The sequence below is a fragment of the Rhopalosiphum padi genome, chromosome 1 (assembly GCF_020882245.1).
Source record: "Rhopalosiphum padi isolate XX-2018 chromosome 1, ASM2088224v1, whole genome shotgun sequence".
Classification (NCBI taxonomy): Eukaryota; Metazoa; Arthropoda; class Insecta; order Hemiptera; family Aphididae; genus Rhopalosiphum; species Rhopalosiphum padi.
Window position 1 is genome coordinate 69,204,026 of NC_083597.1, and position 144,179 is coordinate 69,348,204.

Here is a 144,179-nt window from a genome sequence, read left to right on the forward strand (position 1 = left end):
GATATATCTTAGTTCGTGAGTATTTTAATTTATTAAGGTAAAGAATTATATAGTAAAGAAAATTATAATAATTTTCTGCGCTTTTTTAAATGCAAATCTACTTATTACAATATTACGTTATTAAAATTGATTGTTTGTGCTATGTTGCCTTTTATGCACAATATTTCCAAATTTGATAGCCGGTCTTCAGTCACAATTGATCGAAGATATACTTTGAGAAGTTTTAGCCTGTTAAACCTTCTTTCTGCAGTTGCACTGCTGCATAGGCGCAACTAGAGCTCTATTTCTGGATAGGCTAAATTGATATTAGCAACCCATGGGGGCTTTGCCCCTACGTCACTAGTATTGTTAACATATAAAATTTGGTGAGCTACAGACAAAACTGGGTGGGCTTAGCCCACCCAAGACCCCCCCCCCCTAGTTGCGCCTATGCACTGCTGTCTGCAGGAAGTGTATAAAATATTTTATACAAAATATATAAATATTAGGTTACTAAGAAACCACGTCTCGAGAAATCATGAACTTCAACACTTAATTTAATTTTAATGGTTCAGTTGATGGTAAACCAGACAAAATGAACGGTATTTCACTTCTATATCAAATCATCTTCATAAAATCTTAAATGTTTAATAGAAATAAGATTTTCGTATGAATTTTCTTTGGACATTTTTTTTTGTATTTAATACTTCAAATTATTGAGTAATGTTAGAAAAATCTTCAAAACATTTGATATCTACAAGTTTTCGGACTTTCAGTTATAACTAATTGTGTGCTTTTGTTTTAATCATTGATTGTTTTAAATTAAATTAATTAACATGGAAAATATACGGCTCAAGAAAAACCAACTAGAATAAATAATAAAGGCAATACATTGAGACTGTGTCAGTGTTGCAAAACCGAATAGCATCTACAATTGATACGGTTAATATTTGTATCTCTATAATACAAAATAATATTTTTATAGCATAACATTTTATCCAAATACGAAAATAGCGAAATATTCAACAGTGCTTGATTATGTGTTTTTTTTTAATTTTTAGAGCACACAAAATTCAAAAAATTTAAATGTGCCTACGCCTACAGCTGCTCATAATTTTTTATCTCCATCAACATCTAACCAAAATTGTATTGCACATAAAGAGATAAAATTATCAAACAAGGATTTACACAGGTACTGAGGTATCTAATTAATTAAACTTATTTCACAAAGTACTATGTATTACACGTTTAAATGAATTGCTCAGTACAACTAATACAATATTGACTTAAAATAAATATGTAAGTATCTAATTGGTTGAAACGTAATTTTTACTTTTATATTTTTAGAAACCTTGTTGATGATAGTTTTGAAAACGATTTTTTATCATTATCACCAGAAACTCTCGTAAATGGTAGTTGTGATGTTACAACCTAAATTTTCTTCATCCAATAATTTGGATGAAGAGAATAACAAGTTAGTAAATGTAAATTTATCTATAAATTATATAGTTTATGTCAAAATTATCAAAAGGTTTATAAATAAATATTAGCGCTAATATTTTAGTATAGTTAATATTTACAATAGTTCGGACTTAAACTATTTTTATTTATTATAGTACAAAATTAATTTACATATTAGCGATTTATTAAAATGTATCTTTATTATTTTAGAAATTCTTTAAGTGGTCGAAGAATTATTAATATTAACTATTTTTTGAATAGTTTACAATCAATTAAACACGAATTATTCAATTGTAGTATTCAAAATCTTGTTTTTATATTAGAAATAAAAAAGGGCTTTTTTTCTGAATTTAATTTTGAATGTAACCTGTGCAAAAAAAAGTTATATTTTCCGAACCGCCAGACATAAGCGAATCTTAGTCTATTAACGCAGCAATTGTTACTGCCATAGAAGTGTTCTATGTTACTGCGGCAGTAAATACTGGACAAGAATTTACAAACTTGGAACAATAAATTTTCATCCATATTAGATATGCCATGTATCATGTATGAGTAATAAGACTTGAGAATTGCTAAAGAATTGTTTTTTGTATCCAATTTTGTATTTAGTTGCTTGTGGTAAGTATATTGTGTAATCAGTGCCTGAATTTGTGAGAAGTAAAACAATTATAAAAATAGAAGAATTTTTATAATTGTTTTATATATCTATTGATTTATGCCATATCGTCATATGGTATATAATATAGAATATATATTTGGATTTATTTGCTAGTGAAGAATTTGTACTGTGTCTGTCATGTTTGTGAATATATTTTACTTTGTGTCAAATTATTAATACTCGTCTTGAATCTTTTTTATTTTTATGAATTTTATTTAGGATAGTTTATCAACCGCTCAATCTGAAATAATTATGAGACAATTGAATTATTCAGAAAAAATAATTAGTCCAGAATTAAGAACTTTTGCTCTGACTTTACATTTTTACTCGCCTTCTGCATATAATTATGTAAAAGATGCGTTTAATAAGTCTTTGCCTCACCCTAGCACCATAAAGAAATGGTATTCGACAGTTGATGGCGCACCAGGTTTTACTGAAGAAAGTTTTAAAGTTGTGAGATCTAAAGTTACTGAAAAGGCTCAAAAAAACAAAAAACTTGTATGTGGAATTATAGTTGATGAAATGTCAATAAGAGATGATCTTCATTTTAATGGTAAACGCCTCCAAGGTTATATTAATTTTGGACTGAAAACCACTGAAAATGCAGGTAGCGTTTTAGTAGCAAAAGAAGTAATAGTTTTTTTGATAGTAGCGTTGAATTCCCACTGGAAAATTCCAGTTGGTTATTTCTTAATAGGTGGTTTAAATGCTCCTGAAAGGGCAAAATTAGTCAACACTTGATTGGAGATGTTATCAGACACTGGAGCCATAATAAAAACATTGACCTTTGATGGAGCTACGCCTAATATTGCTATGGCAAAACAATTAGGTGCTGATATTCCAAATAATCCTACTTTTAACCATCCTATCACAAATGAACCAATTCACATATTTTTAGATACAGCACACATGCTGAAGTTAGTTAGAAACACTTTAGGTGACTTGAAATATATGTATGATCAAAACAATGATAAATTTGAGTGGAGTTATTTTTATAAATTAGTCGAACGACAAGAGAATGAAGGCTTGCATTTAGCAACTAAAATTCGTCGAAGACATATCAATATCTTCAAAGAGAAGATGAAAGTACGTCTACCCAACTATAGAATACTGCAAAAGAATAAATGATATCATCGATTTCTTAAATACTCAAAATTTTCTTGGTAAACTGCGATACAAAAAACCATTGTATATAAGTGATGAGAGTAAAATCGTAGAATTTGTAAAAAGCTCTATTGAATACTTAAAATTATTAAAAAATCAAGATTTTAAGCCAATAACAAATTCAAAACGTAAGACTGGATTTAATGGACTCATTACTTATTTAAACAGTGTTTACAATTTGTTTAACGATACAGTTAAAACTGGAACTATGGATTTTATTTTAACTTACAAAGTATCTCAAGATCACCTCGAAATGCTTTTTTCAGTGATAAGATCTAGAGGGGGATTTAATAATAATCCGTTTGCAGCCCAATTTGAGGCAACATATAAAAAGCTATTGATACATACTGACATATCAATTTCAAACAATGCAAATTGCACACCCCAGGACTCAACAAATATTCTTCATGTTTCAAGTAATAAAAAGAAACCAACTCAAATTTTTTTGGATATGCTATGTGTAGAAGAAGAACTAAATATTATTATTGATGACAATGAAACAGGACAAAATTTACCAAATTATAATATACACACAGTTGAATACATTTCTGGATTTGTTACAAAGAAAGCTATTAAATTTTTAAAATGTGAAGTTTGTATTCATGCACTGAAAACCACTACTGATACAAAATATTTATTAATTGATTTAAAAAACCGAGGCGGTCTAACTAAGCCGGTAGAATATGTAGTTAAACTATGTAAAATTTCCGAAAAAACATTTAAAACTTCAATCCAATGTGCAGTTACAAGCAGAAAAAACCCTGTAGATTTTTTAATATTAAAATGTATGTCTCAAATAACTAACATTTATGAATATTTTCCAAGTTTGAATGATCATATCTATTCTCAGTCGCCTATCAATAACCATTTATTACAACTCATCAAATATATAATAAAAATTTACATAACAATCCGCTTGCATTATTATAATAAGGAATTAAGTCAACCAAAAATTAGAGTGCGATCAGAACTTACAAAATTAATTACTTTTAAACACCAATGAGAATAAGCGCTTATGCCTTATAGTATAAAAATAATAATTTTTATAATTTCATCTGAAAATATATCATAATTTTATGTATACTAATTTTATTCTTAATTATATAATCCAGTTCCTTGCCGTACGCCGCGCGACCATGACCTATGGTACATACGTTCGCTCGGTCGTTTTCGAATTATTGTCTATTTCTTTCCTTATGGAAATTCTATACCACTGATTTCTTCAACGTGTTTGCACACCATCTAACAACTCTCAGAGTCTGATCACTTCGACCATAAGTAATATTTACCTAATTTAACTTATTTATAAAAATATTTATATTAAATTAAAACATACAATACACACGCATCTGTTCACTCTATAACTATAAACCCGGGCACCGCCCGCGGAATGACCTTTGGACTCCAACCAGACCAGATTAGCTATGCCACAAAACCAGCCTACAGTCTCCCCAATTACGATAGTCAACAATAAAATCGTATATAAAAATAAAACTAATGACAAGACAAAACCTAATGAAGGTAAACGCGGCTTATCTGTATCGTCCACCCCACCATCTTTGCCAAGAAAACGAAACTATTTATGACGCCAAACCGCTATGAAGCTCTAATCGTTGACAACGAAAGTCCAAACCCTGATAACGATAATAACGATATAGACATTGACAGCCTCCACGAAAATATTGGTCAGGAGCAATCGAATACTACACATAACACACCAAAGTCTATTCTTCCTCCACCCATATTTATCAAAAGCGTACTCGATTTCATAGGCTTACGAAATAGTATTAGAGATCTAATTGGTCCATCCAGCTTTTCGTGCAAGTCCTCTACAACCCACCTTAAAATTCAAACAGACAACCCGGACCGAAAATGCCCAATTTCACACATACCAACTCCACTCAGAATAATCCCTAAGAATAGTTGTCAAAAATCTTCATCCAACTACCCCAGTTGATGACATCGCTGCTGCAATCGAAGAAATTGGTCATTCAGTTAAAAATGTAATAAACATCAAGCACCATCAACCAAAATCTCCACTACCAATGTTCTTTGTCGATCTTAACCCTCAAGAAAGTGACAACGACATCTTCTCCATCACTGCCCTTCTACATACAAAAGTTAAGATCGAAGAACCGCATAAAAAACGGGAAATACCACAATGCCTCAACTGCCAGTCCTATGGCCACACCCGAACCTACTGTGCTTACCCCCTAAATGCGTCAAATGCGGTGACACCCACCCAACATCATCCTGTATAAAATCTCCAGATCTCCCTGCAAAATGTGCTCTCTGTTCCGGACCTCACCCAGCAAACTATAAGGGGTGTCTCATCTTAAAACAACTCAGACAAAAGCATCCTAACTTCTCAAGTAAAACTGCCAACACCTCAAGTAAAACTGCCAACATCTCAAGTAAAACTGCCAACATCTCAAGCTTCAACCAACAACCTCTACTGCCACCCCACTACTAGCAGTCCAGGACATCGACATCAACTCGATGAAAACTCCTCAACTCATCCACGTACGTATGCAAACGCGGCTAAGGGTCACCCCCCTAACAACCACTCCAACCCAACTGATAATAATGTGAACGACTTCGCTAAATTTCTTGACGAATTTAAATCGATCATAAACCCCCTTTTATCCCTCCTCACCCAAGTCCTCACAAACCTCATAAATAACATAAACACAAAAAATGCAAACTAATAACTTTACATCTAACTCCCTCCTCATCCTAACCTGGAACTCCAATGGCCTAATTAACCGTAAAAACGAACTACTGGCCACCTTGCAAAACAGTAGAATTGATGTAGCACTCATCTCAGAAACATATCTAACTAATGTCACAAAAATAAATCTACCAGGTTACCATATTATCCAATCAAACTATCCAGATGGTACGTCCCATGCTGGTGCTGCTATTTGTATAAGATCATCATTACTATACTACCCTCTTCCTCAGTACCAAACACCTCATATACAAGCCTGTGGAATTGCTTTAATATTAAACCATATCCCGATCAATATCTATGTCATCTACAGTCCTCCTCGCCATTCTATAACACCAACTCTCTTCCAGCACTTTTTTAATACAATAGGCCAAAGATTTATAATCGGAGGTGATCTAAACGCGAAAAACCTACAATGGGGCTGTCGCGTCAACAACCCTCGTGGTAACACTTTACATAACCTATCACAACAAAATAACTATAAAATCTTGGCTCCCAATTCTCCAATCTACTGGCCTACATCCCTAAGAAAAAGACCAGACATTCTAGATATATTCGTTACAAAAATTCCAAACAGCCTATACAACACAGTAACCAACCTTAATGATCTGTGCTCTGATCACTCAGCAGTCCTCCTCACTTTAGATGCCACTCCCTCTAAAAAGTCAGGCAAACCTAGTCTCATTCAAGGTCGTATGGACTGGGAAGCCTTCAGAACTCAACTCGTTAATAATATTGACCTCAAAACCAGATTAAAATCACGACAAGACATAGACGACGCTGTTAACACTCTAACAATCTCAATCCAACAAGCAGCATCGTCCTCCTCCACTATTCCTAACCTACTGAAACCCACCAACAACCTTCCACATTTTGTCAGAACTCTTATATCGGAGAAAAGAAAAGCCCGCGCTGTGTGGCAAAGAACTAAATATCCTTCTGACAAACGACTATTTAATTACCTGACCAATAAACTCAAAAGAATCTTGACGAAAATTAAATCTGATAATTTTACAAACCATCTCACATCCTTATCTGCCACTGACAATTCTCTTTGGCAAAACACTAGGAAAATTCTCCGCTCTCAACACCCAGTACCTCCCTTGAGAAACCCCGACGGCACATGGCTTATCAGTGACTTAGAAAAAGCAAACTCTTTTCGTCATCATTTACACTCAACGTTTCAACCTCATACCTCATAACAAAATAGTTGAAATAAACCACTTCCTATCTAGTCCACTACCTATGACACTGCCACCAAAACACATCAGACCCAGTGAAGTCGAGTTTATAATCAATAAATCTGCGCGTCATAAGACTCCGGGGTACGACCTCATTACATCAGAAGTCGCTTCCCAACTGCCCAAAAAAGCCATCTTATCACTTACGCACATTTACAACTCCATGCTCAGGCTCTCATACTTTCCCTTGCTGTGGAAATTCTCGATCATAATTATGATACTCAAACCCGGAAAACCAGCTGACTCTCCCAGCTCATACAGACCAATCAGCCTTCTACCTTTCTTCTCTAAAGTATTTGAAAAGCTCACACTCAAACGACTCCTCTCAAACATCAACACAAACCTCCCAGACAATCAATTCGGCTTCCGTAGTAACCATTCCACCATACACCAGGTTCATCGAATAGTCGACAAAATTTCCTATTCACTTGAAAAGAAACTCATCTGCACAGGTACCTTCTTAGACGTAGCACAAGCGTTTGACAAGGTTTGGCATGCTGGCCTCCTCTTCAAACTAAAATCAATATTTCCTCCCAGCTTCTATTTAATCTACAAGTCTTATCTTGAAGACCGACATTTTTCCGTACGATATTGCTCAGCCTTATCGGACATATCATTAATTAGAGCTGGAGTACCGCAAGGAGCTTTAACGGCACCCCTCTTGTTCAACCTGTACACATCAGACCAACCCACTACCAACCTTACCATCACTGGTGACTTCGCTGACGATAAAGCCATCCTAGCCCTCCACCATGACCCTCTTGAGGCATCCAACAGAATCCAAACTCACCTCGACATGGGGTACAAAGACTGGGGATTCAAACTAAACGAATCTAAATCCATACATTGCACCTTCACACTCAGACCCATAAACTGCCCACATATCACACTTAACAACAACCTCTCCCAACCGCCCAAAATGTGCGCTACCTAGGTCTATACCTAGACCGCCGACTAACATGGTCTGCCCACATACGCAACAAACGACTAGTGCTTAACAACCGTCTAAGACAGCTTCGCTTCCTACTTTTATCCAAACATGTCACACTGCATAACAAAATTTTAATCTATAAAGTACTCCTCAAACCTATCTGGTCCTATGGAATTCAACTCTGGGGACCAGCCAAAGACTCCAACACAAACAGAATCCAAACATTCCAATCCAAATGCCTCCGACAGATAAAAAAAGCTCCTTTTTACGTATCGAATGATACTCTCCACAGGAACCTCCTTATCCCAACAGTCAAAAACGTCGCTAAAATCCTATATAAACGTTTCCACCTTAAACTTTCAAATCATCGCAACCCCCTCATCCAAGACCTCTCCTCTCGAACACTCCCGGGCGACCCTGGCCGACGTTTAAAGCGCAGCTGGTGTCGTGACCTGCTAGCCGACTAGTCAACTAACTACCACCATCCATGCCATGAAGTGCTATTACTGAATAACCCCTTCAACCAAGCCAACCTCGACCTTTTTTATATACAACCATTGTGCTTATTGTAAATATATTTTATACAGATTGTACAAAAAAAAAAATTATATAATAAAAATTATTTTCATATATTGTACAATACTAGGTAAAATTAAAATTGAATATAAAATATAAATGAAAATTGAGATTGATTAATTATCTATTATCTGTTGTAATCTTCTTCTTTCTATAAAACGTGAAGCGGTTCGTCCTTGGTCCTCTGGAGCGCTGCCGGTACTTTAGCGGAGAGCCAATCGCAAAATTACCTTTCTTATCGCTTTATAACACCGCCGTCCCGCGATGTTTTTACCATATTTTTTTCGTATGTTTGTACGCGTACCTCGATGTGCTCTATTTTTACGCGTTCAATTTCTCCGGGTCGCGATCGCGCTGACCGATCTCTTGAATATAATTTTAAGGGCTAATACGTATATATTGCATAGTATAATTTATATAATTTTTTTTTTACTATATGGGCATTAATTTTTTGGATATAAAATATATATTACGCTAAATGTGATTAAAAAAATTACGATATCTCGACGGACGTTAATAGCTCTATGGTCAAAACTGTATCTAAGTAAATCTACCAAAAACGTCTTGACGGTGAGGTCAACGTATTAAAAATATTTGGTTTTTGATACATATTGGTTTTTATCGCATAAACAATTATTGATTTTATATTTGGCAGAAATTTATAGTAAGTATAGAAAATTTTTTCTGTTTCTTGACTAATTTCGACTATATATAGTGACTAGATATATCTTGGCTTAGCCTAATTAAAGCATTATTTCGATTATTTTATCTATTAATTTAAATACATGTCCAGAATTATCAACATTCAACTATAGATAGGTATGACATATTTAAATTTTAAATAATATTTACAAGTAGAAAATATTTATTATACTATATTAAAATTGTGATTACACTATTATTTCATTATTTTTTTTAATTTACTTACACAATATATAATATTAAAAATATTTTATTTTATTATAATATTATTATAACAACGTAAGGTCCCAATATCGTATCACTCGTATCTATGGTTATGCTTTATGATTGAAAATAATTAACCGAAATAATTTGTTATTTCGAATTGTTATATAATCGAACTTACTTACTGCTTACCTAAATTTAATCGAACTTACTTACTGCTTACCTAAATTTAATTAATAATAAAATATGAATGATGCGGACTTATTCTCTATGCCTATTCCTGATTGGGTTGAGCCGTAAGTTCTTTTTCTCAATAAAATTATATTTATATATAAATACAATTTAATATGTATGTACATAATTGTAAGTACTATATTGTGTCCAAACATTCAAAACTTTAATCTACGTATACTTATTATACACTGTTTGTTATTTACTTAAAAATGTTTGCATGGAGCGGTATTATGTTTTTTTTTGGAATAACATTAATTTTACATTTTAAACAATATTACAGATCACCTGATGTATATTATGAGCCTAGGCTACTGGAGGAAGAATTGGAGAAAAATAAAATAGAACTTGACGAATTTAAATATAAATGTAAGGAACTCGAAGATGAAGTTCGAGTGTTAAAAAAAGAAAGAATTATCATGGAAAAAGAAAATAATAAATTAATTAAATTTACCAAAGTAAGTATTATTTTTAATATTAATTCCGATAGTAGCTTTATCGGTATACTCTACAAAACTTCAAATATTTATAGTAACAACACTAACAACCAATTATAGTTAAATCTAAATTAAGTAAAATAATAACATATAGGCACCGTGTGTTCAATTTTAAAGGTAACAGGAAATATTTCGAATGTATGACCTTTTGATTCGGGGTTTTTTTACAGGGTACAGGACATATAAATACAAATGTTTTTGATTTCATTTATTTTTAACTTTTTTTATCTGCGCATGCTGAGTAAAATAAATTTTTTTTAAATAGGAACTACCATTTTTGACACTGAATTCGGATTGCTTTATTTTTTTTTAAGCAACTTTGATCTTTACAGTTTTTTGATATCTTCAAAAGTGACATTTTTAAGACAGTCAAAAGTTTTAAATTAGGTAATTTGTAATTATCGCATTTTTCAGCGCTCTAGTTTAATCACACATTTTTAGGTATAATTTATCTATAAAATATTCCAATGCTATTTTTTTTATAAATTTGATGTAATAATAAATACACCTAGTAGTTTTAATAAAAATAAATTATTATAGTAATACCTATAATTACAAAATTATAAATTATAAAATTCTAAATTTGGGTGCATGAAACTCTTTGTGTACCTTTGACAAGTGGGGGCTGAACGTTTGGTCACATTGACCCAAAAGCCAACACGTTTGGGTACAAATAGACACAACGTTTGGGTACATAAAATAAAAGGTATTTTCGATTTTACCATGTAAATTAGAGAACGTTTGGGTACAGTAGCGTAGTTAGGAATTTTAGTTAGGGGGGGGGAAATTTCAAAATTGTTTATAATCAGGGCTTGGGACTTTTAGCACTTAAAATCACTAAAAAAAGCGCCTAAAAACATCATTATCAGCATTCAAATAAACATTTAAAAAACTTAAATTTGAGCAAAAATATTTAATCAAAAAACATAATTTGTAACAGTGCTAAAAATAATATAATTAAGTATTACAAACAATTTTGAAACAAAATGATTAGGAAAAGTTTCTAACTAAAAAATCAAAAAAAAAATCTTTATATTATAAAAAAATCAAACTTCACCTTCGAGACATTTTGACTTATTGTTTAGAGATTTTCTGAGAGATCTTCAGAAAAACTATAATAAATAGAAAAACTGGTAAAAAAAGCAAAAATAATCAAAAAACCTGGAAATAAGCATCTTTTTAAAAAATTGTTGAAAAATGTAAAAAAAAAAACACTTTCAAATTTCATAATTGAACGTGTTGCAACATGACATACACTTCCATAGCACTCTGCTAAATGCTTTAAGTCCCGAGTCCTGTTCATAATAATCATGGATTATAAAAAGTCAAATTCACAATTATATAGGTTGTAAATAGTAATTCATTCCAGTAAATGAAAATAATAAAATAAATGATAGAATATAGAATTTAATACTATAGAACTTCTTACATATTTTATTTAAAAAAAAGTATTATTTTTCTATAAATACTAAAATTTTGTATTTTAAAAATATTATGTACTCAAACGTTATATTGAATTTTAGGGTCTGAAAAAAAGTGCACCTAAACTTGTGTTCCCAATCGTTCTCCAAAATCCCAGGTAAAAATGTAATTTTGTGTCCAAACGTGTTACGGCCAACAAGTGATGTGCGTTATAGTATACTACGCGTTGCCTGTTTTGTACTTGGTGTATGTGGTGTGTGCGTTTTTTTTTTTGTAACGTTTTGTTCACGTTTTTCTCTGTCCCTATCAGGTTGGTTAATCGGTGCGTATGTTGCCCGAGACAATATCCAGTCTCCTAGTCGTTTTCCCTCTCTGCCGAGAACCAGCACCGAGGGCGGGTAACGGGTAACCTATCCGGTCATTTTACCGGTTCCTTATTGCAAACAAGATAGGGGCTTCGTTGACCCCTATGTTGTGCTTACCGTCGATCAATAGCGTGCGTAGACCTTTTTTTATTTCTTGGTTACGACGTTTGACGTGGTTGGCCCTTGGGTGGTATACCGGCGTTATCCTCCCTTCGGCCCCCCAGCGTTCTATTGCGGCGCGCATATCGTTGGATACGAATTAGGGGCTGTTGTCGCTGAAACACATGCGGGGGTATCCGTAGCACAATAAAAACTCTTTTTCTAACGTCTCCGTTATTGATTTAGTGGTTGCTGTTCCGAGTGGGTACGCCTCGGTCCAGCTGCTGTACAGGTTGGTTGCTACCAGTATGAAATTTTCCTCCCAACTCGTGCGCGGGTATGAGCCCATGAGATCTATACTAATAACCTTCCACGGGCCACGGTTGTCGGGAGTACTCTGGTGGTCGTTGGGTCGTCCGTCGATGCGTTTAGTGGTTTAAAGCACGCGCACACGTGGCACGACCTAACGTATAACCTGACGTTGTTTTTCATACTTTTCCAGAAGTACCGTTGCCGCATTGCCGTTTCCTTCTAATCAGGGTGGCTAGCCTGGTGTCTCCAGATCACGTTATGTGCTCTTTGTATTGGGATCACTACGGCTACATCGTTTCCTACCTTTACGCGCAATAAGCTCTCGGTGAACGTAAACGCGTTATCCGTTTCTTTTCCGACCAAGTTTTGTGTATCGCGTTGTGTGTTTATGCTGAATTGCGTCCTTAGGATTTTTTAAGGTTACACGAATTGTATCCCTCAGTTTTTTTTAATTGTACACAAGTTTAGTCTATCTAATATAAGTAAAAATTAAAAATAACTACACAAATAGTTTTAATAATATTACATATCAGGCAAAAATGTAAAAAAAAAACAATTTTTATAAATTTACATTGATAAATTTGTCTATTACAATATTGAAGGTATTGTGTTACATAATAGTATTATATTTTTTCACGAAAAATTAAAAGTTCGTCTAAAAAAAATCGTCAATAAAAATATTAACCTAACCTAACAATAATCAATGTGGTTTCGTCTAATTAATATAAATAAAAAGTAAAAATAACTACATAAATGATTTTAATATAATATTACATATTAGGCAAAAATTTAAATTATACCGTTTTTATACGTTTTGAACATATTTTATTCTTGTGTAAAATATCGTTTTAAATTTATCAGCATACGTACAACTTGTGTAAAATTTCATAAAACAGTTGGGACACAATTCGTGTGCCCCACTTTTATCATTGGGACACAACTTGTGCACGAAAAATTTCGTCGGGACACAATTCGTTAACTGCGAGATCTTCAACCCTTGGGATTGTATACCTATTTTATATTTACTACCAGATGTGGGTTAATAGTACTTTCAATGTTTTATCAGATTTAACCCGTCGTTTATCCATATTGGGGAAATATTCAAATGTACTGTTCACTAATAACACAAACTCTGAACAGTGCATTGAAACAAATTTATTGGAAGAGAATGATTGCTTAACACGTAAATTAATAGCTGATTCTAATCTAGAATAAAATGACCAATCAGTTATCAGCGATTATATAGCCTATCTGGAATCGGCTGTTGGAGTTCATCAAATAGTAGTTCCACAAGCACACATGGATATTTTAGAACAATTTGAAGTACCTAGTTATAAATTATTTATCATACATCATAGTAAAACATATAATGTACCTATTAATAATATTATGACTTACTTATGTATTTTAGGTAGACAATGAAGAACCATATGACAGCATTGAGGAGCATTGTGCACAATACGTAACTGGTTATATAGCAAATAGGTTTTCTGAAAAATTTCCCCAGTTAATAGGCACACATGGCATAGATACAATGAATTGGATCAAATATTATAATATGTCTAAAGGAAGCTTGAAGATTCCATCAAACAATTTATTCAGAGCTGTAAAAATATTGGAAAAAAATTTTAAAGAAATTCATAAAGAAAATTTAAACAACGAGCCAAACATTTTAAAAAAATTAACAAATATTGTAAAACCACTTATTTCTCATTTAGAAATACCAGCAGAAGTTCTTCAATGTATTATTCGAACTCGGACATACATAAGACTCAATAGCCTCAACAGGAAAATTATAGACAAACAGTTTAAAGCAAGAGATAAAAAAAAGAAGAAAAAATTTACAACATAATTATAATAATTTGTATTAATAATAAATTAAAATTACCAACCTTTTGAACTTTTACTCGAATGCTTCTATTTATGCACACACACACACACACAGCGCACACTGGAGCATAGCTAATGTACTTTATCTTATTATATAGTGTTTTTAGTCGTTCTATACTTTAGCCATGACAAAATATAAATTATTTTGTCATGACTTAGCTTTTTAGCAGGATTTTGGAAACTATTGAAGTCAATTGTCACGTGAAATCACGAGCGAAATGATTAATGAGCGAATACGAACCGGAAGCGATCAGACCATGAGGCCAGAGGCCATGACCGGTAACGCCTTTAGTGCCTTACCGTAAATCGTAAATCGGAAATTCTAATAGTTTCATGAATGATAATAAATTTATTGATAAGGAGCAAGCCGGCAGCCATTTTCTGCGTATCACAAAGTTGAAGAAAAATGTCACTTGGTTTTCATATTTGTATTTCAGAAATTTTTAGATGCTTGACCACTTGTAGTTTTTTGTTTGTTCGAGGTTATTATGTACTGGTATAGTGGTATCTTATGTGGTTATGTTATTCCATCTTGCTTTACATGTATTAGCTAAAAATTAAATTAACAATGAAATATTAAAAATTAATATTACAATATAAAATATTTGTTTATGTTTTCGAGTGATGAATATATTGATTTTACAATGATGTGTGTTTTTAAATTTTTTTTGTGTCATCACCTTTTAGAACAGTAAAAATGCTCAGATTTTCTTCAGCAGTATCTTTTCTGATAGGAAAGTAAATCTAGTTATTACTTTGAGCTGTTTACACTTTACAGAGAATTTCAAACTTCAATTTTTTTTAGTTTTTTTTTTCTACAAATTTGAATAATAAAAGTATGAAAATTTAATACAAGGCTCTTGATATATTGTTACATTAGTAGTTGAAAAATATTAAAAATACACAGGTACAATTTTTTTTTATAAGCATTTAAAGTTAAAATTTTTACATTTATCAAAATTTTGAAAATCAAACATTGTAATTAAAAAATTATAAAATGTTCAGTTTTTATAACTATAGATTGAAAATTTAAAACATAGATACTCATAAATAGTTCATACTATAACCAAAAAATCTAAAACATATGAACACGGTTATTTTTTACAGAGATTTTAAATTCAAATTTGGACGAAATTACATATTTAAACCAAGCAAAACGATTATGGTTATTTTGTTGCAATTTAAAAATATTATTCGTGGATATATGAAATTTTTAAAGTATATTGTTATATTTTATATACACAATTGCATTTTCAAATGTATTTTTTGAGGGAAAATGAATTTAACCTACTTAGTAGATGCTAATGTCCAATACTAAAATTAATTACTATTTACTTTAATCACAAATCACAATAATATGATAAAATTGTTTTACGTATACAATGATATTATATCATTGAATTTAAATTTAATACCATCCATTATAGTGACCCACTTGTAACTTACTGTGCAGCAGAGCAACATCCACATAGTAATTTTGATTATAGAATAATATAATTATTATTACTATAGTAATAGCTTTTACTTATATATTTTCATACATATTTATACATCAGCATTTTATGACAAATTTTATTTTTATTAGTTAATAATTGATGTCTTTTTTTTTTAGTTTTTATTGTTATATGACTTACTTAACAATATTCTATAATTCAAACAGACTATATAATATGATTTTCCCTAGTAAGAAAACGTTAAATTTCAAAATATAAAAACAAATGTTATATTCTATTAGGATACTTTAATTTTTTTTAAATGTATAATACTAAATGTTATGTTTCTTGCTTAAAACATTATTTTTCCTTAAAATTTCTTAAATATAAAGTTCTATGATAGAAACAAAAATAAAAAAAATTTAATAAATTTTAATTTTCAGAACAAAGATACAAATAATAGTTTTTAACATTTAAACCATGGATATAAAAGTACTGTTTAAAATGTCTATTTTTGTTTAAAACTTCATATTAAAGTAATAAAAATATACATTAATCAATAGATTCACGAAATATTATTATTAATAAAAAATACTATAATACAATTTTTTTGACATAATTTATAAGAAAAATACAAGTAATACTAAAGTCTACTTCAATTCATAATTAAATAATTATACAGTTGATATACACAATGAAACAATTGTTGGATATTTTAGTGACATTATTATCAAATATTAATCAATTATCAGTAAAAAAAAAGTATATTTAATCATTTGATGGCCTTCAAATTTTAACATGCATAAAGGTAATGTAAAGGTCATGGGGATATAAATGATTCAGGTTTAAAAGAATGACAAAAACATTGTTAGTTTAAAATATTTTAGGTATATAAATATATAAAACAATAACAAAAGATAAATAAACTGTCTTAATTTTTAATTGGTATTCATTGTATCAATAAGATGACACATCAATTTATCTTTAGGTACACATTTGTCAACTCTAGGTTCATCTGCATTTTTCTGTTCTAAACGATCAATTTTGGATGTGTCCACCATTAACTTAGAATCAAGCTCAGTGTCTGGCAAGTTTTCTAATGTTTGTTGTAAAATATCACTAACCTATGATATATTAAGTTATTACAATTATTATCAATTATAAACATTAGAAATGTAAAATTGTACTTTATCTATGTGCTTTTGTAATCGAATTGTGGTTTCATTTCTCTGTCTCCTCTGCAAGTCTAGCATGACACGAACGGTTTCTCGTGCTTGGTGAGGACGGAACTCGTTTAATAAATGGTGTATGTGTATAAACAGTAGACTTATGTCATCAACTTTTTCAGCTCGTCTTGGAGAGTCAGGACATTGGATTAGCAGATCCAGTAAGTCAAGGAAGTTAACCAATAATGAATGGTTAAGTTTACGTAATTCACGCCGTCTATCAAAATGTTGAGGGTAAAGGCGTTTAAAACCCTGAAATCACATTATATTTTATATTAGGCTTGTATTTATATAACGTATATTATATTGTTTCTATTGCAATCACTTGATTTAAATCAGATGAAATAATATACTATAAACATTAAAGAGAAGATAATAAATTATAACAACAAATAATATTCATAAATTATTATTTTATTAGTGCAACATACCTGACTTTCTAAAGGTCTTATTATACTATCTTCAGCATTGTATGGGTTTCCAAACATTGTGTATGTTTCTTGAATTATTGGTGGGGGTTTAGAAGCACGACCACGCCTAATGTTTTCATCTGAATAATTTTGGAAGTATTGCACAGGTGGTAAAGGCAAAGAACATACTTGCATTGCTTCTTGGTTATTTGCCATTACTGAAAGTTGAGCATATTGTGAAATACAAAAATCAAAATTCTCAAGTCATTTTTTGATATAATTACTATATCACACTTAACAAAACTTTATATTTGTGTTAGATATAAGTATAAAATATTAATTAATATTAATAGCATTATTAAAATTTAATATTCAGTAAAATAATCATAGAAATAATTTTTAATTAAAGATATAGAAATGGAGTACATATTGTAATAAGACATTTTGCATAGATTGCATATGCGGTATAAATTTAACACAAATACAAACAAAAAATCTATATAGCAAGAGAAATGTGAATCTGACAAGTAAAACTCGAGTAACAAAGGTTTTTTGTTATAGGTTAATAGACTATTGGATTAGAATTACTCTTACTTGACAACTAATGTAACTTGTAGTTGCTATGGTTGGCGATATAATCTGAACGCTACGTACCCGTACGTCACACAGATAATATTGCTACAAAATGTCACAAAAGGCGCATACAATTATTCACCCTTTACTAACTGTCTAATATTATTCTCTAACTTTTTTTGATTAACTCGCAACGCACAAATCACTAGGCCTCTTCAAGACTCAAGTTGGTTACCTAAGATTTCGGCAGTCTGGTAGTGCTTGTTATTAATTTGTTATTGTAATCATGGAGTCCATCAGCGATAACGGCAATCGATCTGTTATCAGTTGCTGTCCAATAATTAATTATAAATTCACTCGGATGTCCGGTTACGACCGTCCAATTGCCAGTGGCAACCTGGTAACCATTAATTCAGTCGTGGTCACCTGTTAACTGCGGTGATAGCAGCTCTACCGAAGAACGCACGACGTCCTCACCCCCGCCCGACCCTTTCACCGCTAAAGTACCAACAGATATTATTATTATACATACAATACATATAGAAAACTGGTTTTCGGTTTTTTTTTCGTTTTATTTCCATTATTTATTTATTTTATTATTATTTTTTAAATTTCGTTTCACCGTCGCCACTCGCCAACTACACCATCTTCTTGTCCAGAGAACACTAACGTCTAACATACTCTCTTCTCTTTCTTCGTTGTCTGTTGATTTTTTCCTTCATAATTATTACACCAATCTTCTTTCGAACTCAGTGTCTCAGTCCACTATAGTCAAACCCGACAATCCGTTCGCGGACAACACAATACGATAATGTACTACCCGCGACCAACTACCCGTATTCGTCGAAGGTTGAAATAATATCGAAAATCAGTGAGTATTGAAAACAAGAATGATATATAAAAAAAACCCGTCTTGTTCAACTGTGATCTGTGTGAAATACGATTTTCATTTATTTTACTTTTTACGTACCTATAAGCACCTGGAATAAGCTCATATAGTAAGTAGCCAAGATAAAAACTATATAGAAGAATTTATAGTTTTTACTATTTATGATTTATATAATTAAAATCTTTTGTGTCGAAATAGATTCTTAATTTTTTTTTTAATTTTATTAAGCTTATTATGATTTTTTTTATTAAATTTATTATTATTGATTTTGTGTTGTTAGGTACATGATGATGGCCGGAAAAGATGATATAGATGACTGTGACATCATCAAACAGGGTCTGATGGTGAAGCGATCGCAGAACAAAAAACGATTCATGCCTATTAACTACAAACAGAGATGGTTTGTATTGACAACCAAGAACTTCATTTACTATGAATCAGAATCAGAAGTAAGTCAGTATTAATTGATCTGAATTTATCGGTTTTGGATTAGTTTGTTGTTGAACATTTGCATTTATATAATATAAATTTATAAATTTCACTTTCATAATATATATTATTGCATGAACACCAATATTTCATAAACAGGGTTACTTAACCCTATATTTCATATGAATCATAAATTACCTATATAAACTTTTTTAATTTAAATAGTACAAATTAAATAAAATTACAAATTATTCTAATCATTATTGGTTCAAAAATAATTTAATTTTACCCTAGTTGCATTAGGTTTATTTTTTGTGTCCGGTGTTCCGGAACTATGTTTATAATTTGTCAAGCTGACTAATTGATTTCTAATCAATAATATTTGTGTGGCTTGGAAATAAAATAGGCTAAAAGACTAATATTTAAGAGATACACTTTATTAATTTTACTAATACTACAAATTTAATTGTTATCTATTAATAGATTTTATTGTAGTTCAATGTGTATTAGATATTCAAATAGTTTTTACTTGTTAATGTTATTGTGTTATTCTAATAAATATATTTGATTGCCATTAATGATGAGTTAAGTTCTTGATAATTATAATTTATACATATATAAATTAAGTGGGTTAATTAATATTAGTAAGATTTAACATTTTTAATGTAGTAAAAAATATATTTTTTCACTTATTTGACAAATAAGTTAAAAATCATTAGGCAGGGTCGTAGATCTAACTAGGTTCATTATAGTATTATTTATTAATAGTTTAGCCCATTTTATTTCTAAGTCATTTTTTTATTTATTTATAAATTACACAAGTACAAAATTAGAAATATTAAAATAACTTATATTATTTGTTCTACGTTCCATAGGAAATTATTGAAAGAAGCTCACTGCCGTGTCTCCATAACATACATCAACTGCTTAACAGGGTACATATTATGCTTTTATTTGTTACTAATATTAGGGTCATATCATTAACCAAAAAACAATGAACCACCTAAGTAATATAATTATTAAATAGAATAATTTTTCAATTTATACATAATAATTAATATAAAATAATGAGTAAATACATTTGTTTAAATTATTATTATATATATATATATATGGTACCTTTGCTATTATAGCTATTTCAGTGAAACTCTTTAAGTACTAGTTCACAAATGTAAAATATTTGTATTATAAAAACTATATACATACATTTTTTGTTTTTCATTATACTATTTAATCATTGCTATTTATTATCTAATTTGCTCATTATAATGACTTATTCAATAGAAAATATGCATGTTGTTTGTTAATTTTATTACAATAATATTATATAATTCTTGAAAATGTATGCACTTATATGCATGTATATTCACTAAATAATTTAATATGTTTGAAGGTTTTATCAGTTATTGGTACATTTTAAAATGGTAACAAAATATAATTATTGTATTCAATTAAGAAATTGTTGATATACTTAAATCAAAAAAGTTATTGTCGGTGACTGACGAATGTAACAATTAACAAATAAGCCATTTATTTACTTTGGTAATTAATAATCTGGTAGATTTAAAAATTACTATTATGCACATACCTACTACAGGTAATGGGCAAGTTGTAATTCAAATAATTTAAATAATTTGTATTATTGTAAGGTCTATTTATTGTGTATAATTTCTCTAGTAATATTGAGTCTTAATTCTTAATTCATGGTGGTTTATTGTAGAGAAGAAACTTTACAAAAAAGTATAAACATACTTTGTCCAGCAAGAGAATACACCAATTCAGTACATCCTTGTGCAACACCCTGCCATAGCGAAACCATTCTCGATAGTTGGATGTTGCACAGGGATGCTCAAAAGAACTAATTTTAGTAGTTCCATAAGTGTTACTGGATAGAGTATTGTTATTACTTATTATACTATTAATTCTAAGAAATATTAAAATCCATTTGAAGAATATAGTGTAAAAAAAGTGTTTTGATGTTGATCAAATTATAGAATACATCACATATTTAGTGTTAATTAAAGATTCTGAGTAAAACAAATCATGTATTGGCTTATCAATAGGGTTACACATCAATAATACATTTATATTGAGTGTACACAAAAATCTGTCACCTGACATAACTTTTTGTATCATGTTTTTTTGAACCATTTTGAATGGTTAACTTTGTAAAATTTCGGCATTTCTCAAATCCAAACGCCAATCCGAACAGATGCCTGAAATTCGGACTGTTTAGACGTAATCCGAACGTCTGGTAACTCTACTTATCAATGATATTTTTCTGTGAACACATTTTTTGGCGATGGAAAAACTTCAAAAATACGATTTCACTTGTCTATTAATTTAAAAATGAGTCTTCTTAATATAATCAAGAAGTATTTTTTTCTCTTTATGTTGCCTTATTAACAATGAAACACTTTTGATAATTGTTAAATAATTCTTTAATATAAATATTATCAAGCATAGGTTAAATTAAGTTCAACTTGGTATTGTTTTTAGATTATGGTAAATTATAATTTACAAATTGTTTTAAACTGTAAAATAATAATGCACCACTATCCTGTATTAAAGTGAGTGAAATAAACAAGGACCTAACACCCTAACATTGTATCCTGTTTGGCTTTTTATTGTTTATGTTTTTAATGGAAATCATAAATTCATGTAGGTGGGTTTATTTTTTTTTTTGATTGTTTATCTATAGTTTATTGTAATAGCATAGTTTTCGAGAACAAGCTCTTAATAATTTATGATTATCTGTATACATATCTTAAAAATTATAATTGTTATTAATTTGGCTTATAGGATTAATCGAATGAGGTCTTAAACATGACTTAGAAGTTATAGTACTAAAATTTAGTTAATATGTAAAATAAAATGTTCAATCAATTTTTTTTTATAGAATATTGTAGTAAGTATGTAGGAACTATAGGTATTTGATTTGACTCTGGAATGTAAATAATATGACAAATCTGATAGTAATAGTATAATGCATTTAGCATTATTTTAAAAGTAACTGTAATATTATTATTATTGAATATTAATAGAATAAATTGTCTGATATGTTCAGCAATAACAGTCGATTATATACCTACTATTTGAAAATCAAAATACATGTTTAACATGTTTTTGTTTATATATCTGTATATTTTATTGAATTTGTATTGTTAATTTTCTTTATTATATTAAAATATGGTTATAAATAGCACTTAAACCTTAAAATTAGCAAAATTAAATTTCTTAAACGATATCAGGAAAGTATGAAACAAGTTTGTATCTAATTTTCGATATATTATGACTTATTAAAAAAATATGCATTTGCTAGAACTTCTAATCCTTGATAATAAATAATAGTATTTCTTATATGTATATAATAATATATTAATTTCTAAGCCTAAATACTAAGTTTTAAGCTAATAAATTAAATTTGTAATAACTTAAAAAGTTTAAATCAAAAAACAAATATCTATATCTGTGTAATGTAAATCATAATTATACTGAACTCTAGTATTATTATTTTTTTAAATTATTATTTCAGAAATTATAAATTTATAGTTTGTATTAATAAAACAAATCATTAAATTTATTGAATATTACCAAATTTACTATACCAAGTCAATACAATTTTTTTTTCATATTATTTTTAAAAAAAAGTTTTAATTGTATAATTTTTAAATGTAGACTAAATATATATTATTATTATAAAAATGTTTACAGTTTTTGAAATAATGAGTGTTGCTTGATAAAAGAATCACTCTGTATATATTACAGATGTAATAGATAACTTTACTAAGTACCAGTAAAAATTGAAAGGTTAATGTATTTAAAATTTATTGGTTTCTGGTTTTTTAGTTAAATAATAATAGAAATATTTGGTTAATTTATATTTATATAATATTCAAATTAATCAAAATATTTGAGTCAAATGTTCTTCCATTCTGTTCAAATTAAGAAATGAATTCCTATTTATATCATATTATAAATATCAAATAAATAATAATTGTGTTTTAAATATTTTTATAATTTGTTTATAGCGTAAAAAAGAACGAGGTCGTATAAAACTGTCTTCGGTAACTGTGATTGAAACAGCTACCATTACTTCTTCACCAAATATTTTATCTCAAGATACTACTAATAATGATGGTGAAAATGGGTATGCATTTCAAATATCATATAGCGATGGAAATGATCAACAATATACATTATATTTAATCACTCAAAAACTTCAAGATCGATCTGATTGGATAAGATCTTTAAGAGCTGGTATAAATTAATAAACCATTACATTTTATGTTTATTACACACATCAGGTGTTAATTAACATGATATAATTGTTTAAGTATGTGCTGACACTTTGGTAAAGAGTGAAAAATATCATGCATCAATTTGGGGTGGTAAAAAATGGCAATGTTGTCGAGCTCCAACACGTATTGCTGAAGGCTGTGAACCATGTTCTGAATGGAACAAAACACCACCAAATTCGCCTATTATAAAAAATAGTGAAAATAATAGTCCAATATTAGGTAAGTATTTTTCATAATATTAAATGATTGTTTTATAACAAATAACATTGTATATGCAATTATTAATATGTATAGAATTAATTTGATTTAATCAATGGTTGTATTCAATTTTAAATGCAAATTAGTACAATAAAAATTAAAAAAGAATTAAGATGCCCCCAATATCAGAATATGACGTATGAACAATGGCATATAAATGTTGTAAAATATTTTGTTATTTTAAATAAAAATTTTTTTCTTCAAAATTTTAATATTACAAAAAAATTTTTTACCTATTTTTGCCATTAATTTTTCACCTCTATGTAGATGAGTCACTACTAACTTGATTTTAATTTCATAATCTAAAGCAAAATACGTTTAGGTATAATTATTTTTGATATTTTTGTTTTATGTGTAATGGTTTATAATTTAAATAAGAAATAAAATTGCAAAAACTAAGAGACTACTTGTAAATTTTGTAGTGCATCAACTCTGTTCATATAAAACTAAATGTATTTTATTTGTTTTGTAAACGTACTATAGTGAATTTTCATTCTATAGATTAAATTGTATGTTGCTAACTTGTAGTATGTATATCTATTGTGTCTATATTAATTTAACTCGAATATAAGTCATAGCTCCCTTAAAAGTTAAAACATTATTGTTAAAAACAAAATAATAGCAAGTATAGAGTTCTTAATTTTAAATTTGAAAATATTAAAATCTATGCGTGATATTGTTTGATTGTGTACTTGGTATATAATCATTGTATTTATGTATAGTGTTTGCGTGTCTTTAATGTAAAATAAATAGTAGAACACTCTTGCATTTTCATACACAATAAGTCAATAATGTACCGACATGTGATAAATGGATTTTTTTTAATTTTGTTTTTTTTTTATTAAGTATCAATATTATTCCAATTGTATTAACTGATTTAGTGATTATCTAGTTATCCGATAAAAATGTTAAACCCGAAATTATAGTAATCATGAATTTTACTTAAATACGACGTTCTTAAATTTTTAGTTATTTATTGAGTTCAATATTATAAACATTTTAAATTCCTTAATATTCAAAATTAAATGTCAAAAGGTTAAGAGTTCAAATGGAAAAATAGTTTTCAAGTACTTAAACTTCGCGATAATTCAAATATGTTACGCTGTTATTAGAAGTTTTTCTGGTTATTACAACAGTACGACAGCTTGCACAATTTATTGACATATTTAGATGTGCATATTTTGATAGGCAGCTTGATAACCTAACCAGGATCGGCAGGATCAAATCCCTAAATAAAAATTATATGAACGGAAAATAATTAATTTAGGAACCTACCTATTTTTATAAATTTACGCCATCGTTTTATAAATAAATAGACATTTTGAATCACTATATTATATGGTTTATAAATGTAAGATGACGCCAAAACAGACCATTCATGCAGTCACATCGGTCACTGCGGAAAACTTGGGTTTGAAATATCTCAATATTAAAATTAAACCAAGCTGAGACTGAGAGTAAATCAAGAATACAATTATAAAAATATAAATTTTAGAAATCGTTGTGCTTGATGAATATATCGTAAGAAGTAGCTTATTTACTTTAATTACCTAATTTTTTTTGATTGAATAAGTCATAATTACTTAATCAGAAGATTCTGTTTATACACGCATGAATTCTTATTATACTCTCACGACTATACCAGACATACACATATAGTGCCACTGGTATATAAATTATGCAATTTATTTATGTATAAATGTCGTTTATCACGACTGTAAATAATAAATATATTTATATATTGTTGAAATTGCCGTTAATAACCACTTATATACTATTTTTTTTAAATAAGGGAAAGGATTTTTGTGTTAAGCTTAATATCAAATTATATCTGAAATCAATTATATAGAAAAATTTAATAACTGTGCATGACACACAAGAACCTTAAAATAACTTCCATTTTCATATTCATATAATTATATAAATAGGTAATACATGTTAAGTATTATGTTTAGATTTCTAAATTGAGATTCTCTGACTTAGTAATACATACATAATGAGTTAAAAAGTTTACACATTTTATATTAGAAAAAAAAATGAAGTGATGAATATTTTGTTTTAAACTGATGCGTGTAGCGTGTTTTTTAGGGAGTAAAATGTAGATAATTTTTAATACGTGTTTTAAAATAATCGAAAAACCGTTGGATGATTGAATATAAATTTTACATATCCATTAAACTGTTTTAGTGGCCTAATCAGTAATGACAATGTATCGAGGTTCGCTCAAAACCTATTATACAGCTAAGCGTCTTCATCTGTGTTTTTCTCAGCTATAAATACGCTCAGTTTTATTTACCATAATATTTGTTGCCTTTATTTATTTATACCTCACAGATATTTTTTTTTAATTTTTTACTAATTTTCAGCATTAGATGCTATTAGGTATTATTATGAATAAATGCAGTGGCGGATCCAGGATTTAATTTTGGGGGGGGGGGGCATAGTCCAAAACGCAAATCTTAAATTTTTCAGTAATTAACAAATACATACAAATATGTGTATTTAACTTATGTCAATGGGGGGGGGGGCCCTTCGGGCCCCCTTAAATCCGCCACTGAATAAATGTAAGTAAACGTAATTCTCTCTAAGCCTGGGTTATTGTTGGGATAAATTATAAACGTTACTCGGTATCGCTGTTTGGAATTAATCGTGAAATTATTACTGTTTCCAAATTAAAATCTCTATCTCCCAGGTAACACTTATTGTATTACCTACTACGTTTTTTGTTATAATATTATTTAAATGGTTGAAATATTAATTTATTTAGTGATTATATAAGGTATTTAAGTATAATATAATACATGTATCATAGATGGCAATTAATATTTACCCTTCAAAAATATATTTCTAATTATTTTATTTTTAAAACATTAAAATAAAGACTAGTTGTTTTAAGCATAATTGAAATTTGATGCACGTATGTCATCGTCCATCGCGGAGTAGGTATAAGGTCATTTTATTAGACAACTTTTACCTCCAATCTCCCTATTTGACATAAACTTTCAAATTAAATGGAAACAAATTACAACCAAGGTCCATAACTTTTTCTATAAATAAAGTATATTTGTTTAAAGCAAAAAAAAATGAATTGTAAATTCGTCGTAAATAAAAACTGGTTAGCTTACTCGACAACTAACAAGCGTATATTTTAAAACGTTATTTGCTATTGGAAGCTGTATAATATATTAATATACATGAAAATATAAAGTATATAATATTATGTAGACATACCTATTAGTAGTAGAAACTAGAAATACATAATGGACAGTGGACACACATGGAAGAATCACAATGAATTTAATAATACTAATCGATAACACTTGTCAATTAATATTTAGACTATAATTTTCTAAACTACATATCCTTAGTTCTTATATTTTTGTTTATAATATATAATAGTTAGGTAACTTCAATATCACCTATATATAAGAAATGGATTAAAAATTTTGATACGCAGACTCATTAAGGGTTAGGTCTTTGAAGTCCACCTGTAATAGTATATTCATATACAATAGGTATACATTATACATTTATACGTAATAAACATATTATATCTAATAAGTATAGGCTATACTAATATTTTTGTCTAAAATAAATGGTAGCGTTCATAAAACGAAAACGAATATAACCGGTTCACATGTATCTGGAATAATAATAATAATAGCCAATAGAGGTGTGTACTTAAACGTCTATATAATATTATAATATGCACATAATAATTATATTGAAATTAACTCGTTTATAATATTTCGGTCGTGTTTCAAGCCCTAGGAGCTGGCCACACTGCAGTGGTGTTTTAACCCGGTCAATAACAATGTATGCGTTTAGTGCGCTTGCCTTGATGCGTCTCCCCTTCTCGCGCCGGCAGTACTTTTATTATATTATGCTGTGGTGGAGGTGCAGCGCCTACAGCCATTCACTTTTTTTTATCTTTACGTTACGCTCGTCCCCCACGAAGAATCAACGTCCCAACTAGTTCAGACAGGTGTTAGTACACATCTCGGTCGTGCGTATACCGAATGTCATCGTTTGCGGTGCTCGGCGATAGCGACGTTCATTCTGTACATATTATAAAGTTGTAAGATTGGCGTATCCAATATTATTATCTTACCCGATAGAATATACTACTTATAAATCCATTCGCAAGCGTTGGATGTCCGTCCTTAAAATCAAGCACGTTTAAAGACAACATGTAGTACAGCCGTGGCGAATAATCCAACGGATATAATATACGTATATATCACTAAACGAAGGTGCGTACCACTCGGAAACTTCAATAATTTATGTTATAAAATTAATAATAATTTTAAAATTTATTGATATTATACAGTATTGCAGTATAATATATTGATGTATTGTCTTGTTTTTAATTTGCGAGAAAAATTCAATATTATTTAGAACTTCGTTTTGAATTCTCTGCACAAATTTCGTTTCGATTAGGTTGGCGCTCGTAAGGGGGTGCGTTTTTTTCTGCACGATGTATGTTACACTTCCATTGCATGGGGTGTGTTTACACGAGCCTACAGCCGCCAATCAATATAATATGGACGTGACTCAGGCAACGCTTTTAGTGTAATACAAAATTTGAAATAGGATACTAAAAGTCAATATAGATTAGTTTTTATATTAATATACTACGATTTAAAGTCAAGTTGTTTTTAACGGAAAAAAGCTTAGAATAAATCTAATAATTTTGTTTCTTTACGTACCTACATTTCACACCTTATATGTATCTAGATAAACCTATATTTTCTTTTAATTTATTCAATTAATGTATTGATAATTTTAATAAATTGATTATACTCAAGAAAGATGACTATACTTTATAGTTATTTTAAAAATATATTTCGTACTTATAGGTTAATATTATTATAATAACTACATCGCGTCTAATTCTCACGAATGTTTAGTTCTTAATCTAATGAATGTTATGAATGTTATGATACTAAAAGTATATTATTATAGGGTACTATTAATTTCGTTTATAATTTTATAAATATAATACACAGTTGCATGTATAGTAGTTTTATATTGTTATTATATATTATAATATTTAGTATATTTTATAGTTTTATACTAAATTAATTTGTATTTAAAGGCCTATGATAGATTATTTAATGTTTACTTAAAATTAAACTATATTTATGGAATAAACATTTTTTAGATTACGTTTGAAAATTATATTTTCTAGTGTGTTTACCTCGGAAACTGCATATTATAATTAAAACTGAAAATAATTGTCATTACTTTATAGGTACTAGAACTTATAGTATTTATTTGATGTTATTCAAAATGATGATTACGACGACAAGTACTGGTTTTCTATTTTTCGTGTTGTAACTTAACTTGTTGTTAATAATAACGATAGCCTAGGTAGTGTTAATCGTGACTAGTTGACCGACACATAATTTCTTAGGTACACAATGTTTTTTACCCATAATCTTGAGAAAAAAAATCGCTTTGAGGCATTTAAATTTCCGTGCCATCGAACTAGTGAAATATACCTGTACTCAGCAGTGTAGTTCATAGATGCTAAAACACTTAGTTAATGCGGTTGGTGGTACACCTAATAAAACTTGTTATTATTATTGTCGTCATTAACTATTTTTTTGAACCTTATCGAATTGAGAAATCTAGAAACTTGGTCAACCGTAGCTTTAAAATAACGTAAAAAATAGGCATATATTAATTTTAATTATAAATTTTACTTTAATGATATATTAATTTTTCTTTGTATTTATTACGATTTTTATCAGGTAGGTACATTATTATAGTTTTGTTTATTTGATTTACAGTAAAATAAACAGTACATTGTATCTGTCTATACGCATGTATATCATTAAAATAATTTTTCAACTTAGAGTCTCAGATCATTTTTAGAAATTTTGTCCTACAAAAAAATAGTAGTGAGTACATTATAATATAGATTATCATCCTGCAATAACTTTTATTTTTATTCATTTTCTCGTTTCCCTATGTTGGAAAAATACGTTGGCCTTTGTTTAAAATTTAACTTGTTTATTTAGTTTGTTTTTCACTATTTTATCGTTCTATTGATTATTAGTGTTACTCATACTATAACAACTACTTTTATAATTTATATTATTTACTGAGATTGTACTTCCAATTTCCAAACCAAAAATTATTTTGATAAATTAAAAACCTATTTTGTTAGCCATATCATATATAGTTCTTAAATTAAATATATATTTATTTGCTTTTACGAAAACAAATATGTTGTGCTATTTCGATGTCAACATTAACAATCATCAATTTCTTTAAGATCTACTACAATTATTTTGTTGTTAACTTATTACATCGCTGTTTGGAAATTAATGATAGCATATGAATGTAACAATTTGCTCATTCTAAAAATATTGCCCAATGTTTCATCTCAGCATAATGAACATTACTCTTTCTTATTATAATTGAAACTATTTTATTGCTATGGTATAATTTTATAAGATACTTGATAGCACACGTTAGTTGTATGTTAAGTTTTAAAACATTTTGAATTCAGTGAGTCATCGGATAATATAATTTTATACTGGGTGTTTATTCCCCTAGTATTCATTGCATTAATTTTATTTTCGGCAATCATTTTATTATATTAGCAGACACGAACACTGTATGCATATATTTACTGCATAGCCCCTCTTTTTCAACATTTCTTTTATTTCCTGTTTATTAATGGCGCACATTGGCCGTATAGAGTTGGTAGATTTAACGCAATCCCCATTTGTTCTATTATTTGTTAATATATATATTTTTTTTATTATTAATTATGAAGTATTGTATTTAATTTATTAGCGTATTTGTTAAAAAGCATAGACTTCCTACTTTGGCAAACTTCGGTTTATCTATTTGATTTTATGTTAGTAAAAATATTAAGTTGTCATAATGACATAATATAATAGAAGATATATTACCCTTTCAAAACTTCTATCCTTTCGTAATTTGTTAATATGTTTAAGTAAAAAAAATTTTAGTTTCTCTCTTTTAGGTAAAACATAAGATCTTTAATATGATGTCTTATGACAGACCATAGAACATATTACTGATTTTACGTCATGATCTCGTGGTTTATTTATTTATATCTCTAAGTAATTGTATGGTATGATTTATGATGACAGGAAAAGTACGAAATATAATTTTTTGTTTGTAAATGTTTAACACGGAAATGTTCGAATGTGTATTTGGGAACATGTCACTCCGTTAGTTTTTACCTTTTGAAATAATACGTTAGGTACTAGGCAAATTATCTTTATTAACGTTATATTAAGTTAGTTATTTATTGATGAACTAATAGTTTTTTTTTTACAACTTCTAAAATCTTTTTCGATAAATATTGTTATGATCAATACACCTGACTTTTGAATCTTCAATTAAAGAATTTGTATATGTACTCTATTTAATAATAGGTGTATTTATGACTAATACCTAATTAAAAAAATCGAAAGCACAATCAATTATAATATTTTTATTAAATCGTTTTATTTTGTGCTTTATTTATATACTTTTTAAATCTCTATAATCTTTATATGAGAAACATTTTTTGACATTAATGTCTTATTATGTCTCAGGGTAAAAAAATGCAATGTATTTTAGAACGTAGCAAAATATTATTTTGCGAGGTGAAAACAAACGGAATAGTTTATTCTCAAATTATTTATTTCAATTTTTAGTACCTAGTCAAATACACATTCGAACATTTCCATGTTGAACATTTACAAACACAAAAAATTACTTGTTGATATAAATAAATAAACCTATTAAGATCATAAATATGTTTATAACCTACCATAAAAAATATTAATGATCTTATATTTTTCACTAAAAGGGAGAAACTTAAGATTTAATATTTTTTCTATATTTTTTGTGCAAAAATAAAATAAAAATATTACGATTTGGACGAATGCAGACACTAAAATCGTCACGCGCGCGTGGCTAGCCATAAATGTATGATGTGTTTTCACATTTGACCAAAAAAATGTTCCGGTCAATATTCGGTCTAAAAATTAATTATTAAATTTCTATTAACCTTTTGTCTGATCATTTTGTGTAATATTCTATAAAAATACCAATATTTTATTCTTAAATATTAAGAGTAAAACATGAATATATATTATATAGTATTTACCATATTGTATTTAATTTTTGTGAATCCTGTTATTTATAACCTAAATGATACTTAATTAATTTATTATATTTATATTAAAAAGTTTATATCCAATTAATAATGATCCAGTAACCTATAATTGTTATAATGATAATTTTAATTTTAAATCAATTCGTGGACATTTTTTTTCATACAAACATGTTTTATATATTAAAAAAATTATTTATCATTGTTTGTTTACTGAAATTTCAAAAATTTAATATGAGCAATGAATATATGAATTCGTTTATCATGTTTGTATCTATATTATGTGACGAAACCGTGTGTTTTGATTGGATTTAATGTTGTCTGTGGTTTGTTTTGTGTAACTCATTCCACAAGTATCACCGATATTATTTTACGAGTGTTACGTTTTTTTTTGAATAATTGAGTAATGTATTTTCACTTGACAGTGGGAGATATTATTCCAAGTTAAAAAAAAACAAATATTTTATTTATTTGTAGACCACCTTCGTTGAAAAACACACAACTGTATTTTATTTCGATATTCCGTACACGTGTATAAGAATAGGGCGCATTATGTATTTGGAACTCTGTTTGAGACAATGCGCACATACAGCACACACACGTACACGTATGGTCTTTAGGCTTCACCTCTGTCTCTTCTTCCCTACGTCGTTCACATAAAGGCGTAATTGTCTTTGCATAATGCGCGAGTATGTAGTATTATACGTCATTGATATAGTGTATTATCTTAGGGTAAGAGAGAAAGAAGATGATTCGAAAATGAAAAAAAAAGTGGGAAAGGCGTTGCATCAGGTGAATGACTTTGTATTCTGTTCTGTTTATGGTAAAGGTAACAGACGGAATGGTCCACCGATCCGCGTACAAAAATATAAAAGAAACCAACGATTATACAAGTAAAGAGTGTAGACAGACGATCTTATTATTATTATTATTATCATTATCATTATTATATTGGAACAAAACAATAGTTGTTCTCCAACGAATGTATTGTATATTTTTTATAGGTACAAGGTACTATTCATTTTTGTTTTGAAATATCGATAGTGGAATTTGTATGTCGTTGACTAGTTCGTGACTATTTTTTCCGTGTAAAATTACAACAAAATGACATTATTCGTGTTGCAATGTACTGATTTTAGATTTTGTTATTATAATAACATCAACAAATTATATAAATTAACGAAATATTAATTTGAAATCATACGTAAAATATTAATATTTTTTGAAGCAAGCCTTAGAACTAAATTTCTAGTTTAGAATATAGAACAATTAGTTCCAAATTATGTAAACTAATATTTGAATTTTTAAAAAAAAATCGATAATTGCAACTTTGTGGAGTTCAAATGAAAAAAGTTTAAATATATTCCCATAATCATATATCTATAACTATATGTAATATTATTATGTTATAAATCGATCAACATGAAGTGTGTAACGAAGCATATTTTCATGGTTTCACTATAAATACTAAATTGTATGTATTTTAATATTTAATCATGGGAAATATTTTGTGTGGTTTATAGGGCTCGGATTGTTATTGCAATTGCATGTTTTTTTCTATCGGACTATTTTTTTTAAAATTTTTTTGCTCATTAATCTACAAATCTGTTTTTTTGCGTATACGAATTTATTAATAATTATTTTAATTCAATTGGTTATGTTATTTCATTGTATTACTACTACTACTGTCCGTTTATTGTGTGTTCATTTTTGTTCGGTTTCAGAATTTGTTATCGTTAATATTAAATAAACCAATAATAGATTTTAAAAAAATGATTTTTATGAATATCCTTATATATATAAAAGAAGATCAGGCCTTTTTTATGTTCCAATTTTGTGACGATAGTATTTAACTTTTTTCACAGAAATGTTCCAAATACTCTTCTGAGTGTCACCACGTCACCCGATTTTCATTATTTTTGTCTAAAGGAATAAGGGAGAGTGAAGTTCACCATATCAGTTATAATCGTTTACGCGCTGTGTCGTAAATAAACACTGGCCTAACTCATAAATTAAAAATTAATATAATAGTTTTAATATTATTAGAGTTGTATGGAAAACATCGATCACCTTATCTTTGTGCCATGATCAGTTCAATTATATAAATTGCGTTACCTATCGAAAAATAATAAAACTAAATTGGCCAGTTATCGTCATATTGGTTTGCAAATTTTGAATGTGGTATGCTAAGAGGTTTTGACTTCAGTCATTTTAAATATTCATAAATAAAGTTAAATTATACAAATTATAATTATAGAATCATTAACAAAAGTATTGAATTACAATTTTATTTATTTTTTATTATTCTAATAATAGAAAAATGAATACGTTCTTATACATTTTTACAATAATTTTGCAATATATTTTATGAATTTTTAATCAAATAACTTTTGAGCGTAGTGTTAAATATAAACCAAGTGAAATTTACATGGTAGTTGCTTCTGCTGAGTTGAGGTCAATTCACCATGACTAGGTAACACAAATCCAATTCTATCTGACCCCATTGTATTAAGTTAACAAATATAATATTATTTTGTTTGGATTAACAATGTTATGATTATACATTTTAAGTTAGATATATTTTATGGAATATAACATTAAATTATAAATATGTATTTATTTACAGCATTAACAGCAAGCCCAATAATGCCAGGTGGAACCCCAGCTGCCAAGTTAAAAGTAAGTATTGCTAAATAATACATATTTTATAAATTAAAAATACAAACTGTTATATTTATTATATTTATTTCTTTTAATTTATTATCAGGACCAAGTTCCAAGGATTAAGGTAGTCACTGCTCTATATCCCTTTAAAGCAATTGAACCAGGAGATTTGACTTTAGTTAAAGTAAGATAACACATTCATATTTAACAAGTTAACTGCTATGAGATCTAATATGGGATCTCATTGGTCTTTGTTTTGACTGTCTAGGGGATTTTTTATGGGTAATGTAAAAAAAATGCTTCAAATGAAATTTTTACATAATTTATTATGTCTTAAAGTATGTCATAAGTACTGTTAATTATATTTTTCAATTAAGAATGAGATTCAAAAGTGAATTTTATAGCCCTATGGAGTCGTTCATTAAAATTCAGAGGTTCTCAAAGTGTGGGACACGACTCTCCGGGGGTCCGCAAAAGCTTTATAGAGAGGGGGGGGGGGCAAGAAAATTTTAAAAATCATTGCATTGGTAGGACAGAAAAAAATTTGTGAAATTTCCATAATATTAATCGCGTTCTGTATTGTATACAATTCGGTATATTTATACTACATCACATACAGGCAGCAACAATTAATGCGTATACAATAAATTTGTAATGTTAATATCAATATTAGCCTATAAGTATTTGTCGTTTCTTTTTAACTTTGTGTTACTTTAAACATGACTATTAAAATTATTTTTATAAGGGAGGCTCACATCTGGGGTTGACCAAAGGGGGGGCCTGGCCTGAAAAGTTTGAGAACCTCTGCGCTAAATTATTAATTTTATTACTGTTAACTTGAAACTCAAATTTGACTCCTCTAGTATTAATATCTCCATCGATGAATTTCTACTGGATTTCAATTTTTATATTTACATAGTAAAATAGAATGTAATAAGTTAATTTACTTTATAAAGCCGATTTAAAACAATATTTTTACATCTAAATTAAAATTTAAAAATCAACAAACTAATTAAAAAAGGCAGACAATTAAGTACTGCTCTGCTGTACAATAACTCTATAATATATATATTAAATTTTGATTTAATGATAAATCGTTATATATAAAAAACGATTCTGATCAGAGACTATTAATCAACTTATATCACTATAAGTACATTTCTTAATATGTTTTTTGATATTGTAGTATTTGAATCTGATAAAAAGTACTGATAAATGAAACCCAATCTTGGGCATTGCTTTTTAAATAATTTTATTGTACTACTGTAAGACTACAATGTAGAGAACATCTAACTCTATATTCTCTACAGACTATGTACATTATATATTTATATTATTTCATTTTTTGTTGAGACTTAAATTTGGGTTTCATAGAAAATTAAAGTAACTATATTAAAAAACCCCTTGGCGGTCAATATATTCAATTAATTTTACATTTAGTTAAAATAAAATTCTTTTATTACTTTATTTGAGTAATAAATACAATTTAAAACCTTTTAGGGATGTGAATATGACGTCATTGATGATTCTCAAGATCATTGGTGGAAAGTAAGAGATGAGCATGGGTAAGTAAATACTGAAATATTATAAACTATTATCAGTCTCCATCATTGTGATTTATTATAGTTTTTATCAATATATTCTTAAAAAATGTTATAGTGCTATTGGTTACATTCCTAGTAATTATGTTAAAGAAAAAGAATTTCTCGGTCTTCAAAAATATGAGTGAGTATTACTTAAATAGTTAAATATTAAATTTTAAACACACCTATAATAAACTCATTTTATTTTTAACTTGAACATTTGTTTTATATTTACTATATTTTAACTATCATAAATATATATATAATATTTATATTATATTGGTACTTATTAGTTATTGCAACTACCTGTACAACTGGTTGTTGGGTTGTTTTTCTGGTTCAGTACAATTTTATGATTGCAACTATCACTAGTTAACATACTCAAATAATTTTAAGACAATTTGTAATTTATAAGACAGAATAATTTAATCTGCCAATAAATGTAAAGTGTATTGCTTGTTAAAGTAATGTATGACCAGTCAACAAACAAATTTCCCTGAACACTCATTTTTGCCTAAAAAATTTGCGATTTATTTAGCATAAAAAGAAAAATTGCTATGAATTTTTCATGGTATTTTATCAAAATAATGAGTTTGTGGGTCACAAACACAAATTATACTTAGGAAACAGATATTTTTGATATGTTAAATCCTGTAAAAAGATAAAATAAATCACTTGCATATTGTAGGTAGTTAGTTTGTTAGTATATGCTTTGTGTTATAAATTTAATTAGATATTCCAACTTATATTTTTTTTTGTCTCATAGATTATAAAAATTATTTTAAAATAATTTAATGTAGCATTAACTGCTGAGTTTATCGGAAGATTAATTAGGTAATCACAATAACCAATCAGTACCTTTATTTTTTTCTAATTATTTATTAATCAATTATTATAAATATTAAAAACTTTAATTTTAAACTTGATTAACTCATTAGAAGTTTTATTATTTATGCAAAACAAATTTGATTTCACATAAAGTTTATCATATAATTTGTATTTTAAGGTGGTATGTTGGAGATATGTCAAGACAGAGAGCTGAATCTCTTCTTAAACAAGAAGATAAAGAAGGCTGTTTTGTGGTTAGAAATTCATCAACCAAAGGTCTTTATACATTATCTCTTTTCACAAAAGTGTAAGTTCTTTAAAATTGATATTGCTTGTTAATATACCTTTTTTTATTATAAATAAAATTTTTCATATTCATCAATATAATCTATAACTTGCGTGACATTTTAAGTATATTTAACATTTTTAGTAAAATAACATAAATCAGCACAAAAAAAAAAAAATTAGGAGTTTTGTTACTTTACCAGACATTATCTTTTTTGCAATTTTTTTTTTTTAATTTATGTAGTTAGGTATACTGAAAATTATGGTTTAGTCAAAATTTGGCAGTCAAATTTATATTCTTAAGTGGTGTATACTTACAATCTAGTAGACATGTTATTGGGTGTACAGGTTACCTGCTAGCTCTGGGTCCAAGTATCTTATTCACATTTATTTAAATAGATTAATAAATTATTAGTTTATTGTTATGGTTTTTTGGGTTTTACAGTATTTCTTTTTTTTTTTAACTAACTATTATACTATAATATTTATTTTAGACCACATTCACACGTGAAGCATTATCACATAAAGCAAAATAGCCGAGGAGATTTTTTTTTAAGTGAAAAACATTGCTGTTCAACTATTCCAGAATTAATTAATTACCATCGTCACAACAGTGGTGGATTAGCATCACGTTTAAAAGCCTCTCCTTGTGACCGCCCTGTTCCTGCTACAGCTGGCCTTAGTCATGGTAAAAACTAAAAATTAAATTTATTAAATTTTTAATAATTTATTAATTATTTATATTTATTTGTAGATAAATGGGAAATAGATCCTGCAGAATTAATGTTGTTGGAAGAGCTAGGATCAGGTCAGTTTGGTGTGGTACGCCATGGTAAATGGAAAGGTTCTATTGACACTGCAGTCAAAATGATGAAAGAAGGCACAATGTCTGAAGATGATTTTATTGAAGAAGCCAAAGTCATGACGTAAGTCTAGTAAAAAGTAGTGTAACAATTAATGTAGTAAATAGTAAAAATACATTTTTTTTTTCTTGTGGTATCGCCTCATAGGGGGGGGGGGGGTAAACTGTTTGCACAATACTTATCTCATAGGAAAAATACCAAAAATTTCAATTTAATTGTTTTTTTAAACATATTTATTATTTAACTTACCTTATTCAGGAAACTCCAACACCAGAATCTAGTCCAACTTTATGGAGTTTGTAGCAAACATCGTCCAATTTATATAGTTACCGAGTATATGAGACATGGATCACTGCTGAATTACCTCAGGCGACATGAAAATAGTTTAGGTGGAAACAATGGTTTATTACTGGATATGTGTATTCAGGTAAATAATGTCATTTCGATAAGTTTAAAAATAAAATATACTTTTACTAAAATAATTATTTTAATTAAATACTTAGGTTTGCAAAGGGATGGCGTATTTAGAACGTCACAATTACATACATCGTGATCTTGCTGCTAGAAACTGTTTAGTGGGTTCAGAAAATGTTGTAAAAGTTGCAGATTTTGGATTAGCCAGGTATTTAAAATATTATGTTACATCTTTAATATCTTATCAAAACTTATTTTTCGCATTAATTAATACATATAAAATTGTATTATCAACTTGTGTGTTTACAACTGATAATATTATTTATTTATTTGTTATGCTTATAGTCTAATACAGTGAAACTTTCATATAACGAAGTAGAATAAGCAACAAAAAAAAATTGTAATATGAAGGAATTTGTTAAATAGAATTACGTATTCATTAACAATGAAGGTCATAGTTCTTAAAAATATTTTGTTAAACAGAAAATTTCGTAAAATGGAAGTTCGTTATATGGAAGTTTCACTGTACTATGTTTTTATAGTCACTAGGTGGTGCATGTTGTAAAAGCCTGAAACCTTAGATTTTCTATTTTGGAATTTATCTCTGCATATAATTCTAAATAAAATCAACTTAATTTTAAACAATTTATAATTTTATATAAATATAATAATTGTATCTGAATGAATGATTAAATTAATATGTTTAATGTATTTTTTTTGTTATAAGGTATGTCCTAGATGATCAATATACCAGTTCTGGTGGTACCAAATTCCCCATTAAATGGGCTCCTCCTGAAGTCTTAAACTACACTAGATTTTCTTCCAAATCTGATGTTTGGGCTTATGGTAAGCATACAAAAATATACATTTACATATAATTTTAGCATGGAATCTTTTTGTAGGTGTCTTAATGTGGGAAATATTTACGTGTGGTAAGATGCCATATGGACGTCTTAAAAACACTGAAGTTGTTGATCGTGTACAAAGAGGCATTATTTTGGAAAAACCAAAAATGTGTTTTAAAGAAGTTTATGAGGTAAATATTTTTCCTGAATATAATTAAATTATAAATTAATGCTTGTCTGCTATTATGATTTTAAAATGTGATTATATTTTCAAAGGTTATGCGTAAGTGTTGGAGCCATTGTCCTGAAGATCGTCCATCTTTTAGATTGTTAAAAGATCAACTAGCTGTCACATCTCAGGTATATATAAGGTGTAACAAGACTATTTAACAAACTTTCATTAGAAATGTTACTATATTTGTTAAATTGTCCTGGTACACTGTATAGCAAACAGTTTAAAGAAAAAATTTGTAATTTTATATTCATTAATAATGTAATTTTGTTTTACAGGGTTTAATAGCAGATTGACGTGTTCCACGACAATCTTGCAATTGTGCTATTTGCTTGTTGCTTGACATTGGTTATGAGCCTCTCATAGAGTTGTGTCGTATAGTGATTGAAACAAATCGTCGTGGCACTCTTTGAACCTACAAGTTCTATATTCAGTTGTCACAAAAATTTCTGTGAGTTTATCTACAAAAAAATGATCTCGAACTTTGCTATAAGTTTTTTAAAAACAATTTCAAGTGCTGTCTACATTTTATAAGTAATTACTATTTTATTGACATCAATTGAGATACACATTCCTTGTATGTACATGTTTTATTTAAAAGCTTGAAAATTTAGTATTATTTGGGTATTCATTTTTTACAGGATTTTAAATCCAAAATCAATTTTTAAAACTAAATTGAATTTTACACTGTTTTTACTACTGGTATAAACAAGAAGTTTGTGACTAAATAAACAATATTTGTATTATCAACTTTTTAAATCAAAATTTTTCTGAAAAACAATCTAAAACAATTTTATTTTAAGTCTTCCATTTAAAGATAAAGTATAAACTAACCAATGTGTTCCATTGTACACACATATTTGTTATTTTCCCTTGATAATTATTGTGATATCATACTTTTATCTTTTTATTTTGAATTTAGAACAAATATCAAATTTTTCATAAAACTTTTAAGTGTTTCATCAATTTTGAGATCAAAATATATATTGTTAGGTATTAAGTATGAAGACTATTCTGAAAACAGGTATATCCTCTATCCACATAAGTAGGGTAGTAAATTTTGTACCACAGTATCTTATATATTCTTGAACTCCGTTTTCCGAGTGTAAAATCAGTTAACTCAATTAATGATCTAAACAAATTTTAAACCACACATATTTATGTTACAAAAGTCTAATTTTCTGCTCAGAAAATGTAGTTTAAAAATTTATATTGAGTACAAATGTATAAAGTATACTCCGTTTTTAGTGGCCATGTGGTATTTATACCTAGCTGAAATATAGAATGTATATACATATATATGACAGATTTTATAGTAGATGCAAACCTTAAAATTATTATTTTGATGTTTTTATGCTTAGTTATTTTACATTCTTATGTTTTACAATTTACAGATCTTATACTTATTTATTATTGATTTGGTATTGTTTATTTAAAATATCATACAAAGTTAGACCTATTTATAATACTGGCAAAATACCAGAGTTAAATACCCGTGTATACATATAAATTGTATATTGGTTTAATCTCAATTGTGTCAAATTGTGTATGCTTATTTTATACTATATACATTATTGCCAAAAAGGTAAATTGAGTGTTTAAAATATTAAATTATAAGTTAAGGTTATAATGTCAAAAAATATGACATTTAAAATGATATGATTTTACGTAATGATAATATTGAACATTGTGTTATTCTTTTAGTGCATTATTTTTAGCAAGCAAGCTTAAAAATATTTTTATGAGTTCCAAATTTTTGTATTATTATAGCGTTTTATGTTTGCTTCAAATGTCTACAATATATTTATTTATTTTAAACTTAAATATACCTTATTGTATCATTGATTATTGTGTAGATATTAAGTCTTTAAAATGTAGAATAATACTCTTATTTTTAAGTCATATACGCTCAGTTATACCTGTTTATATATTAATAAAGTATATGTTTGTATATTTTATTTATGCTTATAGAAAGCTCTTAATGGTACTTATATATATAAAGAAAAATAATTTTTGCATAAGAAAATAATATAGTTTAGAAAATCAATTAAACAACATTTATGATGTAAACTAAAAACATTACATTTATTAGACTGTTTATTATTATTATTATTATTATTATTATGTACTTTAATAAGTTTTGTTTGACTTAAATAGCATGTCCATTGTCCGTATGTATATTTTTAATTTGTTAAGTTTAAGACTGATTTTTTTTTTTAAGGAAATTTATATTACTTAGGGCCTACCTATTTTATATTATTTTGTACAGCTTGAATTAGTCGTTACTCGATATTTTATAAAAAAAATAATTGGTAAATTTGTCTTTTTTACATTTTTTTAATAGTGTTTTACTGAAATACAATTACTGATACTGATGAAATTTAAGTTTTTTTTATATATCTGATACTAAACTACTAAAGATATTTTAATAATAGGATAAAACACTGCATATTATTATGTTAAGAAGTGTTTAATGGTATTTTAATGTTTTATACATAATAGGATTAAAATATTCAACTACACTATGAAATTTACAATTTGATTATTATTTTATTTTTATGGAGTATGTAGTAAAATGTTGCTTACTACTATATTTTAACCACTTACCAACTATCATTTAATATAATTTATTGTTACCTAAGTGGTGTTAATGCATGCCATGTAATCTATCAAATTTGTATAATTGTGAATTCCCCATCACATTTTAAACATGTCATGAATGTGTAATAGTTTTTATAGAAATACCAAAAAATTTGAAATTAAAATAGGTATTTTGATTTTGAAGATAAAATGTGTTTTAGAGATTGAACACATTAGTTGTTTCATAACAGTATATTATGTGTATTAGCCTAGCAGTATATGTTCAGGTTCTAGTATAATCAGCCACTCAGGATGAGAATCAAAATATATTCATCATGACATGTACCTATATAATTAAAATATAAAGAATATAATATTCGATAAGGTTTCAAATATACAGAGAATGAGTGTTTGAGGACAATTTTTAGTACCTATGTTTATATTATTGATTGTAACAATTTCATTTGAATATAAATATTGATTTACCAATGACCACGTAAAATATATAGAGCTGTTTGAGGTACACCAACAATATCGTAAAAACTAAAAATACTATACTAATAACTAATAAGGAATCCACTATTCAATGTGTTTCACCAAACTCAATGGTTGTGATGGATTTGGTGATAAGCACATCAGCTATTACGCTTATTTTTCTTTTTTAACCTTTATAAGTATTAATCAGGCTTCCGTTTATTGATCACATTTTACCCTCAAAAATGTTAAAACTATGATTATACTCGTTGTGATCTTGTAGACGGATCGAGTTTAAACTCAATGGTCAGTGACACCGATCAAAAATATATAAATTGAATATATTTTTAGTCTTGTTTGGGACTTAAAACCAAAACAGTAGACACAAAAGGTGCGTTAAGTACTTTAATGATGGAATGTTTTATCAATGATATCGATACTCACGAGGAAATATAATTAACGGCTTTTCATAAAACGTTAGACAAAATCTTCATATCCGTTGTCCGGTACACAAGTAAGTCCTTACGATTAATTTTATAGTTAACAATAATAAAATATATTTGGCATTCTTAATTCATATATTGTAGGGATCAGATAGGTTTGACCTGATAATACGTAACAAGTTTGAAGGCACAGGCATCTCCATAAGAAGAGCTAAAACCCGTTCATCATGTCCCATATGAATCTGGAAGAATCGACTTTGGGGACTGTTGGGATTTCTTATAATCGAAATATCTCTACTCTTGAAATGCAGTTGTTGTGTGGAAGAAGACGTAGTTGACATACCAATCGGTCATATATCGAGTCGTCGTACATAACTCATATTCTGTCGTCAAAATTTTACTAAGGAAATTGCAGGAATATTGCAATTTTCTATCCGTAGAAGAATGAAAACTGTATTTACGGTACTGATCGTGAGCGACAGCAAACGATATATGCCATACAGCGACATCGTGTGAACAGTATTAGAACTAAAATCGCTTGTAGATAAAAAAAAATAATAACAACTAATAAGAGAAACAATTTATATTAAAAGAATATTACCTTATCGGGTATTATTATTTATTTTTTGGTTATGTAATTAAACTCGGTTGGAAATTAAAATGTTTATTGATAGCGTAAGTACTAAGGTAATACTCTAGTCGTCTTGAATTAGTAATAATAATATGTGTAGGTAAAATAATATTATCGTGAAACGTGTATGTGAATAATGCTTACACTTCAGTATTTACAAAAACGCTTATTTGTTTCGTATACGCACTAGTAACACAATATAATATTATAATAATTATACATTATTGATTAGTTTTTATATTGAATAGTGTTTTCTGTGTTATAGTCATATTATCGACAGTTAATTATTTTTCATTACGCGGTCCTTATCGCATTGGTTTGTTTCATTAGTCATTACACCGACCTTGGCCAGGAAATCGGGATTTCGAATTTTCGTTTCAAGTTTCAACCGTGTACTGTACCGAAAATGAACATACAAACTACGAATTTGTGGAATTATTAAAACAAAGTGATATAACAACGTAGTCGGTTGGAAATAAATTTGGTTGCAATGATTATTCAGGTAATTTCAATCGGTTCTCTACAAAACGCAATAAATATGTTTCTTTGACATAGCCACTTATTTTTTGTAGGCGTTTGCCAGGGGAATTGGAACACAATTAAAGTTGCCTGTCAATCATGTTTACTACAAAACCCTATCAACTAAAAGCAGGAATACATTTTTATGTGTTAACCAATCGTTATTATCCAATACAAAACTTGCACGATGTTGCTCAGTGGAAAGTAGCAAGGTATTCATTACCGAACAGACCAAACCTATGAACCAACCAAAAAATATAGTCATCAGCACAATTAAACCATACCTAGAACTTATGCGATTCTCTAGACCCACTGGTTTGAAAATTATATATTTTTTTAATATTAAGTATCTTGATTATAAAGTATTTTGACTATTCATTGGTTTTTAGGATGGTTGCTTTTATACTGGCCGTGCACATGGAGCATTGCTTTAGCTTCTACTGCTGGCGAATTTCCGAACTTTGAAATGCTTGGCTTGTTTGGTTTGGGAGCAGTCATGATGCGAGGGGCTGGTTGTACAATAAATGATATGTGGGACAAAGATATTGATAAAAAAGTAAGTTAATAACTTACTTAAGTTAAGTCTAAAAAAATTGCTTAGAATACTCAAATAAATAAAACTTTATTAATTGTTTATACTAAAATGTAAAAAAAGATCTGTTTAAAAATTTATTTTCCTAATTTACCTTGTTAAATTGTATAATAATATTATTTATACAAGCCATATTAAGAGGACGTCGCACCCACAACTGTTGTCTCCGTCTTACACACGTACGACATAGACAAAACGCGTTTACGCAGTCCGAATAGAACTTGCTCAATTTTGGTTCTAGAGTAGTACTATATACCTATTATTAAATTGAAATATGACAATATTGATGATGAGTTTTTTAAAAAAAATTAAAATTTTGAAAAGTTATTTAAAATTTTTGAAATTTTTAGTATTTCTAAACGTTATAGTGAATATTGTAACGGGAATAATGTAAAAAACTCATTGTCTTGCCCTCCAAAATATTGTCATATTTTAATTTTATAATAGGTATAATATTATAGTAGAACCAAAATTGAGTGAGTTCTACTCAGACTGTATAAACGCGTTTTGTCTATGTGTATGTGTTGTATATGACGGATACAACACATGTCGGTGCGACATCTTAAAACATTTCACAATTTAATATAATTTAAAAAAATCAAATGCATTAAATTAAAAAAAAATAATATTTGTTTTCTAGAGATTGAAAATTGTGTTCTCTTACCATCTGCTTGATTTAATATAATTTTCAGGTTATTTTTCTTAGGTATATTTTGTTTTAATAAAATATTTAAATTTTTAGAACTTACTTGCATATTGATCCTATTGGCTCTTGTACACAACTTCATAAGTACATTTAAGTATTATATTCCACTAAACACAATTATCTATTAAATATCATTGTTTTTTATTTATGTACATAATAATTTAAAACATTACTGTACATAATTTATAATAAACATTTTTTTAGTAAGTGAACATTTTTAGGTTGAAAGAACAAAAACTCGACCTCTTGTCATCAAATCGTTAAGCATGTTTGATGCATGGGTGTTCCTAGCTGGTCAGTTGGGTCTCAGCCTTATCGTATTGTTGCAGTTAAATTTGTATACTATTGTGGTTGGAGCTAGTTCATTAGGTAAGCTTAATTTGTTTCATTATTAGTTATTGTAACAGTTTGTATTAAGCTAATTCAATTATGTTTTAGTAGAATATTATTACAATAGTAAACTATGAAATTTAAATAAAGAAAAGAAACCTAGAATTTTATTTTTGATTTAAAAAATAAAACTAATTATAATGTTTTAGATTTATATTTTTATATGTTTAAATTATATTTATAATAAACGTAAACAGTTGTAAAGATTAAAAATATTTTTCTGCTTATAACATTAAAATACATTTTTTTTAAACATTTAATGTATTTTATAATATAAAATGTGTGTAATATGATTGTATGTTAAATTTTATATTATTGTATATTTTTGAATATATTATAGTTAGATATATGGGGGCCAGGCGGAACACTTGCCCACCCCTACAAAATAATATGAACTTATAATTTAATAAATACTACCACAATATTATTTATAACCTAGGTAGCATAATATAAATTGTTTTTATTCACCTGAATTTGAACAAAGACAGTTTCATTTAAAATGTATTGTTTGTAATGAAACGAAAAAATTTGGAGTTCTTGAATTTATTTCAATTGTTATTTTATTTTCTTGTTTATATAATACAAATGTGAAATATTTATACATTTATTTGTTGACACAGTGGCGTAACGTAATATCTACTTTTATAATTTATAGTTATTGAATGTATTTTTAATTATATTTTATTTTTATGATTAGAAAATATTTTATTAAGTAATTTGTAGTTGGTACTTATATGTTATATGCATTACTTTAAATGCTTGTAGAATGCAGTAAAATAAATAATACCACTGTTTAATTTTGTTTGTTTCAGTATTAGTTACATTATATCCACTTATGAAACGTATAACATATTGGCCACAATTTGTATTGGGTCTAACTTTTAACTGGGGTGCTCTATTAGGATGGTCTGCTATCCACTCTTCAATTGACTTCACTGCCTGTCTTCCTTTGTATGCTGCTGGTGTTGCATGGACACTTTTCTATGATACCATCTATGGTCTTCAAGTGATAATTCTTATAATGCTTACATTTTTTATTTAATAATAACCAATTATAACTTTATTATTTTATAGGACAGAAAAGATGACACCAAGCATGATGTTTACTCCACTGCAGTTTTATTTGGTTCAAAATCAAAATTTTGGTTGACATCTTTTGCCACCATGTCATTAAGTAGTCTAATTACTTGTGGTGTTAATACTGGACAAATATGGCCATATTATTTAGCAGTTGGTGCTGCAGGCGCCCATATGTTTAATCAAGTAAGTTGAATGTGTTATTAATAAAATATGAATTTTAATAATATTAATAAAATTATAATTTTATGTAAATAGGTACGCACATTGGATATATATAATCCTAAAGATTGTAGTAATAAATTTGTATCCAATAACCATGTTGGTTGGATTTTGTTTTTGGGAATAGCATTAAGCACATTATTAAAAATGCCTGATGAAAGTGAAAATGAAAATATAAATTTGATACCTATCCAATAAAGTGTAAGGTTCTACAATTTGTTGTTACCAAAGTATGACAAAAATGTATTGTTGTTATTTTTTAAGTTATTTGGTTACATAGGGGAAACTATACTTGTTTTTACTCTTTAATTTTATGTTGTAAAATATTGTTAATATTTTGTGTATTTCATTTAAGTTCCTAAAAAAATCAAAGGAAAATAAAGAAACTAGTCACAATTAAAAAATATTATATTTTGTTACATTTATTCTTCAATATTTTATACCTAAGCCTATGCACAACAAATAGTATATTTCAATTCACAATTCCTTTTTCTCTGTCTAATCTCATTTCTGCTAACATCCTCTGTCTCACTAAAGCTTGATGTTTTTTTGCTTCTTCGTTATTTTTTTGGCGCTTGGCTTGTCGCTGAAAATTTAAAGTTTTAATAAATAAATGGTTAAACATTTAAATGATGTCCATATTATTAAATAAACATGAAACTACTTAAACAATATAAATAAAAACAAAAGTAAAATATATCCCAATAAAAAATATTTTTATTTTATTCAATTGAAATGTCCAAATGATTATTTTTAAGTTTGGCTAAAATTTAAATACTCTGTCCAGCAAGATAATACTCCAATTCTAAGCCTCCTACTCAAAGCCCTGCCACCGAGATCAGGTGTCATGTGAGGTTGCGAAGAACAGATTTTAATTGGGCTGCTGCTACATGTTATCTAGCTGGGTAGAGTATAACTATTAATTTTAAAATATGAACTTTGGTCATTTAATTAATAGTAATTTAATATTTAACATAATTTATAATTTTAAAACATTATTTAATTTTGAATAAATGAGCAGTAAATGGTAAAAGAATCAGTCTGTATATTGATGATACACCATTAATCAAAATTTAAATTGAGATTAGGCTACTTATTATAAAAAAATATAGAAAATAGATATAACCGTATGCATTTTAAAAAATATTATTGAATGGTTATTAAGACAATAATCAAACAATATTTTTTATTTAGTAAGTGTATAAAATTGTTGTTTCACGGGACATTAATCAAGTCTTATCATAGTTGTTTCAAAGTATAAAAATTAACGTTATAGTGTAAAGTATTTAATTATTATTCTGGTTATCGATGTCAAGATCTATAGTATAATTATAAATAATTTTTTACCTCTAAGTGGAAACAGTGAACCATACGATCATATACTTTGTCACATCTGCCAACAAATCTCAAAACTTTATGCTGTAATTCAAACCCAAGTAATCGACTTGCTTAGTTAAACATTATTCACGTAAATAGTTTCTTACCTCTATATTACAGTTTTTAAATTCCATGGTTAAGTTATTACATTCTTCAGTATGCAAGTGTGGTGACAAATCAGGATGCATACTTTAGATTATTCTTAGCGTTATTAAAAATTTAAAAAAAACAATACTTGTTTAATTTATTTTATCTGTGTTTATTTATTTAAAGCTGGTTTTATGCTAATTAAACATGATTCAGTATTCTAAAATTCTAAATATCTGAATTAAACGAAAATAAACTGATTTTATCACTAAAAAGTAAAAACATGATTACACAATTCACTGCAATTGATATCACGATTATAGATAATAGTAATAATTAGGATTTGTGATAGGATTTTTATGGATTTTCATCACTAGATAGCGCTATCGTATACGATTTTTGTTTTTCTTCAATTTTTAAATTTTTAATTCCCGAGATTTTTACATTTTTTATAAAAGACTTTTTTTATATCTTATTCGATTTTGCTTGACTTCTAATGTTTAACTAAGAACTATGTAAAGTATTCAACATACTACAGTGTTCTAATATTTTAAATTGATCAATTAGAGACCTTCTTACGACCGTATCTAACTCATAAAGTCATAAGTAATAGTATAGAACAGTGGTCTTTAACTTTTTTTGGATTCGCCACTTGTGATCCACGTACATTTTGTAGAAAAACAAAAAAAAAAAAGCTTTGTAGTAGTACTAACTTATACCGTGATTTAATATCCTTTTATTATTATATTATAAAATATAAATTATATAAATTGCATTTTCATTTATTTCATCTACTAAACTTAATTTTTATTTTGAAAAGAAGACTTATTGCGACCCAATTTTAAAGCTTACTTGACCCAATAATGGGTCAGTTGAATAGATCAAATAGTTATCTATATAATATCCATACTATGAACTTTTTGTATATTAAATTTACAATTATTCAACTATATAAATATTGGATGTGCTATTGATTATTATTTTACAAGAATAAACAAGTTCTAACGTTATTACTTATTAGGTAGTGGATTACGCTAGGGGCATATTAATGCAATACTATATTGGTATTATAGGCATAGTTACTAACTATAAATAAAAAGGACGTAAAAAGTTTGTAGTAGCATAGATTTGTATGCAGTGGCGTGTTAGGGAGTGGGGCTGGTTCCTGGTAGGCAAATGCCCACCCACATTTTTATATAAGTACTAGACTAGTATAAGTCCGATGCTTGAAAAATGAAAATATGATTTATAGTTAGGAAAAAATTGTTTTGATTAGGTTAGGTATTTCAATAAAAATGTAAGATTTGAATATTTAAAGATTTTAAGTTTTAATAAAAGGTAAACTACCATTTATTATAAAAATATAAAAATTAGTCATTTAGAATAAAAATACTAAAACTTAAATAAATCAAATTATAATATGGGGGGAGGGGGGGGGGGGGGTAAAACCATTCCGAACTTAACTCATCCACAAAAAAAGCACGGGACATGCCACTGGTAATTGATAGTAGGTATAATAAATATTATATACTATATTCAATCTATGGTAGTAGGTACAATTATGATTACCTATCTAGTTATATTTTATTTTCAATAAATTATAACTTACTATAATATACCTAGCTAATAAGTACTTAGTCAAGCAATATATTATTCGTGTCTTATAATTGGTAATTTGTACCTATCTTATTTAACTTCCTAGTTACTATTTACGGTCTACAACTATCTAGTAATTCTCTAAGTTATAAACCACAAGTCTTAATTATGTTTGTTGCTTGGACCCTATAAACTTTTTTCATATTATTATGAGTATTTACTTTTATGATGTGCAAAATATAAAGGTATTAGTTATTTAGTTATGTGCAATATGATAGACAAATATTTGATTTTCAAGAAAACTATTTGTATTTTGTGTTGAACATTTATCATCATGTACTTATGAAAAACTTACTAATGAATACCTCCAAAGTTACTATATACGATTACCATTTTACCAACATGTTTAGTAATTAGTAAGTACCAAAACCAGCACAATCAGATAATATAATCTACCTAACCTCTTTTTACTTCCTATAACCGTAGAATATAATATAATCAATTTATACTTTATCGTTTTATAGAGTAGGTATTGGTATTTGATATAATCGAATTTATTATAGCGTATGTTGTTTGTATACTTGATTCTTGACTATTTAAGTATCTAGATTCTAAAACCTGCTTACCTACATAATCATCATCATTATTATAATTTGTAAATTTTTTATTATTGTAATTGTATTACTTTTACATATATTACTTATACAATTATTATTAAAAAGTTTCGATATAACCAGTTATTATTTGGCTGCAAATACACAATTGCATAAAATGTAATGTAATAATACTGAATGTGCCGAGAAAATTAGAAAACTCCTTTTGACGATTGTCACTTGTCAGCCGATATATCTAATGTAAGAGTTGATTTGGTTGACAAATGACTACCTAGGTATCTTCTATTTTATTATATTTTTGGTGGTATGTATCACTGGATGTGAGGTGAATTGCTTTTGGATATTTTCTTCTCAGTTCAAACTATATTATGTCTATGTGCATATCTAGATATGAATTTTATTATATAAATCTGGCACCTAATATTCTAATATTACTTATATTATTAATTATATTCCATACAATACATTTTTTTGGTTTTTGAAATAATCGTTTTTACTTTTTAGGTAGGTATAATAATATTAATTGTTTATACGTATCACGTATGTCGTATATGTGTATTAAAAAAATAATTAAGTAAAATATTACCCTTTATATTATGTTTAAGGGTGTATAGTATTTTTTTGAATATTTAAAAAAGTAAATACTATAGTAAAAACCAATTAATATTAATGTTTAAATAGGTTTACATTTTATTTTTATAATAAATATATTTTATTGTTTTTAATTTAAATACATTTAAGCTTTTAAATACTTTAAAGTGCCAAAAGTATATTTTTATTCACCAATCTATAATTTTTTTTATTAGTAATTCAATTAAGCATATTTTTATGTTATTATATTAAAATACATTTTAGATGGAACTCCTTGAAAATCTATGGTAATATAAATATTAATTTAAATCAAACTATGGTGAGAATAATGACAGTTGTTTAAAATAACGTATATATTTTATTTGTTTTTATCATTAAATTATTCACAACATTCTGGGAATAGTGTGGAAATAATAATGCTGGACCAGTGTATTTGTTATGATGTGTTTGGGTCAGTAAAATGCAACACAGTGGAAACTGGAAAGGGCAGTCGGAAGCGATTTGAAAAATGAATACCGCCATTTTTCAACGGGCTGTATTATAGCAGCGAACGTCAAATATAGCGCTGAGAAAAAGTCATTGAGTCGGATTTGTGAGCGGGTCATTTTGCTCGGCCCTCGAAGGGCACGCATAAAATATTATATTGCAAGTTTTTATTTCACAAACGGACCCGTGAAAGTATTGTGTTAAGTTGAAAAGCTTCTCCTCGTGTCCAACCACTAGAATATTGAACGCATGTATACGATATAGTATAATATTATATATACACCCATAAAAGTATAAAACGATATGCGTTCGTTGTTGTGTTGATACGCGGACGTGTATGGTGGCAAACAGAAATACGCAGTGTATTATAGCGTGTTACGGTGGTCTAAGAAGGGAAATAATAATATTTTCTTCAGAATTATGTGGGAAAAACAAACCTTATTGCTGCTGCACGGTAGGGGAATGATTCTAAATTTAAATACACAATTTTGGCAAGCTGCGTCGGACGGTGGGAACACCATTTGTTTAGGGACCCAGACAGATGGACCATTTTATTTCTGGATCGACGACGACCGGCCATTTCGCTATAGCCACACGCGCACTCTTTATAACCACAATAAATATTATCATATTATTATAGCAGCTAGTTACCGTCACGAAAATCTCGGCGTACCGCAAGGAATAATAAAATTAACATGTTTGCGCACACCGATTTTTAACGATATATCAATATTATAATATTATTATGTAGAAACAATTTATCACGTAGGTGAATATTAGATTTTTGGTTTTTGGTTAACGGGAATCACACGTTGATCTCGTGAACATGTTGATGGATGTTGATTTTGACGATGATACACCAAATCGATGCACCACACTCGTCTACTATGCATGGAAGATATTCACGTGCTTGTTTCTGCACGTGTTACTTGTCACTATGGTCGTGCTGTATTGTTTGCTCGGAGCCTTTGCTTTTGAACGTCTGGAATCGGCAAACGAAATTGAAGTAAGTTTTGTTAAAAACAATTTTAATAATAATAATATTATACATACTTGTTTTCAAGTGATAAGTGTATATTATATAATTATTACGAGTTTATGATTAGGACGGATCGAACGAAGAAGATAGGTATTTATTGTTATTATATTCGTTTATTAGTTTTAAAATAAATATGACACGAATTCTTTAAAAAGTACAAAACATATATATTATAATAATATATAATGACATAGTTTGTATTTGAATTAAAACTTCACTTCTCGTATTTGCCGATCAATGTATAAGACAAAAAGTACCTTTAAAGTAATTATTTAAAATAAAAGTAATGTTTTGCTTACATATAGATATAATTTACTGTATAGTGATTAAAGATTACATAGATATAATAATTTTAAGGACAAGAATACAAATTAAAATTCCTTTTTTTTTATGTACCTACCTCTTAGGTATTTTATTTTAATAATACATAATGAATTGATGTGCTACTGTATATATAGGTATAGGTACTACGACAATATCTGCTTATGTTTAAATATTAATAATTTAATGTATCCAACATACTTCACTCATTCGACATACTTATCTGACATTGACAAATTATATTAGCTATGATAATATTATAAAATTGTACAATAATACACATGTTGATGCTTATATTCTGGCATAGGCGTCCACAGACTTAAATTGCTGGTAGAGTCTGGAACGATTAGTGTCCTACTACATAAAGAATGCCCGTACATTTTTTTTCAATACTTTTTTTATGGTTAATTAAAAACTGAATATTTATAAATACATAGTACCTACTTAAATTAAAATTAAGTTTAATTTACATACGACATTAATAATATGTTGTACCTGTATATGTCAACGTGTTTTTTGAATTTAAAAATTAAATTTTAAATTTTTTATAATCATATGAAATAAATATTAATCAAATTATGTAAAAAATAAGAGCTCACTATATAAAATTTAAATATACAAATTGTATTATTGTAATACGTAATATGTGTACATTATATTTATTATTGTTTTAGTATATAATAATTATAATAAAAGAAAGGTTATAAATTAACTCTTCTATTTTCTAGAGCTTCGAACTCGTCAATTATATTGTCAATATCAACACTAAATGTTAGTTCTAGTTCAATAAACATTAATAATACATCATTCAGTAGGTGTTGGCGCATTGTACTGCTCAATTTATTTTTTACTATGGTAAATTTTGAAAATATTTGTTTGCAGACACAACTATTGTAAATGGTTAGGTTACGCTAAATAATCGTAGCATGGTATGATTGTTAATAAGTCTATAATATTGTAAAAAACATATTTTTTTCTAGGAAATAAAATTTAATTGTAAGTTGTCTTTAAAAAAGATAAAACTTATACAACGAATAACAAATAACAATAAAAGAAAATATTTATATTTTTCCAAAATTCAAATTATGTAAAAATAAAAGCATTAACACCTTTCGAGATAATGATAAATGAATGTCAAACTGCTAAAAGAATAGCTTGTATTTAAGTAGATGACTACAAAATATTTCTATTGTATCATTAAAACATTATTTATATTGATGCCAAAAAAGTAAATATAATTCGACCACAAATATTTTATTTTATTTTTTTTTATCGTCATACTAAATATTTTTTAGATTCTGAGCAGAGCAATGAATTTATGGATTTTATCATAATGTAATTTTTTTTTGTAAATAAGAACACGATAAGTTTTTGATAAAACTCTTTGATCTTAAAAATAGTTGTGATTTTGGATAATACATTGGATCTAGTTTGTGCTTTGAAGAAGTCAAATTTAAAAATTCCAAGTACTTACTTATTAGTTATTTCTATAGTTGAAAAAACAAACAAAAGTTAAGAAAAACGGGAATTTGTACGCAAATCCAATTTTCGAAAAAATGGGTTTTTTTTTTTTTTTATATAACTCAAAAATGAATAATCGTAGATACTTGAAACCTTCATAAAATGTTTTAATCATTGTTTTTTTTATTTATGATAATACCTATTATAAGAATATTTCGAATATTTTTCAACTATTTATAGAGAAATCATGAGACATTTTTTTTAGTTTGTATTTGTGGGGTAGAAATGCTTGAAAATGTTATATAAAGCTCTTCATAAGATATTATTACTCAGTTAAAAAAATATCGAAAATCTATACTCTCAATTAAAAGCGTTTAACTTTAAAAATTTTAATAAAATTCATAAAAATTGATAAAATATTAGTAAATAATTATTATTTTATACTTACCTCTTTATACCTATGATTTAAAAATGTAATACAAGATGCTTCACTAGTTTTTCATCTTTATACATATAGGAGACCACCCCTATTTACTCGTCAACGCCCAGACGGAACCGCTGGGTCTAGAGACATGAAATTTTGTACAGAGGTTCCTTAAGCAATGTAGGAGCGCATCACTAAGAAAGGATTTTTTTCAAAATTCGACCTCTAAGGGGGTAAAAGAGGTTTTTTATAAAGATATATGTATTTTTTCCCGACACGACGTATAAATATATGAATGAAAATAAGTCGCCCGTAAAATAATTATTCTCATTGAACAACTTTTGTATTTTATTGTATTTCAAAATCAAAAAAAAATAAAATAATAAATATTTGACATTTTTACTAAATGTTTATATTATCATTTTCATTATACCATAAAAATGTTTAATACTTTTTGAGTTATTTGTAGACATGATTAGTTTTAAATTTTTATTTTAGTTTTTTTTTCGATACACATTGATAAAAATTATTCGCTGTATCAAAATTCTTGTAAATTTAATAAAAGTTCCTATAAACGTTATTCCTATATCATCTGCATAAAATATTAAAAATACATAAGCATAATATTATTATTATTTTATTTTTATATGCATTTGAACTTCAGGGACTGAAACCGTATCGAAGAAAACCAGTATTGGTTAGTTTCCTTTTTGTATTTAAGTTTTGAAATTTTTTTTAAAAATTCTTCATTAATAATTCATATAGAAACTATAAAATATAAAAAATATATAAAGACAATTATTTTTTATAGAAATTTTAAGTTCCAACTTAGACCAAATAGCTAATTTAAATAATAAATTACGATATGTCAATTATTTTGTTATTATTACCATTACTCGTAGGAACTTAAAATTGTTTATATTTTATAATATTATTATGAATTATATTACACCCAATAACGTTTTTGATTTATTTTAAAATATTATTTATACGTTTATTTTTACTGTTTTACGGTATTTACTGAAATAGGTAATTACATTTTGTGTTAAGTTGATATAATATGGTATAAATAAATATTATAATAATAATATTATAAATGCAATATTTTCGGGAAAATAATATCAACTTATTATAACACTGAAAGTATAGTTTAGTTTAATAGCTACATCAAAAAGAAATATCACATGATGATATAGGCTGATTGATTGTTTCTATTCAGAATCGTTTTTCGTATACAATATATAATATATATATCATGGAATACAAATTTAACACAACTATTATAATATAGTGACCTACTCGACACCTAAATACCTAATATTCAGCAAAGCGGACTTACTTATTTACCTTTTTTATAATAAAATTTTTACTAAACACAGTTGTATATACAAATACAGCAATAAGTATTACACAAATTATGTACTCACTATCTCCAAACTTTTTTAGAATTACTAAAAGCTTACAACACAATAGTCACAATACAGTGCAGTGTGTATTTTTTCCAAATCTATTCAAAACTATTTTGATTATATCTTCAAGATTATTATAATAATATGTACCACAAAATGTCCATTTTTAGAATAGTGGGTTTTTGAATAGTAACTTCGTTATTGTTACAATGGTAACATACATAAAATTCAATATATTATTCGAATGAGGTTTTTACATGATGTAGTTAGGAATAATATTATTATTCATGGAGTAACATTTTTACGATTTAGGATTTCATTTTTAGAAATAACCAAAATATTATTCACCGTCATTGAAATCCAACATACATTTTATTTCATTTTTAAAAATATTGAGAACTTAAAACATATTTTCATCATTAATTTTTAATTTTTAAGGTTAATAAGTATATATTGTTTTAGTTGATAAATTTTATGAACAATTAAAAATGAATGGTTTTCATTTTTATTGATTGTAATATATAATAACTATTTACTACAGAAAAAATTAATGTATAATAAAATAAAGTATGAAAAGTAAAAATAAAGGTCAGCTATTATTGTCATAAACTCATAACTTTGGCATCAATAATACCATATATATGTTCAACAGTTACATTTTTAAATTTTTAAATGTAAATAATTCCTATTTTAAACTCTGACAAACTTTTAAATTTTGTAACGCTCATTATTAAAGTTGTCAATTTTGTATTCATTAACATTAATTTGGATATAAAAATTTAATTAATTTTGTTATTATTAGAAAAAAAAGTTAAATATGTGTAATTATCATAATGATTTTTAAATTAAACCCTTTCATTACCTACCTGTCTATAGTTTTAATGATTTGTTTATCAAATTAAACGAAAGATTAGTTTTTTTACAATTAAATGAAACAAATTATATACCGTTTTTAAATTTTTTGTAATTAAATAGCGTAATAAAAAATAAATGTAATTTACTAATATAATTATCAGATAATACGTATATAATATATTATATACATTTATTTACTTTTTTATTATTATAAACACGATAATTAAAGACCATTAAATAATAATATATAATAATAAAAGTAGAAATTTTCAATTAACATTTATATTAGGGATTATATAAGTTTAAAGCGAAAGATCGATGGTGCCGTTATTGGAATTTACTGTTTTATTATCTGATTAGTTAAATTTTTAAAAGTTAAAAGTACAAGAAGTTTCAATGTTGTATTCATCCGAATGAAGAGTATGAAATTAAATAACGGCACTTTGTTAAACAAACGTTTTATGATGCGGTGATATATACCTATTGCTACCGTTAAGTATTTATTTAAAGAGACGATAAAGTAACAATCTTGTTCCTTAAATCCTGCCAAAATACTAAATACAAAACGAAATTGGTTTAAAAAAAATTATATAGTATATTATATATATATATATATATATAAATATATAATGCACATAATTATAAGTTATCTAATAACAATAAAATCATATTAATATAATATTATTATTATAATAATAGTTGTTAACTATTGTTGTATTAAGAAAGTTTGATGCATTTTTAATGCAATAGAGTGCTCGTGCTATAGTTTCATTATAAATCGCTTAACGACTTCTATTGGTAATTACATATAATTACATAAAATTGCACAAATAAATATATACGTAATCAAAGCATAAAAAAGAAGTGGTTAAATAACCTCTATATATTTTTATGAAAATGAATTATTATTAATGGAACATTGAAAAAATACAAAATTTATACCTGAAGTAACCGTAATAACTTCTTTCATTTGATACAAAATAAAACCCACAATAATTATGAATTGCCTGTAATGTCGAATAAACTAGGTATTAGATACAATACAAAATATTAACGTTTAGTTTACAGTTTACATAAAATATTTTTATTACTGAAATCACAGTGCATTGTTGTTATTAATCACATAGGCACATCAGCAGATGTAGTTAGGCGTGTTGTAATAGGTAGTAAATTGATAGGGCGTAACTTTGAATTGTTGTAGTTCAAACTGCAAAAAATGCCATAAAACCATTCATAATATATCGATTTATATAATTATGTATTTTATTTAAAAGGTGAAAAATAGTATTCGTGTAATGAGGATGAATGTAACTACGGATCTTTGGAAATACACCAAAAATTCATTGGTGCTCCAACAAGATAATTTTACAACAAACGTTACAGCCCGATTGCAGAAATTTGAAGACGATTTAATATATGCAATTAAACGTAAAGGCTGGGATGGCGAAGAAGACACTAAAATACAACAATGGACCTTCACTGGGGCTTTATTTTACTCAATAATTGTTATTACAACTATAGGTGAGTACTCACAAATGCAATTATTTAAATTTATTTTGAAGTATTACCATATAATATATGCACACACTATATAAATATGTAATATATAATACGATTTACAAGTATTGTATTCCTGTATAATTTATATTTATAAAGGAATTTATCACCATAAATATTATAATATCCTAAACTTTAATCGTTTAATTTATATTTTTGATAATCCTAAGATATGTCTGCCTATAGTTTTAAAATTATTTTTAATTTTGATGTTGGTGCATAGTTTTTTAGTTATTTACTGAATCATCTGCTTATATATAAGCAGATTAATGATTTTAAAAAAGTGTTCACTTGTTTTATTTTAAAAATGTATGTAAGAACAATTATGTATATGAATACACACAAATATCCCAAAAATTATAGTAATATAAATTATTATACAATTTTAACTAAAATGTGGGCTATTAAAATTTATAGTAATTAAATAAATATTTGTTTGAACAAGTTAATTTAATTTATTCTTGAAATATTTCTATGCGTTAATTGGTAATTAATTTTCTGTTAAATGCATGACAAATTTACATAAGTTAAATAGATAACATATTGTGTCTTATACATAATTAGCATTAAACAAACATCAAACTAATTTCATATATATTTAAGTTATTGTGATGAACTTAAACTGTTAACATAGATTATATATATAAATAAATATCCTGCATTGTTTTATATTTAACTTGGAGTTAGTTTCAATTTTAAGTTTTAGCATACACATTGCTTTATCCTATCAACTTATGATCATATTTGATATCTACTGTTATGTCATATTATACAATATGCCAAATAAGTAACTAGAAAAATTGGTACTTAAGTACTTTATTATAATGGTTATACAAAGTAGAAAATACCTAACTTAGGTAATTAAACGTAGCATTAATTTAGTAAAATAATATCTAAGTTCACATCTTTATTCGATCGATTTTTTTACTTAATAAATTAATATAATTTATGTGTCAAATGCAATGAGGTATGTACACAAAAAGTGATAAGGATGATATGAAATTATTTTTTTTATTATGCTATGAAAAATATTTTAATGAACAAAGTACACATTTTTGTATTATAGATCGTGATTAATGAAAGTGTGTCAACATATTAAATCAAACTTTAAATTAACTTCTTTAATGTTACTTATGAGTTATGACAACTTTTAAAATTTTGAAAGTAAGATAAAAACAACACAACCATCAGCTGTTGATCTTGTGAACTCTTAGAATGGATTATTATTTAAGCCATAAATGCAGTAACTTCTTAAAAATTAATTTCTGATTTAATTTATTTTACTTGTATACATTTTACTTATATTGTTATAAATATATTAATATTTAAATGCATTATAAAACAATCTTTTTGTATCTCTGAAGATATTATTTTTTTAATTAATTTGATGTAGATGTATAAAAAAAGACTAAATATGCATTATGATACTTAAAAAAAAAATTAATTCTAGAAACACTCATTTGTCACTAAAATAATAACAAAAGAGTAGTGAAAATTTTATTAAGATATTTTGAACAATTAATTTTACTTTAAAAATACTTTAATTTATTCAAAGTTATTTATAATATTCTAAATTATAAATATTAGTATTTCTTCAAATGTAAAAATTAAATAATAATAAATTAATTTATACATTATATTTTATTAGGTAACTAGTAACTTAAATCAGTTTATCCAATTTTACTGTAAATATATTGTTAATTTTTACTTTAATTACCTATAAAATAAATGAGCTTTATTGTACTCATATTCTTTAAAATAACTCATTTGGGTCACATATTGTTTTTTGTATCGACAAATTTAACTTTAAATTCATAGCAAATGAAATACAAATTATTATAACCATATTAAATATTGTATTTTATTTGAATATTTTTGAAAATGTTGCAAATCAATTATAATAGATAGTATAGTTTATTATAATAAATAATTGTTTGATATTAAATTAATTATATATTAACGTCTATTTGAAAAAAAATGATATGTCATAACTCATTATTATTTATTTAAATTGATTCATTCCAATCTTTATAATATTTTAGTATAAAAAGGTGTTTTTCGTAACAATATAAGTACCTACATTTATTTACACTTTTAATATTTTTACACCATCACATATAAATTATTTGTCCATAATTTATTGTGGAAATATTTCATTAAAATTATTTAGCATAAATACGGATATTTTAGAATTTTATGTGTATATACTCTTCCTATTTTAGAAATTTCATAACTTTATAGTTTCACAACTCTAATCATTACATATTATATTACATGACAAAATATTCCACTAAAATAATGATTTGTAACTATAGTTTTAAAGCTTGAAATATTAATAGCGTATACATTTTATTTGAACATTTTTTTTTTAAAATTTGAAAATTTTCTTTTCTCGCTTTTCTTACATGATCATTTCATTTAATGAGACATTTTTTGTTCCTTTAATCTTTATTTTGATTTTTAAATTCAATTATGATTTTTGTTTTTGAATGATTTGTTTTTATATCTTTTATATTTTACGTGTAAAATTACGTGTTATCAGTAACACATGATAGAACTTATTTAATAAAACATGGTTTTGTATATCTATAATAATTGAGAAACATACTCACGTAATGTGTTTTATTATCGTTTTAACGAAGAATATTTAGTTTACTTTTATATTTGATCTGAATAAACACCCAACATAGATTTTTTTTTAAATTAGATAAATCGAAATTTGTTTTAGCAACTGTTTTAGAATTTTGCGTTGAATTAAACTTACTTGTAGATAAATTGAGACTTATGAGTTATTATATTCGTTGTTGTTAAAACTAATTTGAATATATATATATTATATATTTAAATTTAAAATAAGCCTCGTCAACAGTTACTGTGGTCATTGTGTTGAATTCACATATTTTATTTAAATAGATAAATTTAATAGATAAATATAGATATCATATAAATATTCAATTTTGACAAAAACTAAATTATTAATTTTAAAATGTACAAATAGCATTGTGAATACCTCATTAAAATAATCCTATACTAATTAAGATTTATTTAAAAATGTATTCACTAAAACATATAATTATTATTTCTATTCTTACCTAGATGCATATTTCAGTTTAATTAATTAATTAAAGTAACTTTGCAACTGGGCTTATAATAATAATGTTTTAAAGCTAGGTATATCTCCTAAGGTCAGGATAATGACGTTATATCGTAAGGTCAATATTGTTACCTATTAATATTGTTATACCTATTATAAAATAAATGATAAATATTTGGCATCTATAATTTAATAAAAATATTTACTTGAATTGCCCCCTAGATATATCAGATAGTTCAGTAGTTGAACGTTTTTTACTCGAATATATTGTCTCCTGTACACACACTATATCGATATAAAACAATTTTTCAAAACTAACTTATTTCTGGTTCAACTATTTTTACAAACTTCAAACATACTCGTAGTAATTACATCTGTAATGTATTTATTATGGACCCCTAAATTCCAATACAAAAAGTGATGCTTGATAAATTGAATAAATAATGAACAAAAAATTATAAATACAATTTCATAAATTTGTAATTACGTAATTTTACACTATATTTGTATTTATTATAATATTTTGATAAAACTAACTTAATAAGTAGAAACATATTTATTAATTAAATAATTGTATGGTATAAAAATATTTTTTTAATATAGTATAATATGATTCGGGAAGAAATTTAAGTAAAAAAAAAAAAATTGTGCCATTAATTCCGCTAGTACAGGTAGTTTTTAAAATACATTTTTATACACATGATGCAGGCCACTTATGATGGAAAATCAAACATAGGTTTGAATTATTGAAAATATTTAGTGAAGAAGATAAACATAAAAACGATATAGTAGAATACATATTATTTTATAGTTATCACAACATAAAATGTATTTATAACTGTTTAAAAAATAATGTATTGATAATCTACAAAATAAATAAATCAGGTACCAATCATCAATCATATAAATTATAACCAAATTTAAAATTTCGCAATTAAAAAATGGGCTTATTCAATTTGTTGACTCATAAAAAACGAATATTTATATAATATGCTATTAATGGTTACAAAACATAAAATAGTTAATTGGATATAATTTTAGATCTGCATTTTATATTTGGTTATAAAATATAAATAATATATTATACGTCATAATATTATTATACAATTAGTTCGAAACTATATTATTTAAATATAATAATTATTATTCAAGTACATAGTTATTAATCGTATTATTATCAAAATAAAAATATAAATAATTATCCAAGCCAATATATTTGTTCAAAATGTTGAATAACTTTCGGTTTAAAAGCTATAAAATATTATTTCACATAATGTGAATATTTAAAAGGAATTTATTTTATAATATAAATATTTCCCGATTTATAATTTTGTAGGATAACCTGATATATCACTAAGTTTTCTTTTCAGTTTATTTGAAAAAATAAATGTTAGTAATTTAATTATAGTAAAACAATTATATTATCATTCATCAATATAATGTTTATGTCAATTTAAAAATGATTTATGTAGTAATAATTTGTAATATTTATTTGGAAAATTTATATTTAATCCATCACACTTTTCTAAATCAACTGCAATGGTTATTTTTTTGATATGTATGGAAAACAGTAGCTCAATTTGAGTCATATAACTTCAAATTTGTGAAATATATGGAATTATTATTGTGGCTCTTTGTGGGTAAATCAATACTAATAAAGGAAATGTTTGGTGGAAACTTAGATTTAGGAGGTAATTTGAGTGCATTAAAATATATTTATGTTAGTACTAAAGTAGATACTTAGCTATTATAAAAGTATTTAATTTGTCGTTTAAATGTACGAGTTTTTTTGTTCTATTCAAAAACGAAAATTTTTTTCATGGGACATATTTGTATAAATTTGTAATGCATTTATAAATTATTATTAATTAACATGTTTATTTAAATATTATTATAATTTAATAAACAATACAGTGAATACTTACATAATGCACAATACTGTTTCAATGTGTTTTTAAAGCAACTAAATTACTCGTATAAATAAAATAACTAAATACTAAATATTTCCATAAGCAGAAAATAAACATTACAGACTAGTATAATAGTAGAAACGATAGGAACAATATTGTGGTGGTTTTTCCACGACACGATCATTTTTAAAATTTGGTATAGCCTTCAAAATATTATTTTTAGACTAATTATTATACATTAATTCCACTTATAATAATTGTATAATATTTATTTATGTGTAAATTCAGAAATTGGATCAGTCACTATGGACTTGTGACAGTCGATATAAGATGTTTGAAAACTATGTTCTAATAATTAAAATTTCAAACGATGTAACGCTACTTATAAAAAATTAATTTTGGTCAGAGATTTTATGTTGTTACGTTGTAGAAACAAGTAGTACTGGGTTAACGAATATGCCGCCTGGGGGCAGATTTTAAAATTCCGCACTCTACAACCCTTGTACTCATCATAAAAAATTAAATTATATTAAAAATAAAAGCGTTAAAATTGTTATGATATTTGTATAAAAAAAATATGTAAGACATAGAATAAAAGTTATTGCCTATGTAAAATATAATGCTGATTCACACTTTATATAAAATAAACAATAAAGAAAAAATGTATAAAATAAAATCGTAGTCTCGAATATTATAAATTAGGTTTCTTACATCTAGTTTTTAAAAGCTTAGTATAAAATAAAATGTATGAATCATGATTTGATATTTTTCATTATTAAATAATACAATATAATATAAATAATATAATATATATTATTTTTTATTTTTTACGTGTTCTAATTTATATAATTTTATTATTTTGTTTTAATTATAAATGTATTTTTATTTTACGCTAGTTTTTATTTTTTTGTAGAAACTTTGAATTTTAGGTGTCTTAGAAATATTTAGTTCGTTTCTATTATTTTTTCTTTAGCTCTTTTACGAAACTTGGCACCACTTTATGCGTTCTCCACACATATTGGTTGAAATGAAAACGCTAAAAAAATATTAAGACCATTTAATTTTTAATCAATCGGATTAGACGATAGTGTAATAAAAACAATTGCTTGGTAGTGTACAAATAAATAATTTGAAAATATTATTATAATAGTTTGATAATCATAATACAACCATACAGAGAATATAACAAATACGTCAGCGTGTGTATTGCTGTAAATGTATTGTAAGTATACAATTTATATTCGAAAATAATACGAATGAAAATAGAAGTGTGTCGGTCTTGGTGATTTCATATGGTCTTTCCAATAATACACCGAACACTTGCAACGTAATAAATCTGAAGTAGATGGTATAATATTATTATTTGTTATGCAAATTTTTCAATAATTAATAATTCTTCCTAAACATTATAATACATTTAGAACACTTCAAAACTTTGGTTTTCAATGTTATAAAATGTTGTCGCTTGTGGTAGCTACCACCTTAACCCTCTCCTTGACCTGGCACTGGAGACAAGTTAAATTTAGTTTTGTATATACAGTAGTTAATTCGACAAAAGCAGAGCAAAACCACTGTAGCCACATACACTTATCCGAGTACAAACGTCAGACATATTATACGCTATACACTACACAGTACAAAAAGTATCAAGTGCGCATATTATACGTACACTTACATAAATATGTGGCTGTAAAGTTTTCACCTACTCTCCCAAAAATTTACCTCTGTAGTTGGAAATGTTTTTTTGTAATTTAATTAATCAAATTTCATATTTTTTTTTAAAACATAAGTAGTTTATAAATATGACTTGAGTATTTTCTAAAAATAGCATAAAACCTTCATTAGGTATTTATATATTTATTTTTATTCTTATTTGTTACTATAATTATTATTATATTTCAATTCTTATAGGAGATTCTTGTAGGGAACGGATTTACTAGAATTTGCATATATTATATTATTATACATTTTATTTTATTTTGATAAATTTAGTGGAGTATGTAAGATTAACAAGATTAACTATTTTTAAAAGTTTGATATAGACACTAAGTCAAAAATTCGTCATTAAATTATTAGTTTTTTTTTGCATATTTTTATGGTCATATTTTACAATACATAATTTAATATTCTTAAAAGTTCTTATATGCACTAATATAGCTTTTGAACTCATTACGTATGTTATGAGGGGCTAAGTAAATTGAGTCTGACTCAGTTTACTACTCCCGATGTTATGACAATATGAATATGATAGTCAAGTTTCTAAAACAAATTTTTGTTATTTTTATACAATTTATTATAATTTATTACAATTCACCTTAAATTTTTATCAATTGATAGTACGTAATATATGAAAATATTTAAGCTCAAAAATAATAATCTTCTAAAGTACATATGAATTATTATTTGTATACAATTAAGCAATAATGTAAAGTAAAAATAATGCTTCTATTCAAACAATTTTAAAATAAGCTCAAAAAAATTATACATTTTTAATTTTTCGAGCACAGCAGTTGTTATTAAATATTTATAATTTATTAATCATTGAAAACAGAAAAATTATTTTGTATCTTGTTCTTGAATGTATTTTAGGTTTATATCGTACAGAATTTATTTTATATGATTTAAAATTTGGTTAAAATGTATACATAATATTTATTTATTTATTAATGTCCATAAAGTATTATTGGTTGCGTTTGTAATATTATGTACCTGTTATATTGCATATTAACATATTTGGGTACATGAATTATAACATGATTAATGAAAAATTACAACTTATTTGTTGTAGGCTATAGCATAATGATAATTTATTTACTCAATAAAATAAAATATAAATAAATAACTAGTAATACAAAATCTAGATGTCTAGAATACAGTTTACAATAATATGTTGTTAGTATAAGAAAAATTATTATAGTTACTTACATATAACAAAAAAAAAATATAATAAATAAATTGTGGTAAGTTTTCATTATGTATAAGCTAGCTTTATAAATAAATACATAGTTATTAATTACATAGTAATTTATATTATGTTTTGGTTTTAAAAAATAATTCATACTTATTAGATTTTTTTATAAATTCAAAAAGTATTTATATGATTTTAAGACGTAGCTATATACGAATATAATATATATATATATATAATATAAGATGTAAAATAGTTTTTGTATTGTCCTGTATTCGCAAGCATACTCTTTTATCACTTTCCTACTATAAATAACTGATATTTTACAATATTTGTTTTACAATGAAGCATACATCAAGTATAAATTAGCATTTTAAAGTTATAATACAATTTATTCAAATAAGAAAAAAAATATATAATAATTATTACATTTGTTTATAATAATATTATTTAATATACCTACAATTGTCTTGGAATAATAAAAGGATTGTTTCCATACTCGTTTGGTCTTCTGTTAAATAATGGTTCATTAGGAAAACTGTTACCAACTAGTTCTTGTCGATCAATAAATTCCTGAAAATTGTAGTTGTAATTAAAAACAAATTTAAGTTGCAATAAACTAAAATATTTCACTGGACATTTTTTTTACAATATATTGTTTTTAAAATACTAAAATCTTAAAAAATATGGTTATATTTTTACTTATTGTCGAGTATTTAAAATTATATTACTTTGTTTAATAAAATCAATTATATAGATATTATAAACAAATATTTTAATAAACTAAAGTACTAGTTATAGTTTATGGATTTTCTTAAATGCTAACGCAGGTTATTATTTTTCGAAGTCTTGAATATATAATATTCAAAATTTTTATACCTTAGTATTTAAATATTGAACTACAATGAATCATAATTTCTTTTTAATTATATATTTGGAGTCTTAGATGTTTTGTTTTAAAATAAAATTGGAGTATGTGATCGAATAAACTATATTCTTGATATATCTCGATATTAAACGATCGACTTAACAACTTCAAATTATAATACCTTTCATTAGGTTTGTTTGTTAGTACCACCGATGATTTAAAAATATACAATAAATAAATCTTTGTATAATATAGTAATTATTAATAATATAAATTTGTTATTAAATTGTAGTTATATTGGCTATAAGCAAACTTATGTTAATTAATTTTTTTTTTAATGATTTGTATTATGCAATAGCCTTAAACTAATATTAATATGTGTATATCATGCACTTACAGTTTGTGGTTCTTACATTTTTGTTGGAAACTTGTCCATATATACCAGGTTTCAAACCAGGTCTGTGACTTCCACTTGGGCCAACTAACACGGAAGGTATGGGTTCGCTACGATCTCCTCCATATTTGTCCACTTCTTGGCTTCCTGAATTTGCGCCATCAAAATCGTTGTAACAACAGTATTGTTTTCCTTCATCACAGCTTCCCTAAAATACATACATCAATTAATATGTTTTTACTAAATATCTGCAGATAACTAATAATCTTGATTATTTATTTTTCTTTTTTAATGAAAAACTCGTATTAACAATGTTTTGCAAGTTATTAGTCCATAAAAAAAACATATAAAGATTTGTTCGTATATATTTAAAAGATGACAAAAGGATGAGTTTTCTCTAATCCGATTAATAGTATGATGAGCTGCATGTGTGTAGCCACCGCAAACTGTTTGTCCGCCACAAAAACGCATGTCACATAATAAAATCGTTCGAATCAGGAATCTCACAGGACAAAGAAAAAGTTTAGATAATCACAACTATATTATATATTATGGTGTTTAGAGTTCTCATTCCACATATTATCATTTATACTATATAAATCTTATTAACATGGTTTGTTGTAAAAACACATTTTTAACGAGATAATATTTTATTAAGATAAGAAGAATTATTTTGTCTGACAATCCTTTAATTCGGCTGTTGAATATAAAATATTAAATGGCGGTGGAACCAGAAAACATAATAAAATGATTACTTTCAAAAGGATGAATGGTAAATATTAAACAGTGAATGTATTTATTATAGAAGTCTTTTTTTTTTAATTTTAAAGCGTATTATTTCAATTAAACTTTAATTTTAATCACGCAATGAGGTAAATGTATTAGGGATAAGTGATAAAAGAGAACGGAGTTTGCTATGGGATTACTGTTGGGTTATATACTGTTCATTAAAAACCGAGTAGGTATTATGTAATTAAAAACAGTAATATTTCGAATTTTAATTATACGGTAATAAATATAAATTACTAAATGCTCGTCGTTTTTCTTTTATAAATAAATATATATATATTTAATACTGGCTCATGTTATTTTATACATTTTCCTGAAATCAGAAAATTAAAGAGTATAATATAGCAAAGTTAGTTTGGTTGTAACATTGTTTTATTAAAAATTGATAATAATTTTAGTATTATGAAAAAATCAAAATATGCCCTGATAAAATCTATTTATATAGTAATTATCTCAATATTGTTTATTTGATTAGCTAATTGAACATTTTTTTGTTAAAACCAATGAAAAGTAAAAATCGAATTAAGCTCCATCAAAACACATTTTGTTCTGTGTTTTTTTTTAAATTTATTCAAACATTTTATTATCAATATATGTTATGGATTTTTCCACTTACTAAAATTGACTTATTATAGTTACAATGTTTTGTAACAAATATAACAATTTCAATTATTTGTGATTTTTAAACCTATATGCTCTGTATACACAGGTTAAATTGCAATTATTGGTTTTAGTTTTATCAAGATAAAGAACGATATTTCTCATATGCTAGACAATTATCTTTGTTTGTATCCCTTTAATTCAATATAGATACTTTATCAACTATAATTTAATTTGATACTTTAGAATCAATTCAATTAAATTAAATACTTAAGTGCTCTCTATCTAGACAATTCGGTAGCAATAAATAAATTTGAAAAGTGCCCGGTGCCAGATGGGTATATTAATTTTTATTCACGCGTAAATCTCGACAATAGTGTATAATATAATAATATATTGTACTTACAAACTTGATCCCAGGAGATTTGCAGTTGAAAGAGAATGAGCATTTGCACTTTTCGAAATTTGTGGGATCACCATTTTTGTGGACTGCCGGTCGTTGCCACGAGGGCACTGGTCCAGTGAGTATGCCGACTGCAGATCCGGCTGGTTCGGTAGCTACGGGTACGGGTTTCCTGGACGGCGCGTGCACGGAATCGATGATCACAGTCGGCCGCTGTGGTCGCGAAGATGCTTGGAAGTTTGATAAAGGTCTTTGCGGTAAGGTATTTGGCGGCGGTGGTCTGTCGAAGGGCCTGCTGCTAAAGGTCTCAGATATATGGATCGGTTGCTGGATCAAAGGTTCCCTATCCGGTACATAATCCTCGTTGACTTCATAGCGCCCATTTCGTATGGAGTCATCCCTGTACATATTTTAACCATTTGGATTAATGTTTGTTTTACGTGTGAGACGTAAAAATAATTAGTCTTAAGCTTAAATTTAGTATCTCACTGCAGTCGTTTCAGAATATCACCGCTATCCATCCATCATATTATATTTAATTATTACTTATGCAATTATTTTATTGACATCAGAATTATTGATGTAAAACCTATCATTAATAATATTTTTAGTGAATACTACAATAATTTACGACCATGATTTTCACGTTAGAACAATTTCGATGTAATCTTATATAATATATTAGTAGTTTTATTGAAATATCTTTAATCAAAATATTGATAGTACTATTTTATTTGTATTTGAAAAATCACTTTAAATACTAAAATAATTTTTTTTTTTATTGATGGCTAAATAGAAATATTGTAAGTCCTTTTATGTTTTAACTAGTTGATACAGTATAATATCATATTTATAACTAATAATTCTTTAGATCATATATTTTGGTATATTCTGCAAGTGGTATAGTGATGCTAAAATTAATTAAATTGATTAGAGATAATGTAATAATTATTATCAATTTTAAATTGATATATTAAAAAAATATGTAATAATAAAATATACAATAATTTTTACAATGAATTTTAAGTGAATATAAAATAGTAGATATCTGATTTTGCATTTAAATACTTTTTACAAATACTTATTTATATTTGTTTTCAAATATTGTTTTTCAAATACATCTCAAGTACATTTTAAATAAGTTTTATGTTTAGTGTATCCTGTATCTCTATTCAAAATTTAAATACCAATAAAAATTAAAAGTAAAATATTGTGTTGTAACTTTTCATTATTGTTCTGAATGTTATCTTTCAGACAATAATATGTTTATCTTTGTAATCTGTTTTTATGTTTAATGAAATGTACGAAAAGATAAATGTATTATCTTTATTCTGAAATCGATGTTTAAACTCGTTTTTGTGTGTATTTATTATTACATTTTTTTTTTTTCAAAGAAAAAAAGTCTTATTGCTTACCTGTAATGTTTGGTATCCAGCCTTGGGTTGTTGGCGGGTTGGAATAATGGACTGGGTTTTTGGTTGGGCTGATTGCGCAATAACGGTTTAGCTATTCGAATCACCTCGTCGGACGAAGACCCGATTCTCGAGTCAGCCTTTGATTGCTCGTTTGACCTGCCCCATACCCATTTATCGTCGTCGGCTAAAGTGACGCCGGTTGACGCCACAAACACTAATAGTACCGCAAAAAGCGGTCTGTTATAAATTTCTAAAAAAAAAACGTAATTATTTATACAATTTTACGATTAAATGTATCTAATACTTATAGTTTATATTGTATACTACGTTTTATGTTCAGAAATAAATATTTTATCGAATTATTTTCTAATTGCATTTTACCTTAATTAGGATTATTTGGTACCTATTTGAAGTCAATGATTAATATAGGTACATATCGTGTATAATAATAATAATATATAAATACAACGTTATTAGTATATTATTTAGTCGGTAGTTCGTTTTCTAGCGCAGATTTTAATCCAGAGTTTAAATTGTTTCGTAATAATATTAGGTTAGAAGACTCGTAACATTCTAGAGTTATTCAAACACTCAGGATGTACTAACCTATGATTTTTGGTTCGGTGAATCATTAGTAAATTGCAAACTTATAGTTTTAATTAATAATGATTAAAGGGATATTCATATATTATATTACATAATATTTTAACTGTTTACATTAATTTGATAAAAAAAAAAAAAATCAATATTATTATATTACATAGGATAATTCACCAAATATGTACATCCCTATTTTTACTTAAATAATGCAATTATTCAAAATCTGGTTCTTGAAATTTTTAAACATAACTAAAGATTATATTTTCTTATTTTTTAGATTTTTCGTATTATTTTAGAAGTTTGTCGTGGAGAAATAAACTTCTGTTTTTTAAATGACAAACCCCTTTTTTTAACGATCAGTTTTTGAGTTATTTAATTGTATAAACTAATAATAATAGAACCATGATAATGGGTTTGGAATATAATATGAGAGTTACGATGATTTAAAAATGTTAGCAATTGATGTTAATCTATCGATATTTATAATTTTTAATGCTATATACATATATAAATATATTCAATATTGATAATAAATATATATGCATACATTTTTATGTTTTTAAAACCATTTTTAAGGACATTATTCGTTTAACAATCTTAGCAAGTAAAAAATCTCGTAAAAATTTCGAATTAGGCACATCAACATTTTTAATAAAAATATGATTCATTGATCATTAATAATTAGTCTACAAAAAGGAGAAAGTTCTTATTTAAGAAACAGAAATTGTGAGTGAGTATGCTTGGTGAATTACCTTGTATACCTATTAATTGTTTATTTTTGTTTTTAAAAATTATTCAGTATGAAAATGAATATTTTTTGTAATGTACTTATCGATTTGTTACATTCCTAAGTGAAATAATAAAAATAATAACTAGGTACTTTTATTAAAAGTATATTTGTACCTTAACACAAAATATTATGTATTCTTAAATATAAAAAAATATTGTTTTGTATTTTATATTATAATTTCATTATTTGTTTTTTATTTCTGATCTGGACGTATTAAATATATTGCACAATATCATTAAAAACAATGTGTGACTGACATTTATAATGAAAAAAAAGATTCAATAAAGTTTATTTGTTTTTATTTTTACCTTTATTGTTTTGTCGTATAATGTATACATTATTATTTAACGAGTTGTTACCGTTCTTTGATAATTTTCTTTCAATTACAGCTAAATCAATTTTTATTTCAAACATTTTAATTGCTTTCGTTCAAAATTCAAATAAATTTTCTTTTTAGCAAATATTGTTGAATTTATAATTACATGTACTTGTATAACTTATAACTTGATAAATAATCGTTGAAGTCCATAAATTTAACTAAATTGTCTAGTATAAAGATATATCACTTATTACAAAAATAGACAAAATTGTTTATAGTATTTCATAGAATCTCTTGCAGGTATGGTATTAATACAACAATAGTATTTTCGTGTTAAGATATCATAAAATTAGTGTTATGCAAGATTACAGGCTTCGAATGTTTCACAATAGTTGATGATACCTACCATTGTAACAAATGGCCTAATTTTATTTGTTGACGGGGGATAGGTTTGCAATTTGAAGTTAAATATGTGTTATTATTCAGTAAAAATTCGATTTGAAAAATAATTTTAATAAAATATACTAAAATGGAATGAAAAAATACTGAATTTAATTAAATGCTTTTGTTAGAGATTTTAAATGTTGATTATATAATATAATTGAATGCTGCTATAGTCGTATACTCGTATGCACCTATTAAAATTCGTTATGATTATTGTGTGCTAGACTTATTTTTTCATTTATTCGTTTAATATAAATTACATTCTGTTAAACATAAACAATACGTTACATTGACGAGCAAAAATTATATGCATAACAACACGGAAGTGACGAAGGGGAAACTATTCAGTAGCAGAACCTCAAAATTTGTTAATGCTTATTAAGTTTTTATTAAAATATACCTTTGAATTAGTTTATTTTGTTTTGACAATAGATATTTTGTGGTAATGTGAGGGAAGACATATTGTTAATTTTAAGCGGAAGCTTTTATAATGATTTTTGTAAGCTCAGTGACTGTTGGTAATTTTAAATTGCCACGGAGTACAACAAAATATTACATTATCACCTCACATTTTATAAATTTAATGATAAATTGTTTCTAGGGATAAAATGTGTTAATTAAAAAATTCAAGTCGAAAAATGTATAGTAGATTCAAATATTATTGTTTAAAATATACGTATTACATATTTTATTTCATGATGAAGCACCTCTATTGAGGTGGCTTTTTTTTATCGATATTTCAATATTTTATTTATTATTTATTTTATTAATTAAGCTTATTGTTCAGCTTTGTAACAGATGGCCAATAAAGAATTATCTTTAAAAAATAAATGTTTTCCTTACAAGCATTTAATATATAAATGCCTACTCAATTTTTAAGTTATATTAATTAACCATATATTATAACAATTTAATTAAAATGAATTCATATTAAATATTTTATTTATTTAAGAAATCTATATTTATTAATTAAGTATTAATTTAAAAACGTATTAATTAATATATTCTTTTCAAATTTACTTTTTAATTTTTGTTCATAGCTGTGTTTGTCATTTTCGATTTTAATTATTATATAATTGAAAATTATAAATTATATTAATAAAATAGTCTATCATAAAATATTAACATTTATAGTGTCTTATGAAACTCGTAATTTTATTGCTTACATTAGCAAGAAAAATATTACCTCAAGTAAAACTATTGGGTTGCTATACTGTATGTTTCGAAATACATATGTATAAATATTAAATGTAAGTAATTCCATTTTATTACTTGTCATTTATTCGAGCCTATTTTTGAAGGAAAACTACTCATCAACATTATAATGATCGCAATACCCACAGTTAGTGTTTTCTCGTATAATGTTATGATCGTCTGTTTATTTTTATTAAAATTCGTTCATCTATGATTTTATTGGTACACAACGATGTTTCATTTTTAATTTATATAAGTACCTGTATATATTGTATTAGTTTTATTGATTGAAAACTAATAATTTACTACCACATAAAATCAAATTTAATTTACAATTTATGCACATTAAATTTTATTTTTTCTAAATATAGTTTTTTTTTACTGCATGAAACGAATTAATTTGAATAATTTGTGTATGGAATAAAAATTATCCTGACAATTTTTTTCTCGATGGTAATCTGCATTAGATGACTTGGCTTGTCAAAGATCATTTAATTGCGATTCGGCAAAATAATATAATATTTTAAATTATATATTTTTTATTATTGCATTTTATATATTTTAGTAAAAATCGAATCAATTTCGTTCAACTACAGTTCGAGTTCATCCGAATCGTATAATTTATGGTTAAGCTCAACGTATTTATCATATTCGGACATTCGCTATTGTTATTGTGATGGCCAATGAGTTTTCTCACGTTCGCCTTGACACCGAATCGCCACAATATTATTACATTGCCCATTAGGATTACCGGTATCGTTGATTTCATATGTCCATTTCACCCATCAGATCGCGAGCCAGTAATTCTTAACGCTCCCACGCGGCCAAAATGTAACGCATATATTTTGTTTTGATACACGCAAGGTCGCGAGACCTTGTCAATTCGATCTGTTGTCCTCGTTGGTAAAAATACGTATGTACATGATATCCATCGTTTAAGACAACCGGCGATCGTCAAATTATTATGTCAGCGATATTTAATACACAGAGTTTCATTAAATTCAGCAATATAAATTATTTAACTCGGTACATGGATATATCCTAATATGTAGTGGCTGACAAATGTTGATTGTTTAAAAATTAAATATAATAATATGATGTACCTATGCTGTATTTTAGAACGAAATAATACAATAACAGACTACACAGAATAGCTATACAAATTTTCAATTTAAACTTAGTCCGTATAGTTTTGGTAGAAATAAGAATACCAAACAATGATTTAGTAAATAATATTTTAAGCGTAAGCTCATTTTTAAGTTTTGAACGTAACATGTTATGAACAAAGCATTCACCAGTGTGTTTGTATGTATCAGATGTTTTTAAATAATAATATTTTATAGTTCTCATTATCTTGTGGTTATATAATACAAGATAAGATTTGGTAAACTTAATTTTAATTTATTATTACTTATTAGAATGATTTATTTTTTTTAACCATATTTCTGGGGTTTAATCTAAAATTACTTTTATTACTTGAAAATTATAACTATTTGTATAATTATTTTAACATTCTTATTGTATAACCTATGCATGTGTAATAACAAATAATAGTAATTATTTTATTATGAAAGACAATAAAAATAAAGATTTTATAATAGATCATTTAAGGGTTATAATATAATTCAAAAGTGTATTTATTACAATAAAATAAAAACATTGTTCACGGAAATATTTTTTATTTTATTTTTTTTCTAACAAGAAATAAAAAATATAACATAAAAAATTAACTATCAAAGTATAAGGGTTAATCATAACATGGAACCGACCTTTCCTGGTATGGTAATAAAGTACAATTTTATCATAATTATTTTTTTGCTATATTTAACAACATTATTTAGGGTAATGGTGGCAAAATGGTAATTAGTGAACTGAAGAACATATTATACAAACATAATCCTACATACAATAAACAGTCATTAAATATATAAATGCGTTGTTCATATAGTATGTAATGACGTTTTTAGTATTTACAAAAAATAAAACATTAAAAAAAGATGTCAGTCAATTTCTTATTTTCTATGATTTACTATATTATACATTTCATCGGTCGGGTTTCAATAAATATATACTTACAGCTTATTATTGTTTATTTTGATGGTTATTTTAATATTTTGTTTAATAATTTTAGTGTTTTTAATTTGATATCTTTAAATTTTATAATATAATATCCTAAACTTTAAAGAGTTATTAATATGTTTTTAATGTCCCTAGGTACTTTAAATTTCAAATGACTATTAAATTGATATAGTAGAATTAATATTCAAAGTTGTATATAATTCAACGGAAAAGTAAGACCTTTGAAATGTCCTGTGTATATGTTTAGGTAAATAAATACGTTTTATTCGTTTTTCGATTATGTATTTGAATTGTATTTTTTGTTTTTGTGAATATTAGAAACTGAGAGGTTAGATATTATAATATTATTTCATGTCTACTTCATGCTAATTTCAGATGAGTATTATAATGCATTTATATTAATGATAATAAGATGGTGCTTACCATAAGAACTTGTAGGAGACACCATTAACAAATTCTTAATTCAACTTGAATATATTTTCATAAAATATTATATTATATGGTTATTTTTTTTTTTAGAGGGTTAGTATCGTGTCTCTGTATAACTATTGATGACTATTTAATTACAAAACGTAAAATAGAATGCAGGCAAATAAGTATGAAAGGAGATATAGCTTATTTATGATTTACTAGAGAGAGAGAATTAAAGCTAGTATATTTTTTCAATTCATAGTTAATATTCTAAAATATAATAGTATATATATATTATTTCTACAGCCGCCATTTCTACATTTATATCTGGTTTTAAAAGAAATACTAAGTTTTAATCCCCAATACACGTTACGATCTACACGTATTTTTGGGAAATATTCAATGTAGTAATTACATAGATATCCACTGTAATATTATTACAGCTATTGAAATAATTTTCCTGCTTGTTACTGGCATTAAAACTTAATTTTTAACAACCACACGGATAACCTATAATGACGAAGTCAGAGCGTGTCTTAAATTGATAGTTTTTCGCACCGAAACTTTAGAAAACTTTTCACACATACAGAACCGATGAAATGAAACGAATGCGAGTCGAATTGTAAAAGTCATACCAATATAATATAATATTATTGAAAGATAGAGAACATTTTTACTTATGACGTTACTATTTGTTGTTACTCACTCGCCATTTGTTTATTGTCGTCTTCGGCGTGGCAGTCCGTCTAATGAGCGATATCGGTATACACAGTTTGACTTACATAAGATTAGTGAGCTCAGTTGGATGCGAATATTTTAGACGTTGACGGCATCGTGGAAAAGAGAGCGTTTAAATGTTATCTTGTCGAATAGAAGGGGACGACTATATAACCGGCAAAAAATCACGTGGGAATGTTGCTATTGTTATTGTTCTTCGGTGGTGGAAACTTGGATGCGTTTGAAAAGTTATCAAGTTTGTCGGTGCGATCCTCTATAATAATATTGGCAAATGCCCTCTTACCTTCAAAATTCACGCTCAAAGGACGACTGGATGACTATAATATAATACACACATTGACATTGAAACATTCTTTCCGCGGTCGAAAATGTGTTTTACTGTAGTGGGTACCGATGGTATTTACTTGTAACGAAAAATTTTAATATAATGTATAGGTCATTGAATTAAACGAGATTCAAATATTCTTTTCAAATATTGCTGCTGAAGCATAAATGAAACAGCAAATCTTAAAATCTCAATTCAACGGTCATAACTTTTAAGTGCTTATAATAATATTATTATAATGAAAGGAACTTCAATTTTTTTTTTTAAACGAACTAACAATAGAGTTTATTTTATTCCAACTGTGTATTCGAACATTGATTATTATGTATAAAAAATATATATAGTATACAAATAATAATATTTATTAGTTGGTCAAAACAAAAACAATATAAGATTTTTATTTCAAAAAATAGGTACAAAAATCAACCGAGGCACTTAAATTTTGGTTGAGTATTGTCAACTATATATATATTGTACATTATAAAATATACATATACCTAGTGACTGTATATATTATAATATTTCAATATACTATACAGTACTCTGTTTGATATTTCTGTTGTATTTAAAAACAGAAAAATTATAATAAACCTATTATGTATAAATTAAATTAGTACTGTACAATTAAAAGTTTAGGTTCGTGATGTTACGTATTTTAAATTTTAATCGCATACCCTACCTTAGTAACGCACCAAAAATATCATTTACATCCACGTATATTATATTTTATTAAATAAACGGTCTTTAAAAACTAATAATATTATAACGATACGATATTATTTAAATGTTTTTGTATATGTTATATAATAATGTATATGTCACGCGTGCATACATTGTCTACGAAGTGGAACGTTTTCGGGATAAAATAAATGAAAAACGCTTTATTCTAATGTATACACGTAACCTGCAGTCATTATATTAAAATGTTTTATCTTTGGTAATATACACTGTTCGCGATACGCGTATACGATGCGTTGTGACATGCGCGACGTCCAGACATGACGGCCGAAACGAACGGAATAATAATTATACGAAAAGCGAAAAATTAATTAAATGATCGCGTTCACGCGTAAACTACTGGAGTGACAATAATATAATGCCGTCGAGTGACGAGTTCCGGAATCATCCGTCTGGGTATAAATAGGACTTTTGTGGACACTTAGGATTATCTTTAACGATAATAACAATAATATCCAGGGATGAAAATTCAATTAAATTCGGGGGAGGGGGGAGTTACGATAAATTGATTGAAAGAAATTGAAAGAGAAATAAGTTATAAAATGTACTTATTCATATCACTTAATGCTTTAAAACGAGTAAAATTTTTTTTAAATAATTATAACAATAATAATAATTATCATAAATTAAAAGAAAAAATTGTATGTTTACAATAATACTATTCCGTTAACTTGCTCAATTTGTCATATTTTTATTTTAAATAAACTATCCCTGACAAAATATATTCAATAAAGTTCACGTATTAAATCATATCGCAATAATAATTAATGTAAATTTGTAAACTTACGCCATTCTTAAACAAAATAAACTATCACGACGTAAAGGTATGTTACTTATAAACAAACATAAAATATATAACAAGTTTGTATCACAACCAATTATCCAAATGATCAGTTATCAATTCGAGCATACAACTTATTAATACCATGGTTAATAATTGGTAAAATAATGATTGACTTGAAGACCGTTTATTTTTCAGTTAGTTTTACAATCATGGATTAAACGTTGAGCTATCTCGGGCATCCCTCTCCCATTCCATATAACACTGAATCATCGTATTGAAATATTATATAGGTAGAACAATGTTTTTCTACTCTATATATAATATATTGTTTATTAATAAAAAAATTAAAAACTAATTACATCAAATATGGTAATATTGAGTTGAACTTGGAGTGGAAACGTTCACAGGCGATTCTATCAGAATTAGCACTAGCCCAAATATTAGGAGGGAAAAGAACGTACTATTATCCTCTATGTAATTAGTTAATATAATCGTAAAATTCGTTTATTTTCCTTTGAATTTTACGGTATTAAATTTGAACCCAAATGGATACGGCGTCGTCATACTTGTGCTGTCTGAAGTATACATTGTTTGATACATTAATTGATATCTCAGAGTCTAACACAGTTTTATGGTATTTAAAAACGCTGTTTACTGATTTTCTTTTACACGAATTATTTATTTGTTAGTAGAGAGTAGTTTTTTTTTGTATGGTTATGTATAAAACCAATATTTTTTATTTTTAATTAATATTTTATTATCGGTGTAACATTTAGTATGGATATGAACGACATGTCCGTTGTATTGAAGTGTTACTCATGAAATTCATAATTTTTATATGGATTAACATTATTTTTCCCTTTTCACTAAAAAATTAATGAATTACGTCCATTTTTTTTTTTATAAATTTTAATTTAATTCTAAGTGCATTTAATATTTGTTTAAACGTTAACTTTGTTAATAATCAACGAGTACTGATTCAACAACATGCCCATTCTATTTCGTTTCATAGCGTAATAAAGATAAGTTTAACGATAGAAATAAGTAATGCATTTAATTTTATCACCATGTAACCTTATAGGAGAGTACACATTGGTGTAGTTTTGTTTATGTAGGTCGGACTTACATGTGGTCGGAACTCGACACATTTTTCCTCGTATGGGAACTTACCAAGCCCCAAATGACGAGGCCGATAATTTATTTAAGAACCGAGTGTGCTATTTGTGCTCAGTATACATCCAAGTCCCTTTACAAATTTAATTTTCGAGAATAATGCACATACGTTTATATTAATGATAACAGCATTGGTACACATCGTTATTCGGTGTTTACGTACAATTAATTCGACGCCCGAACTGCAGCTACAACAGAAATCTGCTGCAGTCACGCATCGTCTATATGCTCGCTGTTGCAACACATCGGGATGATAGTCATCGCGCGGACAACGACCGCGTGTTGTATAACATCATGACGTTATGTATACAACCGAACTTGGACACGGCTAACCATCGTCGAATTCGCGTATAATGATGACAGACTTTGGGTCACGGCGGACAATGTTGATTTTGTTCCGCGGTGCAGTGCCCTTTAACGTTTCAAACGTCAATAATTGATCCGTGCATTTGACGCTTTTTACCGATTACACCACAAACACACGCGTCGCAGCGTTCTGACGAATTGTACTCACTACCTAAAATTATATAGCGTTTAATCCTTCGGTGTCAACAGTTGTACAAATCCTTGCGATCGATCACATCATTATTATCGTGATACGATTTGTCGGTTGTATTATTAGTATTACATTACCTTAAATTTATAGGACATATTATTGTATACATATACGGAAAACAAGTTTTCAGACGTTTTTCTGCGAAACGTGTTTCCTGTATACTATATATATTACGGGCCAATAATCCGATGAAATAATCGCGTTCACGGTTCGAAACGTATAATTAATTTATACATTAACCGTACTGCACGTGCATTACGGAACAAATCGACATTCGTGTATGTGTTGCAGTGTAGTATTATGTATTATTATTATGATTCTAAAACCAGGAGTTGTTTGATAATAGGTATAATATTATTATTTAATATTCATATTTCGAAATCGAATAACACTTACTATGTAAGTATGTTAAATCACAAGTTACGAGAAGATGTTTAGATTAGCACTTTTACTTTCATCGTTGTTTATGTGTAAAAATTATATACAGTGAAACAATATAATACAATATCAATCCGTGGAAACTATTCAGTGATGTATTTTTAACATCTAACATTTCATCATTTTTGTTTCTTTGACACGATGACATGGGCATCTCCACTTATAAATGTAATAATAATAATAATATAATACCTACATAGCATATTATTATCAAATATTATAATGACAAGTTAATGATAAACAATTAACTTGAATTTGTTTAGCAATGTTAAGAACATTAAGTTAATATAAGTTAAATATTAACAAATAATATATCTATATTCATTTTTATTTTTGAAATAATTATTATAAATATCTATGCAAGCAGTACATACATTTGAGAATAAATAAAGAATTAGATAATTGCAAGAGGAAACCGTGCCCCTCAAATCTCAATTTGATTTTTAATTTATGTATCTACTTCTATTTTTATATTAAATGGTTTTTTGTACTTAACTAACGCGAAGTTAATTTTTTTTTATCGTATAATAAATATTGAAATTTAATATTTATTATTGTTTTGAATAATCCAATTGCGTTCAATAATAATATTGATAAAGGATAAATTCAATTTCGGTTAGTTGACATTTTTTAAAATTAATTTATCAATGACAGTTGCAGAAACTGATTGATAATGGTTTAAAATTCGTTTAAGAAAGAAATTAGTTGGACAGTTAAGTTTTCGTTTTTAAGTTTATTAATTGTATTCGTCGAGTGTTTGGTGTTTGGTTTAGTAGATTATGATTAAGTGTGGTCGAAATATTACTTTTAATAAATTTAAATTATCGACTAAATCATACATAATAATTGTTCAATTTTTAAATTGTATAAATAATAACCAGCTAACTATTAAAACTATATTAAAAAAATCATCTTACATTTCTTACTATTATTGCACAATGCACATTGCACATTACTCATAAGTGGTCAAGGAAATTATTTAATGTTTATGTCTACAGACTACCACATTATACACAATTATGAAACATTTATTTGTTTAAATTTATTTAAAATCATTGTATACATAGTGATAGGGATTAAATTGAAGTATATTTAATGCGTTTTAATTTTAACCACAAGCATAATATTATATATATGTACGAATATATTTTTAACTTAATAATACTATGTATATTAGTTTTAAAATTAATTGTGATAAGTTATGTTATTACAATGTACAGTTTAAAAAAAAACTTAACTTTCTTTTTAATTAAAGTTAATATTCACTTTTACCGCTTTAAACTCTATGTTTATTATATATAACATATTAGTTGATTGGTACCACGTATATTTTGTTGAAACTTCTCAGTAAAAATGTATTTTTCAACATAATTTTAGAACGATCCGATAGTTGTGTTTAGTCTTTAGTAAACAATAATATCGGAACTTTTCTAAATCATTAAAAACTCGAATAACGATAAAGATAAAGATAAAAAATATATCTTATTTTTCAAAAATGTTGTTTTTCAACGACTTCAATAAATACCTAAATAATAATGTTTTCAAAAACTTTCCAACATTTTTCGTGAAATGATAATTTAACTTTATAAGAATTAAATTGTGTACTATACAGTGTATCGTGCACGTAATAAGGCGTTACACACACGGTCGGTTGTAACGCATCCGGATTCTTATTATTGTCAACTTTTTCATGATTTTGACAAATATATTATAATATTACGATTAGATAATGCCCAATATTTAATAAAAATCGTATTATTTGTCGTATTTCCGAGCAAAATACAAACAAGTCCAGCGCACCCCAAATCAGATCGTTCAGGATCCGCGCCGGCACACACATCGCGCCATGTCGCGCTGACGCGTTATTGTCTTTATATTATTTTACAGCAGAGATACCGATAATAATCGTGTCGGCGGTTTCAATAGAGCGATCGCGCGTTTCGCGGACGGCGCCGCCGCGTGACCGCCGAGAGTTTGAATTAATGAACACAATTTTTTATTTATTATTTCGCAACGACCGGCGGCGGAGGGAGTCGTCCGTCTCCGCACTCGTCGCACACCGTCGTCGTCGTACACGCATCACAGGTACGATCTATAATAGCGGCACCGTATACGCGATCGCGTTATCCAACCCGCCGGAGAAACCCGCGCGCGTTAGCGAACGGTGCGCTAGTTAGCCCGTGCCGTGTCGGAGCGGATTTCGTGGACCCAAAATCCGGGATCTCTGGTCGAGCCGTTCGGTCAAAACGATATTTTCGCGCTGTCCCGCCCATCGCGACGGCAGAAACGGCGCCGGGTAATGGGACACGTAAAAGACGTGTACAGCACGCATTATCACTACGCGTATGATAACAATGATAATAATAATAATTATTATTATTGTTACGACACAACGACGCGGAACATCGTCGCCCGCCCGCCGGCGCGAGTGGACTGGAATCGGCGCGAAAATCAGATGATGGTGAAATGAGCCGATGCACAACGTTTCGTCACAACGTAACACGCACGCGGGCGCGCGCTCACGCCGTATACGCGCGAGTACGCAGCACCATAATATTATTATTATTGTACCTGTACGGCTGCCATACACTTCATAACATATTATTACACATGTCTACAGTGCGATAATTTTGAGATTCTCGAGCTAGCGTGTTAGTGGACGATAATAATAATAATAATAATATATTATTGTGTGGGTTTGCGAAAAAATATTAATATTATGATACCTAGGTATACATTATGTTTATTAAAAGCGAATATTTACGTAGAATTTACTCAGTAGGTTATGTACAATGTATTTTTATCGGAATACTACTATCATTACGTCAATATGGTTTGTAGAAAATCCGTAATGGTCTACGGGTTCAGTTTTTTTTTAAACGTAAAACGATAGATTTTGACTTTAGCTCTCATATACGCTTTTTAAGGTAGATTTTAAACCAGACCACAAAGAATTAATATATTTTTTTACTAAGAACCATAAACCGTTTTGAAACTGAAAAATGTTCGCAATTCAAACGCTCCACCTACAGTGGGTGGAATTTATTTTTACGCACAGCTCTTTGATTTTTCTTTTTCGCAGTCGTGAGCATCGGAAACTCAAAATTACCTATATATAATAATAATATACCCAACTATCTATCCAAAAGCGAAATAATTGCTACCAGAGAATCCCGAAGAGCCGTCTAGCTATTTAAACCAAATATAATTATTACAGACGCGTTGTTCAGAACGTCGAGGTGCAGGGTGGTCGACTTGTCGTCTCGTTTTTACTTATATTAAATAACAATAAATCCGTAAAGTGTGGACGAAATAATCTATTTAAAAATATTGACGTCACGTCACAATCGTCACATATTATAGAAAATAATATTATATGTCGAAATCATGTTGATTAGAACAAGTCATCTACATCATAATTTTTTTTTTTTTTTTTTTTTTTTTTTTTTTTTTTTTTTATTAAAAGAAACTTTGTAAACAATTAGCTTCGACAATATCATAATTTTATTCGCACACATTAGTGGTGGTTAATGAATAGTAAGTATCGAGGGGATTAGAAGCAGACGGATCATTTTATTAGATTATGTTTTAATTGCACCACCATGCATGTCACTAGCCGGTATTTATAAACTGTAGTGAACACAGAATTGTTGAATATTGAAAAAAAAAAAAAAAAAAATTAAAAAACGTAAAAATATTCGTTATACAGATTCTTGGTAACGACATTACTAATAATGTTGATTAATTCGATGTAGTACAACGTATAGGACGTACAAAAGGTGCTTTATTATATCATCTATAGTAAATCATCTCCTAACGCGATCTTTTATTATAATATTTTCGAGTGTAAGCCACAGAAACAAACATCATTGATTATTTGGAAACTAAACCGTGAATTGTCGTATTATTTGTAATGTAGGTATACTATACGTATCTACTATCTAGTTATTTTTATCAAGTACTTGTTTATAATATGTATTACATGTAAAAGCATCAAGACGTTTGTAATATTACTAAATGTGGTGCTGGTGATGAACATTTTGCAATTTAAACTGATTAAAAATCCTTCCTTTAGAGTTTAGATGACAAAAATATAAAAACGATAAAACAGATTTAACATAAAAACAAGTATACCTAATATCGTTTAAAGACAATCCGAACTATCGATTTCTTCAAAAACGGTTAGATGACATTTTATTTGTTAGCAATTATGTTAGCATACATTTTCTTCATAGAGTTGTTATGAAGCTTTTCACGATTTATTAACAGGCTTTTGGAAATATGGCAAATATGCATTAATATTAACCGGCAAAGAAAATCTGTGATCAGACTGCATAATAATACTTCGAAGTGGTCACGTGATCATAAAATCAATGCGAGGAAATTTCATTCAGAATTAAAAACAAGTAGGGCGTATTGTTAATATACAATAATAATACTGTATGAACATTTTATAATAATTATAAATTATTTAAATTATTTAAAATTAAGAAACTATCACTGCTCACAACATTTTTACATTTATCAAAAATATACTATTTAATTTAAACTATCATTATTTTACCATACCTGTATCACTTATTTTATACAACTATACAAGTATATCTATTACTTTACACCTATATTACCTAAACTACTAACTTATATTGTAATATCTTAGGTTTTAAAACGATAATAGCTTTGCTGTTGATACATATTTATAAATTTATAATTTCTTTTGTTGAATAATTATTGTTTTTGAAATGTACCTATTTAATTTTGAATTAGTGAACAATTTTTAAATTGGATGTGACGAATTACTGGTTACCCAATTTTATATCCATCATTTTCTATTTTGTTGAAATTTAATTAAAATGTTAAAACAAAATTATCAACGACAAATATTGATGACGTTTCAAACTTTCTTCGGGATAATAAAATAAATTATTCACTTCATCCATTTTCAAAGACAGATTTGTTTTTATGGACTTTTATTTCCTCCGTTATTCAATTCGTTAGTTTTAATAAGTATTTCGGATTGAATTTCTTTCAAGAAACGGCAATCTCAAAAACAGTTTATTAAGATTTAAATTTAGTTTCTTTACGGAGCGCAAGAGCTATTGTTTTTGAAATAAATTATAATTTTATTTTTATTTTTTATTATATACCTGCGGGTAATAAATGTGTTTGTATTTTTCGTTTTAGAATATTCTTATCCGCCAAAAATCAACTGGTCTTTATATAAATGCATTATACTAGAAAATGTTGATTTGTTTTATTAAGGTATTAAGACATTTTAAAATAAATATTATAATACAAATTTACAGTCTAATACTCGTGTTTGTACGTATCTTAGAATTTAAAATTGCTTTGATTAATAAAAATAAAATTTAATTTTGTAGACAGGTTTTGATTGTTTCAATTTGCAATTAATAATAATAATTTTAGGGTTGCTAGACAGGGTACAATACGGGAATGTCCCTTTTTTAAACTAAGTGTCCCGTTGTCCCCACAATTATTTTAGGGACACTAAAATGTTCCGTTTTCCAAAAATTTACCTATTCACTACACGGTAATACACTGTAAGTTCAAATTAAAAAAAAAAAGTTTCTTGTATGGAATATGGATGCACTGTATTTTTGTGCACATTTCGATAACATAATATCATATTATTTCCCAGTATTTTTAAAATATATCTAAAATTATCATAATCGATAATTCTCATAATTCTGTTTTCTATTAACTGTATTAATTATCAATAATTTACTGTTTATTTAAAGGTTGCCATACACGATCAATTTAGATTAAATAATCTATCGAGTCAGTGTGTCAGTTGATAATTAATTTTTAATTTTTATAATGCCCAAACGAAAGTGTACATTTAATGAAAAGTTACAAAGTGAGTACACTTTCTTAAAAAAATGTCAAAAACCAGGACAAGAATATAAAATTGAATGTATTGTGTGTGGAGCGGCATTCAGTATTGAACATGGTGGTAAGTCGGATATTACACAACATTTAAAATCAGAACGTCATAATATAGCTGTTAGAGCGTCTAAATCTCAAAATGTGTCAAATTTTTTTTCACCAAAAACACAATTTGCTGATAAAGGACAAAAATTAGCTGCAGATAAAGGAGTTTTTGCTTATCATACTTGTAAACACAATCAAAGTCTCAATTCTATGGACTGTACTTCTCAGTTAGTTCGTAAATTATATGATAAAAAATTTACTTGTGGTAGAACTAAAACAAAATCTATAATCGCTAGTGTATTTTTACCTTGTGCTGTTAATGTTTTAAAAAAAGATTTACTCAAGTGAAATTTTCTATCAATTATGACTGATGCATCTTAACATAATTCTCAAAAAATGATACCCATTCTTGTTCGCTATTTTCTACCTAACGAAGGAGTTAAAAATAATATTTTGGAATTTAATGAGCTTCCTGGAGAAACTGTATCACTAATAACACAATATATAAAGATTTAATTGGAATTGGTTGTGCTGCACATATACTAAACAATGCAATACAATCAGCCGCGGACACATTACCAATCGATGTACTCTGTACAGGTTATTATCGGAAAAATATTTCAACATTTTTATATTTATACAGTTCGAGTCCACGTCCTTAAAGAATTTCGTGAATTCGTAAATATAGAATACAAAACCGTCTTAGGACATTCTAAAACTCGCTGGTTGTCTTTATTCCCTGCGTTAACTCGACTTATAGATATGTTTGATGGTTTAAAATCATATTTCCTTTCGATTGATAAATGCCCTACTTTAATAAAAGATTTTTTTAACAACCCATTATCATTTTTAATTCTAATTTTTTTACAAACTCAATGTAAATTGTTTTTTACTTATATAAAAAATGTGGAGGCAAGAGACATTTCTATAATTGAAGTTAAATATCATGTTGAGTCTCTCACTAAAAAAATTGAATCTCGTAAAAATGAAAATTTTTTTACATCTAAAGAACGAGAAGTATTTAATGCTTTAAGGGACGAAGCAGTTTTAACCGAAAACACATATATTAACTATCGTAACACTTTTTATGACACCTGCTTAGAATATATAAAAGAATGGTCAAATCCTACTTAAGGTAAATTTAATGGTATAACATGGATTACACTTAAAAAAATTGAGCATGATTTTAATTGGGTTAATATCCACTACTATTGAATTTATAAAAAATATTATTCCAAATAAAAATTTGATTAATCAAGCTTATTTATTTGATGAATTTACAATGATCAAAGAATGTGTAAAAAACAATGAAAAAATTCAATCTTTTAAAACTTTATCGGAAATGTGGACATTTATTTTTAAATCAGTTGAGAATATTGATAATGGCTATTTTTCAAATTTTAAAATAATAGTAGAATTCTTAATGTGCACACCGGGTTCAAAAGCGAATGTTGAAAGAATTTTTTCAAATATGAACAACTTATGGATAGACGAAAAAAATAAAATGGAAATAAAAACAGTAAAAGCAATGTTGGTAGTGAAGACATTTTTTAAGGAAACCTGTACAGAATTCCTTGACTTCTTAATAGGAAATCAATCACTACTAAAAGAGATTCATTCTTCTAACAAATATTATAATACACCATGAATATTAGCAACCAATTAGTTTTTTAAGTTTAAATTATGTAAGATATTAATATTTTATAAAGTTGATTGTGATATATATTTTTTATTTTGTTCCTATTGGCTAGGTATTCCCCAAAAAAACTAAAACAAATTTTATACTTATTTTTTTTATATTAATAAATAAGTTTAAAAATGTTGTTTATACTTTAATAAATTTTTATACCTATGTTGTTGAAATATTTTTCAATTATATAATAAAATTATAATATAGGTATATATGAAAAAATGTTATCATTTAAAAAATCAGTTGGTTGCGGTGGTTGAGGGGGGTAAGAATAGACATTTTTTTTGTCCCGTATTTTGAATTTTGAAATCTGGCAACCCTTATTTGCTTTTATATTCATATTACAATAAGTTATTATTACATCGCAGTGCAAAATGTGTGGCGTGAGACTCATGCATGAGTGTCTCACTGAGTGTTATTCTATTTTAGAAAACAATATTTTTATTTTAACATCTATCTACTTCTACATATTAATATGTTTCGTAAATCTTAGTTTACAATATTTGTGAACGTATGATTATTAAGGTACAGAGAAACAATTTTTTTTTCAATCTAATATTCAGTTATCTTATAAATGCATATAGTTGTAGGCATCTTATGTTTTTTTTATGGAAGTTCTCTAATAAAACTTGTATTTAAATTTTTATTCCAAATCGTTTTAAAGAACCCAAGTAATAAACCACGATACCCGAGCCATTATATTTCGATGGATCAAAAGAAATTGAGATACAGGCGTACCACCTCATACTTATACAGAGTAATTTAAAAAGCATGTTCACCCTAATTTTCTTTAAATAATTTATTTATTTAAATTCTGTTGTACACTGAAAGATTATATTATCAAATATTTAGATTTATTGTATAATAAGGAATGTCCTGTTACAATGTCCAGTCAAGTTTTTTTTCTAACGAATATCATTTATGTTCTATTGATTACCTCTCTGATTCCTGTATCGATTTGCTTGTTGAAATCGCAGTTCGCGTTCAAGATGTAACGTGAGGTGATTGATTTGTATATTAAAATAATTAGACCTTTTTTCTTTGATTAACTATTGTAATTTTATTTAACTATTTTTTAACACAATTTAATACACGTACTTTAATTTATTATAAATGTTTATATAACTAATAACTTATTATTATGTTTTATTGCATGAACGATCTGCGCAGTTTCTTACACTCGCCTTTGACGTTCGTACAATAAGACAATAATAACGCGTCTATGCCTTGACTAGCAGACTAGAGTCCTTAATATATAATATATTGTTGTGTGTGTGTGTGTACAATATCTTATCGTTAATGGCTAATAGTTGTTATAATTATCTTATTATATATTTTAAATTTAAAAAAGATATGATGGCTTATGCGCACATCATAACAGATTTATTAATAATAGATGATTTGTATACAAATGTTGATAAGTAGTTTTTTAATTATAAAGTTTAAGTAAGGGTAATAGTCCATGGTTATATAGATTTAGAAGATAAAGTTCTATAATTATTTGGAAACAACAGCAATTATTATCCATTAAAACTCTTTGAGTTGTGTAATAAGTAATATAATAGAAATAATAAATACTAGAGTAAATACAAATCTATGTTATATTTCATATAAAACCATTATTAAATACTATATTACTTATATTATCCAATACAGAAAGTGTAATAACTCAGAAACTAATCTATTGAATTTCGATCCAGATGATCAAGTTTTTTTAATTATTATATTTTTAACAATTATATTAAAATAGATTGGTAATCATTATTAAAAAAAAAAAAAATGTTTTAAAATATGGTTTATAAATATATACTCAAAAATCATAGAACGAATAAATTAATAATTAAACTATAAAGGGGGTGGGTGAGAATTCTCAATGAGTCACCCTGTATAATAAGACAATAAACCTATTCACGTATTGTTTGTGAGGAGAGGATAAAAGTTAGCTCGAGGGTATTATTATACATGGATAGATAATACAGTCCAACGAGGGATTCCGAATACGTATCGAGGTATTATGTCTGTATAGAGATTTCTGTTTTATTTTCAAAGCAGCTTTCGGTCAGTACGGTCGAGAGGATGAATCAAATGTCGTCGATTATTATACAACGCACTCGTGACCTGGATGACTGGGTCGTGGTGCGGGCGATTCATGTGCATATTTTGGTATGTTTTTGTTTTTGCAAGTAAAAAATAATGATTTGGGATGCGTATAAAAGTCTAGTATCTTTATAAACGGTTGAATTGAATAAAAACGGATGATCACGATTAAGTCATCGTTGCAAAAATAATATACATGGAATCTGACGGTGACACGCCTATGTATTAATCTACCGATTGTGAAAAATAAAACAATAATAATCGTTTTACCTATATCAATAAGCATATGCCCAAACCAGATCGAAACGAGGTCATAATTGTTTATATCATATACCTATAAGCAATTCCTACATTTTAAAATACATAATAATATATAATATATATAATATCATAAATAGCTGTGATTCACTGATTAAACTTAGTACTTTTTTATCTTGGGATAATTTATTTATTCAAAATTTAATTTTTGGATTTGATACATACATTGTAGTATTATATACTCAAAACTTAAATTTTCAAATTAATGCATTTTTGTACCATTTTACAATTTAAGAAGTATTTGGTGAAATACAAAATTGTTTTTTTTTTGCAAATGAGAACCCCCTTTGAAAATGTTAATACATTTAAATAGAATAATGGATTAGTAGCTGGTTCTGAAGTTATTAAGCTTTATCAATTAACAATAAAAAATTTTAAATAACTGTCTTTAGTAATACAAAATATATATGTAATATTTAGTATTGTATTTTTTTTATAAACGGATAAATTTTACCAATTATAAAATGTTAATATAATCGTCATAGTTCCCAAATTGAGTAAACCTATAATCGTGAACTATTAGTGCGTTAAGTTTAGAAACTAAAAAACTATTGAAAAAAAATACCAGTATTTCGATTTATAGGCGCATCAAAATATTGAAAAAATAATCTCCCTAAATGTTCACGCATAAAAAAGTAGTTGAAAAAAAAGAAGATCTTTTACTATTAAATCGCCATGCAGTATACTTCACTAACTGTGTAGAAAATCTAAACATTTGAAAATATAATACTATTTTTATAATGAAATTGAAAATTCCAAAAAGTATTTTAATAAATGCATTATTAATAGATGCATGTATACATGCTTGGCGAATTATCCAGTAAATTATACGTACTGTGGTTTATAGAGTGATGTTGTAAGTAAAATCTATTGGCGTCGTAGTATTATATGATTATTGCCGTTGAGGTGGCGAAATAATAACAACGATAAAAAAATACTTTTCGAGGTTTAATGCGTTTGACGGTCGATACATATAACAACAAGTAGGCTATACGATTTAATATTATACTTAAATTAAAAAACTTACGAATCATCGTCCACTGGATAAGCGTGAAGTTTGCATGCATATTTAGGTTGACAGGATAAATATGTAAGTTACATTGTTAATTATTAATTTTTTGACGCCGAAAAAACGGTTTATTCTTCCAGTATAAGAATATCCCTCTCTATCTTATTTGATTTTTGGGCGGATGACGCAGACGACGTGTATGTAGAGCGTTACAAATCTTTCGATATAAATCATGATGGTGTTGTGACACGTGAGGATGTATTTTTTCATACGATCATTTTTTTTGTCTGTTTATTTTTTTAGGCCATGGCTAATTAATATAAAATTTTAAATTATAATTGCATGAGTCTTCGTTTTCACTTCAGAAAGTGAATAAAAATCGATTTATCCGCCTAGATCTGACAATTGCCGAGAGAGTGAGTACAACGACGATACGAAATGATTTTTTTTTCGTTATATGAAATAAGCCAGTTTATTGCCTTTATTCTTAAGTTTCAATGTTAGATTAATATTAATATAATAAAAATTCAAAATAATACCAAAATACGAAGTTGTGTCATTACTCATTTTTCCCAAATAATTCTTAAGTATATTAAAATGCAAAACCTATGTAAAAAATGATTATGTTATATACGTAAGTTGTTAGTTGTATTATATTTTAGGAACAATCATGAAACAAAATGTGGGATACAACGTAGATCATTAGACACTAGGTCACTTTAATTATTTATAGAACCTACCCTGTACACAATATTATAATATGATAATTTATTGAATAACTATCATATTATTATTGTACATATACTAATGTATAATACACCATCGGAACACATCAGAATAGTAAATAACATGGTACCTAATTTGTTATTAAATTAGTCAAATAATATTATGTGCATACAAAGTATCATAATAAAAATCCACGGCATTAAACTAATTGTTTAATGTCTTATATAATTATATCGCGTTTTACCATGTAATTTATTTGAACATAAAATTATTTATTATTCTTATACCTAATTTTAATAAAATACAAATTACCAAACATTTATTTTTATCTGAATCTTTAAAGACATCAATTTTTTTAAATTTCAGTTAATTTTTACTAATATAATAACCAACAATAAAAAGTTAATGAATCAAGTTATGAGCAGTAATTAGTGTTAAATTATTATCAATAATTATATTACGAGTATATACAATTGGTATACGGTATATTAAACAATAATATAGTGTTATTATTTGACACCAAAATTTTTGTTTATTTTAATTATTTATAATTAATAATATTCAACTAGTCTTAATAAAGTAATGATTATGACTCGTAAATAAGATATCGAAAAATTTTAAATGCAACACAGGGATTTCTATAGAGTTTTGTCGAAGTCTAAAAGTCATGTTCATAATTCTTGAATAATACAATTTTAAGTGAACTGTTTTAAATTATTTTAAGGACAAATCAATATTAATATTGTATGAGTATTTAATTAAATAGAAATGTGTCCTGTATTCCTGTTATTTTATTTTAAATAAACCATTGCGCTTATAAATTAATTTATACGATTCTGAACGATATATTTTTTTTAACAATACTTTTTCAGATAGTAGGTAGCTACGAGTAAAGGCGCCAATTAAATAAAATTAAGTATTTCTAAATTGTTTGAAAATTGAATTTGGTTGGCACTCTATGATTAGGTAATTAAATTAAAGTGTCATAAGTTAAAAGTTGTAAATATATTATACTCAGAGCCGTGTCGTTATGATTTGGCGCCCGGAGCAAAATTAAAAATATTCGATCCCCTCCGTTAATTTACTATTTAATCTTTTTCAACTTATTTGGTATTATTGTATTAATATTTTATTACTTATATATTATTAAACATTTTTGTAAAAATAATTAAATAACTTAAAATGTAGTAAATGATGTAATACTGTATACAGTATTATAATAATAATAAAAGAAAAAAATTGAGTTATCATTAGTAAACGTTATTTAAATTTGATTATTTAACATAATATTATATGATTCAAAATTTAATCTTCCTTGAATTGATTTATCTTCTATAACGCATTCAAAATTGATATTGTTTGATATTTTATTTTTAACTATTAGTATTTTTGAATTAGTTAATCTATTTTGGGATATTTTTGATCATAAGTATGTTTTGATTATTTTTAATTTATTAAAGGAATGTTCTTCGGTTGCAATAATAGCAGACATGATATACAATCTTATATCTCTATGCAATTATCAAGTTTGGACAAGTTGAATTAAGTTCATTTTATTGCATTTAAAATATTTAAAAATGTTACGTTTTATACATCTTGTAATATTGCTTTTAGAAATTATATTTCGCTAATTATTTCTGGACCTTTATCTTTATCGTATTTTATTGCATATTTCTTCAATATTTCAAGTGGTATTATATACAATGAATTGCCAGAAAGAAATTCAAAATTATTACGACGATTGCATTAAAACCAATATTTTGTTAAGATATTTCTGTATAGTATTATTAATCAGGTAATGAACTTTTTTGTGCTCCCTTAAAATATGAGTCTCAGGCTTCCTTGGTTACACGGCATAACTCTGATTAAACTAGTATAAGTTTTGATGTAATTTGTTTTTTTTTACATTCCCTATGAGTAAGATAAAAAAAATATTGAATATCACCAAAAAGTTGTTTACTTTATTAAACAAAGTACAATTGGTTTAAACAAATTATAGATACTCGTAATATATGGAACACCATTTAAAAACTATTTAACATATCGGACACTGATTTGGAACTTAACTATTTAACAGATGAAGTTGGGGTTTTGCGCGATCTCAGTACTTCAAGGTTATATTTGTATATATTCATTAAAAATATATTGCTAATTACTTTATCGACGTGGTAAATTGTTGCAAATTAGTAACAAGTAAATGACACTGACATGAAATCGATTGGACATAGTCGAGGTGAAAACTTCACGTACGTGAAAAATGTATTAATTTTCTGATTATCACTTTGGTTTTATTTATACAATAATAACAAAACATGATTGATTACAAATATTGTTTTACCAAACACTATTTGTTGATTAATTGAAATAACTTTAAGCTTTAGGTTGTTACTTATTGTGTCTGATTTAGTAAGTTTGCTTACAGTACATTATTTTCGACTTTCTACATTCAACCTTTTTTTAGTATCGTGGTACAAAAAAGAACTTGTTTAATTAAGCAGGCTTTGTTCTTTAAATAAGAAAGCCATTTTAACTATTGTTAAACTTTAATCAGTAAAACCGCACTTAGCCTCGATGATTTTATAAAGTTACTTTAGTCTTACATATACTTTACATCAAACATGTTTGATAAATATTCACCAGGCATTAAGTAAAGGGTTTTGGTGTCTTACAACATTCGATAATAATAAATAATAATAAAACTGAAAACTCCTGTATCGTTATAGCGTTTGATAAGAGAAATACGATTTCCAGGTCAGTCATAGATGGTTAACGCATGCGCATATGAAGTGCAATTTTTTTTTAAATATTGTTTATTTTATTATTGTTTGTATTTTTTTTACAAGAAGTTGAATATATTTTAAAATGGAATTGTTTTGAATACATTTAAAATATGTGTTTCCGTAAAAATGCGTATAAACGTATACAGTTAATAAACGTGATGTGAACTTCAGAACTTATATTTTTATAATCATATAGTAAAACTTTATTATAAGGACGGCTTTTGTAGATAATCCAAATATTTTGTTTCAGGTTACGGTCACATAGCTCCAAAAACCCTTAACGGAAAAATAGCCACTATATTTTATGCGATTGTCGGTATACCGTTGATGCTTCTGTGCCTGTCCAATATTGGTGACATAATGGCGCATTCCTTCAGGTTCCTCTACTGGAAAGTATGTTGCTATACGTGCACCAGGCGGCAGAGACGAGTACAGTCCCTAAGGAGGTCCCGCAGTCAAAGGTCCACTACAAGATCACACGGGTAAGATTTAACATACCTGGTGTTGGATTTACATATTTTAATACCTAACCCAGTCAAAGCACGTTCACTTGTTAATCCCCTGAAGGCCTGCAATAGGTCAAGTTTTATAGGTTTTGACTACTTCTAGTTGTATCCAGAAATTAATGTTTATTGTTTATTGATTATGTTGTATTTTTGTGAAGTTCATCGTAGAAGTACGAGAGGATTATATTATTAAGCTGCGTCAATATTGGTCATTTTATTTCGATATAATTTAACTATTTAATTTATTTTTATTGTAGTGAAATTATTGTCTTGATTAATTTATATCAAATATGACTTTATATTTTATTTAAATTTATGATATTAAAATTTTTTTTTAACGAATTAAACGGATTTTTTAATTTTAGATGTACTAAAATATTATAACTATAATTTATATGTATTATATTGTAATTTCTGATTTTTTAAATATTCAAATTATTTATTTGAGTTAGAAGTTCCATATAAATAGTTGTAATAAATTAGTATTATAATATATAATTTAATAGATATTATATTAAATCATCACGTCTCACGTGTACATTATCAAAATAATGATGACTTGAAAAATCATTTTAGTAAAACCCCATTAAAAATGTACTTGATTGCTATTCCTAAATTTGCGTACTAGAATCAGTCTTTAAATTTTATAAATTTACTGCAACGCGATAATTTGTTTTTGTTTAATTTGATCTATTTTTCTAGTTCCAGAACTACGTCACTAAAGAGAACAGGTCGAATATCACAGAGATCCGCCGACAGTGCTCTTGGAATGTCAGATTGTTACACTAGATCTTCTTATTCAGATACCGAATGCAGGTGAAATATCTCTATAAAGCTGTGGTAGTCTGATTTTATTTTTGTATCGTTTTCACAAACTATATACATTTCTTGTAGGTATTATAATAAAATGGAAAGAGAATATGCCATGTTTGGAGGCGGAATGCCCGTTAAAGCTCCTAACCGATATTCACAGCAATCCAGATATTCCGACACCGTACCGTTACGAAGACACTCGCCAGCTATTAAACCAAGATCAACCAGTCAAAATAGTGGTCACCGAAATAATGCTAACCATTATTATCATGGTCGATATCGAGTACAAGGTACTCACATCATATTAATAGTATTTGTATGTTAGAGTGAAACGAAATCATAATACATTTAGAGAACGTGAAAATTAGTATTAGGCTTGTGTATCAATATATTATGTATTATAATAACAAGTGTCCTGGTGAAACGCTTAAGCTTAGTTAATATTAAGTAATGGATTAGACACACACAGATTATATATTTTATCACGATCTTAATTATTCATCGAACGAATTATCGGTAAGTTTTAAAAACTATAATTGTATTGTGTTTATACTTAAAAGATTCATGACCATCACTACCGTGACTGTTTAAATACCAACAATTGTATTCTTTAAATGTATGATGTTTAAAAAGTCGTATTTGATGTTTGTAAGCATTTAAATTTAACTGTTTCAAAAAGTATATAATGAACCATTTAAATGAGAAAAATATGTTAAAATATTTATAAATATTATTTGAAAAAAATAAAAATAAAAATGTATTATGTGCATTATAAATTTAAATTCATAAAATTATTATTAGAGCTAAAATACATATTAATTGATGAGAGTCGAGAAGAAAAAAAGTTATAGATCGATCTAAAATTCTAAACATTATTTTGATGTTTCTTATATTTTCTAAAGTACGTTCATGGTTATTAAACAAATCATTATAGTACCGTAATAAATTCGGTTTCTATACAGGGTCGTAAATTATCTTTAAAAACTAACATTAAAACTACAGTCTTACTCCAAAGTACCAACATAGTTATAGAAACTTAATAGATATAGTTTTTCATTTCTCAAACACCTTTATTGGTATAAATATTCCCAAAATGTGAACTAGTAAGTACCCCTATGTGGAGTAAAAACCAGTAACACGTAATTATCATTAAGTATAATAAACTTTCTTTTTACGTATTATGAATTTTAAACTGTATAAAACCATTAAAACACATTATAAGTTTAAAATTTTATTTTATGCTTTATAAGATTAGAAATAAAAATATAGTTAAATATTTTAATTTCGTTACATACGTAAACTGTATAATATATCGCAAGTTGGATCCGAGTATGTATTTATAATAATTCCTTACTAAATATTATTTACGAGTTATTTATTTAAATACAAATTATTGCTTATAGCTGATATAATATACAATATCATGATATACGCTGCAAAGAATACTTTCTATATAATAATTATATATATTTATTACCTTTCTATATAAATATTTTTTATAGATAAACTATAAAGATATTGTTATAGTGTTCATGCCTTATATACGAAGAGATGTTTTAAAGCCCATAAAATGAAAACATTTCCATACAAATCATTCATAAAAATTATCAAGCAAATACTTATTTATAATATGTTTCTAATAATATTCGCTTATCAAAGATGATTCAATGCATCTTGTTATCGTTTTGTGTTTACTTTTATGTTATTCCCTAAAGAAATATTTAGTCTGGATAAAGATTATTTTTATAAGAATTGTCTTGAATGTAAGACATTTTACTTCTAGAGAAATTATATACCATAGTACAAGTATTACAGTTACATTTTAAAATACTTGATAAATATATATATATAATTCATTTTACTGGAAAAAACCATCAATATAATTGTGTGTTGGATTAATAATGTATTGCGATGACATAAAGTTAAGCACTCGGCTGTACCAGTGTGACTATTTTATGGAAGACAATGAAAATTAATAGGGTTTTTTTTAATCATCGAATGGTATTTTAAATTTATTTTTTATTTTGTTAGATCCAAGTTATTCAGACGGTGATCAACTAGATGGGCCAGAACTGCAGCAAGTGCCATCGATTTTATTTAATAAATATGCGCTGGACAGAGAAGAATCTAGAAGAAGTAAGTTAACAAAAATTATCTGTTATTTTCAAAAATTATTAACATTATTAAAGTAATAGTTATATTCATAATTTACAATTTATATTAAAAGTAACATTATAATATTTTCTGTGATTGTATGGTAAGATAAACATTTTGAACGGCAAATATTAACATTAACATTAACAATAACTAATATCAGATAGTAATACGGAAAAACAAATTAAAGTAAAATATATTTATTGATGCACATTTAAAAATAACTTAATAATATACTATGAATTTATATTTTATTATTATATTAAATAAATAAATATTAAAAATAAAAAGGTTTTGTTAGAACTAATTACTGATACTGAAATTACCAAAAACAATTCAAGAGCAACAAGATAAACAATTAAACATTAATAACAATTTTATTATATTATATAAATATAGTTATTTAAAAATGAGTACATTTTTGGGGAGAGGAGTTAATAATAATACGATAAATTAGTTTAATAGAAATATCAAAAAACACATCATGAAATATATTTAATAATATGGGCGAACAGATTGTCGCCGTTCGTAATCGTTTTTCGTTGTACAATGATATTATATCATTGAATTCAATTTTTTATTAATTTTTAAGATAAATAAATTATATCGTATTAGGTCACTCCAACACAGTCTAAAATAACAACGAAGGGTTTAAACTTTAAACAAGCATTGAATAATTACAATAATACAATGTTTGTAATATTAAATTATTATTTGTTAATTAGTTTTGTATTCACTTGCATGTTTTTTTCAACCAAAATAATTGTGGTATTGCATGTTTTTTTGTATCGTTTTCACTTAGAACAATGTCAATCTTAACTTTTTCACAAAAAATAAAACGCAGATGCGACATTAATCTGTGTAAGTCGCTCTATGATATTTTACTGTTTGTACGTTTCTAACTGAACTATATTTTATATATAAATACGTAAGTGTATATATATACTATTTATATGTTGGCATACAGCAACATAAAACTGTTTGCCGAAAGAAAGAAAAAACCTTGTAAATAAATTATAGCTTCCTTATTCCTCCAATTATTTATAGTAATTACATTTTCAAGACATTTCAAATATGATTCAATAGAAGGTCCATACGCATAATATAATATTCCTGGGCGTATACGTCTTATACGTATAATTGATATTATAATATAATATAATGCTATAGCTAGTTTCATTTGTTCCTCGCGAGTGAAATTTTTTGATAAAATAAAAATAACCTGTACTGTGCGCACATATTAAATCATTTCGTAGTCGACAATAGCATATTTTTTATTAATATTTTTTAAAATTATGCTATTTAATTCAGTTAGACACTACTAAACGTAGTATGTAATGATATAAATATAATTTTTGTGAAGAGTATACACTCTAAATACTCAAGATGATTAGTTAGTGAATTTAAACCTAATTGACCGTTGAAATATACAGTTACAGTTTTACGTTTAACATTTTTTGTGCTAATACCTATTTGAAATTTATTTTAATTGACTAATCAATAATTCAAAACCATGAGCTATTTGTTTCTTAGTTAATTTGAATATAATTTATTAATTTATTAATTTTAATATGTAGTCGCAGTACAGATCTCATTTGTATTAAAAATGTATGCTTATTATAATCAGCTACATCAGAGATGTCAATAGAAAGTAAAAAATATGTAAATTTAGTACGCAACTTGGTTTATTTATAGTATTTATTACAGTCATACCAAAGTTTTTATGAACTTTGATTTTTTCACAACAAAATCACTGACAAGTCCAAAACTCATTGCATAGGTTATACAAATGTATACTATTTTGCCAACCTTTTATTTAAGACATAAATAACTCGTGACAACAATTCTCATTTTAGTTGTATAATTTATCGTTGTAAAACAATAGAATTACATGTCCCTACATAAAATAATGATACGTAAATTATTTTATAAAGATGATTTGTTTGGCTATAATGCTAATTAAAACCAGACGGAAATAATCGGTAAGACTAAATTTCTGCCTATAAAATAAGAACTTATGAACTTATGCAATATAATTCAAAAACGGTTATACTTGTTTTAGTTTTGGTATCATCATAATAATATGTATCAGAAAGTACAACAACATTTAAGTTTAATAAGATTTTTTTTGTTTTTAATTTGCGATCAAATTTTATAAATAATATACTATACATATTATATATAATACATAATATTGTAAATGCTATCGAGTGTATGTTAATAATTTATTGACACCTTATAAAAATAAGATTAAAATGCAATACATTTAATCAGTAATTCATATCCATTAATCTGATAGAATTTTAGTTGTTTTAATTTAATTTGAAAGTTAGGTACCTAACTAAAATTAAAATAAATTAACATGAAGTGAATAAAGTGCGGGAACGGGATACATAATTAAAATTAGAGTAGGTTTATTACACACGATTTACCACAAAAGTGAACCAAACAGAAATTTTTGATAAATATATATTATATAATAATAAAACAGTATTTCTAATCAAAAATCTAATTATTATTATTTTTTGTTACACGTTTGTTTATGGATTATTTTGTTGGCTTTAATTGATACCTATATTTTACCTAAGTTTGTGAAACAAACTTAAATTAAAATACCCTCATGACAGTAAACTATTTTAAAAATATTTGGTATTTGGTTGTTAACAAAATTATAGTGGTATTCGTAATGGGTTTGTTAAATAACATTTTATAATTATTTAACTTACTTACCGAGGGTGTAGATTCTAACGGCCGTGATTTTGTTTAAGACTTCTTTAGAACACTATTTTTTAATTATTTAGTTAGAGATATTTTTGTAAAATTATGTTCAGCGAAAGAGCGCTAGTCATTATTTTGTATTGGAGATTAATTTATGGATCATTTTTTTTCAAAGAAACAACCTTAAGCATATTGTTTTAGAGAAAATTATTTAAGATTATTATGACTAATTATGATTACATTAATGTTTATGAAATTTTATAACAGAATACAGAATGTATATTTGGATTCTTGCGAAATTATTATTATTTATTAGATTTATTACTTTTTCACTCGGTTAATGTGCGTTTTGTTTTTATTATAATTATTATTATCATTCGATTTACTAGTAATTAAGAACTTTTATGTAAACCATCATATTATTATATTTAGATATATATATATTCGTCTCACATTTTTTTATTGTTCATAACTTAACTGTAGACTAAATAACAAAAACTGTTATTGATATATTTATATTAAAACCGACAATGATAATTGATTTAACTTAGATTATTTAATCGGCAAGGTTGTGTTCGCCGAGTTTAAAACTTTAAATAAAAAAATTGTAAATAAGATAGGAATTGTGTACATATAAACAATGTCATTTACGTGGTTCACTCGACACAATATTACGTGTGTATTGTGCGTTAGGCGTAACACATACGTAGAGGTACCAACGTCGTATTATCGATAAGACTACTAAGAACAGCGATGAAGCAAAGTACGAAAAAGATAATTGATGTATGTTTAAAATTAAGCTGAGAGATATTGAACAAAAACTAACTGGAACATAGCACAAAATCGGATTTTTAATACGATTATAAATGAAACTATTATTTTATTATAGTGTTGTAATATTAAATCACGTCCATTTAACGCTGTTTATAAATCCAAGAGTGTTAATCTTTCCGAAATGTTACCTATCTTCATTTATGGAGTCCAAGAGCTTTCTTTCATAATCATTATACTGTAGACGATATCGTAATTTCATGTGACTTCGGCGAATACCAGTGTTCAGCCCGGGAGAAATATCGTTAAAGGGGACAGTAATGCTAAAACTACAGATCTTATCGGTTCAGTGAACAAAATAACTTAACATTTTTATAACTAAAGTTGTTCTAAGTATTCGCTACTCTTGGTAATGAACCTAAAAAAGTTTTACGTTTTTAGATTGAATAGAATTGATGCCCATTTCGTTGAATGAAATACAAAATAAATTGTCGAAAGTGTATTAAACAAAAAAAAAATCACAGAATTACATTAGTGTAAAAATGCACATTGTAGAACTGAGAGCTGAAATTGTATGCAATAAAATACGATTTCCTAAAAATATACGCAATAAGGTGGTAAAATACACCAAAGCTGCAATAGGAATCACTTATTATGTACACGATGTACTGTGTTTAGTATCCGGTGAGATAGGTCCTTTAGAACTTAGGAATGATAATGTAATTTGTTGGAAAACCAAAAAAAATAAAAATAAAAAAATAGATTAAAACCCGCTAACGCGATACAGATATCGTTATACATAACTCGTATTTATATAATATATTGTGTATTATTATATTATGACTATATGTATAGTATAAACATTATGTTCAAATAGTCAAAAAAGTGACTTTAAATGTTTTGGCTGGATATCTGTCAATTTTGAATTTGTTTTTTTTTTTTCAATATTCGATGAAAATTTTTGATTTTTTGTAAAATGTATGACCTAATTGCACAAAAAAAAAATTTAAATGGAAAAAATAATTTTTTTTATTGCCAATTTTGACTCGTAATAATATTAAATTTTAGCACAAACGATAGTATTTATGTATAATTAAATCACCAGTGAAAATTACCGTTGGTACTATTTATTATTCCAAACACGTTGTGCCTTGTCACTAATATATTAATAGTATTCTATAATATCACTGGTCCGTGCGGGTGTAAACGAAATGTCGTTTCGTCGTGGTGTAGTCGTGATTCGTGATCGTCTTGTCACCGTGGTGTAGTCGTGGTCGTGGTCGTTGACCGTGTGTTGTACATTGTGCATAATAAACGAATATTATTTCCGGTGTCTGTTTTTGCAGTTCATCCGAAGCAAAGCCAAGAGATCCGCCGGAACATCCGGGGTCACTCGGCCGCGCCAAATTTGGCGACGGAAACGCCGTCGGGTACGTTGCGGACGAACGGTCGAAGCAAAACACCTCAACATCTGGTCGTGGACATGCCGCCAATGGACCATCCTGACCAAGATTACTATCCGAAACCGAAATTCCGACCGAGACATCGGAATTCCAATCAGAGTAAGTTACGAGAAGAATTCTTGGGCGGTGGCGGCTGTGGCGGCGGTGGAGGCGGTAAGGGTGCGTATATGAGGAAAACGTCGCAAACGACAATCACACACATAATATATACACAAACACACATACACACACACAAAACACATACACGCGCGCGCACGCAGCATAACTACTGATAAGTATATTCAGAGCAATTCATTGAGTATACCAACTTATATATTTTAGTGAATAATGAATTTATCGAAATTCAGATTTTTAAAATTTTTAAATATACTTAAAAAATTTTAACTACTCGAACTTTAGGAGTATCTAATGGTGATCCAAATTTTTATACTTCAAATGAAAACCTATTTTTTTATTATTAATTTTATTAAGTGGTTAATTTAAAAAAATGTTTATGTACCAAAATGTTATTAAATATTTATATGAAAAAAAATATTTATGAAAAATGGTTTTACAAAAATATAAAAAACATAGTATTTATTATACTTTGACCTTTTTTTATAAATCATAAATAAATGATAGATTAATTGGAATTAATAAAATTATCAATGTACCATGGTTTATAAAGTTTAATAACTAAAACTACTCACTTGAATTTTGAATTAAGTTCAATAGGTTCACTATAATTTAAAAAGAAATGATCACCTAAATAATTTAATTAAAATGGGATTGTCATTTGAAAAATAAAAGTTTGTAACTCTACAGCGCAATTCTTTAATAATACAAACACATTTCAAATATAGTCTTTAGATATATTTATAAATTAAATTATTTTAAATCAGACTTTAAATATCGAATTATTGAAGAAGTAAAAGGCAGTGAGCATATTTGATTAATCACCTATATATGTGTACGGCGATAAGCTATAACGTATAATTTTGTTCGTTTTTCGTTTTTCTCCTTTTTATGTTATCCACGGAATCAGTTTTGATCTTTATGACATCATATTAAATTAATATAGAATTATAGAAATCATTTTCAACTCGAACGTTTTCGGTAGTAGAACTAAGTTAATCAAAAAAACGAGAATCATCCTCATTTGTAATTACTCTTGTAAAAAATGTGCATCTTATAATTGCGAGATCTATATGTGTGGCGATATCAGTAATTTTAGACCGACTTCAGATGTGGCCTGGGTCAGAACGGATGTTTGCCATTCTGCTGTCTCTTATCGGACGTTCACGCGTACATTTCCGACCGACCGGAAGAAAATCGTCAACGGCAAACGGAACTAATTATGAGTGTCTCCGCTACCAGTTCCTATGATACGAGTTGATTATTCTTCAAAAATACTGTATTTGCACATCTATTGTATTAGTTTTTAATTTTGTTATGTTCAATTGAGGAATCAAATTAAATCACTAGGTACTAAAAAGTTCACTATATTTCATAAATAATAATATAATCGTCTAAATCAAAATTTAGCTTACAGTTTAATAGAATACTTTTATTTACTCATTTTAGATTCTGAACGGAGTGATGAATGTATTGATTTTACAATGATATGTGTTTTTTTTTAAATTTATTTTTTATTTTTGTGTCTGTCATCACTTTTTGGAGTAGTAATAATGCTTCGATTTTTGCTTCAGCCCCTCTTTAAAAAGGAAAATTCATCTAGTTGGTACTTTGGGGGGTCAAAAGTAAAAAATTTCCAATAGTTTTCAAAAGCGTCTGGAAAAACCCTGAAAAAATTACGGAAAAACGGGAATTTTTACACAACATCTTTTTGACAAAATTGATTTTTTGATTTTGCTGTTACTCAAAAACGAATCATTGTAAATACTTGAAATTTTCACAAAATGTTTATATTAACGTTATCTATTTACGATTACATTTTCAAAATATTTAGAATTTTTTTAAGCTACTTATAGATAATTTAAATTTTTTACTTTTTTAAGTTTATTTTCTTAAAATGCCGATAAAAAAAATTTGGCTATTCAAAAAATCTTTAAAATTTAATACAAGGTTAAATAAAATAAGGAAATATATCAACATCGCGAAAATTTGCAAGGAATTTTGAAGTGGAAAATTCATAAAATTTTAAAATAATTCATAGAATTCAATACAAGGTTATCCATAAGTTTTCCTTTAAGTAATTGTAAAAAAAAATTCCAGCGTCAAAATAGAAAACATTTTATGAGCGTATGAAATTTAATTTTTTACGAAATCGCGTAAAATAACGATATATTACAATTTAAATATAAGTAATAATAATATAATATATCCAACTAATTATCATTGACTGACAAATCATCTCCGTTCAGAATCGTTTTTCGTATACAATGATACTCGTCATTGCATTCAAATTTAACACATCCACACGACCAGTGACCTACTCTCCATCTCTACTATACAGCAGAGCGATACCCAATTGCCCACTTTTTTTATATTAAAATGATAATAATACTTAATTTTACCTATCAAAAATTAAAACAGTTAATTAATTTCCATGCATTTCATAGTTCATACGTATAAGAGTATTTCACATATTGATGTATTGTGGTTTATTAGATTTTTTTTAGTTCTAATATATTTTGTAATTAAGTAAATAATACAATAAGTTTTTCATACAAAATTAAGTAGTAATCATTATTTACCTTCTGAAAATGTAAAACAAAAAGCAATACTTATCACATTCAGCTATTTAATAATATATCTCCTTTTTATAATACAGTGAAACTTCCATACAACGAAGTCGAATAATTAACAAAAAAAAAAATCGTAATATGGAGGAATTCGTTAAATAGAATTACATTTTATTTAAAAATGATGGTCATAGTCCTTAAAAATATTTCAGAACATTTTGTAAAATGGAAGTTAATTGTATGGAAGTTTCACTGTATTTGCAAAAAAATAATGTTTTATGTTACGTATAAGAACTTAAAAAGCAGAATATTATATTAAACAATAATTTATATGGTTTAAAAATAAGTTGATAGTATAACAAAAAAATATTGAATACAAATAAGTGCATAGCATTATATAAGTATTAGTTTTTCGCTTACGTTAATTATTCAAATATTATAATCATTTTATTTATTTATACGAATTTAAGTGAATTAATTTATTTTTATTAAATCTTAACAACAGTTTAATGTAATTGTCATTCATTTTTGTGTTTATAGGCTATAGATCTCTAAATTTACATCTTGTCATAACTGTATAATATAATACGAATGGATTTCAATTGGACCGTTAGCTATTTATTATCACTAAGTTATTAACTATTTTGTTTAAGTTGATATTATTTGGTATTAACACAAAACTGGTATATTATCCGGGATCTAACATTTCATAGATGATTAAAAATAAGCTTTTTATGTGCAAGAGCAATATTTCGAATTCCAAGTGCGCGAAGCACTTAAAAAACGAAGTATGTATGTTGCTTTTCGGACATTTTAGTTATGCTGCGTAGCGGAACGAATAAGTGTGACATATCGGCTGTCGCTAGGCTGCAGAACATAGTTTAAGTTCTCAGAACAATCAGGGACAAATACAATAATATATTACGGACGGCTTTCCGCTCTCCACTTCCCCTATACATATCCCCCTGACCACCGCCCACTAGACCTTGGACGTAAAGTTTCCCGGGGTATCATTAGTCTACGACGGGTAAAGAAAATAAAATCTCCAAACGGGGAAGGAATGAAGGTGAAAATAATAAAATGGGATTTTTTAAGCCTAGAGTATTTTTGCAACTTACCAGTGAAATCGCTTAAAATCTAGGATTAGATTTTCGGTTTTATCATTATTTTCTGTTATTTGTGGAAAACAAATAAAAACGGAAACAGAGTCTCGTGAGCTGTGACAGATGTGAACAAACTATTTCATTATAAAATACGTCATATTATACCAACATGCATACATTTAACCATGAACGATCTACTGTTGAAATATATCGTTGAATTTAAAAGGTTCTGATTTTTTTTTTAAGTATCACGCATTTTCATAATCGTTGGTAATCATAAAATAAACATAAAATGCATATTAAACTATATAATAAGTGTTTATAGTTGTACGATTCGTAAACACAAACTTACAGTTTGCTATATAAATTCAAACGTATGAAGTATGTTGAGCATTTTAATATGCACATTAGTTGGTGTACTTTTAAATATGTTTATAATACATTTTAAGTATACATTTATATACGTATACAAACTAATATGTATATAGTTTGATTTTGCTTAAATTTTGCTTACGTTTTGTTTTATCTTATCTAAAGTCTAAACTTTATTTATTTAACCTATATTACATCTATAATTAGTATGCTAATGCATCGGTAAAGACATATTTTTGCGATCCGAAGTTTATTCAATTTATCAAACAATATTTATCAAAAGATAAGTTATGAAATATATGAACTTAAACTTAAAAACATTCGATGATCATGTTTAAGAGCAAAATGGGTTAAAGATATAATATATATTTTATGATAGTATTATAATATGAATAAAGTTCGAATAAGTTCGTGACATTTATTTCAATAGTTTTTATATTTGAATAAAAACGAATGTTCATACTGTATACAGATTCGGGACTTTTTATATACCTACATCATTTTAAAATGAAAATATTATTCGAAAAAATAAGAAAAAAATTAAAATTGAATAAGTTTCTTGTAAAAAAAAATTCGCATAACGACAAAAAATATCAACAAGTATTTGAGTGTATATAACTGTGTTTTTATACAATATATAAATGTATAAATTCATCGCATATAAAACAAACTGTACGCTGTGTTTATACGGTTAGGTACTAACTCAATACAATAGTAAAATACCATTGAAATTCCCGTCGTTTTTAACGATTTTTATTTGAATAATTACGACTCTCGGTATATATATATAATATATATATATTATATTATGAAAAATATCAACTCTCCTCTACCGAAAATCCCATGACATTTTTTCTACAAAGTCGATGTAAGGTCGTCTGTTCATTTATTTGGGTGGTAAATATGCGTATAGGTGAACATTAGATGCAAATTTACAGTGCTAAAATAATTTATCTTCCATAGACCCGTAGAGGGTTTCGCAGTTTTACCCACACAAAACTTATTATTATTTTTTTTTTTTAAATACGTTCTATCGAATTATTAAAACAGATCAATCATTTTATTATACATTTACGAAAATGTCAAACGGTTTCAATAATAATATAAACAAGATAGCATTTTTTGATTTGTTAACGGAAATTTGTGGTATAAATATTTTTAATCGATTAAATATAAAAATTCAATTTTCAAACCGAAATTATCATTGTTTAAAGTAATTTGGAAAGTGAATTTGATATACACTGATATTATTTCATTAAAAAGACGCGTAAAGCCTTCATTTGAAATAAAATAGTAAAAGATGCATTATTATTATTACCCATATCGGATAAAATTATTTCATACAAAATATAATATTATTTTTAATACACATTTTTATCATGACAATATATAAAAAAATAACTACCTATAGGCTATAGGTACACTGTGTCACCGTGTCTATGTAAAATCAATCATATGGAAAAGTGGTAAATTTCATAACACCTGTTTTACTTTTAAAGTCAAAAATATTTATGTCGAAAGTTTTGAAGTCTATTATTCTGTCGTTTTTTTAACCATCACGTCCCGTCGTTTTCGCAGGCAAACGTTTGGAGGTGATGGCGCCGAGTCCGCGCATCATGTCGCCGCTGGGTTTCGCCGTGAACCGGCAATACCCTCGACGGTCGACCCGGTACAGCGATTACTACGACGACGCGGAGCCGTGCGAGTTCGACGACAACAACCCGGACCACATCAAGCCCGTGCCCATATGGCTGTGCGTGCTGCTGGTGGTCAGCTACATAATCATGGGCGCGTTCCTGTTCAAGAGCTGGGAGAACTGGGAGTTCCCGGACTCGGCGTACTTCTGCTTCATAACGCTCACCACCATCGGGTTCGGCGACTTCGTGCCCGCCCAGCGTGTGATGAATAAAGGCGACGACACCAAGCTCCGCATATGGTTCTGCTCGCTGTACCTGTTGTTCGGCATCGCCCTATTGGCGATGAGCTTCAACCTTGTCCAGGAAGAAGTCATCAGCAACGTCAAGACCGTAGCCCGACACTTGGGCATCATCAAGGACGAGGACGAGGAGGAGTCCGAGTGACGGTGTTGACTCGTTCAATAATATTTTACCTAATAATGATATTTATACATTATCGTATGCGTCGAATGCAATATACTTTCATAATACGGACCGCGTACACGTCGTTGTAACTTTTGCATAATGAATATTGTTTTAGATAATATTATTATGTTTTACGATATAATTATTGTGTTCATGTTCTTACGGCCGTCAACCACCCGTGCCAGTTTTGTACATTTTACCTGCAGTTATTGTGTCTATATATAGTTTTAAGAAATTTCATTTTAATTACCAAAAATAAAAAAATTTTCGATACACCGTTTGCGTACAGATATCCAAAGAAGAAACTATTTAAAATTTTAAAATATGAAAAATAAATTATAAATCAATTTTAAATTTTAACCTTAACTTTAAATGTTAATCATTATAGGTATTAATGATGATAATAATTATGTTTATTGTTAAATAAAATATTAGATTTTGTTATATAGTTAAAAATAGTATATAAAAATATTGTTTTATTTATGATAAAAAAATGATGTAAAAAATATTATTTTGTACATGTAAAAATAGTCTATTAAATTCCAGGTAAAATGTACAAAATGCACGCAGGCGGTTGTCACTAGCAGTCATAATACGCTCGTTTCCGTCATTCGTCTGAAATCGTCAATATGTTATGTAGGCTGATGGGTTTATAATATATATATATATATATATAATATTACATATAAACGATGCATTTTAATAATATTAACAATTATTAACGGATAGAAATCGTTAAAATCCTGCGCAGTGACCGAATGACGAAATGACGATACTTATCATGCACATTTTTCAGTGACGCTATCTATATATAATATCATACCTGTTGACGATAGACAATACGGCCCATTATTATATTATTTTAAAATACTCTCAATCGATTATATTATTATTTTTGAAATATTACATTTCACCTACGATAAACGATAGTTTTTAATGAAAACTTATAAAAAATACCGTTATTTAAAAGCAACGTAACGATATTAAATTTGCACCATTTCAAAACGTCCATACAGTAAACTTAACGTTGCTTCATGCGCCGGAATTTCATTGTGTATTATACATCCCGTTGCATTACAAAACTGTAATTTAGCTTGAGAGCATATAAACGAAAACGAGGTCACGAATCTTTGATAAGGATCAGCCGTTTAAATCTCTAAAACTATCAATGTAATGTGTAACAGTGCATTTCAAGTACCTAATGGAGCAATGAAGATATTGATAAAATTATTTATATTATATATGTTTAGATAATCTATGACTTAAAATGGTGCAAAAAATAAAAATGTCAACGATTTTATTTATCCGTCAAACCATTAACAATTTTCTATGAAAAAAAATTGAATGTAACGTTTTGAATGTTCGTTTTTTTTTTATATATAGGCTTTTGAGTCAACACAACTTTCGTCATGTTTCATAATAATAATCATAATTTTAGACAGTTAAGTAAGTGCCCATATTACTATTTTATTTTATGAAAAAAACTCAATAAATATAGTACCTAAGTAAGTTATGAAACCATCAAAAATATATTTACTTTAAACAATTTTTCTTTAAATTCAAGTTTTTGTTTAACATAATAATACAGAATAATAATAATTTTCGATTTTAATATAATATATTATAATAAATTTGAATAAATTTAACTGTACGAATTTTATTACAAATAAAAAATAAATTAATATAAATACATAATAGATAGAAAACATTTGTATACAAATATTGTTATTATATTAAATACTAAATTCAAGAGTTGTACGTCATAATATTATATATATAATATTTACTTGGAATACAGAACTTCCCTTCTGAGTATTTACATAATAATAATAAATGTATAAATTAACCATTTTTCTTTTACAAAGGTCTAGATGTCTACTAAGGACTAACATTAGGTTATTGAATTAATATAATGGTTTTCTTATTAAACTGCATTTTTGGGTAAGTACTAAAGTACTTGTATACGTTATTCTTACAATGTAATTTGTATTTTATTTTATCATTTAATACTAAAATACTTCAGAAAGCAATGTTCCAAGAAAAATGTGTTTTTATTATATAATATATTTATAACTGCATTTATTATTATTAGTTTTAGTTTACTAATCTTAATAATTAGTTGAATTAAAAATATTTTTAATTGTGAAAGACATTCAAAATAATTCATAAATGCAATTTCTATGATTAAGAAAACTATTTGTAACTTTATTAGATTGCATAAATATTATTTATTTATTTATTTATTTATTTATGTGGATTATAATCTGTAAGAGACAGTTGTTCAGTTGATTTATGGTAGCCCTCAAAAATCTTGAACAATTATTTAAGTTTTTTTTTTTAATATATATGCATAAGTTGTTTCAATATCATTGCACCCTAAAAAGGCCAACATAAATAAATCAATTGTATTTTCAAGTGTACTTAACCGATTAGTTTAAAATAAGGTACTTATATAAACAATTTAATGTTAAATAGATGATATTGGTGAATAACATTTATTTTTTTGCGTTTTATTTATTTTTAGCATAACAACGATAAAAAATGTTTGTTAATAAGTATTATATTTTGCTTTTTTTATCCTTTTTTATCATTATTATCATTACAACTAAAAAGTAACTAGAAGTATTATTTAGTTTATTTATTCAACTTTTTAAGGTAGGTTATACATTATTTAAATTGTGCATTTCCGTAAATGTAAGTAGGTACATAAAAAAATTGTGCTCGTTAAAGTAAAAATTATTATTATATTTGGAAACATTTTTCTATTTATTTTTTCAACAATTTTATAACCTAGCCAGCAATATTTATCTAAAGATGTTTATAAATATTTCTGTTAATTTAAAATTTCAATTGAATAATAAGAATCAAAATGTTTCGAGGTATTCGACGATATCGTATCCAATAATATTTTGTTTTTACATAATATTATACTATTATTTACTAATTAAAAGTTATCTGATATTATTTTTACTAAATTTTAAGCATTTCACTGCGTAAGCTAAGTAAATAATATATGAATTCAAACTAATTTAATGTTGTACTCTACTTAATATTTATTCTGAATTTATTATTATTATTATTATTATTAATGATAAACTCTATGCCTACTCGTATTGTTTCGGGTTTTTCACATGTTGAATTTTCATTTATATGACTTTGCTCATGTTTTAAAATCTCAAGTTGAAAATTTAATTATGCTATGAATGGCAGCCGGTTAGGTTAAAAAGCCATTTATAAATTGAAACCTTGTGTTTTTAATATTAACATAAATTGTTTAACATTTATACAAAATTGTACTAAATATACGTACATGGTACGTACACATATATGATATAAATATTGTTCGCTTCGCTATATTGTTATTTGTTGAACATTCATAACATATTCCATTTAATAACTCAATTGAAAATGCTGCCAAAAACCTTCAGTTCTTTCATTATTAAATCTTCAAATATTATTATTTGTATATGTGATCTGAATGTTGAAATATTTTATCGTTTTAGCATAATGTAACGAACCATTCGGACGAGTGAATAAGAAGTAACACAAAACGTGTAGATATTGCGTTTGTTCACATTTGTTGTGTACTTATGTATGGTTTATTGATTGTGGTATAATAATAATATGGTATCTATAAAGGAAAAATATCTGTTGATAGGTTTATATAATACGTATATTATAATATAAAATAATTGAAATAGATGACTTCCAATGAAAAAGAAAGTAACGCCGAGCAACGTGGTGTCATACTACCACCTAAATCCCAAATGACCTCAAGACCAGTCATCGGAGAAGAAAATAAATAATATTTATTAATATAAAATTATGAAAAACGTGTAGGTACACGGACTGTGGGCTGTGGGTATTCGGTTTGTGTTGGCGACATGCAGTACATGACAATTGCGTAGAACTTAGATTTTTTTTATCATTTATACGTAAACATGACAAAAAAAAACACTACTCCCTATTAATTATTAAAGCAGAGGGTGAGACAGGCTTCACAGTTCATATATAGTGACGAACAGAAAATATAAAAATGTTTAAAAGTACATAGATTCATACATAACACTGTATATCATCAAAAATACGTATTTCATTGATCCGGTTTTGCAGACAAATACACAAAACATTGTACAATTGTAGTGAAATACAAAAAAATGTGATATAAAAATAAAAATATAATGAGTTATTAAACTTTTTATCTAAAAAATATTACGAGGAATAATGGCGTTTTATTTATCTGAATAAAGTATGGTATAGGTATGCTGTTTATATCGAGTTCCAAAATGGAATAAATAAAGTTAGTAGATCTGAATTGTATATTTTATTCCATATTATAATTGTATCAAATGATTTTTGTAGATCCCACATTGTACCACTGTCAACATATACGTATTATGTACAATAATATATCACGTCAAGGAAATTGTTAGTGTTTTAGATTTGATATAAACGTGAACGGTTTAACTATTTTCTTGGCCCGTGGACCGTGACACCATCTAAAAGAGCCCGATTTGGAAAAACTGTTTCGTAAAATTAAAATAGCGGGAAACTGTTACGTCGGGGAGTACAAATCATTTCATAAATTATTCACTGCAGTTAACGTTATTATAGGAATTATCGCTATTATCTTATTGTTCACAGCCGTGTTGGATGATAACACTATTGTAACATACGGATTTTCGTTTGCTCGTGTCTCTTCGAGTGTGAAATCATGTTAATGTGGTTATCTATCTGGTTTAGAACGCCACTTAAAGCGAATATAATCACATTGAATCGCGCTGATAGTTAAATATTAGGTTATATTGAACGATTATTATAAACTGGAAATACTCATCATCTCGACAAGTAATAACGTTTTAGAAATACTGTATTATAATTTTTTTTTAAATTTATTGCAAAAAAAGGGTTTGAAACATCATATTTTATTGCTTTTTCTTAGTGTTCCTATTTTTTTAGTTTTTAAAATATATTTTAATTTTAAATTTTTAAATAGAATATTTTTTATTATCTTTTATAATTTTTACGTACAACAATTAAGATGAGCTAATTTTTTTTTTTAATTTTAATGTATCTAACTCAAAATTCAAATAAGCAATTTTTTATTAAAAATATTAAGAATAAGTTCACGATATTAGGTTTGGAACTATGATGATTTGAATATTATAGTTATATATTTTTATTGAATATTAATTTATAATTAATATTTAATATTGCTAGAATTTTCTGATAAGTAAAATAATAAGTATAGTAATAGTAATATAATATTATATAATATATAAGTAATAGATTAAATATAAATTGTATTTTATGTATTTTTTTTTAGTATCTTTTAAGGACTATTATCCTTACTATTTATTACATTTTAATAATTCAGAAAATACTCGTTCACATTTTGATTTAGATACCATATTTTCAAGAACATCGTCTGCTTAACAACTTATGAAAAATAAAGTTAGTTCTTATTAAAAAAAAAAAGTTTGAAACACCACAGGACATTCTTTAGTAATAAACTCATAAAAATCTAAATATTAAAAAATATGGTCTTTAAGTGTTCTCAAAAATTCCAAAAATCATAATTTTAATAAATACATTACTTATTTATGGAAACACAGGGGCGGTCATATGCTTGTTAAATCACCTTGTCTAGAGGACATTCGATGCACTTTAACGGAGACTGGCCGATAGTGAGAGACAGTGTTAATTAATTCTGAGGTCAACTCCATTAGAAGGAGAGAACGGTGATTTGATTCAGTAAGTAACACAGCTTCGTCATCAATAATATTATCATTAGAAGGTGGTTACTGGTTACAGGTTAGAGTATTGTAATAGATTGACTATATTCATAAAAATGGGACAAATATATTTCTAATATATTTTATAATATAATTTTTATTTAATATAATTTGGTTTAGCTCTAACAGAGGATACTTCCTAAAATTGTTTAATAATTTTTATATTTTAAAGACGACATTGGAAATGGCGGTTCGTGTTCTTTAGCACCCGATGCCCGTTTTACGACAATCGTTATTTATAATATTGGTTTCATTGCAGGTAGATATACTTATTACTGTTATTAGTAATTACATACTAGCTATTATTATAATATGTAGTTGGATAAAATAATTTAGTTACATAACAATATTAATAATAAAATAGTCTTTTATTTACAGAGAACCTAAACAAAAATAATCATCACAATAAAACTCGGTTCATAAAAAAAAATATACATTTAATGACAGTTTATTAATGGATTTGTGCGTTAGCTGAGAACATTTACTTTTATTACAATTTTTTCTTTCATTCACATGAATTGATTTTTAACAAAATTGTTTTTAATTATTATTGTTTACTAAAACATGTGTAAGTTAATTGAGAATTATACGTCTCTGCGGGTAAATCGGATTAAAAGGTAAATTTACTAATCTAATAAAGTTATAAAACTAGAAAGAGGTGTCTGAAAAGCGTTATGTTCTGTTAACCGTTTTACGTGAGAAAACTTTTTAATCAATTGATTTATGTCGAGCCGCATTAAGCGTATAAACTTTTAAAACAAACAACAAAAAGATATATGACGCGCACTTAGGATTTTAGGGCAATGCGCTCATTAGGAATAACGGTTAAATTTGATATTTTCACCGCCATGTTGTTTTATAAATTTGAACAAGGACATTTAGATCATGATAAATTATTATTATTTATTTAAGTATACCTCATGAAATCTTCAAACGCTTGATGGACCATTTTATAATCCGAATAGTGTATTAGTATCTAAAGGCGTGTTATCAGAGTAGTTTACTTTAAACAGCTTAAAATAATTGTTCATGTGTACCTTGATTACACATGTAGGTAGGAATATGTGTAGGTATATAAATATAAATGTTGAAAAGTATATTTGTATTTAATTTATAGATTTACAATACGCCTTTTATACATGTTACATGTAACACGTATGTAATATATTAAATATTATGATATATTTACAGTAAAATGTCATTAACTATGGTTAATAAAATAATAATACTGTTTTTTTTTTATGCTTATCAGAAATCGAAGAATTATAATATACCATTGTCAGTTAAATAATTACTATTAGTAGATATATCATATCTTTATCGTTTGATAAATTTAAAGACAGAACTGAAACGTTCGGTCCCTAAATATTATTTACAACAACAGTGGTTTTAGAAAATCTTATTTATTGTACCAAAAATTAACTGATTGAACTATACAGAATTTTAGACTTTTAGAGTAAAAAAATGTATATATATTTCAGTATATTATTATATCTTCGTATTCTCCTGTCTTGTTCTGATTGCTCACCCACTCTTGCCGTGCACACATCACTTTAGACTGACGTTCACATACGTCAAATATTCCTATCTTAGAGAAAGGGATAGTAGTGAACTAAAAACACTCTACCTCCCAAATGATAAGACAATGACAACAAATGATAAAATCGTTTCAATGAATCAATAAAGAAATATAATATATATATCTTAGTAAATTATACGATAATATTATATTTATGTAAAAAAAATATATATGTATGATCTTTTAAGACGGAAAATAATTGATAGATTTTTTTTAAAACACTTTCATAAATGATTTTGTTGTATATTTAATGTTATTATGTTTTAAATTGTATACTGTTGGGCTTGAGATATCAATAAATATATGTAAAACATGTTAAGAATAAAAAGAAACGAGTACTTATATACTATTTATTAATTTTTTATGGCACGAAATTAAATGTCTTAAAAAAAGACGATTTATGCATTAATAATATTTCAAAACAATGATTTTGATGTTAAGATTAAATTAATGATTGAACAAAAATCTATTTTTAATTTGGTGTTATCGTGATCGATAAAAGTCATCAAATATAATGAACTATAATAATATAGTATATAATTGTGCACGTAACGAATATTTAGTTTGTCAGATCATTGTGCATACGGGTTTTGTTTGGTACATATTAGGTGAAAAAGTAATACGTGTGTAACATAATATGATATAAAACTAAATAAATAATACCCTTTATTATTATTATATTTTTTTAGTAGGATTATTTATTTTACATAAATTGTTATTACGATTTACATTATAATCTTATGAGTCATACTCAAAAATAAAAATAAAAAACTGAAAAAGTAATGTTTTATTTTTAAGTTTTTTGATGATGCAAACTAGTATAATATGTCTGGATATTCAGAAAAAAAATAAAATTTGTACTGAACTTCGCGTGTTATTTACATGATAATTGTGAATCCAAACTTAATTAGTTTAACCTCTAATATAAGCAATAAATGCTATTAGAAAAAGGAAAATAATACATCAATACATTGACTATTATGCATATATTTAATATTATTTTACATTTTACAACAAGATGGACAATAATATATTTTTTTGTGTCATAATACTGTCAGATAATAAAAAAAATTATATCTTACAATAACAATCATGTATTCATGTTTGTTTTTGTTTTGGTCGGTTTTTTAAAAACACTGTCTAACGAAAGTAATTTGTCGCTTTTTGTTATGTAATACGTTGTACACCAAAATGAATATTTAAATTTAAATAATGAAATAAAAACGTACGGACGGAGAAACGCTAATTCGTTATTCGACATCAAAGTGCTACGAGTAAAAAATGCGACTGCCAAAATATTTGTAAATTAGCCAGACTCAAAACGCAATCTACGATCGCAACCGGAAATTAGCATCTTTACTGGCGTTATGTCAAAAGAAATTTACAGACCGTCGTTTTACAAACAATACAAACAACAGAGGAAAAAAATAAACTAAAGAAATGTTTTTTTTAGAATTTAACGCAAAATAAATAAATAAAACCATATCGTAAAAAAGCAATTAAAACACAGGCCTGTCCTTTGATATTCATATTTTTGTGAACGTAGATCGAATGATCCCAGCAATTTTGATCTTGACAACATTAAATTTAAAAGAAAACCATTTAAATCTTATTTAGCCTGTTGTAAGCGTTGATCAAATTTAATAATTTAGGTATATAAAAAACGGTTATCCGTTTTCCTAGTATTATAACTGTATGAAAATCTATGACTTCAGCAAAAAAAGTATAAAATGATAATAAACTGAACAATATTATTATACGTTATTCGTTAGAGTAAATGTTCAATAAATAATATGTAGAAATGATACAAAACATTTTTGTGTGCAAATATTTAAAACGAGCATGTCGAACTCAAAATCTTTATCATTTTTCTCAGTAAATTTTGATGGCATTGTTTCCGAAAATTGTACCTGTATATACAGGTTTTTGACAACGAATTTCATTACAAACACTATTTATTGATTACTTGATACTTCAATATCTTATTAGATTTTTGTCTATAGAAATAAGAAAGATATTATGTGCGTTTAACATCACAATAAATAAATCATAAATAAATCAGAGTAATAATTTAAAAAAATGTATTTAAAATGTTGTCATTAAATTTTCTTTAGTGGTAAATAATTGGACAGAAATTTCAACGATTTAATGTTCTAAGGTAATTATTTTATTATTGTCTTAATTAATATTGTAGAGAATGTAATGCGTTCGAAATTAATTAAAGTTTATAATGCTTATTATAATGTTAATATACTTCTGATTTCTGATATTTTATATTTCTATAATAATATAATATCGTATTACGATAAGTAATCATCTTAATATTCTATTTCTGTGTAAAATGAGAAAAAAACTTTTAACCGAATACGGTCTTATATTTTATATTCTTTTATATAACAATCAAATTCTCTATGTTTGTATAGTAAAATAAACTTTTTAAGCGGCAATCAATAAATTTGGTTTTTAATGTCTACAAAACGAATATTAAATTCAACAATTTTATTACATTGTTATTAAACATGTAGCTAATTATGTGGGGTGCGAGTTTAATCAAACGAAAGGTAGTAAAAAACATTGAGGTAAAAATAACTTAACGCGTTATTTTACCTTTTTATGAATTCGTATAATTAATTTATTTTCGGTTGACATTCAATTATCATGATACAAAAGGTAACGTTTCTGTTAATTATTTTTTCTGTTGTACTACATTTCGCTGAAAAGAAACACTTAGGTACAATAATATGTGTACAGTTTAATTTTTTTCGTGTCTACGTGAAATATTAATAATAAAACTAATAAAATGTAATAATTATTATTATGTCCGAACGAATAGAATGGACAATTAGTTTGACATAGTTTGAATTTATTGTTCTTCTACGAAAAAGTTATGTACCTTGATATTGTGGCCAGATCATTTTGTTTCAAACTTGATTTTTATTTTTTTTTTTTTTTTTATTTTAGTAGACAGGAGACATTATATAATATATATTATTAGAAATATGTATAGATAAAAAAAAGGTCACGGAGGAATATATCCATTTCATTCCTCCTTGTTGGTTATGCATTTGTTTCTGTATGTTTGTATCTGGAAAAAGAATGTCGTAGGTAGTTGGAGGGATCTGTGGTACAATTTACAATATTGTAGTCGGCTTACGTACGAGAAATAAAAAATACGACTAGAAAGATATGCACCTCTCTACCTTTTTTAATGATTATTTAGTACTTATTCAATATTTTAATAATGATTGGATGGTCGGTTATTGGGTCCCATTTTATCTACCTTTTTCGTATACAATACTTGATTACGTTATATTACCCATATATTGGATCATAAATGTATATCACAAAAACACATATATAAATATATAACATTCATTAATTTTAGTGCCTATATAATTTAAAATTGTATTTTTAATAAATATTCAATATAAAACTAGGCACATAAAATTAGTCAAATAATGCGATACAGATTTCATAAATTCAAATCTGATTTTTTTCCTTCTTCGTATTTTTAATTTCATTAATAATATAATTCTTTTGAATTAAAGCTCGTTTCCTGATTTTTAATGTTCCTATATTTTAAAATAGTGGTATAACTATCAGGTCAACACGATATAAATGTAACATTTTAGTGACCCAATAATTATCATATTTTTGAAAAAAGTTTCATTGTGATCCAATATATGAGGTGCCCTATAAGGTAAAGCTGTCTATCACTATTTAAAATTTAATTATAAAAGAACTGTATTATAATATGGAATCATCGAGAGATTCCTTATTTAAAAATACATTATTTAAAAAAATATAATTTTAAGTCGGAAAAAACAATATTTTCCTAAAATAATTAAATTTGTTTTCAATGTTTATAATTTTAAATTCTATAAAAGAATATATTTTTTTGGGATCTTTGATAAATAAAAATTTATTTTTTGGATAATAAGTGGTTTATGAGTTAAAAATACTTAAAGTTAAAATGAACGGAGTAAAGTGGCACAAGGGTACATAGTAAAATGTGAGTTCACTACGATACTCGCTACTCGCATAAACATATTATAATATTTATACGTTATAATTAATAAGCTACTTCTTTACAATTTTATTTTAAGAAATTTAAATACTCCGAATAGTAAAGTAAAATAATATTTTAATGTGAAATATGAAATTAAAAATATAATATAATGCTATCATTTAAAAGGTAGTAATACTTAAAAGTTGTAACAATGAAAAATAGTAAAAAATATAATTTTTTATTTAAAACTTTGTTTTGTAACGACTTAAAATTATGCAAAAGCAATATTTTCAAAAAAATAATTTTGTTTTTGAATAATGAGTGTCATGCGTGTTTTACGTTAAACAGATCACACAAATTTTAATGCTTTCAAATATTAGAATATGTTTTAATTACTTTTTACATCATTTAAATGTAGAATTTATAGATAACCACATATCGGTTATCATTTGAGTTTTATGATTTTTATTATGATCGAATATTAAAAAAAAAAACTAAAGGAAATAATTTAATTTAATTGTTTTATACATAATATTATTATATAACAAAATTAATCTTCTCCATATATTAGAAAAAAAATATTTAAAATCAATACCACTAATGCTCGAAATAATAACTCGTTTTTTTTCAAATAAATTATTAAATAATTAACTAATTCTTACTCTCTCCTATAAACACACTTATGACGGTTGATGTTTTATAATTCATATTAATTACAAAATAATTTGGACTTGTTTTCAAGTATTAATGATATTAAGTCTAATGATTGCGAAATATAAAGTTTCCTTAAATACCTATTATTATTTTACATTCCTATATTATATGTATATCTAGTTGAATTGTAGTGTATAATATTTCATAATATTGTTATGTCGTGTAATTATATAACCTGTGTACTGTTAATGTAAATTGTTATTCCATAAAAAAAAAAAAAAATAGGTGTAATAAATATGTTAATCATTTTTTATGGAAAACAAGTACCCTTACAAACAAGTCATACAAAAAATTATAATGGATCTTCATAATAGCTCATACACAATTAAGTATACGTTGTGTAGACTGCAGAGAACGTTGTAGGTCGAATAAAAATATTATACTAAATTTCTTTTGTAAGGACTGTTGTAGTCAGTGGGAGAGCATATATTATTATCAATTCATTATTAGACTCATCAGCAACATGTCTCCATTAAAAATGAATGTACATTTACATTTTTAAATGTAACGATATTATACATACTACCTTCATGTATATAATTTGTATTTACATTATTGTACGAATTAAAGTATTTTAACTATAACTTATTACCATATTATTTAAAAAAAGGAATTTATTTTCAATTAGTTAAGATAATTATTGTTATGATAGGTAAAATAACTATAAATATAAATCAATATTTTTTTGTATTTTTTGTAACATAGGTAAGTATCTTAAACATACAACTTGTGTTATATTATATTAACTCTACATTATTATTATTGATTAAGGAATTTAATATTTAACCACTTTATACTTCTAATAATTACTCTCTAAATTGGGGAAAAAAATCTGAGCTGCAATAATCGATAGAAACAACGATACCACAGAACATAATAACTAAGGTAATCGATGGTTTTTTATTATTTTTAATCTTGTTTTTTAATAGTAAAACTCAGTGCTTATTTTTTTGAGTAAGTAAGCACTAAACTTGTATTATTTTTTTCTAACGAATTATATTAGATTAAATAATATTTATAGTTTATTTGTTACCTTATCATCATTTGAGGCTCAAAAACACCTTTTAAGCATAACATATAACTATTAATACATTTTTAATCGTTTATAATGGTTTTTATTATAAATGCAGCCGTCGAGATTTAAACAAAGAATAATATATGTCATAATAATAGGAAACTGCTAAAAATAGGCTTAATAGTGAACATTTCTAATATAGGTATAATTTATTTACTAATTTATTTATTTAGTGACTGATTTCTTGACTATTCATGAGTTCGTTATAAAAAATTTTACTACCTATCATTGTTTAACAAAATCATAAGAGAGTTTTTAAATTCGAAAGTCAATTTTACAATGACAAAAAAAAATGATATGTAGGTAATCTGAGATAAAAAAATGATTATTTTTTATATTTATGGTTATGAAAATTGGAAAAAAAACTTATTATCACATATTATCCAGCACACATTTTTAATTAAAACGAATGATATTTTTTCTGTTACGGATGATTGGGCTTTATCAAACGAATTTATATAATTTCATCTAGAACCTTTATTCTTAAAAGATGATTAGCGAAAAATGATACACGATTTTTATTATATTTTATTTAGTATTCAAAATAAAAAATAATTATGGAATAAAAAAAACAATATTAAACAACGTATATTATATTACAATAATGATTTCTTCAATTGTTTAGAAAGCTAATATTATTCAAAAAAATATTCTTCATTGATTGTTAAAGATAATATTTAATATGATTATAATGTTAAGTTGTATATAATTTATTTCAGCTGTCTTTTTTTAATTTAAAAATGTCAATAAATTTGTCAATACAAAGAAATAAAAAAAACAATTGTATATTACAATCTATATGAAACTTTATTTAGTTAAAAAGAAAATATTGTTAATTCAAATACAATTATACAGACGCAAATTATATTTTGGGTATTTTTAATGTACTATAAAAAATATTATTTATCTTTTTTATTATTACATTTAATTATTATTTTCTCTCTTGATTTTGCTTTGTTAATCTTCTACGTGCATTGTATTCAGTGTATGATGGCTTTACTAAACTATTCAAACTAATTTTTAAAAACTTCCTTATTTTCCTACTTGTTGTTTCTAAACCATATGTGAAAATAAATAGTGGGTTTTCTGAAATTACGTGTTGTTTAAACTATGTTTAACTCATAAAGTTATAATAGTTATATGTTATATGTTTCGCTAACGATTAATTATAGTATTATGTTAGCATGAATCTTAAATAAATTAAAACCATTGAATATTGTGATAAAAATTATGTTTTATTTTATGTTGGAAGATATATTTTAATAAATATTTTGCATATTTTTACTGTACTGTCATAATTATAATATTTGCTTATAATGATAATGATAACTGTAATAAGAACTCGATATAAAAATACCCTTAAATGAATAGATAAGGTATTTATAAATTATCTAATAACTATTATTGATAAACTATATAGGTATATATATTTGCATGTAGCTAAGTAATCTACATTATAAAATGTCATTAATCTCCCCCCATCAATAAAATTTAAAGACATTTTAAAAACCTAATTATTTCTTCTTTCTAGTCACGTTTCTTATAACGTATACAATACATGTTATTTTTTCAAATTATAAAGATAATATATATATATATATATATATACACTATACAGTAGTTCATGTTGTGTTTGTACACTTACTAGTGATAATCGTATAAAAGAGTTCCTAAAAAGAAAAGAAATTTCGTTTAATTTTTCTAACTAATATTTTAATAAACATTTAACTCCGACCAGTAACTAAATTAAACTTAGTGTGAGTGAGTTGGATAAAAGTAGGTAAGCAAATAAAAAGGGAAAAACAAATTATTTAAATTATTTAGCTTAAAAAATGCTTTTCGGGGTTTGTTACGTGTGGGAAATATAAAATTCCCCTTCACCTCATCGTGCATGTAGGTTTTGCATGTTGGCGTCCATCGCCTTTTCACGTCTTTCCGTCTTTGAAGATTGTGTCGACAGACTTTTACAAACTTTTTACAGAAGGATAACACGTTTTTATGTCGGAATCGATTACAACGTCGCAGTAAGCGACGCCATATTTCTATATCGAGCGGTGTTTTTGCATGTCGAAATATTCATCACACCACGTTTTCTTCTCCTTCTTATCGCCGCTGAGAATCTATTATAACGCCGATTGAAAACAAGTGCAATTTGATGTGAAGTAGTCTTTGCGCCATCATTGTGGACAACTGCTGCATTATATCCAGAAAGTCTGTTACCGCCCTAAATATCTCCACGACAAATCAATAAACAATTTTTATGTGAATTTTTCAACCGTTATTTCAGAGAAAATTTCAATTTAACGGTATATAATTATTATTAGATAATATATTCAATAATATGTATCTTTTAAAATTTTCAAGTTGGTTAATTTTTTTCATAATTTAAATAACAATAAACAAAAAAATATTACAATTTAGTAAAAATTGATCAAATAAGATCAGGTAAAGTTTTTATATTTTCTGAGAATAATAATAGTTGTAGGTGACCAAGTAAAAATAATGTTATATTACTGAATTGCATAAATTTTAATTATTTAGAATATTATGATTTATGATAAATAAACTACTTGCGACTTTTCTAAAAATGACATAATTTTAAATTACACTTGTACATTTTTCTACTAATTAGTAAACATTTTTTACAAATTATGATAAAAAATTCATATTAAACACACAAGATTTATTCAGACATTTTATCTGTATTAATGTTTTTGGTAAGTAATAATAATAAAAAACTTTTTCACATTTCACTCAATTTTAATATTTATATTATTAATCATGGCATTTAATCTACAATAAATTTCAACTTGAAAAAAATTGTATTTTTAAAACAATATACTAGGTATATAAAATAATTATGACTATTAAATAGTAATTAACTATTACTTGTTATTAGTTACAGAATAGCAATTTCAATTATTATTTTTTAAATATTTTGAATTGTGAATAATGTTTATACCACGCGAACTAATGTAAAAAATCATGTGACCAGTGACGGATGGAAAAAAAATGTTTTTAAAATGTCATAGTAAATATCATTATATAAAGACCTTTAACCCAGATTTTTGTTTTAATTTATTGTTGATAAAACAGCAATTATATAATAGTTTTTTATGTTACGAAGACATCTATAGAATGTACGAGGACTTTTAGTATAAAATACATAAAATTACTATTTACTGTATTTATGATAATGATACAACGATAAATATACATGTTCATAAAAAAATCAGCTGACAATAATATTTTGATTATCTACTGTTAATGCGACTCATTTATTTCATTATAATTGAAATTGTGAATTATTTAATTGTAAAATTACACTGGATGATTCTTTTTAGTAAGCACTCATTATCTCGAAAAATAAACACTTTTTTATATTTAATAGAAAACATTTTTGTAACAATATTTTTGAAAAAAAAAATAATGGTTTATTAATTTTTTTAAGTATTTTTTCTCTATTATAACATACTAGTGGAGTAAAAAAAATGTATTTATTTTTAAAAAATAATAAAAATGTCAATTTGTAATGAAAATTGTATTCAAACAATTGAAAACAATACTTTCAATAAAATATATTATTTTTAAGATAATAAGTATACTATTACTATATGAATTATCCTGTATTATAATATAATTATAATTGTATACGGCAGAAGGCGTGCGATTCATATTAAAGTCATTATTATAGGTATACGATTCTATAGCCTCTGGCCACACTTTACAGTTTCAACGGTCAAATTCATGTTGAACGGGGTAAAGTGATTTGTAACTCGTTACGACTTATACATCTCGACAAGGATAGCGAAGTTTGTTATTGTTTTACGTGGTTAAATACGTCAGTTACTCGTCTGAAAACTATGCGTTTGATGTAGGCACAAACACAATCTATTGTAAACATCCAGTAATTACGAATGACGGTGAAACATTTATTATAAGGGTATGCATAGAAATGGATTTCCGAGGAGAGGGTTCAATATTTTTACTGGCATGTATTTTAAATGTATTTATTACACTAGATAATAATTTTGGTATACACAGTATTCATACAATTTACATATTAAATAATAGTTATTTAATTTGTCATGGATCGATCATATTTGTCAATTAAAAAATATTCATACTTATAGTTAAATTATGATGATAATAATAATTAATACTAAATAATCATAGAATAATTTCATGAATACGAGGTTTTAAAGCGAACCTTCTCACCAATTCATTAAGATAAACATACATTTATTATGAAATTGATAGAAGAGCTAACCCAGTTAATCGATCTTTGCCTGTTGTGTCCCATATATATGTTAAAACACGCCGTAGAGTAGAAAATGTATTTTTTACTGTTAGTGTAGATACGGTTAAAGTAGCTAATATTTCTAATAGTTTTCTAATAATTAGGAAAATATTTATCAATTGGTTTTATATTTTAGCACTATTGTACATTTGAACTTAAGTTAAGTGTTTTTTTTTTTTTAAATTTTATCTCTAGCTATCAATCTAAATTTGTGTAGTTCACGAAATTCAGTATCGCCTTCCTTTTCTTCATCTATATTAAATTTATACGTCCTAAATCATTTTCCTTTTAAGAGATATTTCTAGAACTATTGAATATAATTTTTTTCTATTTTCCAAAGCTCGACTGCATTTTTTGGAGTTCAAAACTTCAGTCACTGATTTTTGCTTTCAATAATTTAGAAACAAAAAATATTCTGCGCATTCTTTAGATAATTTATCATATTGGCATTTTTCATCATTATATTTCTCTATTTTTAAATGGGTGTAACTTTTTCTGATATACCTTTTTGTTTTTTTTTCTGAATTTCTTTACTAGTATCTTAATAAGAAAACGAAACACATAACTTACATAAAGCCCCATTTTTTTATTTCAGAACACACCAACATCGAATAATTTTCCACCCAACTCATTTTTAAATATAAAATTCGGTTATTAGTATTTTCTATAGAGAATACATATTATCCATTCGGGATTAGGGGCATAGGGATTTAAGTAATGGCTCACATTTTCATTTAAAATAATATTTTTTTTTTATATATATACCTACTTACAATTTCTCGAGAATCGAATTAAATTAATGCAAAGGTAAATTCTATTTGTTAACACTTCCGATATTTCTATATTTTATATTTTTCGATAAATCTTATCTATACGATTAATACTAGATTTATTAACAATATAAACAACCTTGAACCCTGGTGAATGTTTATAATATTAAGCAATACTATTTTTTATTAATTCATTATATTTTTGGAGGGAAGGTCCAAAACCTCCCTAGGTACGCCATTAAATTTATTTTTCCACTGAAAATTGCATTTTCTACGTTGCAATGATGTCAGTGTACACAGACTTTGGTTTATATGTTCCATTAAATTTTAATGCCTATTATGATTTTTAATATGAAGGATGGAAATTTAAGTTATCTAATATACAATATAGAGAAAATTTAGTTTTTTTCAAAAAGAAACGTACAGTACTAAAGAGAAACAGTAAGGACATTAATACTTTTTAACGATTTGTCCGAAGTATGGTTTCATGTGTTGCTTTGGATGTATCGTTTAAAGTTAAAAATTAAATTATTAAACTTTGTTTATATTGGTAAATGCTCCTTTTAAACTTAATTAATTAATACAAAATAGTTTTTAGTTCTCGAACGTTTCACATTTATAATTATTATATATTGTATAGATCTATACACGCTGTTAAATATAATCACTTTTATTGGAACTTATCAGAGTAAATATATTGTATTTAATATTTTATTTACGCATATTTTAATTAATTTTTACTATAATAAAATGTTCTGTGATAAAATTAACTATATAATTGAATAAATATGATATTAATTCACATTTTATATTTCATATTTCACATTTCAATGATTTTTGTTCTTTTATTTGGTTTAGTTCGATTTAACTATAATATAAATCTAAAAATTGTGATGTTACACAGTCGGCGTAATATTATTAGTTAGTCATATTGAATTCGTAAAAAAAAGGTATAGATATTATTAAAATAATTTAAGCTTTAAATAATAATCGAGTTTTTTTTTATTATTAGGATGTAAGGTTTTGACTTTTTATGTTATTAACTTACAAGTTGTCTTACAATTATTTACATCATACACGTTTTTATATTTTTGATAAAAATATTAACAATATTATACCTCTATATAAAATATATGTATGTATTTTTTTTTATAGTGAGTTCATAATATTGGTGGAGTTTAAAGAATTAAAAATAGCATCTCTGTTGACTTCACCAAACACTTCCTCCATATTGCTGAGGTAGCTTAAGATGTTTCATTATCTATTATAAATGGAAGTGGAGTGTGAGGTGTTCTATTGCCAGTGTTATTTTACATTAATGGAAAGTTAGCTGATCTTCTTGGTTAATAAATGAAACATGTATGATAAATTCTTGTTCTAGTGGTAACGATATCAACTATACAGGCTGTTATGAGTTTAGGAAAAAGCTATTATATAAATAAACAGACGAAATCAAATGAAACAAGCAAAGGATAGGTAAATAAAAAAATGAAAAAACAGTAAAAAATATTTGAAATTAAACTATATATAGAATTAAAAATTACCAAAAAATAATTTATTGGTTGGTCGCCATTTTTGGACAGTTTTCTTAATCGAGTTTATCAGCAGTAAAATTATGAATATAACTGTGCTTGAGCTGAATACAGTTTTTATTGTTTAGCTTTAAATGTATGTTTTATTTATATTACACAAAACGATTTCAGAATTTCAGATTATAACATTACAATTACAATTTTATGTATAATATAGATTCGTTTGTACCGTTCAAATCGTTTCCCCGACATCTCAAATAGCTTTATAATTTAAAAAATATATAATATGCAATACACGAGATTATAATAAATAATATAATATGTGTAAGTTATAAAATATTATTTTATAATTTGTAATATACATACTACAAAAAACACACACACACACACACAAATATAATGTTATGTGTATAAATAATGTGTATAAACATCTTTGTGTGCGTCTTTTTTATCCTGGTTTTCTAATAAATTTCAAATATCGATTTTGAAATAAAAGGTATTACATATTATATATTTTATAGTTTTGAGGATTGGGAATATTTGAACAAATGTATAATATAATAATATATTATTATGTACCTACGCATATCTGTATAGATTTTCATAATACTAAACTCTAGAGAGACGTTCAGAAACGGTTCGATGGCACGAAAGCTTTAAGGTTTGGAATTGAATAAGAAATAAGAGGTAATAGATTGGGACTATTTGAGCGTAGATGAAAAAATAAATAAATAGCGAATGGGATGTGAGACGAAAGATATTGTGACGGCGGCCGTAAGAAATTGTTTTGGACACATTAAATAGTTGACAGGGAAGAATAATATAATAAGTGGAAGAAACGGGGAATGAAGCAATTTTTAACGACATGAAAGGAAACAACTGTAATAATTCACAAATAAGCTGGACCGACGCAGCTCGGGATTATGGTTTACGTATATTATAGTTTTGTATAGTCTCATTTAGAATATAGACTGAATTATATTTAGTTTATATAATATATTTAAGGGTATTGTGACGATGATGCATTTAATAGTTTCCGTGCGTTAACGACGACACCGTATATCTTTTGTAAGAGTTTATTTCATAGAATCAAACACACCTTACTTCACTTGGTAATAATATTTCAGTTGTGATGTGTGCACCTTAGTTATAATTGATTAATGTAGAACAATGTTTAATGTGTACAGTGATATTGCGTGTTTTTAATGTATTTATAAGCGTACACCAATAATATCATTACAATAAATCCGTGAAAATTATTGAATCGTTTTCAGGATCGTATTAAATTTACCTACATTCCAAATGCGATTACAAATTTAAAACTATATTATTTTTAAACATATAATAATAAATAATCTTTATATATAATTGTATAAAAATAACAGATTATTTTGGTAATTTTTTTCCACATAACTGAAATGTATTCTAGTGATTTTCGTATTACGAACTGAACTTAAAAACAGTAATAATTTGAGTTTTATTCATAACGTTCGTGAAGTACAAAATAACATCACTACACTTAGATAATAACTCATTCATAAAAATGTCTACAAATTACTACGTTCAATTAGTTAACTAACTAAACGTTAAGTGTATTGAAACTTTTTGTATATACTACCCGAAAAAAAGGATAAGTATACAGTACGCTTTGGTGAAAATATACTAACACTTAAATTCGATAAAAATTCTAAAGCAGTGTATCACGGTTCATTATAATACCCAGTCATCAATGATGGAAATTTAAATTTATAGTTTAATCTATATTGTGCTAGAGTAATTCAAATATTCAATATTATAATATATACAATTTGAAAAATCCAACAAAATAAGTATATATTTGCATAATTGGAAAAATAATTGGATTTGCAGGTTAGAACAATGTACATCATTTGATGTCCTATGTATCCTATGCATATATGTGCCTCATATGTATCTACCTAATGAGGCACAAAGCCACAATTTTAATGCATTTTACTAAAATAATAAAATTTAAATAATTTTTTAGTATAGTTCAGTCACAGTTTTTATAAACTCGACATGCATACTATGTATTATTATCAAAAAAATTTCTAATTTTTATTTTTATTGTACGATCTGCAAACACTGCATAAATAATATTATCTGTATGGGTTATATGTAATAGTATATTCCTTTTAAGCACTTTCTGTCGAAAGAGTAATATTTTTCTTTATTTTATTATTATGGGCACTTAGACCTCTTAAGTCTCAGGAGAAAATCATCTAAAAGAAAAGTTGCTATTTATAGTTTACTATCAAATATGCTTGTATATCTAGCCATATTATAATTTACTATATTGATTGTGATTAATGAACATAATATGGTATATATTATATACTTATTATTTTATTAAGAAAAAAATTCAGAGTGGTTATAGAGATCTTATGACGAATATGGTAATAGAATAATCAAATTTTAAACCCATTGAAATTAGCAACATTTTATTATTTTTATTAATACGCTTTGCAATTCTATACATACAATGTAAAACAATTTATTACTTAAATCTATTATAAAATATATAATTTGGAACTTATTGTGCTCCCCTCATGACTGTGAGTCAGTATGTATTATCAGTGGGATTAATTGTTTAATGCATATATTATACAAAGATAAATAAAATAAATAAATAGTAAATAATTATACTTATTATAATATTTATAACTTATAAAATTGTTCAAAATTATACAACTAAAAAAATTATTTTATTAAAAAATGCAATAATATGTATTATTAACAGCCGACGTATTATGTTATCGTAGGTTTTGAACTATGGCTGATGTGTGATGTTGTTTCAGGAAATTTTTTTCAAACATTACACTCAGAATGCCTCTTTAATTATTATTATTATTATTATTATTATTATTATCATCCACCTTTAAACATAGTAGGTAAATAAGTAATATTTTTTGTGAAAAATGGTTACAACCGCAGAAAAAAAAGTAAGCACGCGAGCACCATTTTTAACAAAACCCAAAACGTAAATGTGTACAAGGAAGCCGAGTCTCGTACGGAAACGATTCTCATATGTCATGATTTATTATTACACGAAAAATGCGCGCCTCCGTATAGGCTACAACCCACTGCGACTATATCTCACTCTTTATATTTTTCGCAATAATCATGTCAATACGAAGGTACTATATTATTATATTTAAATCAAAAAAGGTTCGATATACTTTTATAATAAAAGAAAAACTACTCCCCATGAATCGAATTTCATTTATGTCATTGCATTCATTTTTTTCAACGTTATTGTTTTTAATTTTAGTTACTTTATTTTTTATTTAAACTTATCTGATACATAATGTTATGTTATTTTATACGTGGTGTTTGATACAAAGGAATAGTGCAATTTAAAATATGTAATTTTGTAACGTGTGTTATATAGTTACGTTTATATAATCTGCTGGATACCTAAAATGATGATAATAATATAATCATTTGGAATTTTCATTTGACCATGATGTACGATATTATTATCGTATATTGAAAATATTGTTATAATAGATCACGTATTTATTATTTTATTTCGTCTTTTATTCTACATCCGGAAAATATAAAGGAATTTATAGGTAACTTGTTTATATTGTTTTTCCTTTTTAATTTCAGCAAACTCTATCAACAAATTTTAATTTTATATTACGCAACATATTTTCTTTTCAATAAATATAACAATAACTGGATCGTATAATTTTAAAAATGTTCCGAATATCCAAAATAATGTAAATTCTATATCAATCGATGACGGGCGTCGAGGTTAGGTTTTGGTAGTTTTACAATATTTTCATGATTTCGATTTGATTTTTTTAATATCTGTGCTAAATACAATTACTAGCATTTGCCACTGAACAATTGTTTATGTGTACAATTTTTGATTGTTTATTACCTTACGCATAAAAATATGTTGTACAAAGTGAATATTAGACTAGTGTTTTCAGAATATGCTATAGAGAAAACAATAATATATCTTTGTAGGTATAGCTACACATTTGTATAAGAGTAAAAATCGAATACAATTTTTTTAGTTTTTTGTTGGTAAAAAAAAATCTATTTTTCTAGAATCGAATAATTAAAACAATCAAGTTTGAAAAATCTATTTGCCGGGCAGTGAATTATAAAATTGTTTATATTCTACATCGAATCATAAATTAATTAAATTTAGATTTAATATAATAACTATTTACCCAATTTTTTTTTATTTATAAAATAGATAATTTATGTTTTATAATCCATAGAATATTAAATTTATACATAGATGCAGTAAGCATATTTAATATTACACTTGATTATGACATGATTAACTTTATAAAGAAGATGCCTACAAACGAAATTTGACGGTAATATTTTATTATTTGCAATTAAGGGTGTGATAATTATTGTGAGGAGAGTTATTAATGAAGTTATTATAAAATTGAACTCATCTGCTATAAAATCAATATGACAATGAGCTAGTGTCAGTTTTTAGATTTGGTAAGAGTTGAATGATTTAATTTATCGTTAAAAATTGTATTTGATTTGTAAGTATTTAGAATTATTTTATTCGAGAAGTAAAATAGAGTGATCTGAGTTTTCCAGTAGGCAGATTTGCGTTGCAGGGGCATTTACGTTTTGGGTGTGGACTTAGCTATAGGTTTTGTATGTTTTTGAAGTTGTTTATCGATTTTTCAGTCTCTGCAGTTGGCTAGATTTTGGCCTTGACAAAGAGCGCGTGTAGGTAGTACATCTTTTTGTTTAATTTATAAGGATTATTTAATTCGTGGTTTTTACTAACGCAGCATAAATTATAATTAAAATAAGTAGGTACAGGTGTTGTCCGTAATCTTGACATGGTTGACGTTGAATTTTTTTGTAGTGCTTGTATGGTTCAACTTTTACCTATCTTAATCTTGGTATAGAGAATGGGTGTTTTATCGTAAATGGTTTAGGCGTTTTCGACTTTTTGCTATTATTAATGAAGAAAAGTGGAAGATCAATTTTTGTTTGTCGTTGAGTGCATCTAAAACTTTTCTTATTGATAAAATAAAGTTTTCTATGGCTGATTTTATTTCTTCTTAAAGGGAGTTCGATGGATTAAGGCTACAAATTATCACCCAAAACGATTTTACGCATTGAGCTTGATAAGTATAATATTTCTGGTTGTTTTGTTCACCAAGGAAATTTATTATGCTTATATATCTGTTTAGACTGTTCATTTAAATGTTTACATGGTTTTAGATATTTCAAAGAGCAAATATTCTCTCTTAAATTGTAGTGTGAACAAATTTAATAAGTGGTTTATTTTGTAAATAATTGTAATCATGGTTTTTATTATAAACGATAATCGGAGAAAAGAATATTTGTTTATTAAAAGTTAAGATTATGGGTATTGGTGGCCTATGTATTTTTTCACCATCCAATTGTACATTACATGTATCTGGTAAATGATGCTATAGGTATATATTAGTCTTCAGGTATAGAAAATCATTTTTGTGTAGATAATATCTCCTTATATTTTTAAAATAATTCGTTTTTAGTTGGATTGGAATCTTTTGTCGTCTTTCGAATACTTATTTATACTAATTGCTTAGTCTGTGTAGGTATTTATGTTTAATTGTGGAAAACTAATTGCGATAACAATAAGCTGAGATGAGATAAGGTAATTAAATACTGATAAAATTCACAGTGTTGCTGCGTTGAGCATAAGTTGTGTATAAAATGTTAATTAATTATTACCTCGCGCTTACTTTTTTGAGAATTTGTCATGTTAATGCACCGTACTTAAAAAAATAAAACAAGTATACGATAAACACAATAAACTTTAGATTTGATCGTATAAAATATAACTACATCATTTTCATTACTTACGTTTAAACATGAAATATGTTATGAGCTTTTTTGTGGCTGTATGCATTTACTTTATAACGACATGCTCGTAACTGATAGAATGTATTTAAAAAATAATTCGATACTGCACACAATTTATTTATTATTTCTGAATTGTTTAATAAATGTATGAATTTATTATTGATTTCAGTCGTACCTACAAGACTGAAAATTTGTAATTTGATATGTCACTATCAAGTCGATATCTGCAACAAAATTGAATAATTTATAGATTTCTCATGCCGTTAAAAATATTAAAGCATGACGCGTCCACGTTTGTAGTGTATTTCAATCATTGATATATTAATAATAATAGCAATAACTTGCATAGTACAAGAATAGAAATATTCAGTATAATGTGAACAAAGTATTGTTTTATATATAAATTAATAAACGCGTATACACCTTAGTCCATATTATATGGAAAAATAAAAAATACCAATCACATATGAAAACCGGAGTGCATGATAATATGTCGAACGCATAAATCGTTTTATGCATGGAAATGCATTTCATAAAATATTGTATAAAGCGTACGGTTATTTTTTTTTTGTCTTTATCGCTTTACATACTATTCGTTAATAGAATCGTTCTTCCGTTATCTTTTCGTAGTAATTTCATATACTAGGGGAGTTTTATTCAATATTTTTCTGAGTAGTTTTCATATATTTTTTTTTGCCACATGAATTAAACGTTTTAACAGTAAAAAATCAAACTTGTTAAATCGTTCTACAAAAGGATACAACTGATACTGATAATATACTTTATTCAAAACTATAGGGGTTCGCAATAACGAACAATTCAAAAAACGTCGGTGGATTGTCGTTCGGAAAAAAACTACCGATCGAATCAGTCCGGCACGCAATAGCGAGGGACGGGCGACGAAGGTTACGTATATCAACAACAACATTTTACATACTACATACTTATAATAGGACGTCACGGTTACCGTGATAGACTTATCGTAATGGTATAGGTAAATATATATAAAATATATAAATAACAATCGTTTTGTCGACGCAATACTCTCATGGCCCGCCTCAATCATAATATTATTATATAATTATTGTGCGTGCAATTAAATATTTGTTTTATAAGTGCACAGCCATATCGTAGTCGATGTTACACCAGTTACGACACAGTAATTATTTGAAAAACCATATTAAATTACTATTATTGGACATAGGTGAGTTCCCACGTACTGTCTATACCTACAACAATTCAACGCACGCGTGGTTTTTCGGACGTTAAAAACGTACCTATGGTTACAATAATATGATTTTTATTATGCACTGCTGCTATGTGTCGCGCAATAAATCGTCGGCGGTGCTTTATGAAAACGGAAATGAGTCGGTTCAAGCGAGGACGGTTGGACAAATTGTAGGCAATGATAATAATAATATTATCGCAAACAACCGACTCCTCGGGAAGGTAATGAAACAATCCGCCCACACTCCAGGCCCACGTTACGACCTCGGCCGACACCGTGACCCGGGCCCGAGATAGGCGCTGCGACTAAATGAAGTAGCTATATAAGTACCTTTATATACGTATTATAGCCGATTGATTGTTAAGCCGTTAGGGTAAACCGTGCTGCCGTTCTCGCACATACATACACACTGAAATGCAGTATAAGTGTACGGTCACTGCAAGGGGATGGTAATATTTGCCGCCTGTCTACTGTAGTAGGAATTGTTGTATATAAAGTAAAACATTTCTTATCAATAAAAAAAAATTAAAATCATATATTATTATATTATATTATAATATCACATAATATTATAGATCGTACAGTAGAGCTGCAATGGTCTTTAACCTTTTTGGATACACGACCCACTTAAGTGATTTGTAGTAGTTTATTATAACTTATACTGCGATTTGATATCCTTATATTATAGAATATAAATTATAAAAACTGTATTTTAATTTATTTCATCTATTAAACTTAATTTTAATTTTAAAAAGAAGACTTATCATCGTGACCCAATTTTAAAGTTTAAGCTACCCACTACAGCATATTCTATTTTCAAATATGTTTTAAGATATTGTTTTGCTTAATGCAAATATTAGTTTGCTTTTAGTACATGCAGTTTAAATTTTGATTTTAAATTATTAAATTTTGTGGATTTCTGAAAAATGAAATGTTTGATATTAAATATCACTATAATAATATGCTGATGAGGAAAATTCCGAAAATCTGTCAATAGTCTTAATAAATTATTAATAATACCTATGTTATATAATATAATATAGGATGTGGGTGGCATTTTTAACATCACTACCGCAAATATATTATATTCAATTACGAGATGAAAATTGATTTGTCATTATTTCATACTAAGCCTAACCATAATACAATTAAATATTATAGTAGACCAGTGTAACATACCACATGTAAACGAGTATGCTAAAATATTAAAATATTGTTCAAAAAAATATAATTCCTAAAGGAATTATTTCTGTTTGAATATTACTGTTTGATGTCGTCTGATCAGATCTTTTTTGTGTTATTCATTGCACAGTGAGTGGTGATTAGTCCTTGAACTTTTGGGGTTGCCTCATAATATGTAGTGTTACACGTATTATATGTTACACCGCTATAATAACTTGAAAATAAATCATTCAAAACAGTAAATAATATGTAAGATATTAAAACCACTTTTAATGTATTAATTTTAAACGGTCAAAGCTAGCGGTACTAAAAAGGAAATAACACGTAAAATGTTAATAACTCCTTAAACAATAAACCACTCACAATTGTTTTATTATTATACATAGTTCACACTTAATATATTTCTCTCATAATGTTATACTTCACTTAAAGGAAAAAAAATCAAGGGATGGAAATGTAGCTGCCTTCAAAATTGTATCTATTTTTGCATGCTACTAGTTATGATATAAGTTTGATTATGATATGTAGTTTAAAAAGTAATTTTTTGAAATTGGTAGATTTTAAAGTTTGTTGTCAGAATATTATGACCAGTGCCTACAAATTATTTATACATAGAACAAATACGTATTCATTTGACGGTCACTATGAAGCTTTACTTACCACAATTTGAGAACCTTTGCTGTATTAATGCCGGGTCACATAAGCAATTACTAAACATTTGATGAATCAATGGTAAGTTGATGGTCTCTGCTTAAACACGATCTTATTATCCACAATTGTTCCATTTATGCAACCTAGCTTAAAAGTATGTTCGACAATTGGTACTATTATAAAATAGTTGAAACGTTAAAAAAAATTTATAGCAACATATATTACGAGGATTATATAAAACAAGAAAAACGTGGTTTTTCACCGTTAGTATCTAGGTATTAGAATTTTTCGCTTACTCAACTTCTTGTATTCCCACCTTAATTTGATAAACTTAACAAGCGCAATAAAGTAGAACTGTTATTAGTTTATTGAATATATAATTTATGAAATATCGAGGTAAGGAGGAAAAGGAGAGGATTAATAAGTTCTAAATTAAATTTGGATAACGATTTTTCAATTATGGAATTATTGGATAATAATAAGATATTATCGGAATCGGCAATGGAGGCGTAAGAAGCTTTGAATTGGTGAAGGGGAAAGTTGAAAAAAGTTATGAATTTAACATTCGATTGCATTTTATTGACTTTGTACGTATTATTATGATATAATAAATAATAATTAATATTCATATATATATTGCTAACTAATTTTTTTCTCGTAGCAAGACGTTGTTTATTGTAACACCACAAAAGTATCTAATCTTTACCTTTTGATATATGTTTAAAATTAATGCATTTTAAATTGTAATAGGTATACTTAAATATTGTAATCAGTAATTTGTGTTCATTATAGTTTTAATATGGTTTTTCATCCCGCAATGCCAACCTATTATCGCGGTGTTGGTAAAAATCTAATATTTGCTTGAAATTACACCCAGCTAAATATTAAACTTGTAATTCAATTTAAAATATACTAATAGTACAAAATTACGTGAAGTTTTACAATGTGTCTTGTGTATATTATTGTAAACGACAGAACCGTAATTAAAAATGAATTCAAAGCACATTGTAGTATAATGAATAACTATCCAAGAAAACAAAACGGAACATGATAAAATGGAAAGGATGATATTGATTTTGAATAAACTTTACAACAGAAAAAAGCTTGGATCGTTATCATTGTTTATTATTTTATTTACATAAAACATGTTTAATGAGACTTAATGCCGAATTGAATTATCAAGCCACGGGAAATTTTGAGCTTTGTGGATTAAGTGGTATTACCGAACACTGGATGTACCTAAAAATATATTTTATAGGTATGATTAAAAAGGTTATTCGGCACTAGGATGAAAAAAAATAAAACAAAATATTGTTATGAGTAGTGAGTACCTATAACTGTCTACTATTATGTAACTAATGCCATAGTTATGAGAAATAAGAATTGGAATATAATTTAAATTGTATTTATAAATAAAGTGTGTATTTACTTGTCGTGTATAGAAAATATTATTTAAAAGAATATTAAAATAAACAATAGTTAATTTGAAAACAGCCGATAGACATAATTTAGCCTCATACAGATTTGTTCTATACATTAACAGCTTGTATTTTGGTATAATTAGGAGTTATACAGTTCAGTCCTAGGTTTGGACTTGTGGCTGAATTCTGTCTGATAATACACCTAGTTGAGTACGATAAACCAACTAGATTATATTGGATATTCCTATTGTTATCTTATCTACTTCATTTATTGGGTACTAAAAATATACGTAAAGTAAATGCAATACAATATGAGATGATCATTTATAACAAAAATAATTTATGTCAGTGCGGTATAATAGGTTGATCGTCTATACTCGTAAGTGATGTCTGACAATAATAATAAATACAAAATAAATAAAATACAATGTGTATATTTAATTGGTTATCAATCGTTACCATTTATTAGTTGTTTCAGCATTTAATACTCTAACTATATTTTTTTTCCTATTGTGTACTTACCGACAGTTTTGAGTCTGTAAAACGTAAAGGAAAATATTATATATATATATATATAAATTCAATAATCAGCCGTTTTCGATTATTATCAATCACTGTATTGTGTTATTTTTTGGTCCAAATTAGTTGTAAATTCGTGTTTGTGAGACTCAATTGTGTAATATGTGCGTATCATTGTCTTTACCTATACCTATTATTATTTATTACCAGTTACCTCCCGTTTGTATTGCTCTCCAGCGGCATTCGCAACGGTCGTGTCTCGTCACCGTCAGCCGTAGCTGAGTGAAATGAATTGCGCGCGGCGGCGGAGAAAAATTGAGTGCTGTCAATTGGACGCCGTTCGAAGACTGATGGCGTGACGCGCGAGAGGTATATGACGTGCCCATACAAGTATATAACAATAGACGAGTTTTTATTTTCACTGCACGAAAAGCGCGCGTTATTTTATCTAGGGACGAGGCACAGATAGGTGTGTGCACACACACATACATATATATATATATATACTTATATACACTCGTAAATATATATATATATATATATAGGTATCCGACGTTGCGGGTCCTTAAAATCAATACGCGTGGCGAGGCGTGGCGGTTGAGTTCGAATGGCGGGAAACGATAGAAAAAAATCCCGCCAAAGGTGTATTCGATATCACACTCATTATTGTGTATTAACCGCCGGGGCAAATCTCTGAAGATTTTCGTATTACTTTACCGCTAAGTCAGTTGTTCAACCGCAATGTTTCGTCGCCGACGACAGCTGCGCAGGGCTTTGTATATTGAACTTCTTCAATAAGTACGTATAAAATCGTTTTAATCATCAATATACCAGCGACATTTTTTTTTATGCATTTTAGTAGCAACAAACTGGCCGTACACAGGGCTTTGATTCACCTGAACGATGTTTCTTAATGCTCATCTCCATTTTTCGCTTAATCGAATATTTTATTCAAATTCTAATTTCTGAAATGTTTAAGTATTTTAAATAACGAGTATAGAACACATCAATACGCTATAGTGAATGGATTATATTGTTATAATTATAATAGTCTACCAACAATTTATTTATTTTAGATGTTGTTCAAATATAATAAATATAAAATTGAATATTAAATATATTTCATATTTTTTTAAGACCATCTTTATTGAATTGTAGTTATCATTTGTATATACAGATTACTAACAACTAAGACACCATAAAATGAATCTACTATAGAATTTACAAAGTTAAAAATATCTAAATAATTGAATAGATGGCCCTTTAATATATTTAAGATTTCTAAACTCAGAATGCTATAAATTCAATTTCGAAAGATAAATGGGAAGTGATCATGTTTAGTGAATTACCTTTAGATACCCGAGAACGTACATGGCACGACAAAAGATATTATTTCGAGCGTCGTCAAACTATTCATGTTACATACCACACATGGTATAAGCTTGACGTCATATTGTGTATATATACACTTTTATCATGTTGGTGAAACCCAACAACCACGACAAGTATATTATAGGCATTTCGTTCAAGTTTTCTTCGTTAAAACTATGCGTGCTGTTATGATACACTAAAATTATTACATCTCAAACTTGCAACGAATATAATGAAGATTTATGATACATAAATAATGTTGTATCATAAAAAACTACAAAACTTTTGAAACAAAATAAAATAAAGTATTCATTTTTTTTTTTTTTGAACTGGCATCGCGTTAAGTCGTATTATTTAGAGTTATAATTTAGTTTCAGTGTAGACAAAGATGATAAAAATAAGGATAATAATAAAATGTTTAGTCAATGCTCGTAGGAATTTAATGCAGTTATTTAACATTGTATTATTATGTTATACGTTCAGTATTGTTGACACACAAGTAAAAAAAAACGTTTTTTTTTTTTATTATACTTGCTATAGGTATACCATGATTATAATAATATGATGCTGCAAAGTACAAGTGTACATCTATTTTTATTTTCATAAAATTCAATACTTACATTTCTACAAATACTGAATAAACAATT

At 26.6% G+C, this 144,179-nt stretch overlaps 7 protein-coding genes across 14 annotated transcripts; 4 read left to right on the forward strand and 3 right to left on the reverse strand.

The window, feature by feature from the left end:
• Nucleotides 1-13,763: 13,763 nt before the first annotated feature.
• LOC132918254 (uncharacterized) lies at nt 13,764-15,111 on the forward strand. Its single transcript, XM_060979393.1, has 2 exons — nt 13,764-13,896; nt 13,985-15,111. Exons 1-2 carry the CDS (start codon nt 13,873-13,875, stop codon nt 14,423-14,425), a joined length of 465 nt encoding a protein of 154 aa, XP_060835376.1. The 5' UTR covers nt 13,764-13,872; the 3' UTR covers nt 14,426-15,111.
• Nucleotides 15,112-16,184: 1,073 nt separating this feature from the next.
• On the reverse strand, nt 16,185-18,412 carry LOC132916979 (mediator of RNA polymerase II transcription subunit 7). The gene is made up of 4 exons (XM_060977466.1): nt 18,127-18,412; nt 17,554-17,750; nt 17,084-17,374; nt 16,185-17,020 (listed from the first exon to the last, which is right to left on the reverse strand). Exons 2-4 carry the CDS (start codon nt 17,746-17,748, stop codon nt 16,835-16,837), a joined length of 672 nt encoding a protein of 223 aa, XP_060833449.1. The 5' UTR covers nt 17,749-17,750; nt 18,127-18,412; the 3' UTR covers nt 16,185-16,834.
• A 149-nt stretch (nt 18,413-18,561) lies between these two features.
• LOC132916975 (tyrosine-protein kinase Btk) lies at nt 18,562-42,222 on the forward strand. Of its 4 annotated transcripts, none has more exons than XM_060977456.1 (18): nt 18,562-18,976; nt 19,275-19,443; nt 20,299-20,358; nt 23,455-23,683; nt 23,761-23,943; nt 34,755-34,807; nt 34,896-34,976; nt 36,293-36,357; nt 36,452-36,517; nt 37,382-37,510; nt 37,983-38,176; nt 38,243-38,414; nt 38,610-38,778; nt 38,855-38,973; nt 39,493-39,611; nt 39,668-39,801; nt 39,887-39,970; nt 40,121-42,222. In XM_060977456.1, the coding sequence occupies exons 2-18, from the start codon at nt 19,279-19,281 to the stop codon at nt 40,136-40,138; spliced, it is 2,040 nt and encodes a 679-aa protein (XP_060833439.1). In that variant the 5' UTR covers nt 18,562-18,976; nt 19,275-19,278; the 3' UTR covers nt 40,139-42,222. The 4 variants fall into 4 exon arrangements, with proteins under 4 accessions (XP_060833439.1, XP_060833441.1, XP_060833440.1 ...); XM_060977457.1 differs by having other exon boundaries at nt 18,966-19,103; XM_060977458.1 differs by lacking the exon at nt 20,299-20,358 and having other exon boundaries at nt 18,563-18,976.
• Nucleotides 42,223-43,928: 1,706 nt separating this feature from the next.
• On the forward strand, nt 43,929-47,885 carry LOC132916919 (4-hydroxybenzoate polyprenyltransferase, mitochondrial). Of its 2 annotated transcripts, none has more exons than XM_060977373.1 (8): nt 43,929-44,014; nt 44,301-44,472; nt 44,543-44,804; nt 44,879-45,045; nt 46,009-46,156; nt 46,990-47,183; nt 47,252-47,440; nt 47,513-47,885. In XM_060977373.1, the coding sequence occupies exons 2-8, from the start codon at nt 44,461-44,463 to the stop codon at nt 47,672-47,674; spliced, it is 1,134 nt and encodes a 377-aa protein (XP_060833356.1). In that variant the 5' UTR covers nt 43,929-44,014; nt 44,301-44,460; the 3' UTR covers nt 47,675-47,885. The 2 variants fall into 2 exon arrangements, with proteins under 2 accessions (XP_060833356.1, XP_060833357.1); XM_060977374.1 differs by having other exon boundaries at nt 44,006-44,026.
• On the reverse strand, nt 47,873-49,217 carry LOC132916920 (COX assembly mitochondrial protein 2 homolog). The gene is made up of 3 exons (XM_060977375.1): nt 48,961-49,217; nt 48,824-48,895; nt 47,873-48,062 (listed from the first exon to the last, which is right to left on the reverse strand). Exons 1-3 carry the CDS (start codon nt 49,039-49,041, stop codon nt 47,949-47,951), a joined length of 267 nt encoding a protein of 88 aa, XP_060833358.1. The 5' UTR covers nt 49,042-49,217; the 3' UTR covers nt 47,873-47,948.
• A 3,550-nt stretch (nt 49,218-52,767) lies between these two features.
• Nucleotides 52,768-114,019, forward strand: LOC132923483 (uncharacterized). 3 transcript variants are annotated; one of them, XM_060987516.1, is made up of 8 exons: nt 52,768-53,233; nt 59,011-59,257; nt 97,086-97,317; nt 98,044-98,157; nt 98,236-98,444; nt 100,186-100,290; nt 105,144-105,419; nt 110,998-114,019. In XM_060987516.1, the coding sequence occupies exons 1-8, from the start codon at nt 53,054-53,056 to the stop codon at nt 111,498-111,500; spliced, it is 1,866 nt and encodes a 621-aa protein (XP_060843499.1). In that variant the 5' UTR covers nt 52,768-53,053; the 3' UTR covers nt 111,501-114,019. The 3 variants fall into 3 exon arrangements, with proteins under 3 accessions (XP_060843499.1, XP_060843508.1, XP_060843516.1); XM_060987525.1 differs by having other exon boundaries at nt 105,144-105,413; XM_060987533.1 differs by having other exon boundaries at nt 105,144-105,359.
• LOC132923503 (uncharacterized) lies at nt 67,073-78,376 on the reverse strand. Of its 2 annotated transcripts, none has more exons than XM_060987545.1 (5): nt 78,218-78,376; nt 71,675-71,924; nt 70,263-70,659; nt 68,487-68,675; nt 67,073-67,778 (listed from the first exon to the last, which is right to left on the reverse strand). In XM_060987545.1, exons 1-5 carry the CDS (start codon nt 78,222-78,224, stop codon nt 67,665-67,667), a joined length of 957 nt encoding a protein of 318 aa, XP_060843528.1. In that variant the 5' UTR covers nt 78,225-78,376; the 3' UTR covers nt 67,073-67,664. The 2 variants fall into 2 exon arrangements, with proteins under 2 accessions (XP_060843528.1, XP_060843537.1); XM_060987554.1 differs by having other exon boundaries at nt 67,648-67,778; nt 68,471-68,675.
• Nucleotides 114,020-144,179: the final 30,160 nt, after the last annotated feature.

Bases quoted from the DNA above. Each gene is read 5' to 3' on its own strand.
- LOC132916975 (XM_060977456.1), top strand. From the start codon at position 19,279: ATGATGATGGCCGGAAAAGATGATATAGATGACTGTGACATCATCAAA. The intron at 38,779-38,854 runs GTAAATAATGTC...TTAAATACTTAG, and splicing joins TACTGGATATGTGTATTCAG to GTTTGCAAAGGGATGGCGTA. The intron at 38,974-39,492 runs GTATTTAAAATA...TTTTGTTATAAG, and splicing joins GCAGATTTTGGATTAGCCAG to GTATGTCCTAGATGATCAAT.
- LOC132916920 (XM_060977375.1), bottom strand. From the start codon at position 49,041: ATGCATCCTGATTTGTCACCACACTTGCATACTGAAGAATGTAATAAC. The intron at 48,896-48,960 runs GTAAGAAACTAT...TTTGAATTACAG, and splicing joins TTAAAAACTGTAATATAGAG to CATAAAGTTTTGAGATTTGT. The intron at 48,063-48,823 runs GTAAAAAATTAT...TTAAATTTTCAG, and splicing joins TTCACTGTTTCCACTTAGAG to CGACAAGCCAAGCGCCAAAA.
- LOC132923483 (XM_060987516.1), top strand. From the start codon at position 53,054: ATGTTGATGGATGTTGATTTTGACGATGATACACCAAATCGATGCACC. The intron at 97,318-98,043 runs GTAAGATTTAAC...CTATTTTTCTAG, and splicing joins TCCACTACAAGATCACACGG to TTCCAGAACTACGTCACTAA. The intron at 98,158-98,235 runs GTGAAATATCTC...CATTTCTTGTAG, and splicing joins TATTCAGATACCGAATGCAG to GTATTATAATAAAATGGAAA.
- LOC132916919 (XM_060977373.1), top strand. The intron at 46,157-46,989 runs GTAAGCTTAATT...TGTTTGTTTCAG, and splicing joins GGTTGGAGCTAGTTCATTAG to TATTAGTTACATTATATCCA. The intron at 47,184-47,251 runs GTGATAATTCTT...ATTATTTTATAG, and splicing joins ATACCATCTATGGTCTTCAA to GACAGAAAAGATGACACCAA.
- LOC132918254 (XM_060979393.1), top strand. From the start codon at position 13,873: ATGGATATTTTAGAACAATTTGAA. The intron at 13,897-13,984 runs GTACCTAGTTAT...TATGTATTTTAG, and splicing joins ATATTTTAGAACAATTTGAA to GTAGACAATGAAGAACCATA.
- LOC132916979 (XM_060977466.1), bottom strand. From the start codon at position 17,748: ATGGCAAATAACCAAGAAGCAATGCAAGTATGTTCTTTGCCTTTACCA. The intron at 17,375-17,553 runs GTATGTTGCACT...ATGTGATTTCAG, and splicing joins TAAGACCTTTAGAAAGTCAG to GGTTTTAAACGCCTTTACCC. The intron at 17,021-17,083 runs GTACAATTTTAC...AATATATCATAG, and splicing joins TACAAAAGCACATAGATAAA to GTTAGTGATATTTTACAACA.
- LOC132923503 (XM_060987545.1), bottom strand. The intron at 70,660-71,674 runs GTAAGCAATAAG...AAATATGTACAG, and splicing joins CTGGATACCAAACATTACAG to GGATGACTCCATACGAAATG. The intron at 67,779-68,486 runs GTAAGAACCACA...TACAATTTTCAG, and splicing joins GACAAGTTTCCAACAAAAAT to GAATTTATTGATCGACAAGA.